The sequence below is a fragment of the Eleginops maclovinus genome, chromosome 1, assembly GCF_036324505.1.
Source record: "Eleginops maclovinus isolate JMC-PN-2008 ecotype Puerto Natales chromosome 1, JC_Emac_rtc_rv5, whole genome shotgun sequence".
NCBI lineage: Eukaryota > Metazoa > Chordata > Actinopteri > Perciformes > Eleginopidae > Eleginops > Eleginops maclovinus.
Genome location: NC_086349.1, coordinates 20788601 through 20932251, shown reverse-complemented (window position 1 = coordinate 20932251; position 143651 = coordinate 20788601). Strand labels below are relative to the sequence as shown.

General features: G+C 40.8%; 7 protein-coding genes and 2 long non-coding RNA genes across 22 annotated transcripts; 5 read left to right on the top strand and 4 right to left on the bottom strand.

Moving 5' to 3' along the window:
* Positions 1-4253: 4253 nt before the first annotated feature.
* On the top strand, positions 4254-31310 carry LOC134868883 (protein kinase C and casein kinase substrate in neurons protein 1-like). 3 transcript variants are annotated; one of them, XM_063890249.1, is made up of 11 exons: positions 4254-4488; positions 9946-10016; positions 20917-21046; positions 23507-23663; positions 23844-24079; positions 24285-24440; positions 24864-25039; positions 26401-26521; positions 26625-26731; positions 27624-27820; positions 28639-31310. In XM_063890249.1, exons 3-11 carry the CDS (start codon positions 20987-20989, stop codon positions 28746-28748), a joined length of 1320 nt encoding a protein of 439 aa, XP_063746319.1. In that variant the 5' UTR covers positions 4254-4488; positions 9946-10016; positions 20917-20986; the 3' UTR covers positions 28749-31310. The 3 variants fall into 3 exon arrangements, with proteins under 3 accessions (XP_063746319.1, XP_063746339.1, XP_063746330.1); XM_063890269.1 differs by lacking the exon at positions 4254-4488 and adding an exon at positions 4583-4721; XM_063890260.1 differs by lacking the exons at positions 4254-4488; positions 9946-10016 and adding an exon at positions 16873-17094.
* A 162-nt stretch (positions 31311-31472) lies between these two features.
* LOC134868895 (SAM pointed domain-containing Ets transcription factor-like) lies at positions 31473-38016 on the bottom strand. 2 transcript variants are annotated; one of them, XM_063890282.1, is made up of 6 exons: positions 37779-38016; positions 34482-34912; positions 33442-33639; positions 33284-33328; positions 33035-33172; positions 31473-32433 (listed from the first exon to the last, which is right to left on the bottom strand). In XM_063890282.1, the coding sequence occupies exons 2-6, from the start codon at positions 34897-34899 to the stop codon at positions 32255-32257; spliced, it is 978 nt and encodes a 325-aa protein (XP_063746352.1). In that variant the 5' UTR covers positions 34900-34912; positions 37779-38016; the 3' UTR covers positions 31473-32254. The 2 variants fall into 2 exon arrangements, with proteins under 2 accessions (XP_063746352.1, XP_063746360.1); XM_063890290.1 differs by having other exon boundaries at positions 33035-33169.
* A 1743-nt stretch (positions 38017-39759) lies between these two features.
* On the bottom strand, positions 39760-46413 carry LOC134865799 (protein ILRUN-like). The gene is made up of 5 exons (XM_063885533.1): positions 46149-46413; positions 43772-43926; positions 43462-43659; positions 42162-42487; positions 39760-41579 (listed from the first exon to the last, which is right to left on the bottom strand). Exons 1-5 carry the CDS (start codon positions 46310-46312, stop codon positions 41544-41546), a joined length of 879 nt encoding a protein of 292 aa, XP_063741603.1. The 5' UTR covers positions 46313-46413; the 3' UTR covers positions 39760-41543.
* Positions 41873-44473, top strand: LOC134865808 (uncharacterized). Its single transcript, XR_010166001.1, has 3 exons — positions 41873-42529; positions 43631-43700; positions 43792-44473. It is a non-coding gene; the product is annotated as an uncharacterized LOC134865808 (long non-coding RNA).
* Positions 46414-53266: 6853 nt separating the features above from the next.
* bltp3a (bridge-like lipid transfer protein family member 3A) lies at positions 53267-71609 on the top strand. The gene is given in 22 exon segments (XM_063889599.1): positions 53267-53436; positions 55989-56151; positions 57905-57943; positions 58535-58626; positions 58723-58912; positions 59257-59397; positions 59500-59670; positions 60344-60524; positions 60636-60722; positions 61547-61717; positions 62369-62514; positions 63711-63852; positions 64360-64553; positions 64881-66076; positions 66197-66263; positions 66265-66382; positions 66469-66602; positions 66713-66863; positions 67280-67539; positions 67735-67841; positions 67994-68087; positions 68849-71609. Coding segments are annotated over 22 exon segments (4035 nt in total). The 5' UTR covers positions 53267-53392; the 3' UTR covers positions 68996-71609.
* Positions 71610-71750: 141 nt separating this feature from the next.
* On the bottom strand, positions 71751-73313 carry taf11 (TAF11 RNA polymerase II, TATA box binding protein (TBP)-associated factor). The gene is given in 6 exon segments (XM_063889714.1): positions 71751-72364; positions 72491-72587; positions 72667-72754; positions 72854-72984; positions 73126-73209; positions 73211-73313. Coding segments are annotated over 6 exon segments (600 nt in total). The 5' UTR covers positions 73280-73313; the 3' UTR covers positions 71751-72233.
* Positions 73314-74444: 1131 nt separating this feature from the next.
* Positions 74445-133345, top strand: LOC134868461 (ankyrin repeat and SAM domain-containing protein 1A-like). 11 transcript variants are annotated; one of them, XM_063889610.1, is made up of 28 exons: positions 74446-75026; positions 84668-84748; positions 85232-85388; positions 86446-86508; positions 95431-95727; positions 96453-96528; positions 96644-96745; positions 96843-96929; positions 97062-97231; positions 97603-97653; positions 98212-98341; positions 99215-99258; positions 100663-100756; positions 104341-104834; positions 113070-113126; positions 114530-114599; positions 117354-117691; positions 124245-124343; positions 125093-125239; positions 125669-125776; positions 125898-126065; positions 126173-126310; positions 126393-126464; positions 126567-126653; positions 127009-127146; positions 128493-128675; positions 130552-130646; positions 131872-133345. In XM_063889610.1, the coding sequence occupies exons 1-28, from the start codon at positions 74848-74850 to the stop codon at positions 131873-131875; spliced, it is 3729 nt and encodes a 1242-aa protein (XP_063745680.1). In that variant the 5' UTR covers positions 74446-74847; the 3' UTR covers positions 131876-133345. The 11 variants fall into 11 exon arrangements, with proteins under 11 accessions (XP_063745698.1, XP_063745680.1, XP_063745687.1 ...); XM_063889665.1 differs by lacking the exon at positions 131872-133345 and having other exon boundaries at positions 74447-75026; positions 113073-113126; positions 117579-117691; positions 130552-131865; XM_063889655.1 differs by lacking the exon at positions 131872-133345 and having other exon boundaries at positions 74447-75026; positions 113073-113126; positions 117576-117691; positions 130552-131865.
* On the bottom strand, positions 87377-93700 carry LOC134868069 (uncharacterized). The gene is made up of 3 exons (XR_010166238.1): positions 93467-93700; positions 90489-90680; positions 87377-89288 (listed from the first exon to the last, which is right to left on the bottom strand). It is a non-coding gene; the product is annotated as an uncharacterized LOC134868069 (long non-coding RNA).
* A 1729-nt stretch (positions 133346-135074) lies between the features above and the next one.
* On the top strand, positions 135075-143395 carry LOC134870056 (specifically androgen-regulated gene protein). Its single transcript, XM_063892068.1, has 4 exons — positions 135075-135217; positions 138916-139110; positions 140015-140177; positions 140349-143395. Exons 2-4 carry the CDS (start codon positions 139006-139008, stop codon positions 141866-141868), a joined length of 1788 nt encoding a protein of 595 aa, XP_063748138.1. The 5' UTR covers positions 135075-135217; positions 138916-139005; the 3' UTR covers positions 141869-143395.
* Positions 143396-143651: the final 256 nt, after the last annotated feature.

Genomic DNA, 143651 nt, shown 5'->3' with positions numbered 1-143651 from the left:
CTGACGACATAACTGAAAGCAAAGGTAAAAAAGTATTAGTTTGTTATTCCAATAGCCACAATTGAATGATTTTCTGCCTTCATTAATGTTTATAACTGTTTTAAAAGCCCCACATTAATGAGTTGTCAAAATGGCTTGGTGTTCGTGCAGACATGATATAGACCTGCCACCAAAGATTATTTAGATTTAAGATGAACAAGTGAATAAATCAGAGATTATAGAGGAAATCTACAAGTTGCAGCCTGCTGTTATCCACAATACCCCACTGCTAATTGAAAAACAGTATTAAAAACTCTATAGATTTACTCTAAGAAACTAATTTGGTATATTTCACAGTTTTTCTTTCAGTTGAGCAACAGATTCACTTCTAAATAAAACACTAACTTACCTGTATTGGCTTCAGTATGCTTCGCGTTGAGTGACTTTGAGCTGTTTCAAGCTGTTTGTGTAAAATGATTTGGGATTCTCAGAGGTTGTTTCTCGTCCACTCGCCAAAACTGAATGACCGAATGATCCCACACAGCTTTATCTGCACCTGACTTTAGAATGTTTCGTGAGTTCATAGATGAATTCCAAGCTCTAGAATAGAATGGAAAGATAAAAACCATGGAATGTCAAAGTGTTACTTCATTTTTTCACATTGGAACCATTCCTTCTTTCTTTGGTTACTTTGGTGATACTGAAATTCTTGAATTTCCTGTTAGCTTGCTTCTACTACACCTTTTTAATATATTATATAATATATTGTTTTAAAAGGATAAACTGCATAAACGCATATCAATTAAAGTGGAACAATTTGGGAATTTGTTTACATTGTGCTAACTATTCATTTTTTTTTAAATTGACTTGTGGACTCAACAACTTGTGTAGGTTTTGCTTTGCCTGGATCCCGTGAATTGGGAAAAATTACATGATTCAGAACAATTCCTGCGCAGCAATGACTGGGAATTGTTTCTAAATCAAATTTAATATGAATACTTTTATTTAAGTATAATATTTCCCTGCAATTGTGCTGCATTATTATATAACTATTACCAAACATTTTAACAATAAGAGAAAAAATGCATCTCATAATCTTACAGCTGGGTTTTCACTTCCAGCCTGCTGCCACTAGATGTCACTGAACGCCTTTTGAGTTAACAACATGGGGGCAGATGAGGGTAGATTTGTGATTTCCTAAGACCATGTTGGGTATTCAATTAAATCTGATTTGTAATTTAAGCCATTGTGGTATAATGTAAATTGATGTTATCCTTCAGATAAACTTGGGTAAAGTAGATTGAAATAAACCAGTCACAGTGGTTCCAAATGTGATCACAATCTTAAGCTCAAAAGTGGAAAAGGTACTTTATAAATTTCCTTTTTGCAAGTTAAAGTCCTGCATTGACATCTTTAATAAAGTAAAACGGCAAAAGTATTGGCATCAAAAAATACTCAAGTTTCAAAAGTAAAAGTACCAGCTGTGATAATCTATATCACAGCTGTCATTACAAAGTCATTGGATAAATTAAGAGCAGTAGAAGTACAAAGTTGCATAAAAGGAGAATACTCTTTAGTAGTACATCAAAATTGTAATACTTGAGTAAATACACTTAGACCATACCTTAAGCTCCTTCCTAGCAATGTTTGAGTTTTTCTTAGAATGTGGAATGAAATTAATTGGTCCAATAAAATGTCTCGTACATTGTGGGTTAATTTTCCCTCAGTAGTAAGTAAAGCAGAGAGAAGGGGGATACTACTCTGAGAGCGCTTTATTTATTTTTTTAAAGGAAACTGAAAGGAAGGAAGAGAAAAGCCTAACCTTTTTCATTTTGACAGTCTTTAAATGTTGAAGGACTGCAAGTGTTCAATATAGATTTAAAATAAATCAGTTTAATTTGACAGTTTAATGCTTTAATAGGTGAGGGGTCAAGGTTATGAATGCAGTGTGGAGAATCCCTGCATATACACATTTATTATTTAACAGAAGTAAGAGATTGCATTAAAGCATGCGTGCACAGCTCGGAGCACTATTATGAACTATTGTGGGACTGTAGTTTTCAAATATCCACTCTGTGTCATTTATATAAGCAGATGAAGTTATTGCTCCTAAAAGTCAGACCCAAGCATCCAGTTAATCTGCTTTAGGGCATTTGCTCCTCAAGCCACCTCATCTCCACAAAACAAACACCTCTTCTCTTCACCCTGTTTGCATTAGATGTTGAGTGGCTTTGGCAGGGTGCTTTGCTCCACTGAGAGTTTAAAGGATGAGCGCTGCAAAAAAACAAAAACAAGAATGTTCTTTCCCCTGACCAGAGATGCTTGTTTCAATGTTTTTGTTTGATTTCTCCTTGTAGGAAACTAAATAATTAACACTTTGCAGACTACAGGCAGATACAACCTCTTGCATCAATCCTTAAAGAGTGAAGGCAGCCATATTGTTTGTCCTTTGATTCAAGATGCACCTAACAGGAGAGGGGAATTGTAAAGGGTCTGCTTATAGTGGTTATGAGACATGTTGTCACAACAACCACAATTGTATGAGTTAGTAAAAATAATCAGAATTATAATGTCCTTTCAAGTTCAAGTTCAAGTTACTTTATTTATACCCAGAGGTAGATTTTGTTTGCAGTAGTAGAGTCCTCATACACACATATGGGAAAGGGATAACAGATGCACATATCACACATCATTCAAGAGGCACATATCACACATCATTCAACTTACAAATACAATAATAAATAAAAAACACCTGTGCAAAATATATCTATGACTTATTCCTCAGTGTAATGGCTGCAGGGACAACACTGTGTTTGTGTCTATTTGTTCTGCACCTAGGGATTAAAAACCTACGCCCAGAAGGGAGAAGCTGAAACTCTGTGTGTAGTGGATGGGAACTATCGTTTAAAATTGAACCAGTTATGCGCTGTAACTGTTTTCTGTAAGGGTCTCCACGTTGAGCTGTGGCTCACCGATCAGCCTGCTAGACCACTTCACTATTTGATTGAGTGAGTTTTTATTTTTTAAGGGGAGGTTTCCAAACCAGGCTGCTAGTGCAAATGATAAGACTGATTCAATAAAAGCATGGTAAAAGAGGGTCATGATGGATTTGTCAATGTGGAAACGGCTCAGTTTCCTCAAACAGAACAGGCGCTGATGCCCCTTCTTACACACAGCCTCACAGTTTGCTTGAAAAGTGAGTTTTGAGTCTATTATCGTCCCCAGGTATTTATAAGACTGCACACATTGAATAGTTTGATCTTTGATTGATGTGATTTCTTTATTTACTTGATTGAAAGGGGGTTGTGTTTTCCTGATATGATTATAATTGTGTGTGTGTGACAGTCTATGCTGCTTAGGGTTTGTTGATTGTTATGTGTGTACTTACCCAGGGACTGCAGATGGAAATGAGCTATTAGCTCAAATCTGGCATAAATCATCTCTTCTCTTTTTCTGATGAATGTATTTTATGCATGGCTCTTGTTCAATGGAGACATGATTACATTAATAAACACAGAAAACAACAATGCTGTTACATTTTCGCAATTGTATTGAACTGTTCACATTGATGAACCAACCTCACATCATGTATCATGTTTTAGGAAGCTAACATACACAAATCAGTCATACAAAAGTGACAAACACAGAGATTGAATGATATCAATGCTATACTCCTTTGACCTTTCCATGTTTCCCAAAACGTGTCCATTATTTTGCTAGGTCCCTTTTGCTAGGGTTTTTGGAAGACTCTGTTTACAATGGTTTTGGCCGTTTTGAGAATATACAGCAAGGTCATATTGTTCCAGCACTGAGAGCACTTAGATGTGAATTTTGCACAGCTTTATAAACATGCAGGTAAACAGACATCTTAATGTAACAGTGGATTGAGATTCCGTAGGCCTGTTAGGCAACTAAAGGACAAAACACCATCTCCCTCCCCTGCAGTGTAATGCAATGGGGGCGTGATTGACAAGAGAAGCGACCACGCCTACTCGTACCATCTGCTCCCCTTATTGGTTGGAAAGTCGAAATAACATTTGGGGCTCTCCTCGTTATTGAAACTACCATATTATTTAAAAATGGTTGAAATATAAAATAAAAACAAATTAACTACTGACTCAAATATGATCCACGTCAAACTGTATTGCTTATAAAACCTTGGAAATGCAAGTGACTCGTCTCCTGCTATGCTGAAACATCCAGCAAATCTCCCCTAAGCTCGTGTTGCTAATGTTATGAGGATCATTTGAAAAAGGCATGTTTCCGAGTTGCATCCGCTCTTCCGTTTCCCTGCAGCCTATTTCTGTCGTCCATTGAAAGGAAATCGCTGGGCCATCCCCCCGACGCGCGCCTGTGCCGTGGAGCTCCCCCTTGCTGCGTGCATCGTGATCTAGTGTCTTGCAGAGAGAGAACGCAGGGTCACCTTCTGTCACTGCAAGGGGAAATACTGAATATATTGCAGCATAGGCTATTAGGTAGTAGTGCACCTCGGCAGCTGCAGCATCTCTGGTAAGTCAGTGTTTGTGTATGTTTGTGTGTGTGTGTGTGTGTGTGTGTGTGTCTGCTCCGTGTTGATGGCAAATTGCTGCACTGAGAAGAGAAGCTGAGCATCCTTTAGGCAAAGGGCGACGCAGGGATAGAGGAATCTCGCATCATTTCCCATCGTTTAGATCATGTTTCATCTCCTCTCTGCTGCGTTACCGAAAAAGTGATACTGATTCATTAGCAACACTAAAGCAATTGTGAGTAATGCATCGTTTTGATTGTGTGTTTGCATATCCAAGGGTGAAAAGGACCATCTTGCATCATCTTAAGTTTACTATTGCATGCTTGGCTCGCGTAAGAAACTATATTCTTTTGGCGTTTGGTTTCGTTTGGCACAGTCTAGCTGATGTTCCTACTTCCCTTGAAATGGCAGCATGATGCAGGGTGTTGTTTTTACCATGCAGCTGTTTCCCTTGCCCTTCGAATTGACAGGATGAGCAAATTTGACCTCACCATTCAAATTGTAATAGCAAAACTATATGTTTCTCTGCTTGAACACGCATTAATATATATATATATATATATGACAGTGTTGTAATTTAAGGACACTATTATAGAGGGAGATGGTGGTGAAGGCTGGGTAAAGATTGCCATTTTATGCTCCAATCCATGCGTCAAATGGGTAAACAAGAGCAGGAGCACGTCGATCACAGATGTCGTAATGCTCAGCACTTTTATGTACATGGTTGGTTTTATCGGTGCAAATGCAAAGCATATCAGTCAGGATTCGCTCAGGTGTGTATGTGAGTGTTTCTAGGTGAAATGGACGCGAATGTTAATGAGAGCACTCCGCTCTGACGTTATGTAATTGGTTGTCACAGCACAGCGAGGAGCCATCTCTAGCGTCATTGTTTCTCCTCTGACAGACCAACAGCACTAGAGGAGGAGCATCCTGTTTTCCACACGGGATTAGGTGCATGTGGTCTTTTAATCATTCATCAAATCTGGCCCCGAGTTGAAATGCATCCAGGCTTACAGCTGACGAACAGAATCTCATAGCCACATTCATGCGTTCAGCAGCAGGAGATGTTATCGTGTTGAGGGTGAACCAAAACATCCAGGAGTTTCTGAAAGCATACGGCTCCTCTTCATGAAGAATGCATTAAAGGCCTGCTGTGTGTTTTTTTTTTTTTTTGCATCTGTAGCTTCTTGTTGTGACGTAGCAGACGACTGACAGGTCGCTAGTACACGCCTCCGCTTGTTTCGGAGCTGTCCGCGGTGCTGAATTCACTGTTTACTGGAGTGTATGTCTGTCAGCAGCCAAGGTGCCCCAGGAGAGGCCGAGGAGATGATGATGATGCTGCCGGTTGGGTAATCCAATTGCTTTGCGGAACGGAGAGTGAAATAGTTCTTGCTATTTATTAGCAGACTCCTCACTCTTCACTGGCGACAAGTTAAAAGTGCATCACCAGGAACCCCTCTGTACTTTAATAAATGGAGAATCTTTTAGATATATTATTGATCTATCAGTTTATCTGTATGTCTCTCTGTCTATAGCAGTGGTTGCCAACCTTTAGGGCATATGAGACCCGTGAAATGAGGCATTATATGTTGTAAACACAAAACACACCAATTATGCCTCTTTTTTTTGTTTTGTTTGAAGGCTTTTTTCTAAATAACTTTTTGAGCTTTTGAAAACAGTGTTGCCCTTTTAAGTGACTGATTTTGGGCCAAGAAAGAAAAAGCTTGTTATAAAACCTCAATACATTTTTGGTACTGATCAAAAATGTGTCCATGTAGTAAAATTGTGAAGTACCAAAAGCTGGAGTTGAATGTCTGGGGATATCTTTTAAAACCTTGTTCACAGGCCCTGTCACAACTACGTCTCTATTTACCTGCATGTGTTTGTGTCTGAGTCTGTGTGTACACTGTGTGCTTGTCTGTGTCCTTGAGATGATTCTAGCCTTTAATTGATTTACAAACCATCCTTGCTTTCACTTTGAAGCTGTGTTTATTCTCTAAAGCCACAACAAGTGTGTCCTCCCTGACTTCCTGCAGTGGTTACAGTGTGTCTGCGGTACGGTTCATTTGGTGTTACCATGCTTGACTCATTTTGTTTTTGATAATGGTTAAAGCCCCATCTTCCTGCTCAGGAGGCTTGTTGTCAGAATATAATTACAATTTGCAACCACTGGCTCTATCTGTGGTTACCTTTTTAACCTTTAATGGAAAGCAGAAGTTGTGATGTTAGTGTTGTCCACCACAGAGATCATAGTTCTAGTGTATGCTGAGCTTAACCCAGGAAGTGAAGATGTAATCGTTTCAGGCAGTTTTGCTAAATGGTTTTAGGTTATTTTTAATCCGACTTCATTTTGGTTTTCTTGTCGGCCATGTCCATAACAACTGACTAAGGATTAGCAGAAAGCGTGGGATTTGTGGGAAGCACTGCAGTTCTTCTATTTAATGTGATATATCGAAAATATGTGCAGTACTTCTGACAAGTGTGGGTTGCTTTGGCCTCATCACAGTACAACGCTTTAATTGATTTTAGTTAACACATAACATATATTTTAGCTTTGATTTTCTTTCTCTTGGCTCTTATGTTTCATTGCAATGCATTAATCCACTGTGAGAGCTTATAGAGAAACTTAACTCTTCAGATTTCAAAACTGCCTCCAGGTAATCCAAAATATGTCATATATGTCACAGAGATCTGATTGTTTCTGCGTCCCTCTATACATTTCACATGGCGGAATAAGGTGTTTCCTCATGTCGGTGACTTTTATGTCACCGTGTTACATTGTCAGTCCTCTGCAGTTGTCGATGGTCCTGAGACACCATGTGTGAGGGAGAGAGGACAAGGTGTGAAATATTGGGGTTTGTTTTTTTCATATCCTCTTTTAATGTGTTTGTTGGCGAAAGGGTTAAAGGCTGCTGTTCTTCCGTGAAAAAAGGAGATAGTGGTGTCTGACAAGGTGTGAAGAAAGAGGCGATGTAAGAAAGAACAGAGAGTCTGAAGGGCAGCCGGAGTGTCTCATTTCTCTGAGTGCCGAGGAAAACACACACATGCTATCCTTGGTGGAAGATTTATGACATTGGAGACAATCAAAAGCATCCACGATGCCTTTTACACAACAAAAAGGTCAATGAATTGGTTTCCATGCATTTGATTTTATGCTACAGAGATAAACAAATGCAAGAGGTTGAAAATGCTGTTTTTATTTTCTGAAATAATATCAACAGGAAGTGACTAACACTATTAAGGAAAGTATTTTACTGTAAATGTATCAATAGTGGGGGCCTTCAGTGGATCGTTTTTGAATCAAACTAGTGTGTTTGTGTTTGAGGAACAGTATGAATGAGGTTCATGTTACCAGGTTGCTCTCATGCAGTCACCTCAACATGTCCCTGTTTGTCTTCTCTGAAGCATCACCTGTGTAGCTGTGGATTAACCTGAGGCAAAGCACTGAGTCAGTGTGTGTCACTGTCTTTTTGGCAACTCAAAATGGAGTCTTAGCATTGGAGTCAAGGCTTTGAATCAGTGCTGGATCAATACTGGTAGAACATCAACGTCAGTGGCGTTTTGTTTATGCATTGCTCGCTGATAATTGAAAGTACCTGCATGGTGCAGCAGTTTCAGGACATTGAACACTAGAGGGGGTGTTCCTCTTGGGCATGTTCACACTGATGACATAATGTTGTCTTCTTGGCTGGATAGCAAAACAGCTCATCATGGTGAGTGTGTGTTTTGCTAGGACAGTAATCCTTGATCAGGGAGTAGCTTCAACTAACAATTAAACCAATTAATCGTTTGGTCTTTATTGAGTCAAATGTGTTCATTTCTTATGACCAAGACGCCAAAACCCAAATATGTTTCGTTTTTTTTCAATATATATGATAAAGAAAAAAGGCAAAAATGCATATTTTAGAAGCTTGAACCAGAAATGATCGATATATCAAAAATAAAGTGTTGATTTTGATGATGTGTGTAATTTTTCTATTGATAAACTAATTTGAGTGATTGCTTCACCTCTGTCAGAAACTGCAGCTAGATGTTGAATGATTGCTGTGTCTTCATCAGGAGACTGCTGATCTGTGTCTCTCAGACTGAACAGTCAGAGCAAAATCACCAGTGGCATAAAGTGACCATGACTCAGCATTTTGACATGGATTTGTGCCAGAATCTGTTCGATGTGGATGTCATTGTCAGTCATCTCATGGGGGCCATATCTCAGGTTGCTTTCAGTGGGTGGGCTGCTTCCTCACAGGGTTTGTCAGTCCATCCGTCTGTTTTCTGAACTGCTCCTCGTCTTCCTCGGGTGCACCTGGAGCATGTCCCAGCACACATCCTACTCAAACGTATACAGATAGAGAGCAACTGATATGACTCACATAACCCTTTAAAGACAGATTGAGCTGCATTAAAGTTATAGTCTTACCAACCTTCTTCACTTAATGTAGAGGAAACAAAATGGCTGTTTTTATTATATGAGTATAGAGCTGCAGGTGTTTTAAATACAGATTCATTTGTAAAACTTTTCCATGGCTCAAAGTGACACTTTGAAATTGTTTAGATGTTCCTTGTAACAGTCTTAATCCCAAATATATTCTAATTATGAGAGAAAAGCAGCAAACCCTCTCCCTCATTTCAGAAGTTGAGAGATGTAAAAGCTTGGCATTTCTGCTTAAATAATGTCCACAATCCACATGTTTGTTAGTTTATTAATGTTGGTATTGTTTTTCCAGTAGATGCAGATACAGTCCAAGGTTTCACAGTTTGTTTGCTTTTAGGTTTCTTATTTCTCTTGGATTATTTTATGTAAATTCAACATTTTAAACCAGTAAAAAGCCATGGAATAATTCATGTAGTAAAAGAGCGCTATGATGCACTGGGTGAGACGAGTTCAAGTGCATATAAACATGTCATAAAATAATCATGGTATCAGGGAGCTGCAGAGGGGATTACATGTCGTAACTAAAATGATGTCGGTTAGTCCAGGAGAAATATTAGCCATAGTTAGAAAACGTGTTTTCAATAAGTGATAATTGAAATAAGCTCTTTCAGTCTGGATTTTAATCTTTAAAATGAAGTGTCTTGTACAATAATTTATTTGAATTATAATCAGATGGCTACTACTTTCTCTAATACTGCTAATATGTGTTAGTGACAGCAGAAAAGTTACATATGCATTTCACACATGGCTTAAAATAAATAAATCATAACGTGATCCTTTTATAATTCCTCCAACTTCAGAAACAGATATTAACAAATCTTTTACTTGTGTCAGAGTTTTCTAATCTGCCCTTGATTGTGACAGTTCAAGATGGAATTCAATGAATCGTGTAACATCTCTGTTAATAGAAACGGTGTGTTGACATGTGTTGGGCTGATTCCCATTAGGAGTAATTTAGCATCACTTTAACTTCTGTTACTTCCTGCTCAAAAGACTGACTCGAGCATCTCATGTTTTATTTCCACAGGTGATCTCCTGCAGGGGACCAACAGCTCTCTCTAAGGTTTATGGAAACCTGACCTCCCATCGGTGGAGAAGGTGAGTTTTTACCACGTGTTTCTCCAAAAATCTTCCTGTTTGCTTCGTCCTGATTTAGCCTCACGAAGCACAGTTACTCCAGAAGGAACAGGAAGTGCTTTTTAAGGGACCTTTTTTATAATTTATAATGCTAAATACACCACTTTAGGTGATTAATCGCTCTTTGTCAATGGTGTTAATAATTTATGAGGGCGTTCCAGTCTTTCATTTAGTTAAACTGAGGTCACATTCGTTTCCTTTTTGTGCTTTTTATATCAGACTGAGGATCAGGAAGCCTTTATTCGTCCCACAGTGGGGAAATGTACAGCGTCACAGCAGGAAGGTTCAGATAAAGGCAGATAAAAAAGAAAAAGAAAAGGATGGCATATTAAATCAAAAGTTAGGCACACATTATTAAGAATATAGACGACTAGGTACACCGTGGTAAAAAGTGAAAAAAAGCAGAATATTGATCAATTGTAAAGAAAATGATATTGAAGATACTGCATGTTTCATAATGTGTTTTGTGCATGGTTAGCATTACATATAGGAGTTGAACTGTAGTCTTGTCTAGCTACAGTTAATCGTGTCTACTCATCTGCAGTCTGTCTCTCTCATTAATTTGTGTTTGGTTGTCTCAAAATGTTCCTTTCATTACCTCGCTAAGAGCAGCTCTGGCTGTCTCACTGGAGGGAACAACTTCTCAGGAGTGATTATTGATTTCTTCGTTTGATGTCTTTGTTTTGTTTGCATTATGGCAGAACCTCGCTGCAGCAGGGAGGTTAAGCAGCTGTTTGATGAGCACAGAGTGTTGTTTGTATAAGCGAGAAGGCTCATCAGAACACGATGGCCCAGATCAGGGAGGTTTCTCCTGGGACCCTGAGCAGGGTGGACTGGAAAAGAAAGCTAGGCCAAAATAATACTTAGTGTTTAAATTTAAGTATGCTCAAGGTAACCTAAGAGCCTAAAACATTGAATTATATCACCAGCAGGAACAATGTCCGTTAGACTATCGACATTGTTAATGCTCTTCTCACCTCTTATCCACAAAAACACTGTGGATATGATGTTGAAAATGTGTTTTCAAAGAGGCTCATTAGATCAGGGACTCTGCTTTTTCATAAGATCAGCACAGCTATATTCTTTAATCCAAAAATGTAAAACCCAGCAACGTTGTGATTTAAAGCCTCATCCATTCATGATTGTTCTAAGAGAAAGCAGCTCTTTGAGGTGGTGGTACACTACATCTGTAATAAGCTGCTATGCTTTACAAAACCACAGCTCTATTGGGGAAAATAAATCGGAATGTATGTGTTACAATCTTTAGCTGTAGTCGCAGCACAGCCAGTCATAACGTTCAAAGAGCAAGCAATGAAATAAAACCAACCATTACATTTAATTGTCTCTTCAGCCACACTTTTCAGCGTGGCCTCTAGAAATGTTGAAAGTAGGATAGTGATATTTTTAATTCTTAAAGTCACACTTTGATCTCTGTTACCTCCTTGTGCCAGCTGAAGAGGTAGCCAAATCCTACATGGAAACATTTACAAGAGCTATTTATTTAGCTTCTTCCCTTATTTAACAAGCAGAAGCACTTGTTTGGCTCCTGATTAGATGTATCCATCCGTCATTTTCTGACTCAAATTGGCAATATTTGTATTTAGGATTAGTACTTTATGTACGTGCCAATTCAAAGTATGTTTTGTGTTGAATTTAAGCTTTTTAGTGCTGAATCATTTCTGTCTGATTGCTTTTTTTCTGACGGATGACTCTTGGTCCTGGTCCAATTGCGAGTCCTCAGTCACATACAGTGGAAACAGTCAGATTCTATGGCGTCTAGGTATAAGTTGGGGATAAATAGGGATGGCACTCTGGACATTTGGTTGTTGTATCTCTTGGGAAACTGGTGTTGTTGCTTCTAGTCTCCTGTCAGTTTTCTGTTATCATCATCATATCTCACTTGGTCAAAGAGCATTGACACTGCGTCCGCCACACCAATTAACTTTATTATTTTTATTGATAGATGCACTTTGACAGTATTTCAAGGATTTTATTGATCTATTAATTTTTGATATAAACATATTGGCTGATTTTGTATATGTATATTTGTTATTGTATATAATATTTTGAGGTGCATATCCCTTTTAGTCAAAAATCTCAAGCATTTTCCATTTACTCCTCCTCCCACTCTCACCATTTCTCACACACACACACACACACACACACACACACACACACACACACACACACACACACACACACACACACACACACACACACACACACACACACACACACACACACACACACACACACGTCCAGGAGGTGTGTTTGAAGGCAGCCCATCAGTATTCAGTGCAGCACCAGGCAGCTAAACGGTAAGAAGGAGAAACGCTGGTGTGTTTGGAGAGCAGCATTTCCAGATTCACTGTTGCCTCTCTCGTGTACTCCCTCCCTCCCTCTGCTCCCTCTCTCTGCCTGGACATCGACAAAAGCTGGACTGGACTCTGATCCTCCGTCCTCTCTGCTCCATCCTCCCAGCCTCCACTGCTGCATGTCTGCAGTTCATTCCTTCATCAGCAGCCATCACAATATGTCTGTGCTCCCCTCCTCCATTCTGCTCTGCCTCTCTTGTCCGTCTCTCTCTGCCCTTCCCCGTCTGTTTGTTAACCCTCTGTTCACCACACTGTCACCAGAAGCTTGTGGCAAGAGGGAGTTACGTAAGCACTGCAGCAGCGCTCGGGACACTGAGCTGAATCGTGTGTGTTTATAGGTGCTTCCTGTCGTAAAATTTATGTTTTTGCTCAACGTGGTTTCCTTTTAACAGTCTCTTCCTGTCTTTCCATCTGACCATCTTCCCTTTCTGTCCCTCTGTTTGACTCTAGCCTTCTTAGATATCTTACTGTTTACATTACTAGAGGACACAGGGATCATTATGGTCAATGTTTTGAAGAAATCTTGGTTTTTTTTCAATCAGTTTGTCAAAATACCTGCATCCAAACAACACTGTCTACAGATATGCTAGTGGCTATGAGAGGCTGTATTAAGGCAAGATGGTGCTTCCAGTTAATGCTATCATTAGCATGCTAACACGTTAATGAGGGGAAGGTATACTGTTGCCATGCTCACCATTTTAGTTTAGGATTTTAGCATGCTCAGATTAATTGATTAATTAAAAAGTATAACACTACAAGTGTTATGTGCGATTTGGTCATAAACTTGACTATGGGACAATTTAATGTTGGACCTGATGATGATTTTAAGGAGAAATATTGCAACAGAGTTGTTATAATTCATCCAGAGGAAAAGATGAATGACTTTTGCCAATGCTGTGGGTTGTACTTTCGTCATGACTTTATTATGTACTCAATATCATGTTACCAGTGAACCACAGATAATCTCTGATGCCTTTTCATGTAGTTTGTACTGATGATCCAACACACCTGAACGCAGCTGTGGGGTTTTGTAGTCCAGCTTGTAGTTAATGTTGTAAACAAGGTGAGAGACAGCAAGTCATGTCATCATGTCTATAGCTCATTGATCGATCTGACAGCATCTTGCTGCTAGTCAAAGCAGGGTTTACTATTACATTAATTATACTTGCATGGTTTTAGCATAGGCATAGGAGCATAATTACTGCCATCAGAACATCTTCCTGTAAAACAATTGAGGTCAAGATGAGGGAAGGACAGAAACAGTCTGTCGTGAACTGACACTTTTTGTCTCAGGAGTGTTACAAAGTTAATACGACTCACTTTACTTTGAACTAGATATTTTAGTCTGTAGTTATGCTAACTGTGCAACTCTAGACATGGCGATGGCTGAAGACTTGTTCTGTGATAATTACTGAATGGAGAGGGTTAGGTTGGCTGTTTTATTTCATGTTATTATGGTTTGAATAGGATATAGCCTAATCCATACTCAAATAGTTATTTATCTCTATCTTTACCTCGCTCACTCTCAATATAACTTTGAATGATTTTGTATTATTATATTTTTTCCTTGCAAATACTAAATATCCGTATGTCTCCATATGAAAATATTTGTCAACTTTTTACATTATGAAAGGTTATGAGGTTGTGAGTGTTTCTTTTCTCAGTGTGATTTATTGATTGATTACACTCATTCCCTTTAAAAGAAATCTGATACATTATTTTTACAAACTGCTTTAAACAAAAGCTTGACTATTTCTATTTGTTTTCTTATCTTCTCCACACTACCTCTTTTAAATCCGCACAGCTCTCCACTAGTATTTTTCATATGTAAGTATTGTTCATTTGTTATAATATCGTTCTTTAAATAGCTGACACAACAGACATGTTTTTGTTTGATTTCGTTTTTTGCTACGTATTCTTCTTTCTGTGTCTTTGTAACCACTACATACACCAAAGCAAATTCTTCGGATGTGTAAGCCTACTTGGTAAATATAACAGATTCTGATTCTTATATTAAGTTATTTTCTTTTCTGCACTCAGTTTTGTTAACTATCACTTGGCAACATCGTCTTTATAAGCCCATTCCATAGTGTCAGGTTATTACCTCACCACCTGTGACATTGGATAGTCCTCGTATTAAACCATTTATCGGAGATTGAACAAGAGTGAAAACTGTTTTATGGTTGTCTGATGAAAGGCAGCATGCTCAATCCCTTCAAGCTTTATATGACCCAACCCTAACCCTGACCTCTGACCTCCCTGTGTGGCAGGTAAACATAAAGATATTATTTCCCCACATTTATCAACAAAATAAAATAGTAATGCATTTGTTGTTATTTACTCCCCACTGTGTGTTCTGTTGTTCTGGGAGCTGAGCCACAGCTCACTTCGCTTACTCACAATGTTACACTAAATATATATTGATTGAAAATGGACAAGAGGAAATGAACCCCCCCACCCCAGAAGAAATAAACAATGATGCACAAACTTGATTAGTGTGCAGCCGCCCTCAGCCCCGCTGGATGCATTCATAAACAGATAACTGAGTCATCCCGCACTTGTTTGATAGAAATCATGACTCACAGCTAGCCTGCACAGAAAAAGCCATCTTTGGACCCCGTTCCCTTATTGAAATTCGTGGCAGTGCATTAAAAAGAGGCATCACAAATCTGAAAGCAATATGTGTTGATCAGTCGTAGTTTTTTTGCTATGAAGACATACTAATCTGCAGAATATGTGTGATATTGGAGGATTGATAGGGACATCTTACAGCAGGTTTACTCAAACACTGTTTGAAAGTACTTGCACTTTACTTCTTGTTCACATTGAACATTTCTTCAGGTGAAACCAAACGGGTAGCACGTTCTTCTTCTTTGCTTGATCAGTTTTCTACTTTGTTTTCCTTATCACAATGGCTCTTGAATTCTTTTTGAGACTCTCTATTTGGATCAACACATCAGTTTAGATTTGACTCTTCTACTCCATGCCCCAGCGAGCAGCGAAGAGGGCTAACGGCACGACACGTTCAGCTGATAAATGCAACACAAGAACCTCTATCCCTGCCTCTAATACTCTGCCCTCTTTTTTTTACCAAGCCCAGATTGCTGCATCATTTTTGAATGAGTCTCTCCCCTTCACTCCGTCTCTATTATTCACTTCACAAGTTCCTATCCTGTGTATGTGTTGCACATTCTCACGGTCTTCCCAGGAGTGGACAGTGGGATGGACAGCTGACACCGCATCACCCTACAGGCCTTCTTGTTGCTGTGTAAAGCATCGGGTCACATGGGCGGTTTAATGAGCGCGTGTGTGAAGTCTGCACAAGGCAACTCTGTCTCCTGGCAACATCCAACAGCCTGCGCTGCACCGTGAGATGAATCACATCTCTGTCCTGATGTGTTCAGCTGCAGCTTTCGCCCCGTGGCTCAATCTATTCCTCTCAGGGACGGTATGGCTGTCTGAGTATCTCCATGCTACCTCTAAACCTCTCTGCACCTTCTCTTCTCCCTCACCTCTCTTCGTCCCTCTCTGCCTCCATCTCAATCTTCATTTCTCATCCTCTCCTCTTCTCCTCCCTGCCGCCGTTGTCGCGCTCGGTTTGTCCCTGTCACTCCCTTTGCTTATATCTCAATGAAAGGCCTCCCTCTGTCTTTCTCCTTGTGTGTCCTCTCCCTCTCAGTCAGTAGAAAATGAGGACATGCTGTGCTTATCAAACAGAATCCACAGACAAGCATAGTGCATCGTAAATCAAGTCTGTATCAAAACATCAACTGAAGGCTTTTAGTAGAGTTAATTCTCCAAATGTTTGACATGCCACTTCCATTTTAAGTGCAGCCTTAGCTTTCTCTGATTACCTTAAATGATTAAACCGAAAGAAAGTATTCCAGTGTTTTTTCCTCGGACACGTGCTGTCAGGAGATAGTGAGTGCTTGCAAATGTGCTGGAGTAAAGTTAGTTCATCTCTCTGAAATCTTCTTACGATAACAAGCTTACATGTTTGTTGTGTTTCCCATTCAGTGGTTTGGAATGCTTGTCAAGACTGGACTTTCTGACAGTGGCAGGGACATTTGTGTTGTCTGGATCAGAGGTTCTCTTTAATTCTCTTAAAAGCGTTCACGTTTGTCAGATACCTGCAGTATTAAAGAGTTATGTTGCTGTGAACTCAGTGACAGGAGGGCAGGGCTGTTTGTGCCTGCAGTGCATTTGTCATGAAGTATTTACTTACTACCACTACTACATGTCCCCATGCAGAAACACACCTTGCAACATTCGTGTGCAGCTCTCCTGCCAGCATATATACTATCATAATTACAGTTTCATATCACATTCTTATCTCAGGGTTTTGTGTCTCGGTCTCAGTTGTCCTATCTGCTTCTTGGCTCTTCTTCCTAGCTAGCACCCTCCCCCACTAAAGCTACTCAAGTGGCACACTGCAGGATTATCCCTCAGCCTCGGAGACACGCCGGGTTGGTCAGACTTATCTTCCTCTCTGCATTCACTTTGGCCACAGAGGTCAATGTTGCAAAAGTAAAATTTGCAACCGAGGACACATCTGGACTACAAATTCATTCAAACATCCACAAGGAGTTTTTACAGGGAGTTGTATTTGATTTCAAAATTTGGGATTGTTTTTTTGTTTTTTTTCAAAGATGGAGTCAACCCTGGTAAGTGGATGTGCAGAAGAAGTTTGAGTTATATACAAATGTGCAATAGTTTGAATTGAAGTAATTTGTCAGCTCTGGGCAACAATACCGCCTCTGCAACCGCAACAAAAGACTTTGAATCACAAAAGGGATCGCTCTGACAGCAACAAGTGTTGTGGTCAGTGAGTGGGTTGTTAACAGTTTCAATGCATCCAATGAATAAATGTGTCCTTTAGAGACCAGCTGTAACTTCATTATGTTATCTATGCAAAGTTTTACTTGATTATTCTCATTATAAAGACCTATTTTACTATGATGTGCCATTTATATCACATTAGTTTTGCTAGAACACGAGTAATATTAGAAACATTTATTTATAATTACTTCCATAACAGTTAATATAATGGAGAATGGGAGGTGTGTTCCCAGTCATTGAAATGGATTGACCTTAATAACTATAAGCCCCTATCCACAATGGTTATTACTCCAACCCCCTACTCTTATCTGTCTCATGGGACACACCGCGATCTCCCGCAACGAACCAAAACAGAGATTTCTGTGCTGTGTTTCGTCTGTGTTGTTTAACCCTGATGAGCTGAAGGGTGCTGACTTGTCCACACATTCTTCGCACACATTTAATCTTTTCCAGCTTTTATATTTTCACCTTTTAACATATCATCCATGCTGCATTCTAGTTTGAGGTTTAAGAAAATGTGTGGACCACTGTCTGGGATTTATCGTCTTAATCCAAATGCTTTCTAGACCTCATCAAGTGTGTGTTGCTTTAAGTGTGTGAGTTTTGGTTAAACTAAGCCTCTGGATGCATTGGCTTTTGTTATGAGCTGGGATTCTGGCATCGTGCCTGAGCTTAACTGGCTTTAATTTCACCAAGTGTTGTAATCGCGGACTCAGAAGCTAATTGGAGGATGGATTGAGGACAGGCAGCCGGACCAATGGTGTTTGACTTGCTGAGATTAAGACATGCTACTTTAGGGCTGCTTAGCTGCATGGGGCTTTCTTGAATCATACAGATGAATTCTATGTTATGTAGCTTTCAGTGGGATCTTTTCTTCAAACATTTCTTAAATGCAATATAAACATTTGCTTACCTAATCAGGTATGAATTTAAGGCAGATTGTGTCTTTAACATCTGCTGGTTTTTTTAATCTGTATTGAGGATTGAGCCTCAGACTAATCTCACCAAGTGCAAACACTGTTGTTATGAAAACAAATGAGCTTTAATGAAATGTCCATCTTAATAACATGCTAACAGAAACTTTCACATATCATTGCAAGTAGGCTTTATTCAGAGCATATTATTGGTTCCTTTGGTTACACATGTACCATATGGTACAGGAATATTCTCTTGGCAGTGGGATGTGATGAGCAAATCATCTTTAATTTGGAGTCTTACTGGGGATTTTTAAAGAAATGGTTTAACATTTCAAGGATATTTATTTCCTTTCTTGCCAGGAGTTAGATTTGAAGATCAATACCACTTTCTTGTCTGTGTGGTCAATATGAAATGGATTCTTAAATAGTTTGGGCAGGATGTGATGGTGAGTATCAGATTAGTGTGTTCCCATTTATATACTTAGGACTTTTCCTTTGAGGTTCATAGCAAGGTTTTTTTGTGTAAAAGGGTATTCATGAATATATGTCTTTACTATACTTTGCAGCTAAAGATAGACGTTAACAGGTCTGGATTAGGATATCAGTCAATTTCTGGATTGTAAAAACCTTAAGTATTTCTTTATGTTCAGCAAAAAAGGTTGTTTTGCCATAAGATACATTAATGCAGCTCCTTATTGTATCAAAGCCCGGAGGTACTGTATGGCTTTTCCATTGGGCTTTTCAGGGTGTATAAAAAGATGAATTACCAGAAATAGACTTTGCAGCTGATTGCTGTGCAACTCAAGAGCTCAAGCTGTCTCTGATTCAGACCCGGATAGTAAAAATGCAAAATCATGAACTAGTTCTTTGGTATCTTGTGGTGTGCACTCTGGAAATAAAGCCAGTGTATGAAAGCCTCTACTGTTGGGAGCACCACAGACTGTGAGGCTGGAGACAGAAGCCGAGGCTTTTGATAAAATGCAGCTCGGCTCAATCAGTCGATGTTCTCTGGAAACACTGAGCAAGCAGGAATAGATTGCCTGTTCTGCAGCTGAAACCAGAACCAATCACACCGGGTACGAATGTTCCCCTGATAACATTTTTGATGTGTAGACCCCTTGTGAAAACACAATATTGCAGCTACTAAAAATACTGATACTCTCCTAAGCTGACCTTGTAGCAGCAGGGTTGTTTATTTTACTCACAAGGACAATTATGTTGTTTTATAGTGAATAAGGAAAAGGGAGGTCAGGCTGGTTCAAATTGAGCCTAACGCAGAGAGTCATTTTACATGAGTCATTTCAGGGATGAAGGATGTTGCAGGAATTACTTTGCGCTTGACTGCAGAAGGAAGTTGAAGGATGGAGCACGGAGGGCGCTGGTAATATTTTAAACATATTTCTTGTGCTTCAGCAGACTGAAGAGTGCAGACTCAGCTTCTAATCTCAAATGGCCTCGATTCATCCTTCATCTGCATTGAACACTGTCTTTTACGCTATTTGACGGATATTTAATATGCATTGGGGCCTACTAGGAATCAATCACTGTGATCATAATAACATTTTAAGAGACTCATTATTGTTTTAATTAAAAGCTGCAATCAAGTGTTCACTATTGGGCCACATGCAGGAGATGATAATAACCGCTGCATCGTAATAAGATAAACACATCTTGTCAGAGGAGAAACATTATCAACAGAAACGCATGCAATATTCTGTCATATTGGGTGGTGCAGTTCAATGAAGAGCTCTCCGTCCAGGGAAAGCCATTAGTCATGTGAGCAAAATGGATTCTGCTTCAAACTGAGTTCAATACCGATAAAGCGCCTCGCAGTCTCCTCTGTTTTAACCGCGGTGGTAAGATCTCTACCAGATGTCAAACAAATAAATATTAATCACCTTAAACCCTGGAGGAAATCCAGCAGGGACTGTATTCTGTAGGGTATAATTGGTGATCAACCCACATCATTAAAGCACATCTATAGGTTTAAAAATAGGTTTGTTGATCTGTTACACAATTCTTTTTTACCCCTCGAATTAAATGGACAATTTATTCTGAAAGTCTCTGGTAATTGGTGCTATACCAACAAAACATTAACTATGATTTAAAACTAATGACAAAAATAGATTGTGGTACAATACAAACAGTGAGGCAAAGGACAATAATGACACACAAAACCTACTTTAAACACTGGCAAAAGAGGCTGAATATAGAAATAATGGTGATAGAATAATCGGGGCCCATTACACGATCCTATGTTTACACACAAGGGTAAACTCAGCGAGACGTGTGTACTGTGCATTTGTGACCGTTAGTTATTGAACCCTCTCGGATGTAATGTGTCAAAAGAATGAGTATTTGCTCAGTGAAAGCATTCAGGGTCAGAGCAGTGTGATGCATGATGGCTACTCTCTCTGGTATCTTTTCTAGGACACGCCAATATAAGATGCCCTCTCTCATTCCTGGGGGCACGGCGCTGTATGCATGGCGGAGGCGACTATTTTTATCTCATTATTATAAATGTCTCAAATAGAAACTCTCACACTGAAAGGTTTCCTTGAGTTGCCAGGGAAATTTCCTACATCGCTCCTCCTCAGCGATGTACAGAGGCCAGTGGGGTCTCCTAATGTCCGCTCATGCACACGACTGTACTTCTTTGTTACTCTATTTGTGTGATGTAAAGTCACTGGCTGACGTTGTTGTTGTTCTTCTTCTCTTTGTGTGTTTCAGTGCATGAGGAACCCAGCTCTGCTGCAGAGGACAGGTTTAGTCATTAGAGTGCTTTGCCACATCCAGGAAAATGTCTGGCTCCTACGATGAATGTGCAGGTGCTGACGACACCATGGACAGCTTCTGGGAGGTAAACACCATCATGTTTATTCTCAATATGTGTCTTCCTGCAACCCAAGCAGGTAGAAATAACCTTCACCAAGTTTAAAAGCAAAATTGCTTCTCTGAAGTTAGAGCAAAGCAGTTTTCGATACACACTGAGACTCAAAGCAGACTGTCACGCTGCAAGCCCATTAGAAAAATGATCATGGCCTTATGCTTAAAGCAAAAGCAATCTTTATTGAAGATGAGAACATTGATACCTATATTCAAAATACACTTTATGCTGGCTGACAGCTGTAAGTGCTATCAATGTTTTCATCCTACCTTTGGTAAGAGTATCTTCCAAAATGTCTGGCTTTTGCTTTAAACAAAGGGCTTTTTAAAGCTGACCTGATTAGGATTTCCTCCACCTCATTAAGCAGAACTGAAGAGAAGAGTTCCAGGGTCTGTGTTTTCGTCCCAATAATCACAAAATGTAATGCATGGAACGCCGTAGTGGTTAGAGCTCAACAACTTGGGATGCAGCCTGTGTGGTCCCTTAACATCCCCTCTTTCAACTCTGTCCTTCTCCAATAAAGGCTATTCTGTCCCAAAAAAACGTTACAAATGTCATGCATTTAGTGAACAACTGCATATCGAGTCTTTTGGTATAACTAGCCTATAAAACATAGTTGCCTGTAGTCAGTAAGCTCTGGGGTAAGTATTAATGGTATTATTCCCGTTTTTATCAAATTTGATCTCCTTTTTTGTCCCTGCATGTACTATTTCTAGGCAATTCACATAATTAATGTTTACAGTGTTGGGGTTAATAAAGGTCATTTCTGTCAGGGAAGAAAAAATCATGAAGGTTTGGATGATAGAAAACTAAAAATACTTCATCAACCAAAGGATGAGCTGGTTATTGTGGATTTAGTCTTACTTATTATAGAAGTTTTATAGCTAGTATTTTGGTTTGGTGTATCAGTTGCCATGGCATATTATTAAGCATATAAAGAAAATTAGACAGAGAGTAAATGGATCTAATGATGAATATAAGTCTTAAAAGATGAGTCCCTGCTACAGACACTTCTTCAACACACTGATTCCTTACTTGAGAGAAAACCGCATTTATTTTGTCACTTTAGGTATTGTTTATCATGCTTGTTGTAAATTATGTCATCACAGGTCACATCACAACCGGTATAAACATCATCTAAGAGCAATACATCTTCACTTGTTGTGCTGAGATGCAGCGTGTGTGCTATTGACCCACCCGAAATGAGCGTTAATGAATTCCCTCAGTACAGAGTCTCCTTTGTGTCAAGGCTCCTAGACACCGAGGCGGAGACAAAGGGCTTCAGTCATCAGTCCTTCTGAGGGGCCTTTCACCACATGCACCTGCCTATAGCATCTGTACACCAACAACACAGCAAGGCTCCGCTCATGGTGTAGAAATGGCAGAAGAATAAAAAACTGTCTTAGGTTTTTTCATCAGAGACGTTGATATTTATTATACTGAGCAGTGATGGATGAAGTGAAGTCATCACCACACAGTGCAAATACGAAGAGCTGGAGCGTGTTTTCATCCGCGGTGCCAGTCCACCTGCATGTTGTTGTTTGTGTGAGTTGGCAATGTGTCACACAGGCCGAAACTCACACCGTCACACACCTGTCTCACTGCCTCCCTGCAGCTCCCCCATCTCAAACAGTAGTCACACATGCATGCTCGTGTCAGGACCAATCACAGGGCAGCGCTGAAGCCAGAGAACACGCCGTACAGGCTCTCCACGCGTTAGGCATTTGATGATGTACGTATGACTGTACGTGTTCACAGCACATACATATGCAGTCTGTGGATTCTGTTTATTTTTGTCTCTACCTCCACGTCCATCCCTAAGAATCTGTCTGCCTGCATTACACCACTCAAGAGGATTAAAGCGGTCACACACAAACACACACACTCATTCACATACACACAGAAACACAAGCCCATGTCATTGCATAACTACACATGCACAGGCACGAGCAGCCCCCCTCCTCACTACCCTCCTTTCATCATGCACCATGAGCTCACGCCCCCTGCAGGCGCTGAGGAGGCGGAGCCTGGCATGGCTCTTTTAAGGGGGTATCGCTTAAGGTGGCATGGTCTAAAAAGAAAAAGGCAGAAAATAACTCTGAATGCTGTTATGTCTGACGGATAATTATAACTAAACAACATTTAGTTTTTATATTTGTATTCAGAAAATGTATATTTCAGTGAATATTTCAGGACATAATTGGAGATGTGCTTCAAAATATTCACTCTTGGTTAACATGCATTTTAGGGTTCTGCAAATAACTCAAATCAGGAAATGATTGCCTGTTTTTTGGGGGAGTATTTTCTTTTCAACATTTAACAACATTTAATACTATAATAATATGTTATATCATTTTGCTCCTGCGATATCCTCTATGTGAAGACAGATGTGCTTTCTGTTCCTTTAACCTTTTTTTTACCGTGTGTTCTCAGGTGGGGAACTACAAACGTGCTGTCAAGAGATTTGATGACGGCCATCGGCTCTGCAATGACCTCATGGGCTGCCTGCAGGAGCGTGCCAAGATAGAGAAATCCTACGGGGATCAGCTAACTGCATGGTCCAAGAGATGGAGACAGCTCATTGAAAAAGGTCAGCCCATGGGATAGGGGTCAATAAAAATAAATCTCAACAAATGAATGTACTTTACACTGATTTTCAATTTGCCAAAGCTTCGTTTACACAGTTTGATGTTAGCTCAGTGGTAATATTTGACTGCTGCTTATTACTCTGAATATTTGATCTAGAATAAATCATTTTGTTCGACCGCAGGCCCGCAGTATGGCTCTGTGGAGAGAGCCTGGCTGGCTGTGATGACCGAGGCAGAGAAGGTGAGCGAGCTGCACCAAGATGTGAAGAACAACCTGGTGAACGAGGACGTGGAGAAAGTGAAGAACTGGCAGAAGGAGGCCTATCACAAGCAGATGATCGGAGGCTTCAAAGAGGCCAAAGAGGCCGAGGAAGGCTTCAAGAAGGCTCAGAAGCCCTGGGCCAAAAAGCTCAAGGAGGTGAGGGCGATGGAAACAAATCTTAATCATCATCATTTTAACCTTGATACCTAAATAAGGCTCTGGTCCTGGATATATTGATGCAGTTATATATACAGATCACAATCAGATCCAGCATCACTCCCATTTGGAGATGATTGTTACCTTGGTGACATTAGAACAAGTGTATGCGTGAGTCTGAAAGTGCCTGTGTTTGGACATACAGATGGAGGCAGCTAAGAAAATATACCACATGGCCTGCAAGGAGGAGAAGCTGGCTGCAGCCCGAGAGGCCAACGGCAAGACGGAGGCTTCTGTCACAGCGGACCAGCAGAAGAAACTCCACGAGAAAGTAGACAAATGCAAACAGGATGTGCAGAAGGTGAGAAGGGAAGTTTGTTCAAGGCGAGTGAAGAACAAAGAGGTTTTTGTGTGTGTCTTATCTTGGCTGCTCAAGGCTCTTTCTTAATGCTGCTTTGTACTAGTTTTAAATGGCTGTTGCTCATGTTATTATGACATATTCCTATTTATATAAATCATTTAAGGTTTAGTGTAGTGATAGATGAATGCAGTGTGAAAGGGAAAAGTGGGTTTTCATATTATTGCTAGTATTTAGAAAATGTTTAGCCAACATTGCCAGTGCGAGTTGCTAGTTTTGATTGATTATATACTTCTGGGATAAATGTATTAACAGAATATCAAGTAACAAATAAGTCAGCTCTTAAAATATAACCAATAATGAAACCAGGCTGAGTTTTTTTCCACAGAGGCTTAAGTTTTCTGTGTTTTCTGTTTTCTGTGTCAGGCTAAAGAAAAGTATGAGAAGTCTCTGGAGGAGCTGAATAAATGCACCCCGCAGTACATGGAGTGCATGGAGCAGGTGTTTGACCAGTGCCAGCAGCATGAAATCAAGAGGCTGACCTTCCTCAAGGAGGCCCTGCTGGATATCAAACGCCATCTTAACCTCACCGAGAACGCAAGGTTAGCAGGGCGGAAAGACACCGCTTTGTTAATGCTTCATAGAGATGCTGGTTTGGGCTCACTGACGTGTGAGTTAGTAAAGTTCTGTACGAGAGGTAAAACAAGCCGTAGAAACCCTGGTTTTTATCCACTGTATATATATTTCAGTTTTACCACCATCTCTGCAGTCAACCTCTTTATTACTCCCACTCTGTATTTTCCGTGAATCCATATTTATACAACACGGCTAATAATTCCGTGAGCCTGATCTCAAAATGTACCTTTTACTTTGAATCAGAAGTAATCACATTGCAAACACAATTTATAATGGATTAGCTTGATTTGTTGTGTCACATTCAGCACAGTTCACTTCAAACTGATTAATCTCAACACACTTCTCAACCAGGCATGCATTTTCTCATTAGCGCCGAGTCTCACGCCACTAATGAATTGATTATTCAGTCAATGACGTTTCTGCCAAACTGAATTTCGTTCACAGTTAATGCCTGTCATACTTTGTGCTGTTTATAACCTTCGTGCAACAACAAAACCGACACAATGTTAATGAGGTTTTGAATGATCTTTTACCAGACCTACTTTAATGTTTAGTCATGAATCAAGATGTTTAAAGGGATCTGTGTACTTAATCCTGACCGGTCTCAAGTTGAATATGTTTGATTAATAACTACTTTATATTTCTCCTTAGCTCTTTATGACCTCAATGCAATAACCTACTTTTAAATAAGGACTTAAAATGACACTCGGATATTGGCTTCTTTACTATTATGAGCAGAAGCCATTATAATTAGAGACAAACTCATTCTGATTCAGTATGATCTTGATCAGCGCAACTAGTCTAGACGATATTAAATTGGCTTGAATTTAATTCAATTAAACATAAATTAATCATGCTTAAATATTCTTTCAGGATCACTGAATTATTTAATGTTCTGTTTTACTAAATGTTTGAAAAAAGCTTGGATCATGTTGTGCTCTGAGCCGATTAATACAACAGACTGTCTGAGGATGAATATTTTCCCACTGTATTATTATCAGAAACCCCGTCAGATTGTTCATCCTCTAAATAAGGTCAGAAAAGGAATGTGCCCTATCAAACTATTATAACGTTTTGTGGCTCCATGAACAAACATATCCTTGTAAGGGTTTATTAGGATGAATCAGGTCAAATACTTCAGCTGTTGGGGGCTTCAGCAGAAAACTCAGGGAGACACTTCAGTTTTGTCATGACCAAATGTTGGATCCCTTCAGCCCAGATTTTGAACTCCATTGTGGGTTCTGTGGCCAAGTTGGCAGCCCCCCCCCCCCCTTGGTCGCTGCTGGCACTTTCATCGTCACTATTTGTTCCACTTTCTTTTCCTCAGCTATGCCGCAACATACAGAGAACTGGAGCGCACGATCCTGGGTGCAAACACACAAGAGGACCTGAAGTGGTTCAGCAACAACCATGGCCCCGGCATGCATATGAACTGGCCTGCATTTGAGGTGAAATATCTCTACAGTGATACACAAACATTATAGACCTCTACTCTTCATTAAGGAGACTTATTTATTCTGAGTGTACACTTTTTCTTATTCTCATCTCCAGGAATACAACCCAGACCAGGCCAGTGCTCCTCCAAAGAAGAAGAAACCAGACGGAGCCCCACCCACTCCGAGCACCGACCATGTGGCGCCCCCTGGTGACCGGAGCAGGTTAGTAATACATCTTTACAATCACATCGAAGAACTCTATTTAATTATGAAACTACATCATGCACACACATTTCATTATTAGATTGAATAAAGTAAAGACATATTTATTTAAATTATTGAAATATTAGACTGGTAATACTAATATATTCCATAATTAAAAACTTATATGGGAACTGTTACGGTTTCTCAACTCCTAGACAAGTGATAAGAAATGTGTCTGTAAAAATGTGGATTCTACTGCATACTATTACTGATGTTAACATATATACATGTATGTTACAATATATAACTCAAACTGAAAGATGAGGTAAATAAATAAGTATGTCGAAATGCAAGCATCACATAAATAAGAATATTGGTTGAAATGAAAATAAGTTGCCGTAAGCAAGAATATTTTTTTTGTGGCGCATCTCAGCAGAATAGGTCCTGCTCTTATTGTACTGTTCTGTAATGTACTTAGCAGCATCCTATTTGTGTTAGTCTTCCCCTGTCTTTCCCATTGGTTCCTAATAAATACATACATTTTAATAATGGGTCACAAATACACTTTTATTTTTTAGTTAAAAAAAAAGCAGGTGGGTACTACATACATACGTATATGACACTCAAACAGGAGTAGCTTTTTTCATAATAGTATTTGAAGCAGCAGGATGATGCACTTAGGATCAATTCAACATAAGCTGCAGTGCCCATGTTCATCATAACTAGGAAAATGTCTCCCAGTGCAACAGGGAGTTTTATTGATGTTTTTAATCATTTAGATCTGTAGCACAGAGGAAGAGGCTACACTGACACTACTTATTAGAAGATCAATACATCATTGCTTTGACCTTTTCATGCGATTTGTTTTTTCTTAAAATAAATCTCACCCTGCATTTCCTCTATCCTCCAGTGTGAGCAGCTATGAAAAAAACCAAGCTTACTCGACTGAGTGGTCCGATGATGAGCAGCCTGCTTCTTACTCTGGCAACGAAAACGGCGGAAACGGGAATTCTTTCGAAGATGATTCCAGCACTGGGAAAGGGGTCCGCGTCCGCGCTCTGTATGATTATGAAGGCCAGGAACAGGATGAGCTCACCTTCAAAGCAGGTTAGTAAAGTGATAGACGACAGGATATGTTGTCTGCCTTAATACAGTTCACCCATTCGTTTATGAGCTAATGAAAGTACAGTAAGAGAACCCTGGAGACGGGGGTTTTATGATCAGATGACACACTAAAACAGGTGGTCAAAAATGTTTAAGTCTGTCCTGTTTTCTATTCTTAAGCTCACTTCCTCTTTAGAAGATCGCAGTAATTAGTCGATAATTACCACATGGAAAACAAATTACAGGCACTCTCCACCAATTAACAGCTGGTGTGGGAAATGACGTGGAAAAAGTGACGCAGTGACATGGCTGACAATTTAAAAACACTGAAAAATAACTACAACTGCGATCAGTCTTCTTCTTTTTTGCATTTTTTGTCATATTGCTGAATTCTTGGTGCTTTTCACCACCAACAGTGAAAATTATGAAACCATTGGCAGGAATTGTATTGCCTCACACATTCTGTACTGTACTCGTGCTCGCATGTGTGAGTCAGACGAACTGTTGTGCGTACAAACAAAGGAGGAAGTTAGAAAAGTCAAACAATTTGAGTTGCAAAATCAGTAGATACAATATGCAAAATCCAATTAATAAAAAGTGCAACGTTTGCACAACAAAACAATTAAAGGTTTGCCAATTGAGACAAGACTTATGCCCTTGGTTTTCCAAGAAACTGCCTAAGATAAAGTAGAAAAACAGATGGTATGGAGTGATATTTACAGATATCTTAATATATATATATATATATATCTATATATATACACACACATTTTTTTCAAAAAGGATTGTGGGTTGATTAAGGAGTGCTGTCTCCTTCACAGGTGATGAACTGACCAAGACTGAGGATGAAGATGAGCAAGGCTGGTGTAGAGGTCGCTTGGACACCGGCCGAGAGGGACTGTACCCGGCCAATTATGTCGAGCCAATCTAGACGCGTTACTGGACAAGGACACGGCATTGGAAGCAGCTTGAACTGTCCCATCCAATTGCACCCCGCACATAACCAGAGACTTAAGAGCAACACATCCCTTGCCCAACAGATGCGCCGAGCAGTCTTGCCTAAATAAAAACTTAGTAACCTAAAAGACAATATATCAGTATAATATATTTTATCCAGCATTTGGGGTGGGTGGACTTTCACATTTAAAAACAGGAGCAGCAGTTATTCCAGTATATACACACTCAACTATTCCATCAAGTCAGTGCAGGAACACATTGCTTCTCTGTGTAGCTGTATTTAACATATAATGCAGCTTATTTAAACTTGCAGTACGCTGCAGTCGTTTCTCTTGTGAAAATGGGAAGATAATATAATCAGTTATACCCATCCGACAAAGACGAGCTTCTCTAACCTGCATTGTGTATATACAGTGTGATGCCATTTCTGTGTAGCATTTTTAATGCTGTGTGTGGTCAGTTGTCATTCTTACATCTGGAATGCTGTGTAGTGTTAAAAGTACCACAAACAGTATCCTCTATTTTTCTTTCGCGGTTTTTTTTTGTTTTTCTTTGTGATTTGGTCCAACCTCTTTTCCAGTGTGTGCAGTGCTATGTGTTTTAACTGTTTCTGAACTTGCATAGCAGCATGTGCTATGCAAAAACTTGCATTCCCTGAATCCTGCAGCCTTCTTACGGCTTCAACTTGATGCAACACCTCTACTGCAAATGCAGAGGTCCCTTTTCAGCATCACAATCTTCTGGACATGCTTCTGTTTTCATGAAAAGAAAGTTGTTGATGAACTGATTTTATGTTTTGTTTGTTTAGTTCTTTTCTTAGCATCACAACCCCATTGACAATATCATCTTCATGCAATCCAAGGAAAGGAAACAGTTTCTGCAGAAGCTTTCATTCTTGGTTCAGTGATTCAGGTCTCATTTTAATTCACCACTGCTTACAAGAAACACGAGTGATACATTCCCTCTGAGCGAACCCGGATCAAGTCATCTTCTTGAGGTTTTAGGAGACGGGTTCTGAACAATGCCTGTGTCGGGCACATTTTACCAGAGCAAGAGACCCAACGGAGGCATGTCGATGTGTTATTGTGCTACTGACGGTTGTCTGAAGATCGAAGCCTCTTCAACAGGACATGAATGTATGTTTGGGCTTGAAAGAGGGCATGTTTTCTAAACATGGTTCTCCACCGTCGTTTAAAGCCCTTCCTAGCAAAAAGCACTAGTTATGTGGCCCGTTTCCCTGCTGAGCCAAAGAATGCCCCAATACCATCAACTTTCTGTTTTCTCTCCATGCAATAACTTTACATATCACAACAGCTTCAGTGAGAATCAACTTGTAGCTGCCTCCCAGTCCACCAAAACTTCATTTGTCCGCAAAACACCGCACAATGACACAGGGAATACATTTGTCACCAGTACTGCACTGCCTGGAAGATGACTCTTGCACAGTGCACTACATGGTTATTTTTAAATCTTGCTACATACAAATGAAATGAATAGCAGGAATTGCATCTGATGTTAATAAGTGATGTGTCATGCTAAGGGTTGCACCTAAATCTCTGATTAGATGGGAGAAATGCTTTTTATAAGTTAGTCGTCCTGAAGTTTTAAAATTTCACTGGACCAACAGCAGTCAGATGTGTTTAGCTCTGTGTCTGGAACAGGATTTGACAGGTTTGGGTCTCACACATGAGGAGAAACACATCACCAGCTCACAAGTTGTGTCTTAGAGTAAAGCTGTCCAGCATAGCAAAAAGGACTCCTATCATTAAACTGTCCCACTTCCTTGATGTGTGTATGCACACGTCACACACACACACACACACACACACACACACACACACACACACACACACACACACACACACACATACAACATACATACATACATATTGCATACGAGATATACACAAACACGCAAATTCAAACACACGCTCCACATTACCAGGTAAATATTTTGGGGGAAAACTTCTTCATCCAGTGCGTATGAGTTGTGTATGTATGTAATGTAAGGAAAAAAAAAAAAAGTTATAAAAAAAATTGCAAGTGATTGACTATTAAGACAAAATGTAGTGTTATACATGTAAATGTGATTCATTAAAATAACAGCAATGGAAAACATGTTAAATAATAGATACCATATCGTATGAATTTCATTGCAATGGAATTGTCGGTGTATCATAAAAGCGTGACGTTATCCCACGCTGTCAGATTTGTATATGACGATGTAATTTAAAGATTATATTCTATTGTAACTGTACAACTGTGTTGAGTTGGAAAATGAGACCTAACCATGTTGAGGCAGTAAAAAGGTGTACATGTAAATGCTTTTTTATGTTGATGATCTCTTCCTTATGCACACAGGGGACAGCAGCTCATGTTGTGGAAACCCTATATTAGCGGTCTAGAAGATGTATGTTCATAGTTAGTGATGTACTTTTATCTCCTAACTGGTGTAGTGCCTGTTCATCTTGATGTAACAAGAAGTTCATTTAAATATGCATAAAGATGATTATGATCACAGATAATAATGAAAATAGTGATGAACAACCCGACTCAAATTTGTTGTGATGGTGTCGATATTGGGATATTGGTTTGAAAGGGGAAACAAGTTTGTTAAAAGAACAAAGGGTAGTGTCCGTGTGTTTTTTGTATGGACAGCACGTGTTATTTATAATATTAATATTGTAAGAGACGACAATTGGTTATAAATTGCTTTATTCTGGATCCTGAACATAATCCCAAAGATAGAAATGTAAAAAAGGAATGTCCATCAGGGCAGATTTAATAAAATATTCATTTACTTTGGCAATTGCGCTGCAACTTCTAAGTAGTGTGAATAGGGATAACAAAAAGTGTCATCGTACAAACAAAAGGAGAATTTGAAGGATTAATTTGACAGTTTGGAATTAATTCTTGTCTGGGGTTTGATGAGTAGATTAACAGCACTCACTACAATGTATGCTGAATTTGTAGCTGAAAAGAGCAGCTAGTTAGCTTAGATAGCTTAGCTATCTCCAATTTACCTACCAGCACATGTTAAACTCATTACAGAAACAAGATTTAAGATACATATTGAGTACTAGAGGTGCTCTTAGGCACATGATTTTTAACCTTTAGCAGAAACAGGCTAGCCATTTCCAGTCTTTGTGTTAAGCTAAGCTAGCTGATTGCTGGCATCAGACACTGTGTGGAGAGATATCAATCTCATTTAGCTCGCTGCAAGAAAGCAAACTAGCAATATCTCTTTAAAATATTTCTTTGCAGAAACCAAACATCACACCAAAACTACATTTCAACAAGAGTGCTTAAGAAAAATAAAATATAATTGATATAAAGAATAATAAAATAGAGTCATGATAGGCAGGAGTGCATAGTTCAGTAGGCAGTCTTTACAGTTTCAATGAAACATCTTGTACAATGAATGAGCCAGCTTCAAGGTTTATGTTACTTCTACTGTATGTCCAGCATATCTTTGGTTTATCAAACGGGCTTGACAAACTGGTAGACCAGTCTGCGTGATACATCAGGCTTTCGGATGATGCCCTTCTTGTAGTACTGGCGTATGGAGCGACTCAGTTTGTCATAGTTCATAGCCGGGCGGTTCTTCCTGATGCCCCATAGCCTGGCCACAAGAGCTGAGTCTTCTATTTTGAAAATCCCTTTGGACAGAGGAAACAAAAATGTACTCTTTTTAGATTATGAAGTGAACACATTCTCATTTTGTGAAATATGATTTTAGAAACCACTCTGAGAAGATAGAAGATAGCACCCATACATTTAAACCAAGTGAGCTTAGCTTAGCAAATGATTGTTCCAAAGCTATGGAAGAAGTCAAGCTCATGAGCGTTGTTATTTGCTAACACCTCTAAATTGAATTGGTGTGTTTAAGTCATTCAAATAGCGAAGTGTAAAGCAAGTTACGGTCTATAAGGCGTTAGGCCTATAAACTGAACCACTTATTGGCTGTGACCAGAGACTTGTATTGAAGAGGAAGATTATATGCTTTGGACAGATCCTGTTTCCCTCTCTTCCAGTCTTTATGTTAAGCTAAACTTACTTAACATCTATATTTAGCGCATAGACATGAGAGAGGTAATCCTATTGATCTTCTCATCTAACTCTTGGCAGCAAAACAAAGCCTTTTTCCACAATGTTTTACTCTTTTTTCACGTAACTTTAATTCACATGTTTGCATTTTTTTTCAGTTTATATACATTTAATAAATAGTTTGTAATGTATCATCATGTAGCATCACCTTACCTTTGTCTTTGTTAACCCAGCGGATGCAGCGGCTGTAGTGATGGGGCTTTAGGAGCAGCTCTCGGAGGAACTGCCACAGGTGGATGGGCTGGCTGGAGTACTTACACATCACATCTGACCAGGAGTCATCATCAGCTGCTGGAGAAGAAGAGGTTCTCAGAAAACTTCACCTTGTTTTACCTCAGTATTTTAATCAGTGAAATCATTGTTTTAAGAGGTTATAATTTCTAGTTATAAAGGAGAGCGTACCAGATTTCCTGTCTTCTGGTGGGCTGCGCTCCTTCATTGCTGCAGCTAAACAAACAGACAATGAAGAGGTGTTCACATCACACACAATGACCCTTTACTTATTTACATAACATTAGAGTTGATGAAGGTTAATTTCTCCATGTTCATGTTATTCTGACCAGATCTCCAGATGTCCAGATTAGCATACAGCATGTCTCCAAACTGCAAAGAGCGTTGTCTGAAGTCTGTTTCTGTCATGGAGCACAGATCCCTCCCGCTCATCTCCTGAAAAAAGGTGCTGACCTGCGGCAGCCTGTACAGGTGCTCGGTCCAGAGGAGCCACTTCTGAACGTGCATACAGCTCCAGTCCAGCGGGTCTATGGAGGGAAACACAAAGAGACAAGGCTTTTTATTTTACGCAGCTCAAGGTTAGGGCCTTCATTTTGTTATAAAAACATCAGTTCAATAGGGCAGTAACATATATGTGTTTTTATAATAAATATATTTATATATATATATAAATATGTAAAGATCTAAACCAGACCAAAAAAATTAACCTAAAACTGCTATTTAAATATTCAAGTTAGCGTCAAGACCACAGGACTGGTTTTGTTTGTCTTTGTCCGTTTCAGTCAAAGCATATTCAGTTTGTAAGATTCTTCTTCAGCTTAAATGTTTTTACTTTCCATCTGAGGCACACAAACTTCACATTTTAAACATGAATATGCAATTAGTTGCACTATGGGATATCAAGGTTCCTGTCCTTCTTAAGTTTGATTCATATTAGGGACAAAAAGTCAGGATATCTTGGCCTTGGTTGCTTTATTCATCACCATTTAAAAAACATATATTGTTAGCAATAATGTAAACATGCAACACTCAAATCCCTGGCTAACTATTTCAAATGATATGAAATCAAATATTTATCATGTATATTTCCTACTTCCTGAGAAGAAGTGTGATGTTTTAAGAGCAAATAACCACACATGCACTGTATGTTTTACAGGCTCTAGATAAAGTCTCATTTCATGAGAAGGGAAGATGATCGTCAGTCAACAGTACTGTTTGCACAGGGTGGGCCTTTGATGCTCTGTCTGGAAGTCGGTGTGAGAGCAACAGGCGATGAATGCTTTTAAAGTTTATTTTATTAGCACTTTCTAACAGCTATTCGTATGTCTTGTTTTGAGACAGTAATTGACAGTATTGTATCCTGGCCTACCTGGTGCAATGTTGAGCAGTTTGCAAGCTGTGTCGACATCCTTCAGCACTTCTCCCTCCACCATGGTCTGCACCTGCTCCAGACAGTGCTCCTCCACCTGACCCTCCATCTCATAGGAGGGGAGCTGAGTCTGGCATGGCTTGGCTTGGCTCACCTCGAGCGTCCTGGATGGAGGAGCGGCAGGAGACTCTGTCATCTTCAACACCCAGGGGTTCTCCTCCATAACTAATCTGTCGTTGCAGGGGAGGTAGACCCCCATCCAGCTGAGCTCAGGAAGCCCTAACAAGCTGCGGGAGGGTTTGATGTCGTCCGTCTTGTCCAGCCAGGCCATCCGGGTGTCAGTGTGCAGATGGCTGATGTAGAGAGGTGAGTATGCAGTGCCGTCTGTGTGTTCACAGCCTGGACTCCCCATGCTCATGTTTGTTAAAAGACTGCGAGAAAATGAAAGACCTGTCATGACATCTTATCATCAGGGTCTTAAACAATGTACACATTAACTGACATTTCCATTATTGACACAGTCACATGGATGCTACCCTGCCCCAATGCTCAATATTTAAATAGTAGCAGTCCTTAAAATAAACTTGACATTTGTTCCGAGGTATTTACTTAGCTGGGACGTACTTTGAAGTAAGGAATCTGTCATTCCAGCTTTGCACAGTTGAGCCAGTCTGTTAAATTCATTGGAGCTCAATTCTTTGTTTGACTTTCAATGTGTTATGAAATAACTCAGAAAAGCAAGCTTTTTTTTTATCAAACATATTTCAGAACATATTCTGATGATTTAAAAAAAGAGGCCAAACAAGTTCAGCATGTGTTCAATTCTGACCTCACTTACCATTAATTTCACCATTAATCAACAATATCACAAAGCAATCTACCCCACCTTTAAGATAATAAACACAGATAAAGACATGAAGATCACACCTTTTTTTTTAAACAACTAATAAAAATTAAACGTGTTAGTCTTGACATTTCAAAAAGTCGAGATAGTATCTCAATGTAACACCCAATGCTTTTTTTCTGAAATATCAGGTCTTTAAATTGATCAAATAAAATAACAGCTTGATAGTATAGAGCTTTAAGGGTGGGACACATAATTAGTGGATAAAAGATAAGTCGCAGGAGCATATTCAGCAAGGTGTGAGTAAGAGAACAGCTCACTGGGTTGGGAGTGGTGCCGTATGTCAGTATTTGATTTGACAAAATAATACACCTGCTTTCATTTCAAGTGATATGCATCTATTTAATCCATATTGCTTTTTGTCTTTTCTCCTCCACTGCTCCCAGGAGAAAAGAATACAGTATATATAACATACCAAAAGACAAACATACATGGCAAGAGATGTGACAAAAGTATCTGCATTATTAGACTCATTCTGCTGAATATAGGTAAACATTGAGTGTGAAGTACTGAAAGGTATACTGATAGTGAGGTGACTGGTATTTGGTCCAAAACAATGGCACATGGAGCGAGGTGGTGTGATAAGGCACTTCTCAAAAGTTGCCTGTTGTTGGACTTGTTGGACAAAAAGGGGCTAGAAATACTGATAAAGTTACTAAAGTATGTTTGCAGAACAAGGGGAGGCACTGATGACAATAATGACGTCAATTACGGGTGTTTACTGCCAAGAGATAACCAACTGTTTTCCCAAATTTACCCAAAACGTTTTCCTGAGAGTTGTCTTGAGTGCATTTAATGTGGCAGGATTACCAACAGAGGAGATGAATAATTATAATCAAACCAAAATGTCTATTATTATTAGCAGTATAGATATTTAGCGGCGGTGAAAACGTCCACTTCTAAATGATCCTTTCTTAACGAGAAATATATTTCTGCGTTCAAAAGAAAGCAGCAGGCTCATTAAAATAAGTGTTTGTTGGATTATATTTGACACCTCGTTAGATAGCATGCAAACTGATATGAGGGGCATTGAGTCCATATAAAAAGCTTTGGTCATTCATGGTTGCATGCATTCCACTGTTCTTTGGACAAAGGGTGTTTGACTACACACCTTTGTGAGTTAATGTGTGGGTTTCAGGAAAAAGCATTTGTGTGTGTGTGTGTGCGTGCGTGCGTGCAGGTTTGTGTGTGTGTTATGTTACAGGTTGATGGGTTCGAGTGATAAAAAAAAGCAATGAGAACAAGTTGTGTCTCCTCTTATCTTTACACAAAATGTAGCTTTTGAAAAAACTTTTGAAACATGGATTAAATCACTTAGCTCGACCTATTTTTTTTTTATCTTACAGAATGTGATTATGGCAATTTATCCGATTCTAAATGTGCTTTTGTTTTGCAGGTGGTTGTTTGTCTGCATTTAAAACACATCAATTTAAAAACTGTTTGATACATTTTCTATAACTTCTAATGTGGGACTGAATCTACTTTAACCAGATACAACATCCATATATGAGTAACCAGAAATGAAGATCATTTAGTAATTGTTTACTAAATCAAACTCTGAAAGAATAACTTTGCTGGCTCTTTTTCCAAAGGTTTATCTACAGCAGACGTGTGACTTGAAAAGGATACGTTTTCTTACAATAACTTTAGCAATGGCTTTGTTTTATTCAAATGAAGTGTCCCAATGAGCCATGGCAGTGTAACAGTAAGCTAGCATGTACAACCAAATTGAATCAATATTTACACATTAACTATAAGATTACTATAACTGTTGTTGAAATGTCTGCACGGAAATTGTTGTAATTATTTGGAAATACTGTGTGTAGAACTGTATAGGGCAAGTATAACATGACCCAGGGAGCACCAAAGATTAAGCAGCTCATCAGTTTGTCGGGACTTGGCTTCGTAAACTGGCTGTGCTTATGTGACACTAAAGAGTTGATTTGTGTCTTACATTTTTATACCACAACACTTGAAGCCAAAGATATGTTGTTAATACCTGTGCCTAGATAGACCTTTTATAAACACACAGCTCCACAATGAAATACATACAGTATTTAGGAATTTTACAATTCACATAAAATGACCATAAAACTCAATGACAAGCGTTCATTCGTGACGTCATCACTGCTCCCTTTTCATAAAACTGCCAGGATCCCTTTAAAGTTCTGTGAGAAAGGACTTTCACATGTTGAACCCGCAAATAGAAGAAGCTTTATGTCCTAAGGAAGATTTGGGAAAGAGCATCTCACAGTTCCCCTACCCACAAGTATTCCTACTTTTACTTAGCTTTCACTTTGAATGTTCATGGTCAAAGAAGTGGTAGCAGTGCAGGTGGCAGATACTATGTGGTAGTAATACAATATTTTGAGTCTTGTTGTGAACTGTCTTACCTTGTCAGTGTTGTTTTCAGCAGTGTTAAATGCTGAAGACTCTTCTCAGCTCTGCCTGGCTTGTCCCGTCACCTCTTCCTTAGTTTAAGTGTGGACTAAAGACAGGGTCCTGGTCTATTTGGCCCTCTGGTGAGGATGTGCAGTTATGTCTCCTATGCAGCACTCACAGCTGGATCTGCTTCACTCTCTCTTCACTCCAACTATGGAGACACCTTCTTTCCCGTCCTGTTGTCTGACGTATTAGGGACACAGTGCCTTTGTGACATATCACTCTGAGAGAAAGGGTGTGTCCCAAGGAGGCAGGTAGTTTTAAGGGCCTACTAAATAATGACCTGGGGACATAAGGGTAGTATTTGCATGTTGATTCCCTCCAGTAGACGAACCTAGGGAAGTCTTATCAGCCTGGGGGAGCTATGGAGGCACCCAGAGAGTCTTTAAAAGCATTTAGAGAATGGCAGTTTAAAGGGTTAATATTCAAAAGTGTTTTGTGTTAATAATGTTGACAAGAGAAGCTTTGAAACTCACCACAGACAAAGTGAAATACAACTTAATGAAGTGTCGAGTAGCACGTTGGTCCAATGTTAGAGCATGAAGAAACTTTAAGTTACATTGCAGTCATTCTTAGGAAAAGAAAGTAAATCACCTTTTGGAGACTATAGGTAATAGATGAGTCAAACTAGCCTAAAGACACATTTCTCGCATAATGTCACTATGTTGCTTAAGGATCTTACTTTGGGATCAGTGTTTATTTTCATAGTCTGAACTCATTTGAAATCAGAAAGGCTGGCTGCATAAGGACACGTGAAATCTAGAGTATTCATAAAATATCAATAAATCATCCACGGGAAAATAATGTTAATAGCTGCTTTGAAAGATTGAAAAACTATTATCAGAAAAGTTGAATAACTGGTACACAGAGGGAGGGAGTGCAGGAAAGAGAAAGCGAGAGAGAGTAAATGTTTGCTTAGACTAAACAGTAGCATTTGTGCGGTCGTGTTGAAATATTCTAGAGGTGCTGCATGCGTTTCCAACTAAATACATCATCTTTAAAGAGCTTTTGGATCAGAATTCAACTTCCCACACTAAAATGTGTTGACAAAGTAGAATAAATAGGTTATTCACAGCGCCACTGACTGAAAACAAGACTTTTAGTCAGATCTTTATAATGAGTCAGCAGCTAATCAACATTAGAATGTTTTGTTTGTTCCTTACTGTAAATCAACATTGAAACTGTGCACATGTTAAGCACATGCTGCTCCTTCAGGCAGTTTGGGCCGTTAATAGACACAATGGACCCTTGTGATTTATGAGGCACCTCAGAAGAGCTATTGACCATTAAACCTCCAGGCTGACATGTTAATCTTATCCGACACATCTACTCTCCATGAGCTCTCTTTCAGGTTTAACGTTTTCTTAAAAATAAGCCCCCAATAAAATCATCTCTGTTATCATCTTTAAAGTTTTTGGAGCGCTCACTGACACCAGAGATAAATGCATCCGTCTTGATTCCATCCTTTTTGAATATACTTTTCTGTGGAGCTTCACTGTTTGGTGGGAAGCTAGTGTGTGTGGAACCGTGGCATGTTGAAAAATAATATGTAAGAGCAGGTTTTCTATGGTAAAAATGAATTCTGTTATGCAGTACTGTCTTGTTTGAGGCTTTTAAGGTAGGTTTAGTGTTTCTTTATCCCTGAAAAAGCCACCGTAAACACTTGAAATTAAAATAAAGCCCCTGTTTATTGCAGTAAAAGGTTTAAAGCAGTGTACAAGAATTGCTGCATGTCTGTGTACATGTAATAGTCACTCATTAATGAAAACGGATTAAAATCTGCTGACAAGAAAACATATCCCACAATACAAATCATGCCAAATATTGGTTTTAAAGTATGGAAATCTAACCATACTGCTGCATTGAGGTTTATACTCCTGGAAATTGGGAACAAAAACTCTCGCACCAACAACAAGACACAAAGCCAGAGACTTGAGGTTTCAGTGATAATTTAATCATACAAACATTCACCAAACATACAGGGGGAAAAAAGCTTTCATCTGTTCGCACTTCCTCACTCTCATAAAGGTGCTGTTGTATGAGTCTAATGCCAACTGATTCATCCTGCAATCTGGCCAATGGAAACCCCGGAGAGATGCTACACTCAGAACTAAATATTATACTGATGAATTGGCATCGAGAGCCAGGAGGAACATTTATTTCGTGAACATGTTTGCACAGGTTGTAGTACTGTCCTGATGTCAGAGCTCAGTGACCCTGGGGCTTACAGTTTGTGCCACAATGAAAAGAGCGTTTACCTGGAGAGGTGTTCTCACACTCTGGCTGTAGATGATGAGATAAAGTCAGAGTCAAACCCTTCAGGATGTAACTGTCTTTGTGGGACACAGACAGGCATGGATAGACTGTTAGTGCAAGTAGATATGCGGCAGCACAGCAAACACCTGGTTGTCACTGTCATGGTACTGGTGCGGTTTGATTTGCATCTGAAGCGATCAACAAGGATCTGGAGTACATTGTGGACTCTAATGTGACCGTCATTTTAACAACAGAAAGGGATATTCAGAACAATAATTACACTAATAAACCGGCCACTTCAATTCAAATATACAATGTTGAGTCTTTGGGTAAATGAATATGTTTCCAAATAATGATCTTCTACTACATTCATCAAATACATTCAAGTTAATATGATAAACTCTAGGACAGCTTTTCAAATTCAGAATGGGGTGACAAAGAACATTTATGTTTATCCTATGAAGTGAAGTCATGTTTTTGCCACTCTTCATATGGCTTGGATTCAATGTCGTATTTCATAGATGCTTTTTTTCTCCTAACCTGTGTTATTTGAACACAATACTGCATTATATTCTGCAAATATATATATATATAAAGTACCTGACTATAGAAGGCATAATAAAAATGGTTGAATCCAGATCATAACTGTCTCTGTACAGTGAGGCAGAATAAACGTAGATATAATGTAAATATCTGTTTTCTCTTATCTTCTGTTTGTTAGAATAAGGTCTCACTCCCCCCAGTGGAGGAAAGAGCGTCCCTTTTAAAAATTGTAGGTAAAAATTATTGCCCATAAAGCACCAGCCATGAAGGAGCTTCGGATATATTTCCAAAGCATGTGGCCGTTCCTCTTACTCTCTAATAATAAGTGGATATCAAAAGATAAAAACTAAATAATGATATCCAATGGTTTTTTTTCCAGAGATGTCCATATTTTTTAGATTCAGTTACAGGGAACAGGTCCAGAAAAAACAAATGAATATACCAAGAGTCAGAGCAGAAACTGGAGAATCAGTTGGCAAAATAAATGGCTTTTCCTCCATAGTCTCTCTTTCAGGTTGCACAATGTACACACATATACACACACACACACACACACACACACACACACACACACACACACACACACACACACACACACGCCATCATTGTTTCATCTGCACTCTTGACAACTAAAAATCTGAAAAAAGAAAAAGAAAGAAGTTATCACTCAAAAGACTCATAGCACTCATTTTTAACTTAGCATTCACACGTGCATACAGTGGGTGGTGGGATGTTGTTGAGCTGCACGTCGGAGCGTTGGCCTCTGGTTTCTCAAAGTGTAGCTGGTCTTTGCATAAAGTTTTTTTTTGAATCTCCACACTCTTTACCAGCTACTGATAAAGCATCTTCTTTTTCGTATTGGTGTGACACCAGACTCCAGAGGTTCAGTGCTGCTTCACTGTGACAAGTCCCAAGATTTAAGAGTGCCCAAAAGGAAAAGGCTCCTGTATACCCTGTAAAGAAGGGAAATGATTAAAAAAACAGAGAGTAGGGCTGCAGGATGATAGAAAACTGGCTAAATTAGACATCCAAGCAGTAGTTCAGAATGCTAAATCACTGCTCAAATTTAAACAAAAGCTGCTTCAGTAGTTTTTATTTTACTCAGTCTGCCTCTACACAATTTCTAAGGCATTTCCAGACCTGCTGTTCTCCACCTGGCCATTAGAGGTCCTCCGACTTTCCAATCATCTCTAAGTGTTGACACCTGACTCTAATTATCTCGTCAGTAAGTCAGTATATAAAACCAGCTCACCAGCACGGTGCCTTGGCCAGTTTGTCATGTTTTGCCAATTTGTAGTCTCAGAATTCTTGCTTTCTTACAGTACAAAGGCTTCTCTGCTGCTATTCTTAATTTTATCCTCTGAGAAACTTAGAGGAGCTGCTTCTGGATACTTTTGATCTCTGGGACTGTTATTTTTTTTGTAGCTATTCAGGAGGTTTTTGGATGCAGTGAATGGAAACATGCTACTTATCTGAAGCTAACGGAATATAACCACAATCATGATTCACATGTATTGAGAATCCCCCTGTCTTACCTGGTTATAAGATACTACTGATAGATTGCTTTGTAGACTGTTTGCTACTATATCCACAGAGTTGTGTGAAAGTCCATTCTGATCTTGCTGCAGCTGGTTGGGGTTTCCCTGCCAATGTTGCTCTGGGCCTCTGTGTCCGCTGGCATCGTGGAGGCTGTTGTTGTTGCTGTTGGGGCACTTGCTCTTCTCTGGCGAGGCGAAGGGGTTGTAGTCTCCCTCCATGCTGCGGTGAGGCTGGGTGTTGAACTCGGCTTGAAAAGAAGAAAGCTGCTGTGTGACGCCGAGGAGGCCTCCAACTTCCACACTCAGGATCACCCAAATTACATCTGCCAAAGGAACGAAAACAAACGGTATAATACACATAGCCAGTAAGTGTCCCACTCCCCAACATGTACCCAAGTGTGCAACTAACTACCAAAGAATTATGATGGAAATGGTCTGGAAATGCCAATTATCCTGTAAAATGTCAAGTGAACCTCGACCACACACCCACAATATCCTCCAGGTCTGTAATTCTTCTCTTTAAACGCCATTAGAAGACTGATGGGGTTAAAGTGACAAATGATCTCTATATGGAGTTAATGAAACATTAAGGCCAAGTATAATGTTTAATTGAGTATCCCTCTATAAATAGGCTTGAGGGACTTCCTGTTGGGATCCATCATACACGTTTAAATTTGCAGGAGGACGTAAATCAAGTAAATGAATGACTCTTAATTTTCTTTTTGTGCTGATAGGAAGGCCATTCAATCATTTGCTATAGTTTTCACTAAAGGAAAAGCATACAAAATGATGTAGCACTAGATTTTTAATAACGACCGCTGTGCCCCGCTGCTAACTACAGTGAATGGCTGTAGAGTTGCATTTCGGCAGCTTAGTTTAAAGCCAAAGACTTTTGTTTAACTGTTGTGTTCTTGTAGTCTAAACAAATGTCTGTAAAAAGCTTAATGTGATTAAAATAGCTTAATTTGTCTGCCTACCAGTCCAGAAACCAAAAATAGTCCGTTTATCTTTTATTAATCAACTTTTAGTCAATAATAGTCAAAGAGTGACACAATTCTGTTAAGCATAGGTTGAATTCTTGATATTGCTCGCTTGCCCAAACATCACCCTAGAAATAGTCAGAATTAAAAGGATGTAAAAAAGCAATAGCAACAAACCCCACATGGAGAATCATGTGAATGTTTTGCTAGAAAAGGAACTGAATTGATGAAGACATTTTTCTGTTGATAGACTAATTAATCAATTCCATATTGTAACAATTCTAATTTGTTTTTAGTGTAAAGCTCTCTGTCCTCACCTCCAAAGTACAGTCCGGTGGCTGTGCACATCCGCCACTGGCCCTGGTACATGCCAGGAGCCGCAGGGCTCTGCATCTGCACACTGACATCCGCCATCTCCTGAGGGTCTAAAGACCGCGCCATCACCATGTTTACATGACCGAACTGATCTCCTCCGACATATTTCAGACAAACACCGGGAGGCCATGACTCTGGACCTGGAAGACAGACAGAAAAATATGCTGAATTGGCATGAAATGTGAGTCCTATTTTGTTTTGCTTTTTTTACAAAGGCTTGTCCCCTCTGATCTATTATCCCAGCAGACTTACCTGTGTTCTGTACTCTCCAGGTCTTCGTGAAAGGTGTGTCCGGTGGAACTGATTCTCCCTCGCCAATCGTCACGTCACTCACAAAGGACATGCACGGCGCGCTGATGTTGGGACTCTCAAAGTCATAGTAGGCTCCGATGGCTGCTTGTAAATTCCTGTGACATTAAGAGACAGAAATCCAGAAGATCAGTATTCTCAATTTACGAGTACAACATGTGATTTGTAGAAGACACTCTATGATTCATCTGCAGTATGCACAGCTATGACACATTTGTTAGCTAGTTTATTTACAACATTTTCAGCAAGATAAAACAAGTTATTTTGTAAAGATTAAATTCCAACATATCAAGCTCACTTCAACTTTTGGGCTATCACTGTCAAACAGTGTAAATCTGTCACCATTTCCTTAAGCCTAGGGTGAATTCTTGATATTGCTTGCTTAGTCCAAACAAAACCCTAAAAAACAAATATATCCAACAGCTACAATTATATAAATCCAAGTCCTCCAAACATATACAGCAATTTCACATGAAGACTTTTGGCAGCTAAAAGATCAACTATTAAAATGTTACAATTAATAACATGTATGTATACAATTATTTACATACATGTTCTATTCTATGAATGTAATTGTCAACCGTATTTCTGACATGTAACAAACAATATCAATAAATTGTTTTAGCCCTATACCCAGAAGTTTTAGCTATATTGGTACAGTTACTGCGAAGGAAAAAAAATGGAATCTGTATTTGTTTAATCCTACTTCAAAAATGATAATTTTCGAACAAAAAAAATCACTAGCTATTTCACTTCAAATGTGGAAACCATAAGGACGCACATTGTGGTACTATAATGCTTTTATATTCAAAAGTAATTTGGAATTTTTGTGATTTGGTTGACGCAATATATTGTGGCAAACAGATGTCTGCAGACCCAGAGAGACAGCGAGTGGGGGCTTCCCGTGACATGCTGGTCATCCATAAAGCAGCAGTTTTTATTTTTAGAAAGCCCGTTGCAGAGGAGCTATTATCACGTGTTACTACTACAGCCTGCTCTGCCCTGAGACCGTTATCTTCCATGGAGCTGCATTGGCTTAATACTGCATCTGCGCAGAGACATTTAACCAAGACTTCAATATGACCTTTGCGTCCCTTGCGCATTGCTTTTCACTCGTTTAATTTAACCAATAAGTCACTGGAAGATACAGTTTGAGTATTCGTAGTGTTATATTAACACATTATAATACATTGTGTCCAGGTTTGCACAACAACCACTGTGAGCTTTGAACGTTAGGTGGGAAGGTTACGTAATATAACAGCAGCGATCGCCACTGTGATTATCGTCAAGGAGATGCAGACGTAACGTTTGATCATCATAGCTGCTGATAACGTACAGGAGTCTAACACAACATGCAATATAAACACTGTGGAAAGCAGGTATACACTTTTAATGATCAGTTCAGTGACGAGTTCACTGGTGGTGCCTAGCTTTGCATAACAGCAGAGGTGGAAGAAGTACTCAGATCTTGTACTTAAGTAAAAGTAAAATACCAGATTGTTGGAATACTCATATTACAAGTAAAATTCCTGCATTCAAAATCTTCCTCAAGTAGTTTCAGAATCACAATACACGTGTAAGACCGAAAGTAAAACTAGTCATAACGCATATTGGCCAATTACGGAAAGATATACTTATTCGTGACTATAATTGTTGATCTGTTTATCACATCACAGTATTTGATTTACTGCTGAGTGGTTTGTGAATTTAGTCCAGTTGTAACTAAAGTCTTATTTGAGTGTTTATGTTTTACATCAACATTCCAAATCTGCAAAGTAAACTAATGTCAAATAAATGGAGAAAAAAAAGAAAAATGGATATACTCATGTGAAGTAAAAGTACCTCAAAATTGAAAGTGCAATCCTTGAGTATATGTACTTCTCACCACTGCATAATAGTGATGGCTAACCTACAACTGCTACTAGCAACCACCAAAAACATTCACAATAAAACCCCTCATTTCCATTCAAATACCCCACCCACTTTAAAGTGAACTCGTTTGTTAACTAAATGTTATATTTGTCGTATAGCTATGTTACACAATACCTGCTAAACTACATTTGACCGTCCCTAACAAGCAATCAAAAGTGGTAAAAATGGTGACTCAGCTAACGCTAGTTACGTTACTACAGTGTCGTATCCACGTTACAAACCCAACGTAAAGCTACCCCCTCTGTCACAATGAACGATAACACTACATTATGATTTACTTTATTGTTTTTACCGATGAAATATAAGTTGTACGGTTGAATCCCCTTGCTAGTGGATAGTATTATTTAACATGAAGCGCATAGCAGGCCACACGAGTCCCCGGGCTCACCAGTTGGTCATGTCCAGAAAGAAGGCGCATCCGGCGGGGTTGAGCTGGAAGCCGAGCAGCCTCTGAAACTCCGTGATTAAGATGTCTTTGTCTGTTGTTCCCATGCAGCTGAATTTCTGCATGAGCTCCTGGTCCAGATCCAGGTCCAGTTCCATGCCCTCCATCTTCCGATTCGCCCGGACAGAAACAGGGGCTTCGCTTCCTAATTTAGTCCGAGGCCTCGACTTGTCATAACAAACTCAACAACAAGGGCCGAGTGCGCATGTCACATGATTCTGTTTTGCACCTCAGCCTATCAGCCACCAGAGATGAGTAATAATAATGATATAGCCTAAGTCCCGCCCTTCTACTTCCGACTCATGGGACCTTATTTCAGAAAAAATATGTATGGTAGGCAATGGCAAGAGAGAAAATGTGTTTTGATCCCGTTTGAATTGTGCCATGAATTACACATATGATGTTTGTCAATATAAAATATAAATTTGCAGGTCGAGAAAAAAAAAATGTCGTAAACTGTGAAGTAACACATTTTTGTGTGAAACCGCTCAATGAACTACATCTGGTCTTGCGCAATACACGTCACCAACACCAAGATGTCCTTCCATCAGGCTGGTATGCCGAAGACTTGGTATAAAGCACACAAACATCTTAAAGTTATCTTCACATCTCTATATACATATATTTATATTTAGTGGAGGGAAAATGATGACATCAATTATGACATCACAATTTAGGCTCCCAAGAGAGCCTACGTTTTCCGCACACTTTTTTTTATGATTATGGAAGTCAAGGTATCTCTCGGGTGTGATTGGTTGCCGCGTCGCGCCTGGTTGCGCCTGGAAAAGGGGAGCTATTAAACATGCCATTTGAACGTGGTATAAACCATATTCACTTCTGGCTTGTCTGGTCCGACTTCTTTTGCAATTAGTTTTTCCGCTAATGTTCTTCTTTCGAAGGACACACGTGTAGAGATTTAACTGAATTTAAATCGACATCGCCATGCTGCTCCTCTCTGAGGTAAATGTCCACTGCTCTAAACTACTACGGGTGATATTTTCAGAGCCCTCAAGCCATAAAATTTGACGACGCTGACTGGCGAAATATGTACTTTTTTTGCGTAGCAACCGGGGAACCATTGGCTTAAATTCCATCACCGTAGTAGTGATGAGCGAACTGGAGCCCAGGGAAGACAGCCTATTGGCTACCAAAATGATAAACGAACGCACATGCACATATCATTCTGGAGAGTTCTAAACACATTCTAAAGTCAAATTTAGACATTTTAAAACATTATTAGCATGTAATTAACACAGATTATATTTCTAAATGAGAAATATTATAAATAAATAAAAGCAGGTCGGCACCAGCCGCGGCTGCCATCCAAGCAGATGAGACTACAGATGTCTCCACATATACACAGCTGGTGCTTGTGCTGAGAATGTAGCTAGAGGGGAAATATGTATGTTGTGTGTTGTTATCTAGTGGACACAAGAGGGATCTCTGTCTGAGTTAATCATTTAACAACAAATTGATATGGTCTTACTTACCTTAATCATTATCAGAAAAAATTGCCCCCCCTAAGATTTTTTTCAGGAGCCGCCACTGTTTGTATTATTACAGAAAGATTAAGACTTATTTTGATAGGAAATTATATGATTAAATGACATCAGCTACATACACAATTTACTTTTTAACTAACTAACGTAACATTACTGGAAGCCAGAGGGACAGCTTCATCTTTATTCTATTTATTTAATCATAGGAAGTAATCTCCAATAAATGGTTCAACAACAAAAGGAAAAGTAAAGTGTCCGGATCCTCTTCAGCTGAGTTTGCTCGTTAAGTAATGTGCTATCATGCTTCTGGAGCGCAACAGAACAGCTCCTATCACGTGACGTAAACAGGAGGTGCTCCGTAAACCAGACCGTCTCAACTCGTAGGCCGCTCGATCCAGCCTAACAGATCTACGTCGGCTGGGTCCTCCGTAGACATAGCCGTGGGAAGATGATTTGGGTTGGGGGTGCTGAAGACTGAGAGGTGTTCTGATAGGCTAAATAAAAGACAGGCATACGTGTGCGCAATATTTAAACACCACACGATGTATTTCATTGTAAACCAGATAGGCTACTGTGATGTGAACACTAAAACAAAAGGCTACTTATTTCAATAAAAAAATGTTTACAGCTTTAAAGACGGTATTGTAAATGAGCGACTTCCGAAAAAACATTAAACCAAACAAGCATCAACAGAAACCTGCAGTGTTCTCAGGGGCAGGGAAGAATGCACAATATGTCTATTAGTATCTGTTGAGCTGTGGTGCACTACTGTTGCACAGATAACGTTGCATTCGGAGGAAAAGCATACACGGAGAGTGAATTATCTTTAGCCGTACTTGGCGTATTTATTCGGTGTGCTCTGACACATCAGTCTCACGGTCAGAGCTACTACGGCATCAACTACTACTGAACAAGCATTTAGTTCAACCTTTTATAGGCTGTACCTTAGAATCGCACACAACTGAGAACAGTTATTATATCTCAACAATCTCAACTGACATGAAAAACAAAAAAGTCAGCATCGAACTATTTACAGTACACTGCTCGGCGGCAGCTGAGCTGATCAAATCAAGCGCTTACCGTTGGGCCTTTCACAGTACTACTCCAAACACGGACTGACGCTCAGGCGTCATGGAAATAAAATCTCTCATGAGCGCATTCATGTCCACATCGTCCATAATGTCTTTGTGGACATTCATCAATGAAAGATGCGTCAGCCTCTTCTGTGTCATTGTGGACCTTAACCAAGTCTTTAACCTTCTCAAAGTGGAGAACGATCGTTCCGATGAGGCCACTGATATTGGCAGAGCCAGACATAACTGGATGACTTTCTCAACCTCAGAAAAGAGAGCTCTCGTCTGTGGATTGAGATTACAAAGACGTGCTGCTACATCTTTAACTGTGGTGCACCGAGACTCCTCGGTGACAGTGTTCAGCATTTTAAGCTGGAGATCAAGGCGGCAGTTGTCCAGCTCCATAGGAAGCTGAAGGCTGTCCAAGTCCACTGTTTCTCCCTGTGCTGCTGCTATAACTGCCCTCTCTCTTTTCCCCGCTAGCGTCAAAGTCTCTTGGTCGAACCTTCTTTGAAGCTCCCCTGAAACTAGATCGACAGCCTCATAGAATTCCCGTTTCCAAGAGGCTGTTGGTGCGCTGCGAGTGAGTGCTTCTGGCTCTGCAGTTTGCCTAAATCGTGCCGGGGTTCTGCTCTCTCTCGTTTCTGGCATTTTGAGATCCATTCTTGAGGAATGTTCTTCCACCTTCTGAAACATCTGCACAACATTTGGGTCGTCTCGAAGGGCCGCAATGCTGTTTTTCAGTACATTTGCGCACTCAAGTGTGCCAAGCGCACTCATTGTGGAGCTCTGCAGCTTCCGTGCCACAGCCTCACACGGTTCAAACAGTGCCTGGCAACAGAGCAGGCCGAAGAGAGTTCTGCCTTTACGGGCTTGCTTCCACAGCCCGACAATCTTTGCTCTGCTGTCACCTCTTGTGGTTTTGTCATCTTTCAACAACGTTAGTGTGGCCAGCAGAGTGTTGTAAGATGAACATATGCGCCTGATGGCTGTGGCCCGCACACACCACCTGGTTGGGCACAGGCCTAGGATGTTAACTGCAACCTCGTCGCAACTACTGAAAAGAGATTCATAAAGCTGTTTACGCTTTGACGACTCTCGTATCACACCAGCAACACCCCGCACAAAGTTTAATGTATCGGCCACTAGGCCAACTTCGCAGGCGACTTCTTGGAGAACTAAATCAAATGCGTGGTTGTTGCAGTGAACGTACATGGACAGAGGGCACAGTTCTTTCAGACGGGCCTGGACTCCTGAGAAACAGCCGGACATATTACTAGCGCCATCAAAACAATAAGCAATAAGTCTTTCAATCGGAATGTTCAGTCTCAAAAACACATCCTTGATGCAAGAAAATAAAGTTTGTCCGGTAGAGTCAGGAGCATTATAAAAACCCAAAAACAAGCAATGCGCCTCCAGGCTGCTGTCAACAAACTGCAAACAACATGAGAACTGTTCTGTGGTGCTAATGTCAGTAGTGCCATCAGCAACTAGTCCATAAAACATGGATTCGGAAGAATTGGCGACAATGTTCCTCTGAATTGCATGCGCGAACTGTTGAATGATCTCGTTCTGTATGGTGTTTGACATCCAATTGTCTCGTCTCATAATCCACTCTCTTTCCTTCGGAAGATCATATGTTCGCTCCAGCATGTATCCAAACAGTATACCATCACGTGTAGTGTCTCCCCTGAACGGAATACCTTTGCTGCCCAAAAAACGAATACTTCTGAACAGTAGTTCCAAAACATGACGAGCAGTCGCCTGTTGTTTGCAAACCGCATCAGATAAGAGAGCGTTAATCGGTGTGCCTTCCAGTGCAGCAAGTCTCTGAATGGAGTCTGTGTGCAGTTTAGATTTTTCATGTTCGTTGAATTTTGAGGTAGCCTTACGCCAGTTTCCGAAACCACCCGACAGAAATGGGTTGTCTGCACGAACACTATCAGCATTGATCAGTCTTTTTTCTTTGGCTCTCAGGCAAGCAAAACACAAGACACGATCTATCTCTGGAACATAATGTAGCCACTTCCACCTGTTAAACCAGGATGGTGAAAATGTACGACTGTACGTTTCATTCCCACAACGTCGACCAGGAAAATTAAAGTTCAACGGTTGGAAAGGCTCAGTGGGTACACATCCACTGTCAGTGGCAGCAGCATTGTGCAGAGACGTGGCGGGCTTTGGAGGGCCGTTATTACCGTCATCATTTGTGTCAGTGATCTCTGCATCTTCTGAAACGGAGGATGAACTGCTGCTGCTAGCTGGATTTGTTTCCGTTTCTCCAATCTGGAGACACTCTGGTGGTGTAGACCTACTGGTTTTAGACACTGGTATTGGTAATCCACTGAAAAAATCTGAAATTCGTTTCTGTGCCATTTTAACGTTCAGGCTGCCATTTTAGCTTAAACAATCCCGTGGCTACTTCATATGACATCTGATATAACCAGAATGCACAGCGCTATCGAAAACGTTTTGAAGATTATTTTTGTAATAATTAAGAAACTGTATTAAACCATATTACACAACATAATTTTAAATTTTAGACATTTTATGCATTTAATAGTTTATGTATTTTATCGTTAGTTTTTTTTTGTCAACTGGCGGGGCTGCTACGATATTCCAACTGTCGGGACCAGACCTCCAGCAGGGGGTGCTGCAGCACCCCCAGCACCCCTACTTCCCACGGCTATGTCCGTAGACCGCGTAGGCTGGATCCTCCTTAGCATGCGGCTGTTGAATTGAGACACGGCTACTTTAAATAGGGTGGCGTCAAGTTTTGTTGAACTGAATTGTGGTTATGTTGCTTTGCTTGTGTAGCCGGTCTGGCCTGACCATGCTACCGAACTGTGCGTTGTTGTTTGAATGGTTGAAGGAGACGTGGACAACTGCTCACTTTTGCCAGCCTGGGGAATTTATTCTCTGTGTGAAACATCAAATATCAGTACAGCAAGCAACTTCTCAAGCCAGGTTGATCTCATCCACATCTCTCCTCTGGGAGCGCAACGCTGACTGAGAGGAATGCCGCGAACTCACTAGGAAGTGAGGTCACGTAATTTCAAAATAAAAGCTCCTCCAAGAGAAATTAATACAAAACAGTTGAAAACAACAAAACATGAACAGAAAAGCATTATTGGTGGAATATATACCCGATACATTAGTACACCAGTTACACTTGTTGCGTTGCTCCCGGTGGAAGTTGAGAAAAGTTCAACTTTTCAAGATTCGACGAAAAGGCCAGCCAATCAAATCCCGTTTATGCAAATATGCAAGTACAAGCGCTAGCCAATCAAACCGCGTGTATGTAAATATGCGGGGAGAGCACCTCTGGAGCCACCTTTGAGGATAGAAACTTTTAGATTGAAATTGTTATTACTTTGGGGTAATTATTCTCGATAATACTCCCCCATTCGCTGTGTTCATGTAATATGTAAAAACTGTATGTCAAAGAACTATATCTCTAAACATAATATAGGGCAATTATTTAATTGTTGAATTTAGAAAGAACTTGTGTGGACTTGTGAGTCCATCCAAATTATAAATAAATATAACTATGCACATAGATTTTATACACTATAGGACTTTTTAAATATCAAAATTATATCATATTATCTTTTAGTTACCATGAGTCTCGCTAAACACATTTAATATAATGTACAAACAATTCCATGAAATAATATATTGTGTCTGCCAAATACTTTAAAAATGTTGTTAAACACTGCCATGGCCCTTTGCAAAAATGTATGATATTTCCTCCATATTTTTAAATGGGTAAAATATTTCAAGTGTTTTATATCTCATTCCTACAATAAGGCCAAGACCCAGTTGTTAAGAGTGGCCAGGTTTCCATTAGAATACGATTCGCATTTTAACCTTACATTCGCAAATTTGCAAAAAGAAAAATAATTGTACTAAACAATGTAATATTTTGAGTTACACATGTCAGTATGGATTGTGGCACTCTCGCAAGGGGGCTTGAAATACGTTTTGAGAACCATTAACATCAATCAAATAAATAACATTATCATGACATACATTTTTTCTCTCTTTACAAATGGCATCATAGTTTAACTCGTATTTTGTACATTTTTAAATCTATGATAGATAATTGGTTACTTTTAATTATAAATCTTACAATCTGAAAATATGTTTGATACATTTCTTGTGTTGGTCTTTCACATAAAATCATACACATGCCGTTTCTTTAAAAAATGAAATATGCATTTATAGTTCTAGACTGACTGAGGCAATAAAAGGAAAAACAACACACAACCATCACTTTACCATTTCATAGTTGCATGTATAATTCGGCATGTTTTGCATAAGGAGAAGTAGTCGTGATTGGTGTGATTTTCTGCCCTGTTCTCCCAGCAACATCCAGCAGATGGAGGCATTGTGACGGTTAAACGCTCCGTGTTGTTTTTGCGATGTGTGTGTAAGTGTGTGTATTTGTCAGACAGAGAGAAGGGGGGGTGAGTGAGTTGCGGTCCGGCGTTTAGCAAGGTAGCAGCGGCTAGAAAGATGCACAGAGCTCGGGCTGTGTACATTATAGAGGGGCCTGCAGTATAGTGTTTGTTTCATTCACTGCTGTTTCTGCACGACAAGGACGCCAGCAGAAATGGCCGGATTAATCAAAAAGCAGATTCTGAAACATTTGTCACGGTAAGTGTCATCTTTGGCGTTTGTGTTAGCCAGTTAGCCCGGCTGGATGATGTTTCAACGTTGCTGCCCAACACACAGCAAACCACAGTCTGCTAGTTTTTGCCATCTAACGTGAAGCTAGCTACATTGATTTACACGCTGGTTAACAAATAGCTTAACGCTAAATGTTAAACAGCCACATGAGAATAGCGTTATGATGAGTTAACTTGAACGCAACAAACCCGTTAAACCTGAACGGGATACAAATTACTCTCACAACTGATTGCATACTGTATTCTATACTCTTATATGTTTCAGACTGCGTTTAATACTTGCTTTACTTAGCTAGATTTATTGGGCCTCACATCTTTCATTATTCTACCCCACTGTTTACTTTGTCACGTTAAAGGGTCCAGGGCATCATACTTACTCTACAATAGAAACTTGTCCCTGAAATGAGTATATATTTAATTATATATTATCATGAAACTCTATCTATTTCTAAGGTGTCTATAGATGTCTTATACACCGTAAAGCTCAAAACAATGCCACTTCCTCAAGGAGAAATACACATTTTCTTCATGGGTAGGTCTGCCCTATCTAGGGCAAAAATGCTTGATTCTATTCAGCCCCAACTCAGAAGAGTTAATGTTCCTGTAGTCCAATTAATGTCATCTTTCAGCAACATGTATTAAATCTGGGACCATAGTGTACATGGGCAGATTTTGTATTCCTGTCACCTTCAGCATCCTCTCCAGAGCTGGCTGCCCCCCTTTCTATATACCTGCTCTGCCCTGCATGCTATTCTAGCTCTTTTTTTTTGGTTTTATTGCATCAAAACTTGTGAGCTGCTATTAGTTGTGTACTGCTGACAGTTGTTAAGAAATACATTTGGGATTAAGAGCAAAGTCAGTATGTGTTTGAAGGTGTATCTTACTCCAGCTGAATGATGTAAAAGGCTGAAGATTATCATGACACTGGACAATAGATGTGTGCTAAATCACATGCTTTCTTCTATTTGACAGACTCATATTCTCCTCCCGTGTTGTCTCTGTCACTGAATAATTCAAACAAAATTGTCACCGTAAGGCACAGTAGAGACAGACTTGTTCAGTAGAAATGCAAACACATTGGATTTAAGAAATTGAATTTATAATCTATGCATTGATCCAGTTGGTCTTTGTGTAGCGTTATTTGGGAAACGGGGAACCCAGGATCAGTTTCAACCCAGGCCTCCCTGCTTGCATTTGATTATGGCTAGAATATCTATGTATAGTACAAAACCACTGTAACCTATCTGTAAATATAAACAACTGAATGTTACACGCACATACAATGGACTTCCCAAACTAAATGTTGTGCTAATTGGATAAAAACGATATAGGCATTGTTTAATTCTAAAACCAAACGTTATTCTTTTGGCAAAAGTTGTGCAATGCACTCTCTCTAGCCTCATCAACTGTGGGTTTTCTGTACTCTTTAAACCACAGTAATCTGAGTTATAAGTTTACATTGCTAGTCTTATTAAAAAATAGCACCACTATTCAGTAGTCTCCAAAGTAAGTCTTGATTATGAACACCACCAAATCTCTTTTTTATATTCGGCCAATCCAAAAGCAACTGTATTACAATGCTTAAATTCTCTACAACAGCTGTTCGTTATTTTTGGACATGGTGAACTAGCTCTACACCTCTATGATTCATTAAAGGCCCTTGAAAAGTGTGGGAGTTAACATTAAATTAGAGCAGCGTCCCAGGTTTTCACAAAAGAAGTGTTGAGCTGTTATTTTGTTGATAGATAGAATCGGAGGATGAAACCCTCTTTATTTGTCACACACATGCACACAGCAGAGCACACACAGTGAAATTAGTCCTCTGCATTTAACCCATCCTAGTACTAGGAGCAGTGGGCAGCTATCGTGCAGCGCCCGGGGAGTTGTCGAAGAGAAGATTAAGCTTTGACTGGCTTATCTGCCTTATCAAGTACTGCGTGGTGTGAGGCCAAACAATGCTAAACATGTTGATGAATTGGACCACATTGAAATATCGTATCATCACTTTATTTAATATCGTTAACCAATCTGTGTGCCAAACTCTGCTGAAAAAGCAGCAGACTAAATGTCAAGCAAGAATAATACAGTGTGTCTCTTGGCTGATGTCTGAAATGTCATGGAGATCTGCCAGAACAATGTTCAGTCATGTGGTGAATATGAAATACAAATGCTTGGCAAATTGATTTACTTCGATTGCTGCTGTATTCGCCCTGTGTGGAGTTGGAGCCTGTTACCGGCTGTTAGAACATGCTGCATTAAAACCCGAAGAGAGGTTAACCAAGACGGGAAATACATCTGTGGCTCTCGTACGGAGGCTGCTGTGTTTTCTCACGATGACGCATGCACTTGCACTGCTTTAGAAAACATCTTAGCCAAGCTGCATAATTGAATTTCCTTTATTTCTGTCTCCTCGATCATCAGTGACGTACTGTTGATGTCAGGTGTTTCCCTTGGTTAAAAATGAATGAAGCTTTTCCAGATTTAGGCTGTCAGTATTCACTCTGGTCTCATTTTCCTTAGGTTCACGAAGAATCTGTCCCCTGACAAGATCAACCTGAGCACGTTGAAGGGGGAGGGGCAGCTTTCCAACCTGGAGCTTGATGAAGAGGTTCTGCAGAACATGCTCGACCTGCCTACCTGGCTGGCTGTCACCCGGGTCTACTGCAACAAAGCTGCCATCAGGGTATGTTGTTGCTGAGTGGTGTAACCTGATTGTGTAGCTGGCCTGAAAGGTGGGGCTGTCTCTCTTTTCCAAGACTATGGAAACACAATGTTGGTACAGAAGAAGTTCATTAAGCATGTCATGTTTGTAATTGTCTCAGGTTATTTTTCTGTTTATTAATGTCAGGAGCTTTGAGAGTGGTGGAGGAAATGAACAGTGACAGTACCACAGAGATGAGCCTTGCTAGAGGCACCGCTGCAGACATTATGATGCCTCTGACAAGCACTGATTATCGGTATTGGAGAGGCAAGCCGTGATTCACAGGGACACAAAAGGCCAGAGGCTGCAGTGATCCTGGGATAAACTGGCTGCTGTGCAGTGGGCTGTCAGCATTAGGGATGCACGATATGGCATTCTCTTTAGCCGGTATTGTTAAGCGATAATTACCTGGTTCTCATGGCCGATAGCAAAAAAAGAACCCATCATTTAAATAATTGTTGATAAAAATAGCACACTTGACAGTAAAAAGAAAGTGATGTTGCAACCTTTCTAGCTGTAGGAGGAGGTTTTACTTTTGCTGGATTTGAATAAAAACTCCTTTAATTCATTTCACTAAAATAAACTTGATTGTTTTCCTATTTTCAACCTCTCATAAAAAAGCTACAAAATGAACACCAATATATCTTGAAAGGTTAGCTTAGCCTGTACTTGACTGTTTATCCTTTCATTGTTTTTTATAAAGTCTAATGTTGATTTTTAGAAACATTGGCTCACCGACAGGTCAACATTTGACATCCATTGATGTCCAATAATTTGTTCATGACGAACATTTTTGAACTATTTCATTTTAATACATTGTGAGCGCGCTTAGCTTAATTCTGTTATTTTAATTTGAGCTTGTTTTGAAAGCAGTCAGAAATCTCAGGAATTTCTTTAAACCGCTCCTGATCTTCAAGATGGGAGTTAGTGTTGGAGGCAGAGTCTAGATAATTTTTCAGCTGTCAGTGCTGTTTTTCTATCTACATGCTACTGTTAATCATCTACAGACAGTTGTAGGCACAACATCAGTTTTCATTGCTATGCAAATAATTCACAACTCCTGCTTTCTGGCATCAACAATAATCACAGTAATTTGGCTGCTTTCATTTCTGCTTTGAGAACTTCACAGCTGGAAGGCTTAACAATGTCCCTTTTTTTTTTTTAAAGCTCTTGCAAATGTAAATGCAGTAATTACTACTTACCATTGTGATTCATTAGCCCAACATGTTGTCAAACACTGCAAAAGCCTTGTTGTGTTCTTTGTATTCTTAGGTAATTCTGTCAAAACATGGCCTTTTCTTTCAATCTTTGGAAAAATGTTGATGATCAAAACACTCCTGTCTTCAGAACACGTGCAGTCCAGCCATCCACATGCGGAAACTCATGTTAAGACTGGCTTTTATCTAATCTTCTAGTAAATTTGACAAATTATTTTTTTGTAATAAGCGTCACTTAAATGTCCATTACTGTCTTGTTCTTCTCTCTGTCTAATAATGAATGCTTTATTTCTCTAGTGCTGTTTTTTTTTTATATGCTTGATATTTGATTTGTTTGTCAGAAATATCAGTCTAACTCCAAATAATACAGTGTGGCAGCTCTTGTTGTCAACCTTCCAATACGTTGCAGGAGCTTGATGTCCTCAGTGCCCTTGTGCCCCATGAATATTAAACAGTGCAGAATGCTGTGGCGAGTGTTTGTGACTGACTCTGTGGACCTTGCTGTTCTGTCTTTTTAGATACAATGGACAAAGTTGAAAACAAGCCCCATCTGTCTGGTAAGAGTTATGTTATTTTTGTCCTTCTCCAGAGTTCTTGCACATTGATGCGACACTAGGCCTCTCCCTTGTTATCCAAAAATAACTTTGGCCTGACCCTGCACAGTTATTCTGCTGTTTTGTTATAGTTCTCAAGAGGTTGTGCTCTCTGTGCTGTTATTGTGTTTAAACCTTAGTATTAGAGTTGCATAATTAATTGAAATGTTATCGAAACCACAATATGGACTAGAGCAATATCCAAATCACAGTAGGCCCAATATTTGGTAAAGGCAAAATATTTTATAACATCATTCTGAATAAAATGTAGTGTAGCTTAAGAGTTCCCAGGCTATAAATGTTTGACTATAGACCTACATAATACCCTTAAAAAGTCAGACAATGATCATTTAAACATTAATTTCAATGATAATGTGAAGGAAGTTAAAATAGTTCATTCCCTGTATTATCCCCAGTAGTATCGCTGTTGCAAAATCAGTCAAAAATAATTCAAACTAGTTAGTTTACTTTGAAATTATGACTTCATTAATCTTTAGTAAATGATATGCAGGGTATTAAAGTCTCCACTTTTTTTAATATATATTTTCTATGCAGTTCTTGGATAAGGTAGAGGTAGAAATGCGGACATGTGAGGAGCCGCGTCCACCCAACGGCCCCTCTCCTATAGCTATCACAGCGGGACAGAGGTAAGCCAGCAAAAATGTTGTGTTAATCACACTACTATAACTACATACCATGAGGACTTTCCCTTTTACTCATGGGTTTTCAATGGGTATTTCCAGCGAGTACGGCTTTGCAGAGAAAGTGGTGGAGGGCATGTCTGTGAGGATCAACTCCATCACCATCAAGGTGCAGGCTCGTGCCTTCCACGCCTCCTTCGAGCTCTGGCAGTTACAAGGAAACAGCCTGAACCCCAAATGGCAGAGCAGTGACCTACGATACACCCGCGTCACCGACCCGAAGAGAGGAGAGGTACAGCACACTTTAGCACAGCTCTGTCTGGAAGTTGTATGCAATGCCTGACCAAATAAAATGCTTCACCACAGAAACGGTGAGTGCTCATTAGGCCTGCAGTGAATCATTTAATCACGCCAATTGAATTGGACTATTATTAGCTGCAGGGGCCATAAAGAGATGAACAACCTTTCAGGATGAGGTTTTGTAATCCACTTAAAAGGAAATACGCCTTTTCTTGCTCATTAGGTCAAATAAAAACCATTAGCCACACCAGTTCCGATTCTATACTGTTCTTTGTCTCATAGTGGTTTTAAGCGGGACCAAGCTGGAGGGTTTAATATGTTTATTGTTTCAATCAGGTGCTGACATTCAAAGAAATAAACTGGCAGAGTCTACGCATCGAGGCCGATGCCATTGAGAGTAACGACCAGGATCTCGGTAGCACGCCGCTCCGTCTCATCACAAACCAGGGACGCATCCGCATCGCTCTAAAGCGCAGAGTAAGACTGTGTTTCAACCATCCGTACCATTAAGTATTATGTTAAGGAAATCTGAAACGCAAACTATTTGTCACAAATGTAATTCACCATTGTGCCGTTTAGATAAAGGACTGTAACGTGCTGGCGTCCAAGCTGCTCTTCATTCTGGACGACCTGTTGTGGGTGCTGACGGACTCCCAGCTCAAAGCCATCATACATTACGCAAAATCTCTGAGCGAGGCCATGGAGAAGTCCGCCCAGCAGAGGAAGAGCAGGACTGCGGAATCCCTACAGGTCTGCTGATGAATGTTTTGGATTAAAATCAGTGTGAAGAGGCAATCATAAACCTGCAACATGATATGATATAAAACAACTACGGGACATGTTTAGTGTCCTCGAAAGAAAAGGCCTCTGAGATAAAGTTAATATTTAAAAGCTCATAAACTGAAAATGTACTCTGATCTGTATGCCTTCAAGAATTATATATCTGCTTCTATTTTCAGCCTTCATTGCTTTCCAAAGCAACCCTCAATGTTAATTTGGGGGATTTTTATGCATTTGTTTTTGTCTTTTGTTTTGCACATTATAAACGGCCCTTATCCAAATGCATAGTGTATATGTACAGTATATTTTTCAAGCTCAAACTTGGCTATAAGTCTGATTTATATGTTTAAATTCACGAAAAGCCTCAAGGAAACCAAAATACAAAAGAAACTACACATTTGACATAAAAATGTAGAATCTTTAATAATAAGCACTTTAGCAGTCCAAGGATGTAAGAATATTGTCAACGTTTTAACTCAAATACAACTGAAAAACACAAGTAATTAAAACTATAATGGAGTCTTTTGCATGTCAAGAGACCTTTTACATTAAAGGTCTGTGTATGCCACTGTAAATAACTGATGTATAGTCTACAGACTACCATCATCATCGTAATTCAGATGTTTGAATTCCTCTGTTTTAGACTGCTCCTCCTTCTCCTGGCCTGCACAACCTGTGGACAGACACCCCATCAGCCCCCGCTGGCCCCCCCAGCACCACCAGTCAATACTTCGATCTCTACGATGTAAAGGAGTCTTCTTACCATACCTTCATTTCCCGCTTGGACCTACACATATGCAACGACAGCTCTTCATTAGATGACGGTTAGTTGGGAAAAGCTCGCCATGTGCCGAATGATCACATGTCCTAATTGCATTTAAAGGATAACAACTGTCAAGCTGTTTTTCTGTCATTTATCATGTGATCTCTCACAGATGAGGCTCCACCACCGGGCTTGCAAGGTGCCATGCAGCTGACATTCAGGAAACTGGGCTTTGACTACTATCCCGTCCATAGACCGGGTGAGTGTGGCGACCGGTGCTTTACAATGGAGTTTACCCAGAGGCCTGTCCTGCTCCCACTTTATCCACAGCGTTCATTCAGGATTAGCTTTAGGGAGGATTTTCTACTCAAGCGGACTAATTGCCTGGGAGTGTGTGCCCACCACCATTATTCTCTGTGGAATTCCTCCGGTGTAGAATGTGGAGCAGCTGAGTCGCCTGTGGAGCCGATTACGGTCAATTAACCACAGACCGCAAACCTTTACTAAGCTATTTTGATGATTAAGAATGATGCTCTTTGAATTTTATAAAATAAGATTCATGCATATTACAACCTAGTACCGTTTTATACACAGTTAGTAAACTTATCCAAATATCCATCTTTGAAATGGATGGCCAAGTTTGTTGACAAAGGCAAAATCAAATGTTCTCCAATTCACTTTCATTCTCATTTATTTTTACACACAGTCCAGAAGACACATGTACAGGAAGTTGCTTAAACATATCCTTCTCAATTTGTATTAAATATAGCCTTTTTATCCTGTTTCAGTTGACTAAAAGTCTCAGCATGTTGTTCTTATGTTTGTCAAGAAAGCTGTTTCTATTTTGTTCAAGTTTTATTTATTTTTTGTCTTCAGATTATATTTTATACATTTTACTCGGTCTGACCTCCTGTTGTTGTTTTTAACCCTAATTTAAGTATTTGACTGACATCCTTTATTGAAATAACCCTGCTACAACGTGAATAATAAACACTGGGTCAGATTTTTGTTCACAGGAAAATTAGTTTATAGCCTTGAATGGCAGCTGAATCAAATCTGCCTTTTCCTTTCTGCACTAATCAGCTGATGGATGTCGGCACTGGGAGCGCTACAGTGGAGCCATGGAGGCTCAGGCGCAGTGGGCCGGGAAACTCCTGCAGGAGTACCAGAGGAGAGTCCAGGCTTCTGGGATCCCCGGGCCCAACTCTGAGGGCCCCCAGACGAACAAGGATTCCCCTGCAAAGACTGTTCGAAGTATGAGCGCATAATTGAAATATGTAAAAGTGTATCTTGTGATTGCCACAGCTAGAGTAACTCAGATAAATTACACAGATCAACATGAATAATTTGTCTGTCAATACTGGCTATACCACCTGTAGTGTACTTATATGTACTCATGTTATATAGAAAAGTATATATACTGATCTATAGTGTATAGATATTTATACTCCTGTCTACAGTGTTTATATTAGGTTGTCTGCATTACTACTACCTTCTCTTGTATAACATGTATACTACTGTTAATAGGGATTACACCTATTAATGCTGTTTATACTTTATTTACTTTGGCTCTACGTACATTATACATAATGTATATGTACTTTACTGCTTCTCATGCACTTCTGGTAAGATGCTAACTGCATTTTGTTGCCCTAGTTTTATATAATAATTGAATCTCATCTAATTGAATTTAAAAAAATACCACCCAGTAACAAAAATGTAAGTATGTACCTATTTGCCAACAATCAGGACCAGTAACTGCAACACTTTAATGATTAGAAAGAAACTAATCCTATCTTTAGAATTGCTTGTGTCATGATCTCAATAAGCAGCAGCAGACTTGCTTTTTGTACATGACTCATTTCTGACTGGAAGTGTTTTATCCCCCAATTCTCCATTCTTCAGATGGACAGTCCAGCCCTAAGTCGGGAACCTCTCACACTGAGCAGGCAGCAGGCAGGAACTGCGTCACCGCTCCTTCAGGGTCGTCGCTGAAGAGGCTGCGGTCCTGCTGCGTGGTGGTCAGGGTGGATGACGTGGACATTCACCAGGCAAGCTTAAATGAGTTAACTGATTAGATTTACCTGCAATAGATGCACTGAGGGGCTTCTGTGCTTCAGAGGTAGCAGTCAGTCAGTACGTTTGGTACGGCTTGAAGTCGACTTGCATTCAGAATATTTTAGCAATGACAAAGCAGTCAGAAATAGTATTAATTCTATGGAAACAGGAGTTTATAATCTTAACATTCTTAAAAAGATCAAAATCAACCTCCTGTCACAGACTGGTGGATCCAACAATAGGAACATATCAACCACACCCGCCGTCAGCTCTTCATGACATAACTACCAACAGTTAACATGGGAATGATGAGTCGGGGCCTTGAATAGTTTGTGTTTAAATCATGTATTGTTTGATTTATTTATTGACACTCTTACACTCCACAGCCATTATCAAGATGGTGCGACGCGTGAGACGCTTTATTCAAACACGATTGGACACATGATTACATTTTAGAAATGATTTGTGTTAATATTATTGGCTCTACTCCAAAACTGCAGCTCAATTAATAGCTAGCTAACAAACACAAGTGTCATGTGCTGCATTGTGCTCATCACTTGCAGTTAGCACAAACTGGAAAGAAACCAGTGCCAGGCATCTGCCTGACAGGCCTTACAGAGGGAACAAGAGTCTCCTCTGTTCTGCTATCTAATTTGTTTGATAAGATTGCTGCTCTTGTTATATTGATGTCATTATGTGTAAATGCATCAAATTGGCCTTCTGGGAACCCTTTAGAATAGATTGAGATTACGCTTTTGTAATAATTGCTGTACAAGCAACCACAGCCTTGTTATAAGTTTTAGCCAGGCGCTTTGGTTCAGGGAAGAGAAAGTCTCTCCACTTTGCTGCTGTGGTGTTTTCATCTGAGACGGAGAAACCTCCTGCCTTCAGATTAAACTCTCAGGCTGGTTCTGCAATTTCACTTTGGACATTTTCCCTCATGAAAGAACATAACATTTCCGGGTGTATTTAAAGTCAAAGACACTTGTAGTTCCCCTTTTTTAAAGAACAAGAGACCCCGGGGAAATTCTCTATATGTGTGGGTCTCCACCTTCAGTTCCTTTGTTGAGAAATTGAGTTTCTTTTTCCGTTTGTTATTATGTTCTGAATGAAGTAGATTTACCCAAAACAAATCCCATATTTAGTTATATTTACACAGCAGTTCTAACTTCTACACATCCACATTCAGGTGTCTACAAGAGGCCGTCAAAACAAGAAGACCCGGCCTTTTTTGTCCTGCAACCGTAAAGCTCTGCGTTTACCAGACAACGTTCCAGCAGTTCATCTGCAGTTCACTGAGTACTACTTTCCTGACAACACCAATTTTTCAGGTATTCTGCGTTTGCATGTATTTAACCGTATTTGTTGTTTTCTCTCTTAAGTTTAGATTTTGTAATGAGCGCTATAGGTCTGTTTTTGTATTTTCTTCACAACACAATCCCCCCTTGTATAGTAAATGTAGTGATAAAGATCTGTAGAAGATATGTGATACTGAATATTTACATTGCACATGTATGTTGTATAACTCATCATGTCTGTTGGCAAGTTAACAACATTTTCTGACACACGGGCCTTTTCATTTCTCACTCAAATGCTGATTGTCCGTAAATTAATTTCTGCTTTTATAAATAACTGCAATTATATATATTAACAAAAACATATATATTACATTTATACATACACTTCTAATTATTTCTCACGTTTGATCATTCATCACTATATCTTTCCAAGAAAGTATTTTTGTACATCCTTTTATTGATTCTAAATTGTTGCCATTGTTACAGATGAACATGTGAATATCCTGTGTCACAACTTCTGCCATTTTTTCCTTCTTCCAGTGCCCACCTCAAACCTGTATGCCCAGCTGAACGGCCTGCAGCTCTGTGTGGACCCAGCCAGCGTGCTGTGGATCAATCTGTTCTCCAGGGGTCTGCTGCACACCCTGGATCAGGTCAAAGCTTTCTACCATTTGCAAGACAGCAACAGGGCAGAAGAACATGTTGACATGCGCATGGATGCAGCTCAGCTCAAGGTAAATACACAACTGTTTTACATATAAGACACTCACTGTGAGTGGGACCCAGATGCCCCTCAACAAAAACAGGGCTATTCTAGCTCAAAAATGGTGGAATGAGTTCCCTATCAATATCAGGACCCCAAACAAAGGCACCTGCACTAACAATGGTTTGGCCTATTTAAAGCTAAAAATACCTGAATGTTTGTTGTTGTTCTGAGATATATTTTTGGGATTCCTTCCACTTATTATCCGCTTTTTTGTCTGATGATGCTTGTTGCAATTTAAAGAAACTGTAATACCTCCTATGAATGAATGTTTATGTTGTTGTAATCCTTTCTCTAGTTAATAATCCCCTTGGACTCTTCCATATTGGACCATCCGGAGCGTCCACAGTCCCTCTCTGTGACTGTCCCCCAGATGGTCATCAGCAACACCCGCCTCTGCCCTCACGGCTCTAGAGCTGACCTGAACGGAACCTTTGACAAGTTCTCCAGCTGCCCTTTCTTCCAGCACACTCCTCCCTGCCCTTACCCCAGAGACCAGAGTGCCTTCCACCCCCTCCCCTCCACCTTCCTCCAGCACTCTCAAGACACAGAGCCTCAACCTCTTGACAGGAAGCAGCTACGATCCCAGGATGTCTGGTCTCTCAGTATGTCCCGTGTGACCCTAGGTTTTGACCGCGCCCGGCGATTCCCCAAAGGCAGAACACAAACTTTTGTTGAACCCTTTGCCCTGTCTGTGTGGATGTGTCAGCCCTCCGCCTTTAAAAACAAATTATCGTCTTCCTCCTCCAGTCCCAGCCTGGCCCACCAGCCTTCTTCAGAGCAGGAGGATCCTTCACTTGCATCTGTACACTTCCTTTGCCACACCATCACTCCAGTAAAGATGTGGATCAATCACTACCAGTATGTCGCCCTGCTGAGGATGAAGGACGCCATGGCTCGGTTGGGGGCGGAGTTAGGCAGGGATCTACGGGATGTAAAGCAGGCCCAAGGCAAGAAGACGAAACCTACTACAGTTTGTCTTGCCCTCCTGGTGGACTCGGCAGAAGTGGGTCTCCTGTTGCCACCGGCGTGCACAGAGCCTGAGGAACAAGTCCCCCACACCCCGGAGACAGACAGCGGCAGCATAACAGACTCTGACATCTCCCCCACCCATCACTCTGCGGTGCTGGAGGACAGCGGGTTGGAGAACGGCATATCCTCAATCAACACCCTCTCTGCGTTCGATCAGGACGAACAAGACGGGGTGGTGGAGGAGGCGTGTGAAGCCGTAGAGGAGGGGGATGGTTTGACAACAGATCACATTCTTTCGCCTCCACTCACACCTGGACACTCCCCCGCACTCTCACGCGAGCCGTCCAACTTTAGCCTGGAGGGAGAGCTGTCGAGCGCCATCACCGTCACCAAGGATGCGACCAAAGATGCCCTGAGTGCCTCGCTGGACCTGACCAAAGGGGCATTTTCAATGACAAAGGACGCCTTCAGCATGCTGAGTCGGGGTTCCGGGATGAGTAAATTGTTCAGTCCGCAGGCAAAGTAAGTCTCTCCTGCTGTAGCGTTGGCAACATCACAAGTGTTTTGTGTTTCTGGAACCCATACTGTGCGCCACATGCTTTTACTGGCTGCCCCTTAATGACTCTGCGTGTGTGTTTGTAGGGAACAGGTCCAGCGCTCAGATGAGTCCTCCCCCTCCCTGGCTGCCAGCCTGCGCCGCCAATCCATGAAAGCAGTCGCCTTCCCAGCATTCCTTTGATAGTGCTATCTTAGATGGCAGCCTGCCTGACGAAAACCTCTCAGTTGACAGCGATTTCAGTGAGAATTTTGTTGTCCTCATGGACTCAGGTGCTTAGAACACTACCACATTTCCAAAGCAATGTCTCTGAATCACACAGGTCACATCTATTATAAGTTTGTTATCATGTTTCCAGAATTTGGGACGGAATCCATGCGTCCCAACAACACAGGCAGCCTAGGCAGCCCGGCCCCGGGCACAGAGGGGGGGTCATCAGCCGACCTCAGCAGCTCTCTGTCTCAAAGTATAGAGGACGTATCTCAGGATATGGTGGGTTAATACTACACTCTAATTGCAAAAGTATAATTAAAACACATCCTCAATACTTATACAAACATTGATTTGAAATATAAATCCACCTTTATCGTACTGTTTTACAGTCCTCAGTGTTGCTGCTGGTACTGACCGGTACAGCCTGCACTATGGAAGTAAAGGGAGAAGACCAAGTTGTGGCTGTAGAGGCCCAGAATCTGGTCCCGGTGCAGATGGGCAATATCCAGGTATCAGACCTGCTGGCTGGCCTCGTTCAAGGTAACCTGCTGTTTGTTTCCTATCTACAAACTCTTTATAAAAAAGTCTCCAATATTGTCTTATGAAACACTTTTTAAAATTTTAACTAGTCAGTGGGTTGCTTAAATAAATCTAGGAAAGCTTATTTTAAGATAAGTGTTATAAATCTTTACATGTTATCTCAAAATCGAGGTATGAGACAAAATATCGTCTCTGATTTTGAATGTTGTAATTTTGCATAATTGTTGTTTTATTGGTTTTATAGGCTGATTTACAGAAAGTGAAGTACGTTTCTAAACTCAATAGACTGTTCTGATGGTTCAATTATTGTTTTTTGACCCAAATAGTCATTAAATCCACTTGATCATGATGCAATATGAAAATCATGTAAAGGATCCATGTAGTTAACAAATGCTCCATCTCCTTTGTTTCTGCAGCCCCAGTCTTACCAGCCCAGGATCGGCCCGGTGTGAGGGGCTCTCCTGTGGTGTGCATGCGAGCAGAGATGGGTCCGTCTGCAGCCCGGCACTCAGGTCAGGCCGAGTCTCTGGGCTTCACGGAGATGAGAGTGCAGAACTGCAAAGTGGAGCTGTTATCCTCCACGGTGACTAACATCGGTCCTTTCCTGGAAGATGAGTTCAGCGCTGAGGGTCAGCCAATGAAGTTACACATGAGCAACATCACAGTCACGTTGAAGGTACCTTTGCGTTAATGCAGTTTACAAATATTGCGTATTTGATGATTTTAGTCTCAGTACTTCAAACACATATTAGATGAAAGCAACGTTTCCCCCCCCCAAAATAAGAAAATATTTAGAGGACCTAGAGTAGAATGACTTGGACAGTGTCGAAGTATGTGGTTCATTTTTCGCACCTTTTTGTATTTCCCACAGGACGATAGCCCTAAAATCTACCCTACAGCGCCTCAGCCCGTCCCAGCCTCATTCATTGTGGATCAGCTACTGCTCGAGCGCTGTGAGGATGGCACGATGAGACTCAAGGTGAGCTTTCTTTATTTTGTCTTTGGTATTGTTGACTCATCAGAGGCATCATGATGCGTAAAACCACAACACTCCAGCTTACAGCATCTGCTGAAACATCTTTACAGAAACATGAACAGAAAGTAAACTTTACCATTTCCTCTCTGCTTGCAGCTGACGGTACAGACCCTAAAGCCTCAGCCTGTGCTCCTGTGGCGGCCCCAAACAGCACAAACTGTTCCTACTCTGTTCAACAGCAAAGCGAGGTAGGGGAGACCAAGCAGTTCCAAATATGTATAAATATACTGTTTATGCTTTGGCATAATGTGTCTGTCGCTAGGGGTGTAACATTTTTCCAACTTACAAAGAAACTACATTGAAATAAAATAACCAAACCTCTTAAAAATAATGTTAATGGTGAGATATATTGTTGTATGTTTCATTTAATTTATAAAATGGGCCATTTTTGGTCACACAGTGAGAAACATGGATATATTCATGTAAACACACCAAAACAAATCATGCCCTGGTAGGTTGCTTTGACTCTGTTTGTATCACAGTGGCCGTTTAGGAAGCTTACAAAACCGGACCTCTATGTTTAGTATTTAAAATGTGGGACTGTGATTGGTTACATTCAACAAAAGTGAAATCAAGGAACCGCTCAAAGAAATGTAACATCTATTGAAATGAATATCAAGACTGCTCCATCAACCACAAGGCTGTGTATCTTTGTATGTACTTTCACAGGGTCAGGTGAAGATATAGTATGTATTCCTCAGCTGAATTACAGTTTCTCATGTTTAAGTCTGCAGTAATCGTTCTGTCTGATAAATACTGCTGTAATACTGGTGTCCTGTTGCTGGTCAGCTCTAACACAGAGATGGCTCAGTAAACAGGATAGTGTAATGGTGCTGTAGTTACACCTGTTGCTGTCCGACCGAATCTGATATTAGCCTTGGCACACAGCATCTTGCCAAAATGTTCATGTGTTGTATTTGAAACTAACTGATCCAATGACCCATTACAGAAACAAGCCCTGGAATCCCAGCTCTCCGAGGCCCAGACGCTCTCACACGGGCCCTCAGCGAAAGAGAGCAACTCCTTCTGGAAGTCAGGAAGCATGACCCCGCGTTTGCTCTCTGAGCCTCTCTGTCTGTTTGTCTGTCGCCTCTGAGCCTACTGCTCGTGCTGAGGAACAGTGATGGGATGCATCAGGCTGAATGTCAAGAACCAGCAACACTCATTAAAATCATGTCTGGATGTTGGACGTGTTTGAACAGAAGGTAAAGCCAAGTTCTGGCTTTGGATCACTTCCTATATCACAAGAGATAACAAAAGAGCCTGTATGACATACTAAAAGGACAACCTAGTGAACTTACTTATAGGTATATTAATGGTACTATTTTCTAATATGGCAGTCTAAATTCCCCTTACTGCTGTAGTGGAGACACATCATCCTGGTAAATTCTCATCCCAATCAGTGTGGACAGTCAAGTCATTGTGTGGTTTCAGTGTTTGTCACACAGCATGCAAGGGTAAATATCACCAAGCTTTAATTCTCTCCAGTTTAGTATTTGTGTTTTGGACATATTAAGTTGATCACATGCCAAAACCTCCTCCTCTTCACATGCACTGACACTGCCAGACAGCTGCTAGTCCATGAGTCGCTCCCATATACAAAACACAACTTAATGTCAAGCATGCTTTGTGAGCCGTGCTAATTTAGACAGCACATTAACACAAAACTGTCATACAACTAAATAGACTTAGTTAAGTAGATTACCTCCGTTAGGTGTGAGTTCTTTTTCATTTGAAAGTATTATGACGATGGTATCAACTGTTGTAAATGTGTCGTGGTAGGTAGGAAGAACAATGCACTTTTTTTTTTTAAAGGGAGCAGAACTACGCTGCTTTCACTGACACACAAATGCTTCTCTTGCCACCTTGGTTGCTGTCTATCACCAACAAAGTGGAATGGTTACACACTAATGAAGTTTCACTGTTCTTAAAAAGCAGGTTGAACCATTTCCCAGTGTTATCTTTCTTTGAGTTGTGTTTATTTTGTACTGTGAAGCCTCTGAGCTCTCCCTCTGCTGCGGAGAGCGGGGCGCACAGTAGCTCCAGTACTGTAACAGTGTTAGCCTTTTTACTCCAGCACTCTGGTTCAAGAGGTTATGGAATATAACTACAGCTACCAGAGCTATAATACTTGATCTACTTAGAACTCATTTTGTAGCTTGCCAGGAAACAACTGCTAGTGTTTTCACCTCTGTGCACATTTCATGAACTAATATAATTTATATTTATTTAGATTTGTCAATGAATGCTTTTTTCTTATACCAGAATTACTTTACAGTGTATTGAAGCCATATCAATCAAAAAGTTGAGTTTAAGAAAGCTTTGGTACTGGTAATGTATACGTTATGTGAATGACCAAATTCAGTACGGAACATATATTTTTTTCTAGGGTTTAATCCGGATCTGAAGGATTGTATCAGGCAAGTCTTCAAATGTTAAAATTTCTGTTTTTCCTTTTTCTTTGCAACAAATCTGTTGTACGCCTGGATTCAAACCTTGATGAACTTGTTCATCAATAAGACTTTAAAAGTACAACACTCAGTGTATGAATGCTTTTATGTTGGCAAGAGTTTCTGTTCAAGTGTTCTTTTGTTACATCAGTGGTTTTGCTTTTTGACTGTGGTTATAATTATCTTTTTTTATGGTTGCATAGCTGTCATCTATCACCACTCATCATTTCCCCCGTGTGCTCAGGAGCCCCCTGGTGGCTGAACTTGCCTGAGCAGTTCCCATTTAAACACTTTCCTTCCTTTCTTAAACATCAGAGTTGCCTTGCAAGCTATAAAGATAAATGTGCATTTTTACAGAGGAATGTTAAAAATATTTAAGCAATAAAAAGTCAGCTTTGATTCAAACCCCCCCCCCCCCCAACAAAAAAAAAACATTACAAGAAAGGTAACACTACACATTTTTGACGTGGCATTCTTCAATTTAAAGGATCAACTTTGTCAAGGAAAATGTATTTAGTGTCTGCCAGGTTTAAATGTTTTCTCCTCAACTGCATGAGCACTCAACACATTTTAAATATCAGTGTAAGAAAGCAGAGATACTGCTGTTAATCCTCAGTATAACTTTAGTTGTGTTCTTCTCAGCTTTGATGTTTTTGTTTTTGCATGGCCTTATAAGACAAAGATACAGTGGTATGAAGTTGAACCCGGGCTGGATGTAACATGTAGCTTTAAGGTTAATCCAGTCTCCTCTGTCAGGCTCTCTGTTGAGTAGCATCTCTTCTTTTCTGACTAACTGGTGCTCTGATTCCATCTGCTCATGACCTGTGCTCATAACCATGCAAAAAAGAGACGGATGAGAAGTGAAAGTCAAAAAGTCACTTTAATCAGACAAAATGTTGCCAGTGAGGGCAATTGCATGTACTGGGGTGATGTTGCACAGTTTATGCATTGTGAATTACTTGCACTTGTGTGATAAATTCACTGGAAATTGCACTTGTTTTGATGTAAATCAGTACTTTTGTCAGTTGTGTAGTTCCATTAATTTTGTATTTTTTCTTTATCACTTCATTGAGACTAATATAAGATTGGTTCTGTGAACCAAAGCTAGTATGTGGAAAATATTTTGAAAGTGTAAGAATAAATGATTAATTGCTGAACACATTTCAACTGTGCCTTTTACGTTTGAATAGAACATGCATGTTTATATGTAAAGAACATCTGTTAACTTTTTCATTGTCATAAAATATGTACCAACTAGTACATTCGAAATCTCACTCCAATTATTTTACTATCTCTAAAGTTTCGACTTTAACTTCAGAATAAGTCTAAATATTTCTGTTTTTTCAGTATTGGGGAAAAAAACTAAATAAATTCTGAGGTGCACTGAATGATGGCAGTCAATAGAGATTAACCTTTATTTTTCAAATGTCAATGTGTCCTTTTATAGATATAAAAAGAAAGTACACATTTTTGCAGTTCCAACAAATTTAAATTGTGAAACTATACAGAATTTCACTGTTGGCAACACAACTGTCTCACCAGAAAGAAACATTTCTTCAAGGTTCATTAGTGACTTAAAATAATGAGGCAAAGAAACAAAACTGTATAAAACACATTGTATTAACAACAATAATACATGAATAGAATTTCACACTCTTTTGTATGATGTGTCAAACATTCACCCTGACAATCAGAGGTGAATGGTCAAGTCATTTGTATTTACCATTCTTAAACACTCACTGGTTTTAACTGTGGTTAGTTCGTAATGATCAGTGTCTACTTGGCTGCAGTATGCCTACACAAGCCTTATGATATTTCACAAGCTGTGGCACAACCTTTTTTACTCGCACACGTGCTCCTCATACAGCGTAAAGCAGAGACGCTTCAGTGGAAGGTAATTTTTTTGAACTTTGTGTTGGGAATCTGATCTCGAGTCTTTAACCTCCTCACCGCTTCTCTCATGTGCTTGGGCTGAAGCGGCGGTGTATCTCCCCACTTCTCACAAACGTCCAATGCTGTGTGGAAAAAAGACACTTTTTATTGACAAAATAGTCAAATTTAAACCGCAAAGACACAACAATGAGAGCCATATATTGACGTCTTTCAGACAATTTGCTATGAACTTTTTGTCCATCCCTCACCTTCTTCAACAATTTCCCCAGCAAACACCTTGGAAATACCAGACATGGCAATGACCACATTCTGGGACACTGATGATCCTGTTATGGACTGGATCAGCTAGAATATTCAAATGAAACATTAAGCCATAAAATAAATTCAGGAATTTATAAAACTGTCAGTGTTTATAAATGCTTACCCTCTTAATAGCTGCCTTAGGGAAGGCAGAGCGTCTGTACATCTCATAGCGATTCAGCTGCTCTTCAGAAAAGGATGACACCAAAACTCTGCAAGAAGAACAGGGGGATGGTGGTGGTGTGAATTGGTGTGTGACAATATGTTTTGTTTTTTTAATCAGAATGATCTTTTAGAAATCCAAGCCTTACTGCATCTTTTGTATTTCATCCTCATCAACCTTTTGGCGCTTCTCCTTTTTCTTCTCTGGTTCCACCTTCAGTCTTTTGGAGGAAGGTTCGCCAGAGGTTCCTTCTTCCTCATCTTCCCCAGCTGCCGTTTCCTACACAGTGGAAGACAAACTTGTTTAGAGCCACTTAAAACAATGACACGCAACTTGGTGAAAGTGAACAGTCACTTCAGAATCAGAGTCAGAATCAGAAATACTTTATTCATCCCAAACTGGGAATTGTTTTTAACTTACAGATTTAACCTCCTGGTTGGACTGATCTTGCGAAGGTGAGTCTTTGTTTTCATCTGCAGTTTTCGATGTGGTAGGTAGATCTTCAGCTTTCCTCTGATTTATTACGCTCCTCCTTACAAGAAGTTTCAGGTTTGATCCGTGCAGGGTCAGCCATGATCACTTCTTACACTAGTTGACAACTTCAGATTCTGTAATGTAAATAAGGTAGTTTATTTGGTGGGATATAAGTAAGTATTGTTTACAGTCACGATACAAACATAGGATGTTCTTATAAATGTGATGCATTACTGTAAAAGTAACTTATCGACGGTCACAAAGTCTAAATAGTACTTCGACACTGTTTTTACCTCTGTTTATTTGTTGGTTGCCTGTTTGGCTAAAGCTATTTAGCTATCGTTTTGGTTTGTATAGCGACTCAGGTCAAGTCTGGAGCAAGTGTTGTCTTTGGATTCAACAATGTTTTCAGGATTACTCAACTGAGAAGCCTCAACAAACAGTATAGAGTACATATGTTTCCAATAATGATGAAAACACGAGTAAAAAATGCACCTACCCCCTGTGCAGCTAGACGTCAACAAAACAGCACCAACAGCCACGCTGTGAAGTGAGTGAAGTGAAGCAAATGTTAGCCTAGTAGCTAACACACAGCGCATTCATTGCTGTAGTCACAATTAATTACATGTAAGCAAATCCTTAGTCTTAGAGCAATGATCGCATCAGGATGCTAGTCTTCTCGGCGTATTGATAGCAAATATGTTATGTTGATAGCATAGCACCGGGTTTCCGTTTCCGGTTTTGAATGAACTTTATGGACACCGACAGCGACACATAAACACTGAGCTAAAATATCAAACATACGATGTTTGTTATTTATTTTATTACTTTAACTGTTACGATTTTTATTGAGTTATATGATTTAACTATTTTACACCAGTGAGTTAAATCTAATACAGTAATGTTGATCATATTATGTCCCTGTTTACACCTTAAACAGACTATGGTTCCCACCCATGAGGGAATTTGACACGGCTTTTATTTCAAACAAAACTTCTATCTATAGTTGAGATTCGTATCAAGTTTACAATAGTTACATCTGGGTTAATATATCATTTAAAAGGAATACAATTTCTAATTTATGTAGTCAATTTATAATACAGGAGAGTGACTATTTGTAAATAATGAAAAGGATTGGTTTGGAAATGTGCTTCGCACTCTAGATGCGACAGTAGAACTAATATTTGAAACACTGGATGGTTTGAATCCCTGACTGTGAACACTAGGGGCGCCCTATTGCTTAAACCCATCCACCTCTCTTAACAATTAGCTAGGGCGGGGGGTGCTAGGAGTTGCATGCCTGTGTATGTGTGCGTGTGTGTATGTGTGTGTGTGTAGCATTTCGGTTTGGAGATGCAGAAAGAAAGGGCCGTTTCGAGGAAGTGACGGACGAGGCTCAGGGGACTGGTCAAAGGAAGTTTGCTTGATGGTGGTACCGTGCTGCTGAACGAAACTTTTCCCCCTTGAGCAGCAGCAGCGGCACCGTGGATCGGGACGGACGGATCCAGCGGCGGAGGGAGCTTTTGTTTCCTCGCAGCACGAGTAGCACTGAGGAATAACTTGAGATCAGGGGGAAAACGGGGATCGCAGAAGAATTTTACTCCCGCAACCAAGCCCCCCTTTTTATTCTCTTCCCCGCGCCTCCTCTGATTTTTTCTGGGATCCGCGATGGGGAAGGAGCAGGAACTTCTGGAAGCGGCGCGCACGGGAAACCTGGCCGCCGTGGAAAAGCTTTTATCCGGGAAGCGACAGACCGCTGGCGCTAGCAGCGGTTCGTCTGGGACCGGGGGAAGCGGCACCAGTGGCGGACACGGCGCCTCCTCTCATACCCTCTCCAGTCTGCTCAGGTAGGCTCTGGAACCGGGAAGCAGAGGCGTATATAACTGAATGGGAGACAGCCAGTAGTGTCGACCATGTCAAATATTGCCTGTTTAGTTACTATTATAGCCTATATTGAAGTATGATTTATCCTTGGGAATTTACGCAGCGTAATGCTTGTTTTACATTCCCAAACAAACACAACCTAAACCAATCCAGCGCAGGAGCAGCGACATGCTTCTTTGTTAGCTCCCAGCCAGCTGTACGATACAGTATTGTGCAAAAAATACCTCGTAGATAATGACGCAACTAAACTACAGACATCTGCAACAAAACAGCCCCATGGTCTACTTAAAACTAACACGCATGCATTATTAATTGCTTACATACAGTCTAGACCTGGGCACTGGTGAACGTGGAGTAGTGAGACTTGTCACAACCACATTTTCATTATCTTAAGAAGCATTATTTTAATAGTTGCAAATATTTTTTAACGTTTGTAGAAACCATTATCCTTTCTATCGTTGTGTCCTTCGAATATTTCATTTTTAGCCATCAGTGGTCAGGGGGGAAGCCCTGGTGAGGTAGACGTTTGATGTGATTTTTCACTAGGTAACACCTACCAGGCATGCAAGGTCAGGGATATTTAGCTGCTCTGTAAAGCTTTGTTATTTTCATTATGGTTTTGGTCCTGCTCATGCCCTTATTTGATATGATTTCTGATAGAGAGATTAGGAAGCAAACTATTGCCAATACACAGAGCCAGTCATCTTTGCCACCTGTGCACATACTGTAGTCTGTCAGGTGCTTTTTGGTAGAACAAATCAGGACACTTTTCATCAAAAAGGAAGATATTTGTTGGGGTTAGGTTATGGATATGACTTTTTGTTTTCTGAGGTTGAAATAGTGCGTAAAATGCCTCACAGTGTTATGGGGAGGAAGCTTGTTCAGGCCTTTTTCCAATGTACCATCCCTTTAAATGAGTGCAGATGAAAGCTGCTGGGTGATATTAAATAATAGGATGAAATGAAATGGATCTGATAAGGTCTGAGTTTCATTTTGTTCTGCAGATGTTATCTGAATTATAGGCTTACCAAAACAGGAGGGTTGAGTTTTCCCTGGGCTGATACATATTTTTTGAAACAGTAATGTGTTGTGTGTAATAAAAAAACAACCTTACTTAAAGCTACATAGGCTAATATATATCTGCCTATAGATAAAAGTGAAATATAGCTCATTGACTTGTAACTTATGGCCATGGTTAGTGCTGCATGTCAAAATCGGCTTCTCTGAACCCTTCTTTGAATGCTGAGCACATGCAGGTACACATATGTCAATCATACTATGATATTGCTCTGCTGGGAGCCAAGTGCCAGGCACCTTCATTCACGAGACAAGTGTTTGGCAAAGCTTGAGGTGATGCATCGCTGTGTTACTTAGTGCAGACTGCACAATGTACTCAAGGTAATTACATTAAACCATTCTAATCGGAAATCCAATTCAGGGATGTCACGCCGTCAAGGCTGGCTCTGTTTCTCTCTTACTGATCTGTGGGCGGACTGAAGAGCCCATTGTGTCATCTATTCTGACTTGAGCAATCAATGTTTGGCAATGATAGCCCCTAAAAATGATTGGCTTGACTTCGCAAGATATTAACCACTGGTGTGTAGATTTTAAAAAGCCTGTTGCCTGCGGACACCTGAGCGTTTAGGACATACTCTTAGAATATAACTAGTTGTAAGAGTTAATGGCCACAGGACACCCTGGGGGATTGTTGCTATTGTGTATGACATTTGATTTAGTCTGCATGATAAAAATGTCAATACGTTTCAGGACATCACACTGAGTTACTACAGTGGGAGAGGCATTGGGTTGGTGGGTGTGTCTGTTTCTCGCTTTGTTACATATTCATCATCCATTGTTGGAAAGTGTGGGCCTGTAATCCTGTCAGAGGAGATTTGATCTGTAGGATCTGTCTTGTATGTAACACATCGGGTATAAAGGGATATGCACTCCACTTTATTACAAGCACTTTACCATCCATTTCTGCAATAAAATTGTAATTTCAGTTGATCTGTAGCCTAAACATTTAAGACTTGTTTTTTCTTGTTCAGATATAGCTAGATATAAGCTTTATTTGCAGAATATAGCCTGGTAAATGATAACTTCCTGGTTTTATTGTGCAGCTTGAACGACATGCCATGACGATGAATAATTGAACCATATCAATTTCATTCCAATTCATTTGAAGGTGTGTTGTGTTTGTTTCCCTTAGATTTTTTGCGTTCTTGCTCTGGAATGGGGTGCATGTCAAGACCTGCGTTGTTTTTGTAACCAGGCAGTTGTACCGCTCTGCTCTGAGGAATGTCTACTTTCCCAAGAGTCTGCATCCCAGCGGTTGCCATGGGATAGACACTGACCCCGGCATGTTTAACACTGTCGCCGCCCCAAACATTTGTTCCGTGGCGCCCCATTATCACCAAAATTATCTGGGCGGGGCTTCCTTGAGTTGCTGGGTCACCATCTAACCTTTATATTGGCACTGTGTCATGATGAGTTGATACTGTTTGTTGGGATAATTTGGGCCATACTGGTGTCTGTATTGAGCCCTATTTCAGGGCATACGTTTGCTTTGCAAATATATATCTATATCTAGACTGGGGTTGCACAATTTTATCAAAATCGCAATATGGACGTGTTCAACATTGAAAATATAATTCTGAATGAAGTTTTTTTGGAACTGCACAATTTATTTTAAAAAATCACACTGATCATTTTAATGTATTATAAAATAATCATGTTTAAAAAGTGATCACTCCCTCTAATAATGCAAATCATGTAGCAATTGCAGTATATGTCAAAAATATTTAGTGATTTATTCATAATCACGCAACATAGTTTTTGCTAGGGCCCCGTGACACGTTTTGATCCCAGCAGTCTACAGGAAGAGTTCTTCTCTAGCAGTTCCTGGACAAGGCTGTCCAAACACGGACAGCTGCTGTGGTCAGACCGGAGGTAAGATGGGTCCTTGGCAGAGAAAGTGCCGGCCTACTGAGGGGAAATTAACCGAGGAATGCATGGAGTTCTGGACAGACGCTCTGAGAGCTTAGCCAGATGAGGACTCGTCTCCCAGCTCCACAGCCCCGTCCTTTGTCCCACTGACAAAGCGTGGAATGGTTTCTTTTCATATTCATATCAGTCCCAAAGACCATTCTGGGGCTTTCTGCACCTATTTAGTTTTACAAAGAAAATTGAGCTGTCATTTGGAAAGACCTGGACCACCTATTGTGGTCGAGTGTCTTTCTCGTCGAGTCTGCTGTGTGGGGATTTTGCAATATTTGGTGATAAAAATCCGCTTTAGATATTCACATCCTCTTGAAATGTATTTTCTCTGCAACATGTGATTCCTTTCTCTTAATGCGAGCGAGGAAAGCATTTCTATCAGTGTGATGACTTGGTCAGTATTTTAAGAGGCTTAGGCAGGACTCCAGATCGTTCCATCCCATTACATCCACAATTTCTGGCTCATCCCAGGCAGACCCATGTTGTCTGACTGGTGTCAGCCGAAGGAAATATCCGCTGCACAAAAACAAGCACATCCTGTCCCTTTTCTTTTTTTTAACAACATTTCCCTGGAGCTTCTGTTCTTGTGCATGTAGAATTCAGTGAGTGGGAAGGTGCACTGCAGGACTTGGGATGGAGTGTCTGTAGATGACAGGCTCACAGTGGGAATATGACACTCTGTCAGTAGCAGGGTTTTATAGTAGCTATCAGAATCATGAAAACTGTGTCACTGCCTGCTGCTCGTGCAGGCAGACACCGCTAACAAGACAGTTTCCATCACGTTTACAGCAGAGATCCTCAGATCATTCCTAGATAGCTAAAGGCTGGGCAAACAGCAGACCTGGCAGTGACATTTCATCAACTGTGACCTCTGAACTAAAAGAAATCATAGCTGGTTCAACCCAGGAGGGAGCCGTAATAGCTGGGAAATCTAACACCAGCATGTTAGCATTCCTGGAGCCTCTGAGTTTGAGATGCTCTGCTATGCGCGTTATGTTTACGGCCCATGTTTGTGTAAGGAATCAGGCGGAAAGACACATTAGTATCAGTGATGAATTCCACATGTGTGGGTGTGTCGAGGAGGCAGAAACGGACAGTGTCCTTACTAGAATGTAGCCGCCTTTTAAAATGTAAGCTAATGATTGTATTAAAAAAGGTGTCGTACAAGTAGGTCAGAGTATTTTAAGTTAGTTGATAGAGAAAACATTCATGAGGAGTTTTAAGCGACTTAAAGTATATCCTGTAATGATGCCAAGCGACAATGATTTTACCACTTATTGTGTATAGCAATAACACATTTTGGTCTCTTAGTTCTCTATGCAGTATATGTATAGTTTCCATCTCACTATGCTTCCTGTGTGAAAAGAAACAGAACGTTGCTCATATAATGTCCTCATAGCAACACAAAGGCACACTAACTGAGGCTATGTGTGCTTGTTTATGTAAACTCTGGTTCACCCCCCACTAAAAACCCTATAATAACAAATGGAAACGATAAGGCGGCTGAGGTTGTGGTGCATCTTGGGGTTAGTTGAACCCATTTGTAGGAAGAGGTACCCCAGTGAGCAGAGACGTCAGGTCCCCCCTCTCGCCCTGTGCAGCCCTACACGTGTGTTAGCTTGTTGTTAGCAGCCACCTACCCAGACACTTTCCTCCGTCTGGCCTGCTAGCTGGCGTCGTCCTTTCTCTCGCTCTGCGCTGCTCTCAGCAGTCTTCTTGGCCGCCTGCTGGGCCCACGCCAACCTCCACTCCACCACCTTCAGACTTCAAACATGTTGTACTTGGAGGCACAGTAATGGTTCTGCACTCAAAATGTTCAAACAGGAAACAAATTATCCAAAATCCCCTTGCTTTGATATTAGTGCAAAGTCCGGACAGGATAGCCTTAGAATGACTCAGCAGATTGACAGACTAACTTTGAAACACACATACTTTCATGTTCGTGCAGCATATCACCATCTTACCGTCATAAACACTTGAACAATCTAGTAAATGGCTTTGTCTAAGATTGATTTTGCTGATAAAGTTAAAGAGCATACAGAGTTGTTTTATTTGACAAAATCTTAAACCTAGCAAACTCACTCAGACAGATGTTGTGTGCTTTTTTGAGAAGTAGGTTGTCAGCATAACTAAAAAAACTGCCCATCCATTCAGCAAGAATTCAGTAGAAAATATACATCAGCTTGCTCTTTTAAGTAAAATGCTCAGAGGACTCCAGTGAAATCTGTGTCGTTGTGCTGAGGCGACTGCTGTGAAGTCGGTGTGGGAAATGCCAACTTGTTGTGAAACAGGCCGTGATTGAACCCTTCTTTTCTCGTTCCATCCGATTCTCCCCTATTGCTTTTCTTCTATATTCATCCCAACTTCTCAGCTTGCCAGCAGTGATTTTCAAGCCCATCTTTTTGATTCAGCTAGTGCCCATTGGACTAGTCTGATCTGTGGGAATACACAGTTTCTTCACACCTTCTGCTGCTACACAGTTGCTCTGTGAAAATCTCCCTATGATGTGTTTATGAGCCATGAAGACTCAATCAGGCTTTATTAAAGCTGTTAACGGCAATCAAATTGAAAAATGCTTCCATATCGCCGTTTTTAATACAATATGTATCTTTCCTTTATGACTTGTTAACTGAAGAAGAAAAGAAGATTAGCATTTAGCTTCTTTTTATTTTTTATAGTTTCTGTAGCTTTGTCGAAATATCTACTGTCACATTTTTTGGGATTATTAACTCTAGATAAGGTCATTATTTTCCCAATTTTGATAGTTAATTTCTAAGATTCATAACATTTTTGCAGTTTTTTTAGCCATGCTAGCAGCTGGGCTCTATGGATTATAAAGACGGTCACTACTTTGATCCAGACAGAAAACTCTTAACAGATTTTGGGTGGATTGGCAAGAAAGTTTGTATACACTTTAGTGATCAAAGGGGTGGATTTTTATTTTATTTTTTAGTAGAACTGCTTTGTTACAGTTGTTCTTTGATCCCAACATGATCTTTTAACAGATTAGAGAGTATTCCTCAGCAGGCCTTGGGGACTATGGCAGGTTCACTCTCTGCTGATGAGGGGATGCTCTGGTTGGCCGTGGGGAATCTGGTTTCACCACAAGCCAGCGGTGCATAATTAAGCCCAATCTCCCTGACGGTACAGCTGACATGCGCCAGTCACTGCTGGGCTCGGGGCCCTGGGCTAGACTAATCCCCAGTGTGCTCACACTGCTAACGGGCTGCAGGGACAAATCTGTTTATTTGACACCCGGTTCACACTCACCTGAGTTCTTATTTGCATCCATCCTAAGACTGCATTTTGCCTTGCCTGTTCCCCAAGGCCCCATAAATAAGTATGTAATCATATATCATGACTTTTTGCTCCACTGGAAATATTGAAGGAAAAGGGAAATAGAAAAATGTTAAATACCGACTGTTGGTAAACTAGTCAACCTGTTGGCGCATGATGCACATTGTACAATAAGTATTTGCTCTGTAAGGCACTGAAACTTGTTCCTCTGGTTAGTCATAATCATTATATCCTATGATACAATTCTGCTTTTCTACATGCCTACCCGTCCATTATAAGTGGATATGAATCAAATGATCAATACAGACTTGATTTAGTGAAACTGAGAGATCCCTATTTATTTAGCCAATTGAGTTGATAGTTTATTGACATGGTATGACGAATAACGAGGCTGTGAAACCCAGAACAGATTCTTGTGTTTGTGCATGTAATGACTGAGCTCCATGACATTTGGACTTCAGAGTAAAAAACAGTGGAGATTTATGTTCAAGCCCACATATTTTGGAAATTACTGTCTTTTCAGAATGCCTCCAGTATGTGTGACTAACACCAGCAGACTAATGCAGAGAAAACATAAAAGAGGGGACATGTTATTATCCGTCCTCCTCGTTGGTACTGGCTGGGCTTTGTACAACTCAGAATTGCAGCCCCCCAGAATCTTTCTCAAACTCCAGCTTCATCCCGCTGATATTCCCTCAGGGAAATTAAGGATTAGCTGAGCCTTTCAAACCGGAATTCCTCAGTCAGTTAGCATGAATGTGCCCCCTCCCAAACCAAATCAACTCTGTTTTGCCCGCTGCGCCGTTATGGGCCTAAGCCCCGTCCCTCAGTTAGGTTGGTTGTGAGCCGTAGTAAGAGGATGAAGTGGATTGTGGAGCACCACTCTGACTCATGCCCTTGAGTGCCATGCCACTGCTAAAATGCTCAGAGGACGTTGCGCTTAAAACTGCTCCTACAGGCAGCTCTGCCTATAGCAAGTTCATTCATGACAGTGAAAAATTGCAATGAGCAGACTTTTTTTATTCCCTCTGCAAGCAGATGATTGTTATTGCGTTAATTAACATCCATGTCCCAGATTAGAGCTGTGATATCAGAACCAGAGTGACATCATGCTGTGGTTTGTGATGCCTTACACCCCTGTAGTGTTTAGATTTACTCATGTGGCTGATGTGACACAATGTTTGTGTTTGTGAGTGGCATTTTTCTGGCAGTGACACAGTAGAATCATGACCGCAGAGGATCATCACATACACACACATATATATATTTATTGAATTTTAGCATCACACATTTCAACCTTTATTCTACATTTTTCTTTTAAAATTGCTGACCTTGAATGTCAAAGGAAAATCTTGCAGATCCATTGAAATTCTATCTTTAAACCACGTAAGTATTTGTATTGCTATGTCTTTGAAGCACAGAGTAAATGACCTAATTTTGACACATAATTATGTTCCCTTACCCATGGCATAATGTTTTGCATTCCTAGTCTTTACTGTCCTATGCCCACATTTCTTTAATTCTTCATTCATAGTGGCCGCTCTGTTCATGTTTATGTTAATTTGTTTATAGGCTTTTTTGCTTTAAGCTGTTGCATAACTCTTTATCTAGGACAGCAACTAGAGGTCTGTTTCTATCTCAGTTTTTCCTTTTGATGTTTTCAGCGTCCACTGCTTACCAAGGCAGTCCTGCAGTACTTATAACTACAAATTTGGTCACTGGCTTGGCAAGAATGGAGCGAAAGTTTGTTTGTGTCGTGCCTTAATAGCTGACATAATCACAACTCACACATTTCCCCCCTCTCTGACAGAAATATATCAATCCCCAGCGCTTCCTCCTTCCATATTTCCCACTCCTTCCTAGCACGTCCTGCTTTTGATGTCCCGTGTCTTCACGCCTGTCTGACTTTTTGAAATGAGACCCAGAAGGCCTGCTGAATGAAATAAACAGCTTAGGTTATGACTAGTAGAGTGTTTGCATCCCTGTGTGTCTGTGCTCCGTCAGCCTCATTGTTTTGCAATGCAATAGAGTCCTCCAAGACACTTATTTAATGAGACGGCTCTGACTGTGTAATTGCAGGCTGCTCTGAGAGCTATTATGGGAGATGTATTTTAGGGGGGCAAAACAGCCATTACTGCGACAAAAACGAGCCGCATGTGTGTGAAACAAAGTCACACAGTAGCAGTAAAGCTGACATGAGGAGGCTGAGCATCCTGCTGCCACACCTTTGACACATGGATCAATTTATAGTGTGCATCTGAGTCTGTTTAACTCCTGGAGTTCCTGGAGTTTCACACTGAAAAGATATGCAAATCATCCGCACTGCTGTTCTTTTTCCTCCTGGACTTCTCTCCAAAGGCTTTATTCATAGAAATAACTTGGCCGCCTTAAAATCCAAGTCACTCATAATTTATGAAGCTATCCTAATTTTAAATCAGTATTTTGCATTGGTTTTGACACAGCCTTCTATAATAGCTATATCCAATGCAATGTAAATCGTAAAAGAAGACTTTTTTTCATGTTCCCTCCCATTCATGATTGATTCTCTGTGAGGCCCACTGCTTTTGCTCCCATTCGCTTTTTTGTTGTTGAATGACTCTGGTCTCAGATATTTGGTTCACTTGTGCTGGGATTTCCATGTTGCATGATTTATTTAGGATGTGTTGAGGTCTTTCAGAAAGCCTCACATCACAGTCCTGTTTCACCAGGCCTCCTTTAGCCTCTTAAATTACTCCCTCCATCTCCCTCTACAGCCCCTTCCATCCTCATTCTCCTTCCTCTTCGCAGCAGCGCTCTTCGCAAATTAAAAGAAACAAACCCATGTGAGCCAAAAGCTGATTGAGAGTGCTGGGCTAATGCTAGCCTATTTTACACTTTACCCCTTTAGTGCTCTATGACTCCGTCCAGATGTTTTGTTTGTTGTTGCTTCTGCTGCGTAGCAAAAGCCTATTCTACTTTGCCAACAATAACCAGGCGAGATGGCATTTACTGTAAAAGAGACACAATTGACTCATCTTAGCTGCTGCTCTTTTACTTCCTGGATTCCTGACACTGCAGCTGGCCTCTTCTTCTTCATCCCTGTCCTCTCACATGTTTTTACAGAGAGAGGGAGAGGGCATGAATGTACGCCCCCACCTGTGTGTTTGGGCTGCTGTGAGAGGACAGGGGCCCTGAGATAGCAATCACAACAGAACCAGTCACACCCACAGTTCGACTTTACAGAGGGATAGGCCAGTGTTTGTTTGGCATGCTCGAGTGTGTGTGTGTGTTGTGTTTTTATAAGCCTAACAATCCTTTCTATTCTTAACAGTATCTGGAGAGGCCCCAATGTGAATTGTGTGGACAGCACTGGATACTCCCCTCTCCACCACGCCGCCCTAAACGGACACAGGTATATCAGTGATGTATAACTCTGGGAATGAACAGAAACTAGGGCTGGCCAATATTTAAATATTATATTGATATCCTGACATAAGACTAGTTCTAATTTTTGATTATGGATATTTTAAGTGTTGTCTTTTATTGTAAAGTTATGTTATTTTCTGAGTTCAACAGATGTATAGCTTTTTATTATTTATCTTTAGACACTAAGGCAGTCGATCCAAATACCTGATGGTTAATTCTCAACATTTTTATTGTATAAATATTTTGTCCAATATCCACCAAGACTTGGTAAAAAGATATTGCCATATTTGATTTTTCTTCATAACGCCCATCCCTAGTTTCCACTCCTCTCTTTAAGCTCTGCATTAAATAAGATATAGCCTTTGAGACAACTGTCCCACTGGGAAAAGTTAAAGCTATTGATTGGCTGTTTGCTACGGCTGTGTGTATTCATTAGTGTGCTTTGCCCTGTCCCTTCATCCGTCTGCAGCGAGGTGGTGGAGACGCTGCTACGAAACGAGGCCTTGACCAACATCGCCGACAATAAAGGCTGCTACCCCCTCCACCTGGCTGCGTGGAAAGGAGATGAACATATCGTCAAACTGCTCATTCACCAAGGACCTTCACACCCCAAACTCAACGAGCAGGTCTGCCGCTGCTGTGTGTGTGTGTGTGTGTGTGTGTGTGTGTGTGTGTGTGTGTGTGTGTGTGTGTGTGTGTGTGTGTGTGTGTGTGTGTGTGTGTGTGTGTGTGTGTGTGTGTGTGTGTGTGTGTGTGTGTGTGTGTGTGTGTGTGTGTGTGTGTGTGTGTGTGTGTGTGTGTGTGTGTGTGTGTGTGTGTGTGTGTGTGTGTGTGTGTGTGTGTGTGTGTGTGTGTGTGTGTGTGTGTGTGTGTGTGTGTGTGTGTGTGTGTGTACAGTTCCACTTTTGGTTTGTGCTGATCAGTTGTGTAATGATGTCAGTACAAAGTAAATTTGTTCTTCCTCTTTTTCAGAATTTGTTAGAAGTTGTTTCAGATCCTGAGCTGTAGCATTTTTTATTTAAAACAGAACACTTAGCACATTTGTTGGCCGCTATTAGAGTCAAATGATTAAGTCAGCTGCTATAGGAAGTGACTCATTTATCAACACTATAGGGGGGGTAATTCCTGCTAAAGAAATGCCACATGACAGAGATATTTCAAACTGTAATAAGAGTTCAGCATGGCATGCTCTGTACTGTATTTGAACACAATGAATGTCGAAAGTTCAACCAGTGTGCATTAACCTCAGTGCATCATGAGTCTGACTTGTACTGTGAGGCTGTGATACTTAAAGTGCTGTGACGCATTGCCAGTGTGAGAAGTGCTTGTTTGCCCCTAACCATTTTAACTGTTTTAACTCATATTTTGTTTGGTTGCTGACTACACAAACATCTCTGGCCTTTTTAAGAGAAGGAGAAATGACACACTATGAGTTCCACAAATGTTATCTGAATAATTCTATCAAAGAACACACCCTCAGATGATCACGTAAGCTAGATTCAAAACGGGTATGTGTCTTATTTTGTGTCATCTCTCCCTGCTTGTTCATTACATCTGATTGTTCATTAACTTCACTCTGATTTTTTTCTCTCTTTATTTAGTTTGACTCATTTGTGATGATTCATTTGTTCAATGCTTGTCTGAACCAAAACCATTGGCCAATCTTCTCTTCCTCCCTCCCAGAGCTCTGTAGACCATAAAGAGTTCAAACGCTGTGGGCCCTTTGACCCATATATTAATGCCAAGGTGTGTACAGAGTGCTGCGTGAAAACATTTCCCTTTGAAATGCTTCTTTGCTTTACTGCTGTTTTGAATCGCTGTGCTTGGGTGTGGGTTGCTGCTGCTGCTTGCTTGGCCATTCTGCTGCCGATATATGTGAAAGCTTTTAATTTCATCGACCATTGGTAGATCCCTGTCCTCTGGCTTTCTACTCCGCTTTATTGTAATGTAACATATCTGACATGCTCTTCACTAAATAATCTATTTTCTTCATGTTACAATACTGTTGTGCCAGCCTTTTAATCAGGGTCAGGAATTAGGCTTTATATATAAAATGCCCTTTAAAGTTCAGCAGCTGTCTTTAGTCTGAGGGGCAGAGGACAGACAGAGGATGATGTGTGAGGCTTGATGTCCTTTTACTTGCTGTGTTAAAGATTGAGCAAAGCACATTGTATAATATGCAGCTGAAGTATTACAGTTGTTGGCACCACACAGCCAACTGAAGGACAAAATATTGACTAATAGCTGCTAACCACACTATCAATTAAAGCTACACTGATCATTATGGTATTAAAACAAATAAACAGAGGAAAGTTGACTAATGGAGTAGCTTACAGGAAGTTCTCGGAAATATTGACTGCGATATAATCATAATTTATTGTGCATTGCTACAACTTGAGTGCAAGATAGATTTGTGTAGTGGTTTTTTAACCCCTGATTAAATATTTCTTTAATTTGATATTAATAATTTACTTTTCAAAAAACGAACAAAGTACACAACTTGCTTCAACCTCCAGCAACAAAACCAATTCTAATATTAAACATTAGAAACACAACGTTGCACACATTCCACAAAGTTATAACAAACGCAATGTTTATTTTTATTGTCATCCAAGTAAGCAGCATGGCTCTAAAGAAAGAGATCACAAAACATAAGTTATGGATTGCCATCATTATTTAACCAAAATTCACGTTTCACAGAGGATGAATCATACGTTGATTTAGCAACAAGAGGTTGATGAATTTTCAGGGAAATGTCTGTATACCTATATCATAGATTATCACGATGTTTGGTACACACATGTCCCTCGTGATTTATTGAGCACACTATAATGCAACATCATCAAGTCTCATAAATAAATAGCCAAATACTTTGGCTTATAATCAAGTTCCTGCAAACCCATAATATTTGCATCGGCCTTAATTGTTGCTTGTGTTTAGTTAGCTAGTTAGCATGCTAACATGCTAAACTAAGAGGGTGGACACATTAACACTAGCCAAACATTAGCATGTTGCATGTAACATGCTGATGTCAGCTTCCTGCATCAAGCTTTGATCATATCAGAGCTGCTAGCATGGATTTAGACCAAACTAAATACACATTTTAGCTCTACTGTATCAATGATGATATTCCCAACAAACAAACTTATGAAGCTACTTGACGTCTAAGGGAAATAGAGAGTTAAGTGCCCCTGGGAAAAGACGAGGCCTTTACTCTTTATCTCTTATTTATTTATCTTTTCTGGAGTGCAAACCAAGTTCAGCTGCTTTATGTTTCACGTGCTCATTGCATACAGCATTCCAGGAGAGCCCCAATCAAAGTGCGTTTACATGAGAAGAATGTCTGTTCAGCAGACACTGCAGAGCTTCACAGCTGGAGCAGTGAGTGGTGCTAACATGTTGGTCGCTTCATGTTTTCCTTCACAGCTGGCAGAGCTGGAAACCCATCCCGGCCTGTAGATAAAGCTGAACACTATTTTTGAACATTGTCGCATTTCCCCTGGACTAATCTTCTTAGCGCTTGGACGGGAAAGCTGGCTTTCTTTGATGCAGCTATATTTTGGAGTATGAATTTTCCTGCAATGGTTGTCTTACTGTCTTTTCCATTTGAGTCTATTTGATGAATTTAACGTTGAGTCTTGTTATGGATTGCGGAGATGTTGGATGATGTCTTACTGTAAACATTTCCAGGATAGTTTGGGGAGCACTACCTGGTCACAGCCTAAATTATTGAAGCCTTGTTATGAATAAATCTTGTTATGAATACATCAGAAAGATGGATGCAGTGTGGATGCTCTTGTGTGCTCTTGTGGTCATGGTTGATGGCATCATGTGACTTGGTGGGCGGGGTGCATCCTGCCTCCCCTCTCCTCACACTCCAGTACCAGAGAGCCACGTCAGGAAGAGGAGGAGGAGGAAGATGAGGAGGTTTTCAGTGTACCAGTCTCTTTGCATTAGCATCAAAGAAAGATTTCCACTCCATGCTTGTCTGTGTGTGTGTGTGTGAGTGTGTAAATGGGTGTGTTTGCTCCTCCCGCTCTTCTCCCCACCTTCCCGGTTTGTGTTTGCGTTGCTGAGGAGAGGAAGTGGTGGGACGTTGTCATAGTAACAGTGTCATGGTACAGTGAGTGACCCAGTGGAGGGATGTGGTGTTTGTGCAGAGTGAGCATAGCGCTGTGTGATGATGCTGAAAGCGGGTCCGGGAGTCATGGATGACTGAGGCTTCAGAAACACTGGGAGGAATCAGAATGGACTTAATATTCCAATTCTCCCTCATCCTGGTCCAGGAAGCCAGCCAGACCAATGTTTATTCATTATGTCTCTCTGTGCTCTCTCCTACTAATGGTTTTGGGGGTGGGTTGGCTGCTTTGATGTTTCAAACCCCTCAGTAGGGGAGAGGTATCCACCCCCTGCAGGCCTGACCCGGACTCACCCCACCATCTGAACACTGGGCTTGTGCAGGTTTAGTTCATACCAAGTTTTAGATTAAATGATTGGTTCAGTAACTGATTAGTCCAAAAGGAAACCTGTCAAGATGAACAAAAAAACACAATAAAGCAGTACATTATCACATTTGAGGGCCTTGAAAAACGACCTAAATAACCAAAAATGATCAAAACAGTAGTGGGAAAATGTGTTGTCGTTCAACTTCGATAAAATAATAGACTTATTGTTTAAGCTCTATATTAATTCATTGTTCGAGTATTTTCTAAAGCCTTACATATTCTAGTTCCAACTCCAATAACATGACAATAAGAAATAGTCCTTAGATTACCCCATAATAAATAGTGTCATCAGTTGCAGCTCTAATAAACTCCCTCTCGCGCCATATTGTATTTGTTTATGAGGCATAATCTCATCTAAGGAATGATGGCTGATCCTTATCATAATCTATCTATCTATCTATCTATCTATCTATCTATCTATCTATCTATCTATCTATCTATCTATCTATCTATCTATCTATCTATCTATCTATCTATCTATCTATCTATCTATCTATCTATCTATCTATCTATCTATCTATCTATCTATCCAAAATGGTTGAAAATAATGTCAAAAATGTAATATGAGAAAACTACATTTTATAGGAGCTGTGTATAGCTTCTGTATAGCCTATAATAATGAACATCCTCATTGACCTCCTTTATGTTAATTAACATACAGTCTGTATTACTCCGTAATAACATATAGCCCCTAGTCTGCCCGGACTCACATCACGCTACCTCTCACCCAGGCTTCATCTTCATATATAGGTCACATGTTTAATGCAATATATGTTTTAGATTACTTCCTCTGACCCAGGCTCAGATGTGAAGGTGCTCCTGAACTCCAACATGTGCTCGAAGTAACCTTGGATACATTCAAAAAAAGTAGTTTTAGAGGTTTGAATAAGTATTCTTGATCAGAATAAAAGTACAAATGTTTTTCCTTTTGCCTGATATATAAGATATGCGCATATTCAGATAGGTAATGGGTGGTACGTGTTTCTGTCGGGCTTGGTGTGCCGTCTCTCAGATGGCTGAAGTAGGAAAAGTTTGTGATGGCAGCAGCAGGAGTAATTTCTTTACACTTGGTCACCTCATTATCAGTAGTGCAGTAGAGTTTCTTCTCCTTCCTCTGGGCGCATTGCCCCCAGTCTGCCAGCGAGCTCATTTATCCCCTCTGTCTGTCACTTCAGTGTCCAGCTCTTCCCTCAACACCATCACCCCCCACTTTCCCTTTACCTTCTGCTCCTTGCTCGTCCTCCAAGACTCCTTCTTTTCTCTGTCGTGCCAAGATATGGCTGGAGCCCATTTGAGGAGTCCTTCAGGGGACATGTTGTTATTTAACGGAAGGACCAGGATTTCTCCATTGTCATGCATTCTCATTTGCACATTTCAGGGTGTCTCTTGTATAGCAGTTGGGGCCATTTGTTCCTGGAGGAGGAGAGTTTAATAAGCAGAGATGGTATCTACGATCCTAAAGGCTTTTTGGTTATTTGTGTTTGGAAAGCCCCATTTAATCAAGGAGAATATAAGGAGGTTAACTTATATTTCCTATAAAAAAGAGAAAAAGGCCACTGTACGGAGAATTACAATCTGTGGCAGGAAGCCAGTGAGACTTTCATCTCATTAAAGTACTGCAAGGTCTGTTAACTCAGGAATGTGTGACAGCTTCTAAATAAAAATCCACCATTAGAGTCAACCTTCATATGATTGTTGCTGTGCCTTAAATGAAAAGAACACTTTAGGCATTCTTGTGTATTTACTGGGCTTTTAAACCAATGAAAAAAGTACTTAAAGTAGCTAATCAAAAGCATCTTATTATTGATTATTCTGTCTTCTTTTAACTTTAAATCTAATTTGATGTCCTTCAGTTTCTTATTTTGTCCTATACCCAAAGATATTTTGTTTAAAAAAGGCTGTAACAAAAAGGAAAAGCAGCTTAACGTAACATTGGGAGGCTAGTCCAGCTAATGTTTAGCATTTTTGCCTAATAAACAACTTAAACAATTCACATGTTATAGCTGTAGCTTAATTTTTCTGTCAGTTGGTAATAAAACAAATAATGAAGAAACAGTAAAAAATATTACAGTAAAATTGGTAACTGTAACTACTTTAACCCTCCCTACTTAGCATTAGCAGGCAGTATATACAAGCTAAATCAGGTCTGTATTGTAACAGATACATGGCATTATTAATGGATGCATGCATCAGGATGCCAGATCCTGACAGTAGACATGGGCATGCAGCGAGAATGGGCAGCCCTTTGGCACACTAGCTGCAACAGCTGCTCAGCCCACTCCTCCACCACCACCACGTCCTCCCACCACTACTACTACACCACCAGGGGCCAGGCTGACGTAACCGCTGCCAGCCTGCACCTCACGTGACGGAGGTCGCTAGTCAAACCGTGTTACTGTCTCTCAGCCCCAGGTTGTGAGAATCACAACAGCCTCTGTTCTCCCCGTCACCGTGTGCCTCTTTCCCCGCTGACTGTATTCTGCAGCATGAACACAATGCAGTTTAATCTCCAGATGTTCCTGGTTAGAGCAGGGTTTACCAATCAGCAGTGCAGATCTTAATCTTATCTTGTTTGACATGCACTGAGGTCTAAATCAGGATGTAGCGCCACACTAAAGAGCAGACAGGATTTTCATAAAAAAGCATGTTCTGTCCAGGAAGTCTTGGCCGTGCTGTATGAATTCTAATCTCTTCCTCAGCAAGACTGCAAGTCATTGGTGCCATTTTGTGTAATAGCCTTCAGAGCTCTGTCTTGTTAGTACATGATTGTTTGACTGCTCATGCAGCCGTGGTGGAGAGGCAGATCCTGTTCTTTATATAGAGTAAGGTCATGCTTACTGCTCATTACTAACTTAACACAATTATTTGTATAGAAAAAATATGAAAGTGTTGCTCTGAAAATATCAAATTTAATTGAGTGTAGCAATGCTTTGAAATTAACTTTGCAGGACTATGCTAAAATCAGCTTATAAACGAAGTTACTAATGTTTAGTTCCTCTCATTCTGTCTTTTAATGACATTATGGATTATATATGGACATCAAAGTATGCAGCTATAAAGAGTGGATTACTACTCTTAAATGGATTACTTTTCAATGGCTTTTAATTAAGTTATCATCAAATGGTTCAGAGATTTGGCAACTGCAAATGCTAAACAGAGAGTTTAGCCTGGTTACTGATGATGACATTATGACGTGGCAGTTTCAAAGTAGTCACGCACGATGATATAATTAAGATAAGATAAACGTTGAGTGTACTTGTATCCAAATATGCTTCCGGTCTGCCCCATTGCGGTTGTCTTGTATACCCAGCTGTTGAGCAGATTATATTTTTCAAAAGAACATTGACAACATCCAATAATCAAAACTCAAGTGATGGAGGTGATCCGGGTGTTGTTTTGGAGTTTCTGTAGAAGTGTGAATAAACGTTGTAGAGTAGCTTGCGTCAGAGGAGGCGAGGAAAGGCTCGATGTCTCATCATTGCTCATGTCCTATCAGTGAGTCCAGTGACTGTTCATCCATGTTTAATACGATCAGATGCTGGCTGACACATAGCTATGGAGCACTGACCACAACACTGGCAGGGGAAACACTATCTTAACATGATCAGATGCACTGAGCTAAAGAAGGTGCCTTGTTTTGCACTCCTGTCATACTTTGCGAAAAAACTTTTTGGTTACTAATTAGCTTCAGTTGTGTAGGTTGCTGTATGTATATAATTGTATACTGGATTTACCTATTGAAGCAGCAGACCTGCATACTTGAGGAAGTGAATCACGCTGATGCCATCGCAGCTTGTATGTTTGCCTGCTGAAGTCATCTTAGTAAATCTCTCTAAAAAGCAAATGCTTGATGGTTCGTCACAGATGAAAGATGACATGCTCTTTAAAAGCGGAGTGCATTTCTCTATAATAGTGCTTCAATGTGGGTTTGTTTCGAACCACAGAGAACCAAATGTAAAAATCCGTCTGATGAAACCACCCAGGCAGTGAAACTGAATTTGCATTGCTTTAGCTCTCAGAGAAAGGCTGCTTTCAACCCTGTTTTTTCATTTGTTTTGTTCAGTTTAGCTCACCCAAGAGGAGAGTATTTTTTTTCCAGCCTTTTGATAAGCAGGTGTCGTTTTGTGTCTCTTAGCTCCACCTCCTCTCTCTCTCTGCTCAAGCTTTGACCTGCTTTGCTAGTGCAGTACAATACTCACCCTCTCTAAATCCCACTTTCTCTCTGCAACAATGAAGGAGATACCTGCTGATCCCATCTGGCGCCAGGTCTTTCAGAGAGTCTGCTGACACCTGTCTTAAACTGCCCTTGTTGCCCCCTCTTTATGATGTCCTGTCTTCAGTGGCACAGCTGGCACGCTCCTGTGGGAGACGCTCAAACTGGCATCGTGTATGTCCATGCGGGGGCCTCTCGTGCCAGCTGTCAGCCCTTTGTAGGTGGCTCTGTGAGTCTGGAATGACTGACTCTCGGAGCATGTGTTTTCACAATAACACTGGCATTATATGCCACTCCCATCCATGCACAGTATGTGAATAGAGACAACAATCTGTAGGGTTGTGTAGGCTGTATCTGAGAATCTGCAATTTTGTCTCATTTAGAGAGATTCAGAGCAGTGATAGTAATGCTGTTTTCCTCTCTCATGTCATCTCCTACTATAGGAAGGAGGTTTTTAGTGTTTCTGGACTACGGTTCCCACGTGTCTAGTTACAGCCCAGCAGCACAGTCCTAATTATGACTATCTGTGTTGTCATTGTGTGTTAGTTTGAGAGAGTATTCCCACGCCATGCCTCAGATCAGCTCCTGGATTGCAGGGTTTGCCCCCTGCTGGTTGTTCCTGATAGAGAACATCAGCAGTGCTGGAGGATCACAGTGTCTATTAGACATTGATCTTGTTGCTGCATGTGACTCATTAGATCCAATAAGAACCACTAACTGAGTTTACACTGTAATTACTGCTTTTAATTGCTGTTTGTCGGCTAGTGTTTTAGCTTGTTGTTCTTTAGTGAAGAGCTTTGAGATGAGATCATTCAGTTTTCTGCATCAATGAAATGTTCATGAGTAGCTCTTTGTTGGGTTTTGTTTAATACTCCTTAGAGAGTTGTTGCTACACTCTTTCCTGCTCAATTCCAGTGAGTCAGTGTGTAATACACATCCTTATTGAGTAAACAATATTGTCAGGCAATAACCCTGGTCACTTCCTGAAAACCCCCATTTCCAGAAACTCAACAGTCACAAATTTGCATGGTATGTGGAAAATGCTACTGTACTTTTTTTCCCCCTTGATCATCTTGTTTCTAAAATTACCATGACTTCTGCTTACAGTGTGCTCTGATATTTGAGCACAACAATTGTCTCATAAAAGTGACTGTCTTCACAGGGACATTTTTTTACAATACAGTTATGAAACACATATGTATTGCCCAGGAGGGTGGAAATGTGTCTTCCGCTCACCACAACAGAAATAAACATAGCATACAAGCAGACGGGTAGTTGGTAAAAAACACTAAAAGACAAAGACATGATGCACAGAAAACAGTTCATGTCAGTGCCTGTGCTTGGATCATTCATTTTATTGCATTAAGAATATTGATGGCACTTGGGACGAAGGACTTCTTATTGTCTTTTGTGTTACGAGTCAACGGCTTTTGGCGGCAATTTTGTTACCATTGACACAATCGTAAAAATGTAATTCGGGCCCGATCCCACTCTTTGTAACTACACAAAGCCAGAGACGTTCTGACACCAGAGTGACTTGTGTGTCTGTTAATTCCCCACTTGCCTGGGTGTCTCTGCCCCACTGCTAACCCCCCGCTGCCCCTGGCACTCACTGCCACCCCCAACACCTGTCCTCATTAGTCCATGCATGTCTGCCATTCCCTCCCCCCACCAACTCTCCACTCTCTTCCCCACTCTGCCAGATATTCCCCCAGGCCTCACTGTGTGCTTTATCGTTATCGGTGCTATTTCATGACCTTTTTAATCTGCTAATGTGGCGGGCTCTGTGCACTGACTGGGTTCACCTCACAACGACTCCGCTGAGTCACCTCTTCCTCCTCATTAACAATCATGACAACCTGTTTCCTCTGATCTCCTTTATCTTTGTGTCACTTTTGTTTCTTATGTGTCCTGTGCTGCCTCTCACCATCGTTCATCCGCTCCCAACAGAACAATGACAACGAGACGCCGCTGCACTGTGCTGCCCAGTACGGACACTCCCGGGTGGTGCGGATGCTGCTGGAGGAGCTGACGGACCCCACCATGAGGAACAACAAGTTCGAGACCCCGCTGGACCTGGCTGCACTGTACGGCCGTCTGGAGGTGGTGAAGCTGCTGCTCACTGCTCACCCTAACCTGCTCAGCTGTAACACCAAGAAACACACGCCGCTGCACCTGGCCTCTCGGAACGGACACCTGTCTGTGGTGGAGGTGCTGCTGGACGCCGGCATGGACATCAACTATGAGGTGTGTTTCTTTGTAGAAGTGTGTGAAAGCTTCTGTTTGCAAGTGTGTCTTAAGATACTGTCATGGCTAAAATCATGTTGGGTAACTTAATCTGTTCTTGCAGCACTTCCTCTCACTACTTCCTACTGAAGCGATGAGATTAAATGTAAAACTCTTAAGCTCTCAGTTTGCATAGGAACCGCTGTGGTATCAAAGCAGAGCCGGCCTTGCTCCCCCTGGTGGGCCCCGTGGCTCTGACTCTGTACCAAACTGTGCCATCCATCTGTCTGGAAATACTTTCCCCTTTGCTCTGCCCTCCTTTTCCTCCGAATCAAGGATGCAGAGTATATCCAATGTCCTTCAGGCCTTCCGTCCTGCAGGTTTCAATTAGCATGGCCTTCTGAGCTGGAAAATGATCTGCTTTGATTTCTCAACCACATAATTGTCAGAGTGGACTGGGTGGTGGGCTTACATCTGGTGGTTGCCATACACTGTTCAGGGCTCAACACTTACTTTTTAGTGTTTGCCAGCCTAACATCCAGGCATCTGCCTTGAGATCCCGAAAACAGAAAACCATTACTGTCAAGCCCTGCTGTTCATCTTGGAGTCTGACTCATCTAAAAGTAGTAGAAGAAATAAGCATAAGCCTGAGTTTTGAGAATAATCATATTTGTGTCACACATTGGTGTTAATCTCAACTCTCTCTGCCTCTGGCTCTTTTTGCTCCTGTTTTTTTTCCTGCTCAGACGGAGAAAGGCAGTGCCCTGCACGAAGCTGCCTTGTTTGGGAAGACAGATGTGGTACAAAGACTTCTCAGTGCAGGTCAGACTCCAGCCAGCAACGTCTGCATCACTCTCTTAATTAACACAGCATCTATTAAGCACATTTAATTAAAACCCACACATAACTCTTGACTGTTACTGTTGTCATTTGTCAGGTATCGATGTGAACATCACCGACCAGAAGGGCCTGACAGCGCTGGACACTGTCAAGGACATGCCCTCCCAGAAGAGCAGACAGATAGCTGCTCTCATCCTAGGTAAACACTGCATGTAAAACAGAGAACTGTGAAGGGAAGTGTACTACTTATTTCATGTTTAGCCGCTATGATACAATTTCCTGTTTGACGGTTGCAGGTCACATGACTGGAAAACCCCCTGACATTGACCTCCCCCCGCCACCAATCCCTCCGCCTCAGGAGAGTCCCAGCCCCCGTAAAAAGAGTAAGAATTACCAGATGTTAGAAAAGCTAGGATGACTTGACAAAGAGCAGGAAATGCATTGGAGTGTTATCCTTTTCTGTTCAGCTAAGACCTCTTTTTCTACTGATTATTACATTTTGCTCTATGTTATAGGTGATATGGACAAGGTGAGTGAGTTGATCTCTGGCCTGGCCCCGGGGCCCGAGGAGGAGAGCCCCTATGAGGCTCTGTTTGAAGCCACCTCCTGTCACTCTCTGGATAGCCTCACCAGCGGCAAGTCTTCTGACCGGGACTCTGGGCGGCCGGACAGTGAAGCTGGCAAGGTCAGCAATAATTCAACCAAAACCCACCTGCGCGTGTGTACACACACACACACACACACACACACACACACACACACACACACACACACACACACACACACACACACACACACACACACACACACACACACACACACACCTCATGCAGGCCACAGGATAACTTGTGAGAGGGTCTCAAAGATGGTGAAATGGAGATCCCCCACTAGAGGGTGATAGTGGTCTTCTTTCCACATGACAGGGCCTCAAACCCCTCCAGCATTACATTTCTTGTGGTACACAGGGAATATGTAATGCATTTTTAAATGTAGTTCTTGAAATAAACTAATGAACAACAATTAATTTATTACATGTTTTCATTTGATCTTTTGCAGAAAGATCGCTTGTGCCACTCGTTACATCCCGGCCCGGGTCATGAAGAAGAGGTAAGTTTGAATGTGGGACTCAAGATAATAAAGCCAGTTGAAACTTGTTCCCTTTTTTAAACCACATATTCTAATGTGCTGTATGCGTGTGAGGGTCATGGCAGGACAGGTTATTTCGAAGTTAGTTCCTCTAAGAGGTCGGACATGATGTATTATTTCTGCCGTGTAACAGTGACTGTTGATTATATGCCGCTAAGAAAGACACTTTTTTTTTTAAAACAACACCTTTCTTTATGGCTGCTGCTCAAATCAAGCCACTTTTACTCATTTCAGTGCGGTATGAGACACGAGCAGGGGCCGCATGAAAAGAGGAGAAGTGTAAGATAATGTAATGAATCAAAGACTGTCTGACATCAACTGTGGCTGACCATAGACGATGCTGTATTGAAATACCATTATGGTGTTGTATTTTTACAGCACTACATTTTCCCTCTCTCTATTGTACTCCCCGAAGGAGATTAGATCATAAATTATAAAAATTCTTCCAAGTTTCATTACACTTCTTTCCACCTTGTCACTTTCTCCTTTCCCCTGCTCCCTTGGTGTGTCTTCCTACAGGCGCTGTATACTAATAGCAGTATTGATGAGCGAGGCGAGCCGGTAGAGGAGGAGGATCACACATATGAGTTGCTGCTGACTGCACAGACCAAACACGCATCGCCCAGCCAGGAGTCCCATTCCAATAAAGGTAATTGTCTGTCTAACGTGTAATCCAGCTGGTGAAAAAAATGTGCTCATCCAGTATGTATTTCTGAAAAATTAGATTTTTATGTCCTGGGTAAACTACATACCCTCACTACTGCTTTGCATACCAGTGACGCCTCATTCCTGGCAGGATTAAAGCAGAGTCTGTGAAGAGCCGGTTCCTTTTTTAACCCCAATACTTCTCTAAACTCCACTGATGCTTTAACACAGACCCTGAATGCATTCCTCTCCTAATCACACAGAGCACCTACACACACATGGTCAACCCTTGCCACGACTGTGTGTGCCGTACATGGGCAGACCCTCCTTAGTGGTGCCTGATGAATGGCACTGCATGTAATTGGATTAAATGGGATTAAATTAGGGGGCCATTTTGATCCATTGCTGTTAATGTAGATGTTTTAAAACCATCCCCCCGGGCCGTCCTGCTTAGTCAGCCTCCCTAGTCTCTTAAGAAAAACGTCACTGAGCTGAAGGGTTGGATTTTAATCGCTGATGTCATCATGCGCCCCCCCCCACTATGTGGATAAATGATGGTGTTAGAAAAAGAGGGATTCTTCACTGTCCTGCGTCATCTACCCTTGAGTCAGAGAGAAATGTTAAACGATTAGTTCCTATCTGCTTTAAAACGGCTCTATCCTGTCAGGATACCCAGCGGTGTTTAAATGGAGAAATTCAGTTTGACTGATACAGAACGTGATTTTATTATACATCACTTTCACTTACCCGTAGCATAATGTCCGTCCTGACAATCAGAAGGAGCATTACACTGACATATTAACACACTGAGCAATGGTTCAGGACAATCCTTCATGTGCCAAAACTTTGTCCTAACTCATGTTTTCTATCTCCTCAGATGAGAACACCAGTACACAGTCTTCCAACAGTGTCCTACCTCAGGTATTTAACATTCCTCCTTTTGTACTTCTCATGTGTTTCACGCCTAACATCAAACAGCAATTCTGCTTTTGGCACTAACTTTGTCTCATCCTTTAATGCCTGCCAGTTGCACAATCCTTTAGTAAATCCATCTGCAAGTGCAAGTCGTACAAAAAAACATATGGATGGAGTTTTAACAGTCGGAACAGTATCCCAGCTGCAACTTGAATTAAATATCTGGAGCATGACCACACGGCCGCAGCAGGATATATAATGAAGATGAAGGTCTCCTCACAGTCGCAGATTGAGTCATATGTCAGCAGTAGGCAGAAGTCGTCTTAAACCGACCTCATAATTGTGCCAGTGCAAATCCGCCTGTTCTATTTATTGTCATATTATATCTTATTTTATCGACTTTTCTCCGAATTTATCAGCCAGTTAGCAGTTTTATTATCGCTGTCTACCACCCACAACCCCACCTGCTACCCACAGTATCTGCTTGCATCTTTTATTTTAAGCTCCTATTGGATTAACTGTGCTCCTCGGCTGCCTAATCATAATAAATGATAGTGTCCTCTCTGCTCTAATGTACAGCCTGGTGAGCCAAGCTAAATTATGGCCGATGTGGGCTCACCAGAAATGTACATTGTTAGAGTAAAAGTAAAGAAGCAAAATATAAATAAGAGGCATGTGTTAAATATTAGAGATATAAATTACACACATTTACAAAAAGTACACAGGTGGACAACAATAAGTACAGTAACAGTATTGTACATTTATACTTTATTTAGTATTCCATTCATTGCACTATTATGTACATAATATCCTGCTTTTAATGTATTTAACCTCAATAGTGTTTACTTGTCTGACAGTTTATAGATTATTTATCTTCATAGTCAACTGTGTACATATCTTTTCTCTAATGCCAGTTTATTTTATTTCTATTTCTTCTTTGAGATGTCTATACTTGAGCATTGTTTATTTCTTCTTTTTATTTCTAATTATTTGCTAAGCCTTGTATTGTATTATGCGGCTGCAACACACAAATGTCCCAGTTTTGGGATTAATAAAGTAATTCTTGTTTTTTAATCTTATTTTAGCAAGTGTAGCATGAGCCATGTGTGATAGCATCCAGATAACAGAAGTGGAAATAAAGCTATATGTTGTACAGTTATTGCAGATTGTGTTACAGTAGTTAAAAAGTGGAACTAAGAGATAGCAACCAGTAAAAATACATTTTAAAGCGATATGTATTGCACATAAGGGATATTGCAGAACAGATGTGTTTATATATAAATAAGCTTGCTGAAAATGTAGCCATGGCTCTTAGCGTATTACCTGCCTATGCTTATATGGTTGTGTTTGGGTGTTCGGTTTTGATTGGCAGTGTAAGTAAACTCTTTTTCTGCTTCCGTCCCACTTTAGCGTAAACCCTCTGCCGCAAACGACCTCAGAGCCCACAGCAAGACGAAAGACACCCTGCACCCTCCCGGACGGTCGAGCCCACGGACACCCGGAGGTGAGTTTGACGTCTCAGATTTTCAGTAACCTTATAATGAACAACAACTGCTGCTGGCAACACTGTGAGGGGAGAAAAAAAAGGAGGACTGGACACATCAGACCTGGAGAAACACAACCAAGCATGTCAATGAAATGGGAGAGGAGCATTTGAGTGTGCAGGGTGAGCTGGGCAACTTGGATTAGCACTGTGAGGGAACACATGATTGGCATTCTGGAGCAGCAGAGCGGATTGGACTTGTCAGGCTGATTGGCATTCGCTGGCAAGTGGTAAAGACTCATTTCATTGCCAATACGAAACAGAATTATTGATCAGATTGTGACATTCCCCCCTCAACATCCCGCTTAAAGCTGGATACCACGTCATGGTAGCTAAGCGTATCTGGCGGACACTTTTTTAAATAATTGTTGTTGAATTATTTCTGTACTGTGGTTATGAGAAAGAGTCCGAAGTAATTTTGTGCCAAATAATTTATAGATGGGCTGCAGCAACATCAGTTTTAAAGGTCTAGCTTAACAGATCTATTAATCATGTGAACTTTGTTAAACTTATTTAATTAGCCACACATGGAAAGGGAAAGTTGTTCATCCCTGAGAACGTGGTTCCTTGATTTGAATGCTTTGAGAAAACTGCTGACGATAGGACCGCACAGCACGTACCAGCATTGATATTCATCCTTGTAGTCTTGGTTCGGTATCATTGAACCTTCATGGTACACAGCCATTTCTGGTTGATTTTTAGATAGAAAACACTTCATTAAAATAGATTTGTATTGTCTAATGCGTGCATATTCATGCTTATGTTTTGCCACGAGAGAATAGGTGAGTCAGTGTGACAGGTGTTGTTTGAAGGCTGCAGTTTTGTGGAGTAAGGGAAATATTAAACACTAACTAAAGAACATATGACCCTTTTTTTATTTCCTTTTTCCTTGCACATGGTCCTTCGTGACACCCAAGTTGCACTTTCCTTTCCCTTTTTTAAAGCCACAAAAACCACACGTTTGTTTTATATGCCAGTACCACATTTTTATTATGCACGTTTGCAAGTTAAATGCACAGTTCCCTCTTTGGTGTTTGACATAAACATGGACAGCTACCTGAGTTTATCTCTTCTCCAGTGGACATGGTTTTCATTGTGATTGAGGTGATCTGAGCTCTGGTGTCTTCCCCCTGTGTGGACAGTCAGGGAACAGAGCATTGTCTCAGGTGGAGGAGATATGCACAGTCAGCGATATCACAGTGTTTATCATCTGTCACAAACACATCGCTGTCCTCAGCAGGAATATAGTGTTTCCCGACAGATTTCCACCTCTGCGTCGTGTTTTTATTGGGTTTCTAAAGGACATTTCCCACAAATAGTAATATCTTGTGAATCTCCACAGAAAACAAACATGTGGTTTCGATAAGACATGGTTATGAACAGTGATCGTGAAGAATCAAATATATCTTTACTCCTTTGTTCATGCTGGATGTGCAGCTTTTTACAGTTACAGTTCCCTCTAGCGCAATAAAGCACCTACCACATGGTTCATAGAAAGCTTTGAGTGTTTTTTCATAAATGTACAGTTGTATGGATTGCTGCTATGAAATGAAATGCAACAGATAAATGCAGAAAGGCTGTAGATGGAAAGCACCTGTTAGCAAAACCACCTTCAAATACCTTCATATTTAACCAGATGTATCTGTCTAAGTACCTAGGGTTATGAAAGTTAGTTAGTTGTTAAAATTAGTTTCACATGTGTACATTTACACCATTCACCAACATGGTATGTGCTTTGTGTGTACGCTGTTGAATGTGATTACAGATACAGTTGTCCTTTTATTGACCGGCATTGTCGATACAAGCATTTCTTTATTCACTTTCCTGTAAATGTGCAAATATCAATACCTGTATTTCTTTACTGACTTTCTGCAGTATAAGACCGGCTATAAAAATCTCTTCTATCTGCGATAATAACAGAGCAGAGTTTTCCCAGGCAGAGCACGCGTTGACTTTGGACTGTGTAAACGGCGGATTGACAGCCTGCACCGGCACTGCAGTGTCTGCAAAACAAACCTGACATCATTATTCAGACATGGACCCTTCTTTGCCAAATGAAATACAAACACCCCCCCACACCTCTGTGGTGACCTCACCCATCTATGAGCTGCAATAACATTAGAATGTGTCCATGCAAAATGTCCAGTACTGTATGGGCAGGGGGAGCATGGGTTAACATGAAGCCAGTTGATGTGCTCACAGGGCGTTCACACTCCCCAGCTGCCATAGAGAGGGTGGGTGTTTGGCTGTGGTCCTGCCATATGTATGTGTACACTCACTCAACCCTTATAACACACACAAACACCCACACACACATTTCCTGGATGTTCAAGTGTTGAGAAACTTGTGAAAAAGCAGTTGGGGCGTTGTACTCATGGTTTGCCAATGGTCCCTGCAAGGATAAGAGCGCAGTTTGGCAAAGTCTGAGTGAGTTTGCGTGTCAAACAGTTGAGTGGTACGCTCCATCCCTTCATGGTCTGCGGATATTACTCCCTCGCAGCCAACTCTTTTGATGTTTTCATTCTTTGAACAGCAGGTTGAGTGATAGCAGAGCCAAACCACAAATTGTTGGCAGAACATTTGCTCAAACTGTTCTCTGAAGGACAAACTAAATGTTGCAACAGGTCAATACTTCTCCTGTGGTGTGAGCGTCCCAGATTCGCTGTCACCAAACACCCTGACCCTGTCACCCTGGCAGAGACAGACCACACACACCTTGCAGACACACTCCTTCACCATGTGTCACAGGGATAATTATCAGGCTGTAGGAGGATAGGGCGATTCAAATTTCCATTCCTGAGCCACCATTAAGGTCCAGAATTAGAAGCCAGAAACTCAGAATGCTGCTGGTCACTCACTCGGCGGACAACAACTTGCATCAGGTCACAGGGAGAGGACTACAGAACCACACGGACTTGGGGTTTTTCTGAAGCCGAAGTGGATTGCAAAAGCCACTGGCATTCTATGGCTGATTTCATAGTGGAAAACAGGCTTAGGTGGCAGGAATTCCTCAGGGAGAGGGAGGAGGAAAATCCAATTGTTTTTAATTGCTTTGGCCATTAAGGAGTTGTTTTTGTTGAGAAGGCAGCTGATGTAAGTTGGGTTTTTTTTACCTTTATTTTACATATTGTGATCGTTGACAGTTATGTGAGTTTTTGCATGCAAATATAGTCAGTAGCTCGTGGGGTTTTTCAGTGTCGTCTTGGGAAAAATGTACCGAACAGACGAGGGCCTGTGATGTAAGGAGAGTCACAATGATGACTAGCTTCAATGACAAAATGAAGGCACCAGCAGACGGCTGCAAGCTGTTTGGAATTCTGTTATTTCTCCAGCCAACATACGCCTTCTCCTTGCTCCATCTCTCCTTCTTTTTCTCTCCGTCACTCCTGGTAGGAAACAATTACAGATCTGTTTCTTGGCTTGTGTGGGCGGTTTCTTATTAGACCTGCTTCGAGGATCTGCCCTTCAGTTAGAAACCTTCTCTCCAGCCCTCACAAACTACTCTCTTTTCTTCACTAACTTTCTCTCCGTTCCTCTTTCTCCAGATAACTCCCAGCTCAGCCAGGATCAGGAGGCAGGTGTCCCAGAGCAGTTCACTGGCCTCCTGCACGGATCCTCCCCTGTATTCGACAGCCGCGAGGAGCCCTTCCGACTTCCAGGTGTCGTGCCATCCAACCAGAGCCAGCCAGAATCAAAGAAATCTGCCAAAGTAAAGGGGGTAGTAGCCGCGGCTTCTCAGTCACCTAGCCGTCCCAGGATGGCCGCAATCCTGACAGACTGTGATCCCAAAGCAATTTATGCAACTGTGAATAAGGAGCCCAGAGACTTGGGGGCTGGGGCGATGTCTTCTGTTAGGATGCGCCCCCCTGGGGACCTGAAGCTGGCACGCAGCCTCTCCAAGTCTGACTCGGACCTGCTCGTGTCGCCCCCTAGTGAGGAGGACGGAGGATTGGGAAACCGCAGCGAGTCGGTTTCTAATTGTAGCACTGGCAAAAAGAGGCTCGAGAAATCTCCCTCTTTCACCTCAGAATGGGACGAGGTAAGTGTCAGTGTTGCTTTTAGTGTGTGTACATTTTTAGTTCTGGATACATAACTATACTTTAGACAAACATTTTTAAAGGTGCTAATATTTTAAAGGGAAAACATTTTTCAGTAATTTAATTTTTTATCGGCATATAGAAAAACTACTGTATAAATGAAAAAACTCAAAAAATGGACACCATGTAGGAACACAGTCAAAATATGACACAATAATACACCCACACATGGATACAGCTTGTATTAAAGTGACATTTCTTATTTAAAATATAGAGTTAAAGCATGAATCCAAATATAAATATATATACAGTATAATTCGTATGAGCACATTTCCTAGGATTCCTCTTGTGTACAGTGTGTCCCTTTCTTTTGACAAAGCCACACTTGTAAGGCTTAGGTCAGCTTGTTCTAGTGCTGCAGCCACAAGGCATTAATCCACAACAACAACAACACTTTTGATGGAGTGAAAACTTCAGTACTCACCATCAACCACTCGGCTGATTGTAGTTAACTTCCACAAACTTCCACTGTGTTCCCATTCTGTCAACTCCAAGCCCACCTGTTGTCTTAAGGGACACAAACTGTCAGTAGACACAATGACTGTAATGGAAAAGGTGTTTGTTCAAGTAAATAGTGAAGCCGTTTGAATTTCATTTCTCCAAGAAAATAGTTGTTGTTGCTTACGTTGTTCCTCGAAGCATATTGCATCACAACATAGTGAATATTTCACTTGGCATTAATTGGGTGTACATTTATTTTCTCAATGATGGTTTGTGTTTTTGATCACAGTGAACTAAATATAATCCATTCAGCACTTTAATGCTTTGTCTGGGATGTGGATAAAGAGCTGAGTCGAACCAAAGAGGAAGGAGATGAGAGGAGACAAGAATATGGGGATAAAAAAGGCTGAGAGAGGAAGACAAAAGGCAGAGATTTGGACATTGAGATTCACAGCGAAAATACAAGCTGCAGATCTGTCTTCCTTTAGCTCCTGTCTGCTTCTATTGCAAAGGCTCCTAAAATGAACCGGAATCTCTGCAGAGACAACACACAAACTGAAAACTGAACAAGTGTAGGATTATTCCAAGACGAAAAAGTTTATCACTTCACTGTATGTATATATTTATAGTCTGTAACACAAAAGCATATAACAATCAATTAGCAGAAGGTCATACAAGTTAACACGGATTCCTCTTTATGCTCCTTCCCCATTTTCCTTCAACAGTCCTCCCATTGTTAGTCGGATTAATGATATCCTCCAGTGCTCTCAATCGAGACTTGACACACGCTATCCTCTTAGTAATGTTCCCTGACATTATTTGTGTTCTGCTCTGTTTCGACTGCCGGCAACATGCGTCCCTCTTACAACTTTGCTACACCGCTGTACCGAGGTGCAGCTTAGTCCGAGAGATGTCGTTACACGTTGTGTTTGTGATGCCAGACCATCAGGAGGAAATCATTGGGGGGCTCAGATAGCACTGCTAATGCCTTCTTCCTTCCACGGTGAGGAGATCGTATTGCTGCCCAGTGTTCCTTTACATGCTCCTTTCACAAGTATCCCGCTGAGCTGAGATAACAGCAGCTCGGAGGTCGATATCTGTGCTGCTCTGGGCAGTGGTTTGTACGCTGGTCGTCGGAGTTGTTTACTTTTTTGATTGCTTAATTAACCTCTTCAGTATTTAAGCGTTCAGGGTGTTGTTGTTGTTCTGTGTGTGGAAATTAAACAGAATACACAATATCTCTGCAGTAGTATGTCTCTGTAGAGCTTGTTTTGCCCCATCTGACCTGTGTTTGGTACACAAAAAAACCTGAATTATGTATTATGGCTGCAGCGCTTTGCATCACTGTATAATGATAATGAGCTAGACTTTATTGTTGGATCTTTTGTCTAATGATCTCATTTACTCATCTCTGCTGTGAAAGTGCAGCTTTGTTATTTATTTTGGTTACGTGCAGCCATAAAACTGTGCCAGATGTTGTGTTTATGTTGCTGCAGTTTAGCTTTGAGGGTGATAACTGTCATACTAGCCCACTGCAACAAAGCTGTACTTGAGGTGAAGGTCTTTGAGGGGCATTTGTGCATGACAGGAAATTGACCTGAAGTTTTTTCTGCCCGGAAACAACACTCAGATGGAGAGCGGTGTACATAGCCTCTTACAGGAGAGCTTTTCTAGAGTGAAGGGAAAGATGAACTCTTCAGCAGCATGCCTCCTTCATTCTGGGGTAGCGAAACCTTGTCTTGAGGATTTTCCGGGCCATAAGGAGGGTTTTAATCTTAATCTACTTCAGCAGGATCATTTCATTTTATTGTATTGCCAAAGCCTGCCAAGGAAACACTCACAGAAATTGAAAGTAGTATTTGACTAAAGTTGCTGAAAAAACTGACCTTCACACCTCTTTACGTAGTCAGTTTATTTCATACATAATAACCTACCTCCGTTATAGTGGCAATGCCTTAGTTTGACTTGAGCATATTAGCTCAATTTAAATGTCTTCATATCCGTGTTTATTACTGCTATTAAAGACACACAACAAATGTCACTATAAGTCTATTTATCAGCTGTAAAACATTCTGCAAATTGTGCATTTGCTTGTCACAAATGAAAAACAACATTCTTTTAATTATTAATTTCTCTATTAATCTTTCATTTTGGGATTAATTATATAGTCAACAGATGTCATACATTTAATAGCCCTGCCAATTCTGAATTTGTGTAGCTGATACTAATATCGATGTGTGACGGTTTAAAAAAACAACACTTTTTGTGACAGATTCATACTAAGAGGGTACATTTACTGTAGTAAAACCAACATGTCAGTGCTCTCTGCTGGACAAACTGTGAAAAAAGTGACCCTGTTTCTAAATTATGAGCCAACATTTACATTGATATCATTAATCTATATTCTTTAATGAGCCAATGCAATTATCAGTCTGTCTCTATCACATTTAAATCAGACGCTGAACACCAACCTTCCGCTTGTGATGCTATAATATAGATATAAAGGACGGTGTTTACACTTCTCCGGAGACTTCATCATCATTTCTCTGCAGTGCATTGTGGTCCAGTTGGGAAATAAGACCAACACAAAAGGGAACATTGCGTTTGCTCCAGTCTTTTAATTTCCCATTGAACCTCTCTGGTCCCAGGCAGAGCGCTGTACAGTCTAATTATCCAGTTTAACAGACACCTCACCTCCTCAGACGGTCTGAGTGATGTGGTCTCGGAGAGCGTGACAGCATTAAGGCAGCCTTGACATTGCTTGTTGGTCAAAGATTGCTCCTCTTCCCCCAACGCCCTCAGCATTCCGCCATAGTTTAGCTCTTCTGTTCGCTTCTCCGGGAGCTTCTGCATAGAGGAACTAAGCTTGAGAATTTAAAAGCAGAGGAGAAGGCAAAACAGAAGGTATTGCTGTCCTCCCATGTGGCAAGAAAGCAGGCTGCATTATTGACATCTAACCAAAGAGGAGATCTTATCAGGGAAGAGGAGATCCACTTCAGGCAATGGCCTCATTTATTTATGCTTCATACCAGTGTGTGTTACCAGCCAGCAAACAGTCCATCTTAATGCCAAAAAGCTTATTTGAAATCTTAAAGTAGGCTGCTGGCAACCATCACCACCATTCATCCTTAATTATTCATTCATAGCATGGACTGCATTATATTTACTCTACTCTCTGCTGGCTCAAAGATGGTATTGTTTGGCTTAATACTAACAATCGAGTCGACCTTGAAATGTACGATCTGGTTGTCAGCGCAGAATAAAATATATTCACCCTCTAGAGAAGCGTGCTCAACATGAATCCTGCCTCTGATGGATGTCATATATGTGCAGCTCCTCGTCATGCTCCCTGGCAGACCGTGTGTGTGTGTGTGTGTGTGTGTGTGTGTGTGACACGCAGCCTATCAGCTAAACCAATACATCTCTCATTCATGCAATGCAGCTAGAATTAATTTATCATGTAGAAACCCAAAGCTGCTCCCAAGATATAAGCCTCACTGCGTCAGAAAGAATGTATTAAAGAAGCAGCACTAACACCTTTTTCTATTTGCGCTGATTGCACAATGCCTAAATAAGATCTTGATTCATTTCAAAGCATCAAGATGTTTATTAGAATCTTTGGTTGGCATTCTGTTAGTATTTCTTTTGAAAAGGCAACTTCTTTTGTCCAATCTCGGAGCCTTACTAAGTGTAAATAACTCGAAAGCCTGTTTCTTCTCGATTGAATTGTGATTCGGATGCCTTTGAGCTCAGTGCTGAAAGGAAAAGGCGAGCGGCACCATCTTTCTTCTTCTTTCCCTTTCAGAAAATAAGCCTGCATTAGCTTGAAATGGAAATATTCACACTGCCGATATAAAGTGCATTTCGAATGAGAGCAGTTTGTGGGGAGAGTAGTTAAAGTTTGATTGGGTGTAACCTAGCCTGCACTCTCTTTAATGATGTAGGGAGTGTCCCCCTGAAAATGAAAAACTCTACTTTCTCTCCCTCTCTCTGCCCTCTCCTTGGCCCACATGGCTGCATCTACCACTGTTTTCTTCACCGTTGCACTATCTGCGATTGGCAGCCATTTTGCCCGCCACGACTCTCCTGAGCTGTGTGACACCGTTTGGGGCGAAGGGTCCCGGGACCTTACCAAACCCACCCCTAAGGCAAACACAAACCATCTTTCTTTTCTTTTAATCTGGTTTGCTAAATATTCCCGTTCTCACACCCTCCTTCCTTTTTTCTTTCTATATCTGTGTGACTCCCTCCCTTTTTTCACACACACCCTTGGATGCCTCTGGTTTCAATAAAAGGAGATTTGACTTGCATGAGGGTCTTGGCCTATGCATCTCTCCATTTGAGGTGTGTGTGTGTGTGTGTGTGTGTGTGTGTGTGTGTGTGCTCGTGTGTGCTCTATGTGCGGGGTGTGTGCTGTTGTGTATGCTAATGCCGCTTGGTCTTGGTCCACGGGATCAGACTGGAGATGACAATCCAGGGGGCACATTGTGTGGGCCAGCTCACTGAGCTCCACAGATGGGAGGAGAGAAAGGGAGAGCTGTAGACAGAAGGAGAGGGCCGCCATCCACAGCCTCGTTTCACATTCAACTTCATTTTCCTGCTCGCACTCCACAGATTCCACTATGAAACCAGCTTTTGTGAGTATTGATTCCCTTACAGGCTGCAGATCCACTGGCGGATCATTAATCTTGTCGACCTGCCATGAATGAATTGAATGGTGAAATAATTGAAGCTTTCTAGCATTTCCTTGGATATTATATTTCTTGTTAAAGCTGTTCGATGAGAATGTGCTGATCGCTAAACACAGCACAATAGAGTGAGAGGTAAAGCTTAAGCTTCTCCTCACGTTGTCCTTTTACTTTTGAGTGTTTTCTGTGAAAAAATGATTTAAAAGTCTTAGGGCTGCGTCTCTTTGTTCTCTTTTCTTGAAGTCATTGTGGATTTGTGCGGAGCTGTTATTTTCCGTCAGGAGACAAATGGCCTTGCTGTTTGTTTCAGAGAAGTTTTGTGGATTTGACCTGCAGAGATCAAACAGAGCTGTGGGTGTGTGTGTCACGGCCTGGGGCAACCAGCAGGGACAATCTATTCTCTAATCCCCATCGGGGGAAGCACAGGCGAGCCACAGGGAGCTGATACATGCAGCCACTACTTAGAGTTTGTCTAGTCATTGGAACGAAAGAGAGGCTGCCTTCTCTGTTCCAACTTCTACAAAGGATATCAACTTAATGGAAGGTTTTATATATATATATATTTCTACATCCTTTGGGGATAATTTCGCAAAGTTTTCGAGGTTGTACAGAAGGGACACAAGCATGACATTGGGCTATTTTAGGAGGAGGATGATGGGACTGCTGACATAGCTTTGTCCCACTGTGGCATTGAGGTGTTGGCACCCTCTTTAGATGCTTCAGTGCTTGTGTTTCCCCTGATACACATTCACTAGTCCATAGTTTTCATCCAAGCCTTGTTTTGGTGCCAGCTTGCCAATTTGAGACCGGTGGTCCGGGCACACTCTCTCTGCAGCAGCCTTTTGTTTCACCCCGAACAAGCTCTGCCAGGCATCCTTTAGCTCTCCCCGTCTCTGAGATTTAGTTGGGCATTGTTCAAGTTTCTCATGGCTGAGAATCACAGTAAAAAAAAACAAAAAAACCCAGTCTTCCTGGAGTAGCTGTCCCGCTGTGGGAAGCATGATAAATGGGTTCATGTTTCTTTAATCTCCTGACCATCTCCCATCACTGCTGGCTCTTCAGCTGTTGACCTCCGCCTCGACGCTGACTCCTGACCCTCCTCATTGTACCTCCCTGCTCATAGTGAGTCCAGCTCACAATGGACGCCTCTCCATTTCAGGTCCCTGTATTGATTCGATCCTTCAGCACAATAACACATTCCTCTCCCTCTCCTTTATTAATTCTCACGGCACGGAGCTTCTTTGTCCTTGACCATGAAATTTAGAAGCTCCTTTCTTGTAGTGGATGTGTTTTACCTTGAGGAAAGCACTGTGCCGTGTCTCCTGTTAAGGATATATTTGCCCAGCTCCAGCAGTATATCACACCTGCCTTCCACGGTAGCTGCTTCTGACTCTCACTGGAGCAGCCAGTATTCCCTTTTTTATTCAACTGGATAGTTAGGCTGATACACCAAGACTAAAAGCAGCCAAACTTGCATCGTTAGGAGGAGAAGTCTTTGTCCGCTGTCAGACAATCTCCTTATTTCTTTATTCTTATACAGTGCAGTGTGAGGCATTTAAAAAGGTATCCTGAAGTTGTTGCAGATACATCAATAGAAGGGGAATTAATATATCAACCTCTGCTTCAGTGTTTAAAAGTACATGGTAGAAACAACCTTTGCATTTGAATCGTCAATTTTTCATTGCCCCATATACTGCTCGTTGCTGGGAAGGGATGCCACTGACAGGAGGATCATTCCCCCTTCAGTAAAGACCGTGGCCACTTTATGAGATGAGATCACTGTCCCCTGCCCTCATTATCACTGCTGTGTGTGTGTGTGTGTGTGTGTGTGTGTGTGTGTGTGTGTGTGTGTGTGTGTGTGTGTGTGTGTGTGCGTGTGCGTGTGTGTGATTTTTTACATATTGGACCCCTGATTAATACCAGTGTACATCAGCAGCTGACTAATTGTCCTGCTAATGCCTAATACTTGCGGTTATTATGGGAGCGACATCAAATTGCTGCCCCTGCTCAGCACCAGGCTGGCAGGCACCATGTGCGACTCACTGATGAACATAGAGGAGCATTTGGCAGCTAAAGAGCCAGGTATTTTCATCAGAAAGTGGAAGTCAGTGGCTAAAAGAGGATGAATATTGGATTTATTTTACATGTCGAGGAACACAACTCTAAATAAACGATGCTGTTAGTCTTTAACTATTTGTACATACAACATACAAGATCTTCTTATCAGATTTTCCACAAGAATTCCACCTCCCAAAATGTGGGAGAATAAAAGGAAGCAAAAGCCGCTACACCCAACGTCACATAAGGACACTTTATTATTGGACATTATTTCTCAAATATTAAAACCAAGCACCCTGGCGTCCAGCTGTTTACACGACTTATACCTGCTTTTAAGTGAGAGTACGGCGAGAGTATTTTCTGTTTGGTTAAGCAAAATGAAACCAGCGACGCATGAAGAGACGCTCTCTGAAAACAGTACCTTTTTTTTGCCGACTCACCCTTCTTTGCTCAGTCATTCCTCAGGTAGGAGAAGAGCTGCCGATTCATCGTCCGCTCTTCTGTTTAATCACTGATGTAGGGAACATGTGGGGATGATAAACGGAGCTTGTTTGACTAATGTGCCATCTGGTCATTATGGTATATTTTAATCAACAGTATGGAGAAGTAACACCGGGCAGATGGATAACTCAAATGTTGTGATCCACTTTGTCTCTCACTTCTTACCAGAATTAGTTGTTTTTTTTTCCTCTGATGTGCTTAGGAATAATGTTGAATCTAAAAATAACAGAGAAGGCAGTGTATAAGATATGCTCAGCGTAGTGTGTGATCTTCAGGACGATGGATTCTATCATTGATTTTATCATAACAAACTCATTTTTCATTCTCTAGACATGTCCAATTTCCATGTCTGTGTTCAGTTGAATGTTTTCTGTACTGTGTAGTGTATCTTTACATAAAACGGGCTGATTTGATTCCGTTTTACCATATAAAAGCTGGCAGCTAGGTAGCAGGTAGAAAGGCATACCAAAACCTTGAGTTCTCTTTTAGCAGAAACCTTCGACTTCCTCCACCGACAAACACCGAAGATCTAATTCCTTTGACAGCGTAAGAAATGCATCCCTCATGTAATAATATCTCCTGGTCCTTTCTGGGGTTTGGCTCTGTCCTGTTCTGGGGCATGCTCTGTAGAGGTAGATGGGATCCTTTCAGGTTTCATGAAGTCTTTTTGAATGATATAATCTCAGTGATTATTCATTTCTTCTTCTAAGCAAGTCCAGAAGCTCTGATTTAACATTTACTATCCGGTCTAACAGCAGCACAGAAAGATAGATGGATGATTCTTCAAAGCTGGATTTCTCTCTCTGACATTCCTCTTTTCATTTAGACACTCAAATCTAAACATACTTTTGATGATGAGATCCTAGCAAATGTTATGTCTTTTGCCTCCTGATGCCGTATTATAATTATAATAATGGGATATATTATTTTTCATGGCTCTAACTGAAGCAGCCAGGACTTTTGCCTCAGATGAAATTCTTTCAAAAGCAATGGTAAAGAGTTTTCTGCACTCAATGTCCATGCGTACCATGGATAGGTTGAAAGGGGGAGCCATGTTTCTGTGCTGTGACAGGTGTAATATTGCATCTCAATTGCCCTCTGCTGCTTCAGTGCCCTCATGAACGCTTTTCAAGGAAATGTTCATTTTGTCCTTGACACGTGAATGTCAGGGACCATGCTTGATGAAAAAGCAGCAGTAATAGTCACATGCATTCTGTAGAAATGCATGCAAATATTGGAGTAAAACATGGGAATCTGGGTATCTTTAAAGTTATAGGTATTGCCCCTTCTTCCTAGGCTCTCTGTGTATTCTTTAACTCCTTCTTTACTTTGAATCAACAGGTGTGAAAGAGTTACTGGAGTGACTTTATGACAGTCAGAGAACTACTTTCTCTCTTTGTAAATGAAAGGAAACTATAAATCACCTGTTTCTGTATTGTTTTCTTAGTCTTGACACCTTTTTCTTTTAGTTTGATTGCCCTGACAAAACTTTCTGCTTTGTGATCAGATTTTTTAGACATCCTTTGTAAATGAGTTTTGCTTTGGATGAAACACAGCTACCTGCAGCCAAGAGCCAATATAAACAAGCTTAATGCTGAGGCCACATTTAATAAATGAGATAAAAATGCAATCAACCACGGCGCAGTTGCTTCAGATGCCCTTCAAATTCTTTATTATTTCTGTCTCCGTTCACTGCTGCAACAAAAACATTTCCCAGTTTGGGATAAATAAAGTATTTCTGATTCTGATCCATAAAAGCACTTTAAATGATCTCTCTCTCACTTATCTTTAACGCCGGTATTTCCTTTTTGCAGGCAGACGGTAATGTTTGGTGGTTAAGTGTTTGCGGCATGGGGGCATTTCTCTGTGTGTGTTTATGGTGAGAGGTGGAGGCTAAACTACAATTGCTCCTGCAGCTTCTTATCTCTCTCTTCTGTTCCTGTCCTCAGATCGAGAAGATCATGACACTGATTGGTGCTGGCATCGATTTTTCCAGGGATCAGCAATATGCTACACCAGGTAGAGTATAAACATCAACCTCCTTTCATGCTGTTAAATGTTAATTAGAATTCAACACATAGAAATTGTGCCTATGTTGTGATTTTTTTCACCTCATGCTGACCGTATCTATTTTTACTTTGGCCGACTGAGAATGCATTTGTTTGCCTGCCTTTCCTCAACACCTTTATCAAGCTTGTGCTGCACATGTCCTCTTTAACATTTGCACTCTTGTACTATCTTGTACTATACATACTTGGATTTGCTTTAGTATCATCCTCCAAGTAGTTTGACAGTTGGGCCCATGGGAAATCAGTTGCCTGGGATGCGCAGTCGATAAGGAAGGCGTCCAAGACGAATTGCGATTCAGTTAGCAACAGACAGTTAGATAGAAAGTGTAATGCTGGTAGACAGTTAGTCTGTTTTTTAATAGAACAGACAAGGAGAGGTATGGCATTAGCAGCACCTGAGGGAAGACAGGAAACTCTTTTGAATGCGGTAAAGAAAAATACAAAGGAGACTTATTGGATTTATTCGGCTTGTTCTTGTTTCAAAGCAGTGGTCGCTCTCTTGTGTGTGATGGAAACCAGGTTGCTTTTAAGTACAGTCTCTAAACCTTACTCTGAAAGTATCAGGAGTATTATTATCTGAAAGACCAAAGTGCCTGAGAGACACTCTGTGAAATTGCTCTCTGTAAAGTAATGTCTTGGTTTTAAAGGATTGTGTACCTGTTCTCCTGATATTCTATAGGCTTTTACGAAGCCTGTCGTTATATTTGATGGATGTTGCCCTGGGAGCTGCTGCAGTAAACCCAAACAATTGACTCCTTCCCTTCAGCTTTCACATTCATCATTCACCTCCAGGTCACACTTTTCCTCAGCCACATTGTGTCTTATGTAAGCAATGCAGTGGTTTCACGCCACGTTTTTTCTTTTTGTGTAGCCCTCCGGTTTGTTATGCCCTGGACTGGAGGTAGCTGTTTAAATATTAACCAGTAAGCATGTTGCGGGATGAGCTCATTCTGCTTTATGGACATGAGGAAAACTGAGACCACTGCAGTGAAGTAGTTAGCGCTCTAGCATCTGTCTGGTCTGACCATGTCTGAATCCGTGAGACTTAATCCTAAAGCCACAGCTCTGTCTCAGAGACGCTGCTGTCAGGAGGCCATCAAGTGACTGGCTAGAGAAGATCTTCGATGCAACCCCCACTCACCACTCTGATTCAGACCAGTGTTCGCCTCCTCTCTGTGTTGATTGGAGTGCAGCGGAGTCTCTAGCTGATTGGGTCTGAGCCTGCAATCTCTCATACTTTCTTTCCTCTCGACTGATTCACTTCCACATCAGAGGGAAAGAGATGATGGAGGAGGGAGAAAAGAGACAGACTTATATTCAATCTTAACTGCACGTATTAAGGAGGGTGGGGGGTCTGTAGATGGGAACGGTAGCTCGCACTGACATAGAGCAGCCACCTGCAGTATTTGAGAGAGAGTAGGGAAGGGAGGGAGGGGTGGGGAAGCGTGCAATGAGGGGAGAGAGAGAGTGAGTAAGGGAGGAAAGAAATATTGCAGGCAGCAGAATTGTGAACAGCCAGGACAATAGAAGGACGCCGCCGCGGCATGTGTAGGATGAGGTGTTTCCTTTTTAGCTCAGAGTGAACTACAGATGTTTGTTTTTTTTAGGAAAGTGGACTTGACCGCATCCCACAGACTGTCCCAGACTGAGGAGACAGTTTAAGCAGTCTTTCTTTCCGGAGTTCATTGTGGGGGCCGGCTATTTCTTAAGTATGCGTTAAAGTAGCTTGTGGGATCCTTCAACTGGATTTTCATTCATTTTTCTTCCTGACACATTTCCAAGCTTCTGCAGCGACCAGAATGGGATCTATGACGTGGGACCCTCCTCTGAAACAGGATTGGTTTTGCACCAAGTTGAATAGATGATGAAAACACTGAAAGGGAAAAAGAAGATTTATCTGCATTTTACTAATCATTTGAGTTTAGGTTTTGATCTCTGATTGTTTGTTATTGTTATTGGTCAGCTTACTTGATGTGTTGCCCTAAAGGGAAAGCAAATAAAGGTAATACATATCTCTTTCCTATCAACAGAAAACACATTTACTCATTTATCAAGTTAAAAGTTAATGGTAATTTAAGGGTGTGATGGCTGAAATCCCAGCGCAGAACATGTGTTTTTGCTTCTGAATTGTGTTGAATTGTACCAGTAATATGTAGAGGCAGTCATCTGTCTTCGTACAGGGTTAGGCTCCTCCTGGCTGCTGACAGCCATCAGTGTAGCTTTTTGCCTCAATCCATCTCAGCTCATGACAGATGCTGTAATGTTCTCAGGTAGATTCGTGTCTGGATTGTTCGTGGTGCCGAGCAGGCTGGGTCTTTAAATCATAGTGCCTGTTCAATAATTAATGACGAATTTCCTAAGAACTTTCCATGTTGCTAAGACACATCACCCTCTCTGGGGTAAGGTGTTTCTCCCCCTCTGGGTTTGTCTTCATAACAAAACTGGAGCTTCACTAAATCAGCTGAAAGCTTTTATCTGTGGACACAAAATGCTACCTCCTGACCCTGGACATTTTCACTTTTTTCCCAAGTTGGATATGAGCGGTTTGTGACGTTGAAACTGTGAAGTGATGCAGCGTCTTGTTGATTGTTGATGTATTCTGGGCATGTCCCCGACTGACTGTCATAGCTAGGATCTCTGTTGATATTAGCTGGTAGTCCTCCAGCTCAAAGCCATTTATCTCCTCCTTCACCCCTGAGATCAGGGGTACTTTTAGCCATCTTGGGTGACTGTGGTTCGGCCCCCGCTGCCCTGCGGGAGCTGACGCCCTGTCCACAGAGGACACTGTCTCCCCCGCCTGCTTCCTGTTGCGGATGCGCTCGGCTCTGCTGGCCGAGAATGATGTGGCAATGCCACGTCTCGTCCTCAGAGTGCCGCTGCTACCGGCTGAAAGGTTTCTCCCTCCTGAAGCGCTTTCCCCTGTCAGCAGGTGCTGCGGGCCGGCTGCTGGACCAGCCTGTGGGCGACTGGCTGGAGCATGTGGGGCTGCCGCAGTACGAGAGCAAACTCCTCCTCAATGGTTTCGATGACCTGCACTACATGGTGAGTTCCTCACTCCCTGTCAAAGTTTACCTTTATGCTTTTCGCTGTTTAATTTACTTTCTTTCTTTGTCTTTCTTCACTTTCATGATCTTTTTTCTCCTGTCTTTCACTGCTTACTCCTACTTAACCCCACTTTGTGTCTTTGTGTATTAATCCAATTGATGCCTCCCCCATTAGCTGTGAGATGATCCCATTAGCTTTCTCTAATGTTCAATTAGGCAAAATCCTGTAACGACCTCTCTGGTCTCTGAGTCTTTTTTTAAGCAGCTGCTGCAATATATTGCTATAGGAACTGTGTATTCAGCACATCATTTTATATCTCACTTATCATCACAAACTTTATAAAGATCTTAATATTCAGTGCGTGATTCAATGTCAGAACTTTACATCTCGGCTCTCCGGCAGAGCATTCACTGATGCCTGCTAGATTTACAGGTTCACTCAACCAGACAATTTGCAGTTTTATCTTTGTGTCAAATATTTAGTTTAGGGGAATGTGTATATCATTAGGCCCTGTTGCTTGTTGAATCAGGTTTAAGCTGCACTCTCAGACTCTCAGACAGTCTGTCTCCGTCTCAGGGGCCCGCTGTCCGTGGCCTCTCACTTACAGTCAGTGGGCCGGCTGCCGGAGAAGCAGCTGAAGCCCGGCCAGAATGAAGGAGCGTCTCGGTGAGCAATGGGATGCTTTTGCAAATCCGACAAGTTGATGGAGCTCACAGTGTGCGACGCCACCACGAGTTGGCTTTGTGGCTCGTGTCAGTAATGAGGACTGATGGAGGAGAGAATGAGAGACCCAGCTGGTAGGCTGAGCCAGTGGGCATGTTGGAAATGAGACAGACGCTTTGTGTGTCAAGATGAAACCTCTTTCCTCCTCCATCAGGCCTATCAACACCTTCTCTGTGACACTCAAAGAGCAATGTGTTAGCTGGGTTTCATCCTGAATAAAAGCATAGATTAGATGGTATGTGAGCTGCTGTAGCTCTTTTTTTTTAAAGAGACCTAAAGGTGGAAATCCTAAACCATACACAGCCATCCCACTTAACTGTAACACATGTGTTTTGTCTCTGAACTGTGTCTCTGCTAAAGACATGAAGAGAATACTAAACGTTATTGCCTGTGCATAGATGAATTATATTCCTTATTTGTCATGACCAGTGCTTCTGGAAGCCAGACTCTTGACAAAACGTTGGTCTTTGGTCTTATTAAAACTGTTTTATAACTACGAATTAGATTTCACTTAAAATGCATAACATGTATAACTGGCAAAGTCATTTTGTCACAATCTCAAACAAAGCCACATTTGTAACCTTGTCACTCCTTAATATGGTCCCAACGTGTTACCTACCTAAACCTCAAAGCAAACCCTGTTATATAGGATCAGTTTCTATCAAATAATGCACTAAACTGTTTTTATGATCCAACAGATGGTTTCTGTGTGCCTGGAAGATCGTTTTCCAGGGGTCAAAAATGTTAAATCTCCATATTTCAACAGACTATGAAATGATTAAACCCTTAAAAATCATGCAGCAGTCATTTAAAACAGAGCACAGAAGAGGGCATAAAACTTTATGAGGAAGAGCCATCTTTCATTCATTAATTACAATAGTGATGAAGTTACTTGTAGTTCATCTTGAGTTGAATTGTTCCCCCTCTCCCTGTTGACGGAGTTTAAAGGGTCACAGGTGGTTATTTGGTCTGTCCTTGTTTGTAGGGATGATATGTCGCTGATAACACTGAGGGGTGGTCCATGTTTGTGCCGAATGAAGGTCATCTTGATTATTGTTTTTAATTACAGTGTTAATTAGACTTGTAAATATTGTAAATTAGGACCTCCGGGTCTCTGGTGAGCATATGTTGTCCTCTAAGCAACAGTGTAATGGTATGGATAGAACAACAACACTAGAAACATGAATACCAATAGATTAGAACGTTTTGTGCTCTTGGACTTAACCTATAGCTGTGTTAGACTTATTTCAGCGTACATACACTGATACTCACATGATTAATCCTTAACTTACGTTACATAAACAACAGCAGAGCATTCCAATATCTATCCCTTCATTCCCACCGAGCGACATCAACATGCATGTTTTATTCTGTGCTGAAGCCTCTCGAGGTTTAATCTTCCTACTGTCTTTCACTCTCACACTCGTCTTTAGCCTGAATACTTTTTTTCAAAGCAGAGAGCTGCCTCTCTTTCTATCTTTAAACACGGCTTACAGACCACCTGGCTTCCTAAAATCGCTGGAGGATTTGGAAAAAAAGCTGCAGGCTTTAAACAGCTTGTGCTTCTCTCAGTAAATGTGGACTCTTTTTTAAAGAATCACAAATTGGTCCTGTTAGGAAATGAGAGTTACCCACTGAATCACCTTTTATCTTTGCCCAACTTTTCCAATTGTGTTTAATGTGCTTTTGTGCAGTCAGGTGGAGAGACCAGGAGCAGGCCTCGTTGGCACAGTTACAAGACAGATTTATTTGGTCAAATTTTATTAGTGGTTCAAGCCACTGAGCCACAGAGTTATGGAGCTCAACATGTTTAATAGTTAATATATAAGAAAAAGGGATTAGGAAATGCGTTATTGCACATTTTGAATCTATATTTATTCAGCCTATATTTATGTATATGTAACACATATATTTGCATTCACACATACGCTTGGTGTGTATGGATATATAAAAAAAATACAGAATCATGGCTTACTAAAGTCTAATTATTGAGATAACACAGCCTAATATCTCTGATGTTATCAAGCTTGTATGATAGACATTAGGAAGTCAAACTTAAGTGCTAGCAAAAAGAGAAAAAGATAGTACGGTAAAACTGTAAACTGAGCAGCTCACTGTGGCAATCTCTGTCAAAGAATATTTAGCTTTTTTTTAATTTGCCCATGGGTATGTGTCGCATTGAAACAGCATGTCCGCTGTGCAGTGCGATCATTAATTTAACAGTGTTTACTCTGCCCGTCGGACTGCTGTGATCTCCGTCTATCCTGCAGGCTCGCCCCAGAAGTGGATCAATAACAGCAGTGATTGTGTTGTGTTCAAGCACCAAAGCAGAGACAAGCCTCTTCTGAAACCAATTAGATGCTTTTTATCGACTCATGGAGCAAATGTACCGATGAAATAAGCCCATGCTGCACTCCAGCACTCCATGGTACTCGCCGGTAATGCCTGTTGAAACGAATCAGCTCTTTTTTCTCCCTTCTCTTCGTCTGAGCTCAGCTTCTTCTGCCTGTGTCGTCGGCTGTGACAGGGTCAGCCAACGGAGCTCAAATTTAGTTTGTATTCTAGGCACTGATTAAAGTCTGCTGCGACAAGACTTGGTTTTATGCTCATAAAGACGGCTAGAGAAGGACTAATTTACGTTAGTTCATGTCAGTAGAGGTGAATCAGAGCTTGATTTCAATCCTTTAGTTTCACGATGATGATTAAAGCATCAGAGGACGCAACATCTGTTTATACTTCAGCTCTTCCTCCGCTAGGTATTCGGTCCTTGTTGCTATTTTCTACCATCAAATAGATGCAAATGTCAGAGAGAGTCAATGCCATCAGAGCCTGCAGACAAATTGGAAACTCAGTAATGGCTTCATGCAATAGAGGCTAAGGATTGGGAATAGATTAATTGATTTTGCTGCTTGTGTAATGGTGCTGATGAATAGTTTACACATAAAAAAACCATTTGTGCAGGAATTGATTAAATACATTAATTTGAAAACATGTTTTTTATTATCTATGCACATCTGTCAGCTTTTAATAGGCCTGTGTTGTCTTATTACGGCCTGTTAAGTATGACAAAGTATGACTTTCTCTGCTGCTGGTTAGCTGTCCTTTAGTCAGAATGAGTGAGCCGTGCCCTCGAGCCCCTGGCCTGAATTCAAAGTGCTTTTAAACCAGAGGGACTGCTGTGTGGCTGCTCTCTGAAACGGAGGAGAGAGCTGCATTTTAATGACGAGAGGGGAAGGCAGAGATGGATGCGGCCTTACACACAGACACAAAACCATCTAGTTTACAGATCTACTCTTTTAACCCAAGTTGTGCTAATCCAAAATCCAGATGTCTAGCTATGCGAGTTAGGTCTGAATCTGCAGATTTTGGTCAATAATTTTATTTTATATTTAATGATTCATTATCAAATAAGTATATTAAATTGACAAAAATACCAAACTGAAGGAGAAGGCAGTGAGGAATCATGCCTTTTTTATTTACTTGAGAAAAGCCTTAAACATTAAATCAATTAGTATTAAAATAGTTGGTAATTGATACTTGGTAAATTAAATAGCACATTAATGAATGGACTCATTTCATCTCTAGTGTCTCAACTAAATCCACATGGCCCAAATGGTCATTTCGAAAACTTTTTGTTCTCGTAATATATTTGGGGTTTTTCACTTCAAACACTTCAAAATCTGCAGTGGAAAAGCCCATTATTATTTAAATGTGTTCTTGCCTGTGCTTACCTCCGTGATGGATTACAAAAACGGCTTTTTAAATTCTATATGAAGTTCAATAAACAGAAAACTTTGGGTGCAACAAATCATAAAGCAGGCGCTCGCACAGGAAACCAGATAGCTGCATTAAAACACATCTACTTAAAAGTAAAAAGTACAGGAAACACGTCGGGGAGTGTAAGCAGAGACTGTGGATTCAGTCTCTTCGAACTGCATTTCCCCCACAGAGCCATTTATCAGTTAATCTCCAGTGGGAGAGTAACGCAATGATCCGTGCACTGTGAAAGCGCTATTATCCATCCAGCTCCCCAAATAGTTTCAATCCTCAGCTGGAGAGGCATGGATCGGTGTGTTGCTGCTCACAGATAATGGGCTTTAAGTCGTCACAAGGCATTAGGGAACCAAAAGAGATGCGTCACAATGTCTTATGCTGCTCAAAAGGAGCTCTAACTAGGGCCGCATTTCACCATATATGACATAACATCTGTCGGAGCTTATGCACTCGTATTGCTACTAATTTGTCCTTAATTATGTCTTTCTGTTTCTGTTTTGGTCCTGCTGCATCATTTTAATCATTAGGAAATCAACATTTTATATATAACTTAGTTTTGTTTGGCAGATGTACAGTCGAAAACCAGAAAGATATTCAGTTTACTTTCACATATGATAAAGAAAAGCAGCAAATCCTTTCATTTTATAATCTGAAACTAGATTATGTTGAGCTTTTTTGCGTGGAAAGATAACACTATAAGTGGTTGCAGATGTTAATCAAGTAGAGGATTAATCAAACAACCTTTCTCAGGCTTAATATGGATTGAAATAAAACTTTAAAATCGGCTCAACTTCCAACAACGACATGTCTAGCTATGTGAGTTAGGGCTGCAGCTTCAGTCCGTCTATCTTTTCTCTTTCTATTTCTCTTTGTCTATTTTTTATGTCTTTGTTCGGTTCCTTTTCGGTCATTTTCTGACTGTTTATTATTAAATCCTTTCTCAAAAACCTCCCACACAGACTCTATGAATGACTTTCCATTGTAGAACTGGGTATCAGGGAATCAAATTGCACTTAACATTGTGATCTTACAAACAACATTACACAGATTACTTTGCAGTTTTTACCTTCACTGACAACTCCGCTCCTCACCCTCTCCTCACCCTTTCCACCCCTTGTTTGCATGTACAGCGTCTGCATGAAAAACAGGCTGTCAGGTTTGACCTCCAGACACCTTCCATCCCGTTACGTGCGTGCGTGCGTGTGTGTCTTCAGATTAACTTGATTTTGAAGAGTCAGCCACATGTGTCCTGAGCCGTCACAGTTTAGTCTGAGGCAGCATCTCCCGTAAAGCATCATGGTACTCTAACATGAGATTTAGTTGTTGACCCAATATCAACTTGAAGCTGTTCCTGACTCCTAACTGATCACCGGAGTAGTAATGATTTATTTTAACTCATTTATTCTGACCACTAGCTGAGCTAACAGGACGCCGCTAATGAGTGATGTTCCCTGCTGAAATAGAGGCTTTCCCTTCACACGTCAGGATGTTTTGATTTTCTGCAGCCATCAGTTACAGTTAACTATCGATGCTGTGGCATTTTACCCCTCCATCTCATATAGCTGACCACTCGGCACTTCTGACACTGAGTGATTGCTCCTTTCTCCGTTATCCGTTACCTGCCACGCTGTCTCAAAGCTGATACAGTGTGTAACAAAAGATGGGGGTGACCATTATTCACACACAACTGCGTCAATCCCCTCCCCCAAACACATACATCTGATTTGAGAGGTTATCGATGTGGCTCCCCTACTACAGTCACTAGGTCGGGTCCCAGGGACGAATTTACAGATGTCACTCGAGATTAATTGACCGTTTTCTGCAAAGGTGGCATTACGTGTGATCAATACTCAAGCATCAGCTAGTCTGCATTTATCTATAAGTTCCAATACGTTTTGGCTGAAATACATCCCTTCATTTATGTTCTCTTGCATGTACTGCTCAGTTAAATACTTATTTAAATACAGGCGCCGGTGCCAGTGTTATCCTTTTGAAATGCAGGCTTATATAATTTAACAGAGATCCTGTTTTGTTTTTGTATTTTCTTCTATAGGGGAGCAATGTGATGGAGGACCAGGACTTGAGAGAGATTGGGATCACAGACCCGAGCCACAGGAAGAAGATCCTGCATGCGGCACGTTCATTACCTAAGGTGAGGAATCATTGATTGTAACTTCAATACTAATCCCAGCGTTGCGTCACGTGATTTATTTTCTTCCGTCTATTATCACAAGGTGCTAATCTCTCCTGAATAAATGGAAAAACGTGCACCTATAGAACTATTACTTCATACTTCTACTCCCCTACAGACGAGGAAATGTTCTACTTTTTACTACTCTATGTTTATATTTATTTATATATAATGACTGTAGTCAGTGAATAATGAGCTTCAACAATACCACGCATTGTTAAAGGTTTAAACCAATGGATTCTAACTTATTTTGATTGTTATGCCTTAGCAAAACAACATGGTCATGTGTCCAATTTCACGTATCTTAGTTGTCAAGAGTTGTTTTGAAAAGTCATTTCCCCTAAAAACATTCAGTTATTTTAATTCAAATGACTGTCTGGTTTTTGAGGCTCAAATAACTAAGATTATCCAATAAGAAAAAAAAAAGAGAGAAGTCAAAATCTTGGTTTTCTCTTATTATTTTTCCATTTTCCCCACTCAACGAGCCACAACAATAAAATTATACTTAAACCTTGATGCATCAATACTGCAAACCTAATAATAAAGTAAAATCATACCTTAACATACCTTTAATTATACTCATAACTACCTAAAGTACAATTTAGCTATAGTATTGCTGTAATTTCATTTATTTAATTGGACTGTAAATGCAGTAATATTAAATATGTTATTAGAGCAGCCTCAGTGAATGACTAGGTGTTGTCCTGCAGGTGAAAGCTCTGGGCTGTGACGGCAGCGGCTCCATCTCCACCTGGCTGGAGAACTTGGGTCTGCACGAGTACTTGCACAACTTCCTGACCAGCGGCTACCGCACTCTGGACTGTGTCAAAAACCTGTGGGAGCTGGAGATTGTCAATGTGAGTCACAGTGACGCACGCAGACTGTGAGGAGTATCAGAGGGTGAAATTACTTTTAGAGAAACTTCCGGATACGAGACAAGTTGGACAGTTTACTCCAGCTTTAGTTTGAGGGACATGAATACACAGAATTCTGGTGTTAAATATTTGGGAAGAAGATCAGAAAACAAATCAGTTGTATTTAAGGTAGACCCATGAGGAGTGAATACCTATTTTTTAGGAACCAAACTTAATTGTCACTAGTTAGTTTTCTAAGCTGTAAACAAGGATGCATTAGTGAAAGTTATTAAAAACACATTTACGGCGGTTTGAAGGTTTTTATATGACGAGTTTACTAGCAGTGTCTTGGTCTTCTTCCAACTTTCCAGCACCTTTGCTTCCTTGAGATATGCTCCACATGATCACATGATATTGTCCTTTGTTCTCTAGGTGCTAAAGATCTCCCTGCTTGGTCACAGAAAACGCATCATTGCTTCGTTAGCGGAGAGGCCGTACGAGGAACCTCCAGTCAAGCCTCCCCGTTTGTCTCAGATCAGGGTAAGAACCTTCACACTGTTTTAACGAAAACTTCTAAAGGTTGAATGTAAATGGTTTACCTTCCCCCCAGACTCAGTTTGCTTGGTTTGACAACTAACAGTGTCTAATTCTGTCTCTGCAGTGCCAAGACCTGCCTGGATCCCAGTCCTCATCCCCCCTCAGTCAGATGGACCCCTACACAGGACGCTCAATGGACCCTCTGCTGCCAGTAGGAGAGCCTGGGAGGAAAAAAGTGCCAGAAAGTGACTATGACGCCCAAAGATATCAGAGTGAACGTCACCGATCACATGTATGTTTACGTCTTTCCCTTCAGCAGTACTTTATGTCCTATATTACCTTCCTGTAGTGATTTAAGTGGGCCACTGCCAGTCTTATCATCATATTTTCCTTTCCCAGGATCGGTATGATGAGAGGCTTCGAGAGCCCCGTCTGACCCTGCGACCGCCAAGCCTGGCAACACCATACGCCCCGGTGCAGAACTGGCACCATCAACCTGAGAAACTCATCTTTGAGTCCTGCGCCTACGAAGCCAGTGTATGTCTATCGCTCTTTGTCCTTCCTATATGATGCATTTTTTATTCAATATATTCACCAACCTTTTCTCTCCCTCATACAGTACCTCGGTTCCATGCTTATTAAGGAGCTACGGGGAACAGAGTCCACGCAGGATGCCTGTGCCAAAATGCGGGTAAATTACTTCTCCAATCTCAACAACACAAATCATAATGCATATTTTTTTATGAGTGAGCAATAATTAATCTTACTCTTTATATGTCCTTCTTTCCTCCAGAGGTCAACCGAACAAATGAGGAAAGTCCCCACAATCGTCCTGTCCATCACCTATAAGGGTGTGAAGTTTATTGATGCAGCCAATAAGGTAACTACATTATGTTCAGTGTGAAACGTAATATCTTGACCCTGCATGCCTTGTGCAAAAAGCAGCATGTTTTGTAATATTGTGAGCGTTACAGCCATAAATCCCACTGCTTCTTTTCTGTGATTTTAAATGTCATGCCTGCAAGTTTAGGTCACACTTGTTCCTGTTGTGACTGGAAGCAAGTGTGCTTGTATTGACATTTATTTGACTTTAATAAAAGAAGACATTGAAAGGTTGTCTCGGAAGTTTTGGTTTTATTGTGTACGCGTAAACTTTCCTCCACATGAGGATGTTATGTTCTGTTATATGAAGTCTTTATAGAGTGAGTCTTATGCTGCTTCTTTTCTCGGTGCAGAACATCATCGCAGAGCATGAGATCCGGAATATTTCGTGTGCAGCCCAGGACCCTGAGGACTTGTGCACGTTTGCCTACATCACCAAGGACCTGCAGACCAACCACCACTACTGCCATGTGTTCAGCACAGTAGACGTGGTAAGGATGCTCTTATTATCCTAGATTAAAATGAGCCTAAAGAAAAAAGGATACTTCTACCTGCAGTGCTATTAATCAATCTAGATTGTTGCCAAGAGGGAAAACTACTGGTACCCTTTTAACATAAACAAGGTGAGAATAATAAAAGCAGAGTTTCAAGTGAGTCTTGACAAACGTCTTCACTGGTAAATTTAAATTCCTCCAACATCATGCCCCAGACTTGCACTCAGGAGATGTGACAGCTCGCATCGTCAACACTGTTATCTGGAGACTGGGATTTTTTCAAGGTGTCACGCTTCAGCTGGTGCCGATTGCCTCCTTGTAGACACAGTGATACTCTGGACATGATAACTGTCCCTCATTAAACTACTCGGCCCCCCCTGACACCGGATGATTATCCTGCTAATCTTTCTCATAATGCACCGAGGGGCTTTCCAGGCTGAAGTCAGTTAAACAATGCTCATTTTCCTCTTCGGGCCTTAAACTAGGGGCTTTCTCTGAGCAGCAATAGCTAATGCAGTCGGATAACAGCTGTGATTGGTTATTTTAAACAGTATTGACCACAAAGCTGCAACAATCAGACAACTTACTGATAAATTGATCTTTGAAAGTTGATTAAAAGCTAAAGTGGCTTCTAATGCAAAAAAGCAAGATAGTTCCGCCTCCTCAAATATGGAGATTTCTATCTTGTCTGTGTTTTATATCTTATTAAACTGAATATCTTTGAGATTTGGACTGACAAAACAACATTTTCAGACATCACCTTGGAATTTTCTCACTATTTTCTAACATTTGTAGTCCAAAAAACGTCATTAATCTAGAAAATAACGAGTAAAATAATCTTGCATCGGGGAATTGCATCCCTATTTGACTGCTGCTACCATCCTCAGCACAAAGATAGGAAACACAGATCTGATGACGTCTGTCTGGCACAGAAGGCACGAGGCAAATCAGGGCATTTAGTAAACACGGGCAGATTCCTCAGCGAAGGATATGCAGATGATTTCAAAAAGATTTCTGTATCTGTGTTCCTACCATGATTGCTTATTCAACTTTCCGAGGTGCACTGTGAGTTTTGAATCCTCTGTCTAAAGTCTGAGATCATACTTGGAAGCTGTCAGTGTTTAACAATAGAGCGCAGCTTTGTGGTTAAGTTCCTGCGGGGATCTGTTTGCTGTTGCACACTGCTCTCAAGATTAATGCCACTTCTCCTTGTTACATACTTTTGTTTTTGAAGAAGTTTTATGGAATATGTACTTCATGCAAACCAAGGATTTAGTTGTTCAAAGCTGAGAATACTTTAAAAAATGTCTGCCTCCTTTTCCTCTTTCTCCCTTTCTGTGTAGAATCTGACCTATGAGATCATACTGACGCTGGGCCAGGCCTTCGAGGTTGCCTATCAGCTGGCTCTGCAGGCCCAGAGGACCAAACAGCACCAGAGCTTCCCAGTGGGACCCGGCTCAGAGCTCATCGAGACCAAGTCCAGCCGACCTGTACCAAAACCGCGAGGCGGCGTACGGAAGTCAGGGGTGAGTGGACATCCATCATAAATATAGCGCAAGACAGCATATGAACATTTTATCAGATATTGTATTAGACACTTTTAAATAAAACAACCCCTCCTGCAGTAGAAGTATATTTTCCTGACCCTGAAATGCACTTTTCCTGTTCATTCGGCAGTCATTTCAGGCTCTGTGTAGCACACATGGTGCAAATGTGGGAGGAGAGGTGAGGGCTGCAGTCATCTGAATTTTATCTATAGGGGGCCTTGCAGTATCAAACTTAGAAAATTCAATATCCAGAGAGAAAAAGAACACCTGCTATGTTTTCTAATGATAGACTCAAGCAGGAGGAGGTCAAACTCCAGCTACGCTTATTAAAGTATAAAGAAGAACTTTAGGGTGTACTGCAAATGTTGTTGGTGTTTTGACTTCTTCAGACTTTTAAAAGTAGGTCAAGTGAACTGTAGCATATCATACATTACTGACTCACCCTGATGTCTGATGTAATAATTACATCTTTTAAGAAACATTTTCCCAGCCTTTTTGAATCAAACCCTCAAAACACATTAGTAAAGCATTTGTATCAGTCAACCTCTTTTCACTTCATTATGATTACACTGTGCGGATGTCTTTCTGCCGATTAGCATAAAACCATTAAGAAGTGAAGCTTGTGCTGAATATAAATGAGATAAATACACCTCAGGGACCAGTCGCACATCTCCAGCTGCTTAATGAAGTCGACAGAATCATGTTAAGAAAGTGATGTGACTCTGACTCCTGTGATTCCCCTCACCTTTTCACTTTTATAAATGCCTCACACTCCCGCTGTCACTCACCCACACCTGTGAGCCTCCCAGTTTATCCAATCACAGCTTCTGTCACGTGCTTCTCAAATCATTGTCTCCCCTTTTTATTCTCCCTTCTCCTGTCGGTGGCACTTGTCTTTCCTTCTTCCTCTCCGCTCTCTGCCCTGGCCGTGTTTATCTCTCCCAGGACTCTCCTCCTCTGGACAGTCGCTGCTGTTACTGTTACACCTGCACCACCCATCGTCCCTCCTACGTACCGCTGCACTATGGCAGCCCTGCCGCCCAGGTGCTGCCTCATCTCCATCCTCTCACGCTTTGCTTCTCTCTCTTCCCTCCTATTTCTTTTTTACCTTCTCACTGCATTAAAACCCCCAACATCGTCCGTTTGTGTTTTCACGCCGTGCTTTTCTTTGTGAATGTTTATTGCTGTTATTGTATGTTTAAGTGTAGATTTAAAATAAATAAATGTGTTGGTAAATGTCTTTCCCACACTTAGCCACATGTAGACTGGTGACTCTTACTTTTGACTCTGGTGCCCTCTAGTGACTTTTTGCTAGTAACACAAGTAATGTCTACTTTCACACAGAAGCCATCCAGTTCCTGTTCTTATCAGAAGATTGTTACTAGATCAAAGTTGTGTTTCAGTTCAAATAAAAGGCACACTCTATTACAATTTCTTGAAAATACACTATGGAAAAGGTTTGAGAGTGACTCACAAAGCCTGTAAAAAATGAATCTCATGATTAATTGCATTTTTTGATTTATTTCGAACCTGTAAAACATTAACACAAAAATGTATAATAATAATAATAATAATAATAATGAAATGAAACAAGGGAATTATGATACTTTACAAACGTAAGCAGGATCAAATTGGTAATCAAAAAATATTATTGACTTACAAATATATATATATATATATATATAAACAAATGATCTACCTGATTACACATTATAGCAGAGTGTATTCAAGACTATAGATTTAAAGATTAACCAGGGTGAATCTGCATGTATATAAACTCAGTAGAACAGATTTTGATGCTTTGATTTTTGGCCACTGGCCAAACAGAGTTCATGCCCTCTCTCTGTGCTTACAGGGGGACATCGCAGAGCAGGAGGGGGATTCTCACTCCCAGGGCAGCGCCACGTGGCTCGTGGACCCCAAGGAATCCAAGCGCACTATCAGCACTAAGTACGAGACCACCATATTCTGATTGGACCCCTCTTCATCCTGACCTCTGACCTCTGGGCCTGGTCTCACCCCTCTTTCCTTCCCCTCGTTCTGTGTGCCTTTCACTGTGACTCTGCCTCTCCCTCTCTCTGGGCTGGACCCCTGTCCTCCCCCTTCTCCCTACGGCCAACACTTCATCAGGCAGCGACACAGTCTACGTGCTCTGCTCCTTCCTTGTGCTAATCCACCACCGCTTCTTCACTTTCCAATGATTCTGAGTGCAACCCTTCTCCTTTATCAACCCTCCTGTAGCTCCTATCACTCACACTTCCAGCCTGCCACTCACCTTCACTGTAACTCCTCTCCGTTTTTACCCTGTATGCTTCCCGAACTCCTCCAGAATATTTTCACCCGTCAACATTGCACTTTTGACTCTTGGTAATCTTCTTTTATTGGTGCTTTTCCTGCTGTACTAGGCGACGGCCACTCTGAAGCATTTCCCTCTGATCTTTCAACTCCTGACTTCTCCGAGTGCTGAGCAAATCTGCTTTACCACGACCGAGAATGAGCCCGTGCCCTCATCCTGTACCTGGATGGACATGTTTCCCGAGGAAACTGAAGCACTGGTCGTGTAATACTATGCGTCAGTTGAACTGTAGCAGAGTGTTGATGTTATGGAGCTTACACAGGATGCTATGGGGGACATTTCTCACTGTCAGCAGTTTGATCGATGCTAAAGGAGGCCGAGATCCTAGCACTGTGATAAGGTCTGTTTGGAGCTAATAACGGTAGCATTTTGGGGGGAAAAGGGGAACAGAATAGGGCATAAAAGCTGAAAAGGACCCGCATGTAAGGGGTCCTTGCTGCTCCAGGAAATAGACGGTCCTAACTGTCTTAAGAAAGGCATGCCTTGCTCTGTCCATCAATCAGAGCGCCAGGCTTGAAACCTGATGCTTCTGGAGACAACTAACTATGACTAAGCACTTTTGCCAAATCCACAAGTGTGTACGAATAAATTCATCTTCTCCGTCTTTTTTTTCTTTCTTCTTTTCACGACTAATGCCTTCTATGCTCATCCTGTCAGCATTGCCTTTTGTTTTGCCAATCACTACCAGGTTATTATTTCACGCCTGCTTGTGAAAAAGTTAATCATTATATGATTACCTACATGCCGTTTGTTTCCATTAGTTTTTTAAACTTTATTTTAACCTCATTGCTTTGTGTGCGTGTGTCCTCTCCCTTATAGCTGAACACTGTGGATGCTCCCAGCCAATAAGAAAGGACAGGGATGAGCCCTGTTGCATTGTTGGTAGGATGTTTTGTTGGAAAAGTGACCAACTTCCCATGCGGGCAGAATCACATCACCACTTGGATCGAGCACAGCACTGTAACACACGGGCCTGGAGACACACAGATGTAATCACTGCAGATCACCTGACATCCCCGACTTCATCACAAAACACACACACACACACACACCATTTATCTTCATCAGAAAGTGATGGAGTCCGATGTTTGTTGTGCTATTTGCATTACCTGTGAGGCCTCAATTATAGAAAGTTGGTGTTTACTCTTTGAGGAAATGTACCTGCTGCAGCACCACAATGCAGAACTGGTAGAAAAAGGGGAAGTGGCAGAGATCAGGAACATTCTTCTGTGTTATGAAACGAAGGTACAAACTATCACACAGACACCTCACTCTGACGGTACACAGTCCTTCCTGGGTAATTTGTCCACACATTGTAGCGTCTTTTTATGACTGTCATCCACACATACATGTATAACTGTGATAAACAATGTAATCTTGCACGGGAGGAACTGTAACCAAACTCAAACGGCAGAGGAACTGACACTACAAAGACTGTTTTATAATAATAATAATATAATGGGGGTGGCTTTTATATGATTTGAACGTTTTTCTGTATGTTTTAAATGTTTGAGAGGACAATAATATGTCCTAATGCTGGAACTGGATCGGCTGTGATTCACTGCAGCTCCCTCTCTCCTACCCTGCTCCTTTGTTCAGTTAATCCAGAGAAGATTATTCACCAAACCTGCCACGCAGCCTGGTATTTCTTCAGTTTTAAGATGCAGAAAAGAACAATAGGGCACAGCATGTTTCTCCTAGCTCTCTCCCAGTGTGTTGACTGGTAATGGTACTTTTTGTTCAGCAGATAAATATATGGGTAAATGGTCTGGTCCTTTTTGATTTAACTGTTTGTATATGTGGTACGTTGTCAGCACCGGTACGATAACTCTATGGTACTCTACTGTCTTCAGCTCACTGGTGTCGGCACCTTTAGCCATCAGCCTGGTCCCGTTCTGCTTTTGCACATTGTTTAGGATCAGGAGAGATATTTCGGGACTAATCTGATGACAACAATGATGAGAATGATATTGTAAATGAATTCTAGCGGTCTGTATTTTGATACTTGAATGATTTTTGCTTTTATAGATATCTATATATATATATGTGTATATGTATGTATGTATGTAATTTTTGACGTTTGTCAAAAGAGAGAAAAGGACTATGTCTTATAAAGTTAAACATATCGTGAATAAATACCCTGTGATTTAAGAAACAAAAAAGGCTGAGAAAACAAAGACTCAGAAGAGGGACCTCACTTCAGAAAAAAAGATTGTAAATAATCTCGGGCTTCCAGTCTTTTTTATGATTATTTTTCATAATTGTACAACTAATAAATGGCGAAAATAGAAAAGCTGACTTCTGAATCTTTCTTTGTCCGATAACTGATCTTGTGTTATGTTACCATCCGAAGTTTGCATTGAATTTTGAACACCTCTAGTTCTTCTGACCTTCTGCTTTTTTGGGTTGTTTATTTTTAATAGTATGGCTGGTTAACAACCAAAAGGACCCTGAGGTTGTGTATTGACATTATTTTTGATATATTTGTATCTGTCTGTTGCCTTAATACCCATGTGAAAATTAATTTAGCCACTATTTAAAGGCAAGCTTCTGTTAAGTTATAACTACTCATTTACCTTGAAAACTGTATAAATAAGGGAAACAAATCAATATGCTGCATATAGTTAACCAAATGGTTAAATAAATGATGATCTGTTATTTAATTTCTCTTTATTTGTTCAATATTCTCAGTTATTCAGTAATGGGGCCGATGGTGCGTTTTAAATCTCTATGACACTGAAACAGGAAAGACTGGAAAGATTTATAATCTATAACAGTGGTTATAACCCTAAAGCTGTTTTATTTGTTTACAGTTTTATGATTGCTGGGATGGAAAAATGTTTTGTAATGTTGTGTCGTTGGGCCAACACAAAAACGTCAACAGTGCGACAGATTGAGTTCCTCAGGTAGAAATAAACATGGATTTACACATCTGCTCATTTTCATAGATATGCAACAGACGTCACAGATGTGAACTGCTGTTCCTGGAAAACAGATCGGCTCGGTGCATGCTGATTGTGAGGCTGATATCTGCAGACAGGCCTGCTTTGTTCACAGACATACACAAGACTCTCCATAGCATGCACCCTGTAAACAAAGAGAACAGCTGGTGAGACAAGCAATGAGGGATTTGTTCTTTCAGCATACACAAGAATAAACAGGACACAATTTCATGGTGCAACTTTCCATTAAGGAGGCAATGGATTTAGAAATAGTCTCTTTAAACTATCAAATGTATAGATTGGTAATAACAACGCATTAATTAGATTAGATAATATTGTTATGGAAAATCCAATAATTATCAAATAAGCTAATGATTATGTTAAATGTTGTTACCAAAGGATAATCTACACACAAAGCAATCGTAAATGTAAATTACGTTTTAAGGTTCTTCTTGACCAACAACATTTAAAACACAAAACCAAAGCTGATATGGCCAGTCCGGGCCCCGTTTGTGTATTTTGCTAAGTGTACTTGTCAACAACATGATGTCTTTGTTTTTCCTTTAACGATAAAGTTTTTGGGACAGTTTGATAAATGAAATTTGTGACAAAGTACTGCTCTTTCAAAACTAACTGCATTATAATTGATTTACAAAAACATGCTTACATCATTATCATGATCCTTATCTTGAGTGTTGTCTGGAGTTGTGGTAGCATGCTGCTAATATTATGTAGCTCAAAGCGTATCTTTGTCTCAGTACAGACCACTTTACATATCGGTTCTTGTTAAATTGATAAGTAGTTCAAAGCAAGTTAACTTTTCAAAATGCAAACAAAATCTTCTCTTTTAGTTAAAATATATAAACACGTTACAAAGAGTATTTGGCTCGTATTTATTATGACCTTCATATTTAGTTTTTTTTTAAAGTGTGTACTTATGCTTTGGAGAATACAAAAAGATTCCATTGGCTGCTGGTTTTCCATTGGCTCTCCCTCGATCAGACGCTCGCTGATTGGCCGCGCACCCCAACCTGTCCGGAAGCTAATTGGCTCACCTGACTGCAGTTTTCTTCTACCTGTTCCGTATTCACTTCGTGTAGTTTTACTTCCAAGAACAGTGCAGCTGTCAAAGGCGACTGAGTTGCACCGACATGGACTAAAAAACAGCTAGTTTCTTTTACACACAGCTGTACGCGTTTACATCTTTCCTCTTTACATCTTTGGTGAGTAATACAGAAATCCCTCAGTTTTAAGTCATGCGATCTTTGGTTCTGCTTTATTCATGCATGCGAGAGCGTTATGAGAAAAGAGGACTTCAATTATATATTTTTTAAAAAGCGTACTTATACAAAATATAATCACTGTTCAAGTATGGTTTGAGTTTGCAATTTGTTTAGACCTCTAGTTATAATTTTCTTTTAAGCTTTTGCTTGATCATTTACTGTAGTTGTAGTTGTTTCAGGACTCTTTTCGCACAAATAGGGTCATCCTCTGTCAGTAGGCAGTTTGGGTGGAGGAAAGTTGGGGGTGATAAAATATTCCCACATAATTATTGATGCATTAAAGTGTTTATTTATATAGATACACACTTTAATGCATCAATAATTATAATCAAAACATATATTATTCTGAAATGGGTTATGAATATGCATCATGAGCACTTTGACTTTTAGTACTTTAAGTATATTTTGATGCTATTACTTTTGTAATTTTACTGGAGAAATATTTTCATTCCAGGATTCTTACATGTAACAGAGTGTTGCTACAAGTACAAGATCTGAGTACTTTGAGGTTGAGTCAACATGCAAATATTTGAAGATAAATGTCAATAATACCCATTACATTGGAACATGTGCCAAGCTAAACATTAATAAAGAAAAATGTGTTCACTAGAGCGGGTTGTGAGTTGCACAACCCGCTGATGTTCACCATGAACTTTTGTTTACTGTCAATCATTAAACCAGCTCTCTGGCTGCCCTTGAACACATACTTCACATTTTTGGATCCTTTAAAGAGTTTTTCTTTTTACAGTTACTATCATGTGTCCTTCTAAACTGTACACAATGATTCCTTGGATTGTAATTAATCCTGACAAGCAACTGCTCTCAAGTTAAACATGGAAAATACCTGTAGCTGATCCTCCTCTTTTATAGTTTACAATGTTTTTCATGTGCTGAGTTATAATTCAAGTGGAACCCAGTAACATCAGAGCAGTTTAATCTAAAGATTTAGGAGCAAGCAAAGTGACATTCCTGTCACTATTAAATCCTGACTCAGCTGTGGGTGTAGTGAGCTACTGGTTTGTTGTTCAGGTATGAGAGGTGTTGGCTGCTCAGCCTTGAACACTTGTTTCCTCGCTCTGCTGATCTGAATGAGCTAATGGGAGGGCCAGTAATTGGCTCCTATTAAAGCTTTCCCCAAAAGGCCACTTAATGCTTCGTCAGCCAGCCTTTGTTGCCAGAAAGTTAGTTATGTGGGTGTTGGTGATCAGGTGATAGCCCAACTGTTTATTGCTTAATGTCAACAAGACAAATATGTCATTACTCATCAGTGGTGCCGAAAACTTTTCCCAAATCGGGATCAATAAAGTAATTCTATTCTATTCTATACCAGGCTTTTTCAAAATCCCTTTTTATCAAGTTCTTTTCTTGAAACTTGAGCCTTAAAACGTGTATTGTTTTTCATCTAATTTCTAAATCAGTTTGTTAATCTTTGTATCACGTTATTTCTCGAGCCAACTTCAATTTTTCATCCTATAAAAGCATCCTTTCTTTTTCTTTCCTGTTTCATAAAAGACACTTAAAACAAGGTTAAAAAATTAAAATGACTTAGAAAAGTGTCTGTTATTAAAATGAGGCCTTGAATCGTCTGGTTCATACGAATGAATAAATACTACCCTAAATGTATACATTTTCTCTCTATGGCCTATCTATTTCAAAAATATTTGAGTCCTGGTGTTTCAGAAAGTAACCATTAACCATTCAGGTATCTGTTAAATGTTCTATACCTTTTTCTTTTACTAAAGCCTCTTTTAAAGTCCTATCCTCATACTACCAGATATAACATACAGATATTAAAATTGAAACATAAAGTACTGGAAATAAATACTGAGGATTCACTATTCTTACTTTAGCACTGAAATAAACTCAGTCACTCATTAATCATTTGTCTCGTTTAGGCTGCTGTCATAAAAGGAAGTCAGTTACAAGAAACATCCCAGAAGCTGCTCCCAGTTTCTGATCAACATAACTTGCATCACTAATTATTTAATTTTGGCAGAGCAGACATATTGTAATTGGGTAAGGTGTGTTAATGGAAACTCATGCCACATCATAGAACTATGATAACTCTCAGCCGCCATGCAGTATCATTCTTAATGACTTTTATGTCGTTTTGGACACTAAAACCAACAGTGAAACTGACTCATAACGGTAAACGCTTAATTCCCTTGCTGTTTTTCGTTCACTCAAATGTACTCAGCGATAAGAGAACAATACAGTTTGCTTTGCTCTGCTTCCATGAACACACCTGAACCTGATTGTGCAGCTACGTGATGAGTAAGCCATATAACAGGTTGTAAAGCCTTTGTTCTGGGATGTACTGTTGTACAGATGTGTGACCTATTTAGACACAAATCCACTGAAAGCCCCAACCCAAGTTAAACAAATATTATCCCTTTGTGTCATTGTTGGATCTAAGTGCTTCCCACACTTGCTAGTGCACTTTAATCTCTTACAATGGAAAGTGAAGAGGTTTGCTTCATGTGGCCTTTTCTTTATGCCACTATGACTTCATTTACTCCCCTACTTGTTTCTTAATAAGCCCTCTATAATTGAGATTTGGATAATCCATTTCCTTGTATTGTACTGTATAAGTGGATGTAATGATCTCTCTATTTTTTCTGGCTGGCAAGCTTTCTCATACCTGAGCTGTCAATAGTAATTATACAATTGGTGTGATATGCAGGAAATACATGAACGGAGCGCGGTGCTGCAACATAACACTGTAGCTCAACTGTCTGTACTCAGATTGTACATGATGTGAAGCATGTCATGCGTTTGCACAAAGACAGATGAGACATCTCGCTTCATAGCTGAATCATAGTGACTGGAATTCTTATGAACAAACCACTTAAAGCATCGCTGTATGACTTCATAACCTGGGCGCTAAAATGCAGATTTTCTTCTTCTACTATCTGTTGCTGTGATCATTTAGAAAGCAAGTCTCAGCAAAGATGTTAATGTAATAAACCATTACAAGTCTTTGTTCCCTTTTTAAAACACGTTGGTCTATGAGGGATGTTTACGATCCCTCCGCTATAGCTCAATGCTGAAACACAAGGGAATCTTGTACTAACAGTCTAAAACTTTAGAAAATATCTGAACAGACAGGTGAAGCCTCACATGAGAGACGTTTTCCATTACGATACGAAACCCATTCTTACAGAAATGAGGACTGTGGATGTCTCCCATCACTTACATTGAATTCACATTAGGAAATCATTGCCAGTCCCAGCCCATCCTAACATAAAAAAAACAAAAATGTATAAGTAAAAATTATAATTTGTTTATTCATTCATTTAAATAATGACTCAATTGCACATAATTAGTTATGTTTAATATATCACAGTGACAGTGAGAGCACATTTAACATCTTAACTGGGAGAGCCATTACATTATGAGGATCATTTTGCTATCAGTTGTAATTTGTGGCATTCATTTATCACGCTAATGGAAAGAATTGACATTAATTGTTGTTACTGGGATGTTTACAAACCAATTTTGTGAATGATTAAGGCTTTATCTCATGTTTACCGGCTGTAGGACGTCAGTCTTTGCATTTGAATAATTGTATAGAAGAGACAGCGGTGCCACACACATTTAGGCCTTTTTGTTCTTACATTTTCTCCTTTACTTTTCAGATTTGACCTCAGCCAGATTCTCAGTAAAAGTAACTCAATCACAAGGGGACCGTGAGGCCCAGGTCCCGTCCTCATCCTCTTCCTTGTGCGATGCCGAAGAGTGACACTTGGCCAGGCGGCGTTGCCATGGAACCCTCGAGTAATTTGGACAGTGCTGGGAGCTGCGACAGTGTAATCAGCATGAACTCTGGCGATGTGAGTGCTGCAGTACATCTCATCTCAGCCTTCTGTCCCAATGACGCTGTCTCTTATCTGCTCTTTGTGTAACAAATGGACACTCTACTGCCACACGAGTGGTGAAATAATGAGCTGGGATTTTTCTTCAATTAATTTGTTCGAACAGTTTACCCCGGAAAAGTACACCCCGAAAAAGCTCTAGAAAACTTGAAAATAGGGGGCCTAGATCTTAAAGGGCACTATTATGCTCATTTTGAAGTTCATTTTTGTATTTTGTGCTTCTTCTGTGATATGTTTACATACCATAATGTTCAAAAAGGTCTTTATTTTTCTCATACTGTCTGTGCTGCAGCACCTATTTTCCCCCTCTATCTGAAACCAGAGCCCTGTCTGCTCTGATTGGTTAGCTGGCCGGCTCTGTTATGATTGGTCAACCACTTAGAGATGTCTATATATAATATTAACAAGTTTAAAATTGGAGAGAGTTAATGCAATACCCTGCACCATTATATTGTGCATCAGGCTGTAATAACGTCTGCATGGTTTATGACAGTATCTATGAGAAGGTCAAATGGGAGGAAGTAAATGTGTTTGAGGTGATGTACACTCATGTGAGTTCAAGCAGGGTTTCAGTGAGAGTTTCTCTGAAGATGAGCAGAGGGGAGGGGCTTTTTATGCCGTTCACAAGCACCTACTGTCACCTGAAATGAATTCTTCTGACATGCCAATATAAAATAAAAGATGGCCAAGAACAGAACAGGACAAAAGGGATGCAATTAGTCCTCCCTTTACAGCAGCCTGAACACTTAACCACTTTGACCTTTTGTTCCTGTCCTGTCTCTCACGGCTGTGATAAGGGTTGAATGGAGGACAGATATTGCTGAAGAGTTTAAATGCATTAAATCTCTTATTTTTTCTGCAGAGTGAAGACAGTATGGAGCACTTAACAGCAGAAGAGAGAGCGTGTATCATGTATCTGGAGGAAACAATTGAAGCGTTGGAGGTGCAGGAGGACAGCGGCTTTTCGAACGATGAACCAGAGGCTGGATTACAGGCTGACACAATGAGTCACATGAGAATAAATGGTATGTTTATTTTTAAAAATGATATATATATTTTTTCTTTTTGTATCTTGATGGTCAATTTCACAGTTTTTTGCTTTGGATAAAAGCGTCAGCCAAATGAAATACAATGTAAAGATTTTTGCACTAAATTAGCATCAATAACTGCAGTATTTATGTTTTATTCTTGCTTAGACATTTCCAGTTTCAACACGGATGAGTCCGGAAGACCGCTAACCAATGGAGACAAAGCTGAGCATCACATTTCACAAACTCCAGAACCAGCGTCCTCTCCTGCATTCGACACAAATGATCTCAACCTCATGGCTCAACTAAACCCTCCAGTCACAGAATCAGCCACTGATGGCAAAATTCACCCAACAGCTACTCAGTTGTGCATATCCAAGGATGAGGATGGTAAACTTAAAATTGTCCCGAGTGACAGTCTTTCCCCCGATCAGTCCATTGGGGCCCCTGAGACAGATGTGGGTGTGATTCCTCCTCCCTCAGCCTTCATGGATGAGCCCTTTAATCCTCCACAACCACAGAGGGTGAACTACCTTCCTCCATCTGCAGAAATACACAACCACCAGCCAGGAGGAAGTGTTGACTTGGAGGAGCTACGTCGGAGAGCCACTGAGCAGAGATCTTCACAGAGCTTGCCTGTGAACAAGCAGCCGCCAAACAATCATCTGGAACTGAGTCTACCAGTTGTCAGCTCTGGCCCCCCTTTAAGTCCTCCGCCATTAAGTCCTCCCCCTGAGGCCGCTGAGCCTAGAACTCCACCTGCTGTGGCCCCTAGGCCCAAGAAGCTTCCTTCCAACATTATTCTCAAATCACACAAAACTGGCTATGATGGGAGCTCTGGAGTGTCGGTGTCCACTAACAGTGACCGGCATTTGTCAGACCCTCAGAGGGTCCGCATTGAGGCCCTACGGAAGCTCGGCCTTCTGCCTGCCGAGGCGGATTCCGGCCCTGCCCTGAGTCCTATACTTTCTCCCAAAACCAGAAATTCATGGGCTGCTCCTCCTTCTACAATGATTGCAGCAGCTCCAAATACACCGCCCTTGACTCCATCTTACAATCGAGTACACACCCCACCTCCTGCCTCTGCTCCTCTCCACACTCCTGTAGCTGAACTGACAGCAGCTCCTCCTAAAGCTCCTGCAGACCTGCCTGCTGAGGTTCTCCCAGTGCCTGCTGCTTTCAGTGACACAGTCGAGCCTCCTCTGTCGGATAACATACTCTCTGCTCTCAAAGATGCTTCAGAGGCCACAGGTTACGCTCAGGCGAACACGCCACCTCTTACCCCTCCTGCCCCAATTAAACATCTAACCCCACCAAAAGTCTTCAAATCCGCCTCCCTGGAGCGTTCTATACCTGGCCTACGCAGCTATATGGCAAGCCAAGAATCCAACAAGGCGGGTGGTGATCAGAGCCCCAGTCAGCTGCGTAACAATCGGCCTCGTCCTGCCTCTCTGGGGAGTGGGAAAGAGTTCATTGGTGCTCGGGGAGATGGTTTTCATGTTGGCCATGTCATCAGCAAAGAGCCAGACTTACGGCGGTCCCTGCAGGGACACACTGCCTTTCAGCACACTGGAAATTCTCAGAAGCTGCCTCGATCGCAGGGCATCAGCGTGCTGATCTGCCCTCGATCAGAAAATGAAGAAGACCGCCGCGATGCTCTGAAAAAGTTGGGGCTGATCAGGGACTAAGACATCAATGTTCACACTTACTAACTGCCGCGGTTTCCCTCAGAAAATATATTTAAAGGAACATACCAGAGATTCATACATGATTGATGAAGGCATGGAAAAGACTTTCGAGAAGCAGCTTAACCACATAATTATGCTCTTTCATTTGTACTTAATTAAGCACGAGACTGACACGCATGTCTTGAATATATTGGCCCGCACTTGCATCTACTATAATGGGACAGCCATTTGTACAGTGTTTTATTTCTCATAAAACTGGCAATCAAGAACTTTTCGAATACACACTCACTTAGTGTAGCTGCGGTTTTGTAAATTAAAAATACTGTTACTTTTAAAAAGGGATTGACTTATTTTATCATTTTAATATACAGTATGTCTTGGGATCTACATGCATAAACATGTTTGTATGTCTTTCACCAGTTGTTCTTTACAGTTCTTTTGGCGGTTAGTTCCTCTCTTTGTTCTCCATTTACATACTCTCAAAGGTCACCTTTCTTCACTTTCACTTCCTAAAATTCTTTGGATTTTTCTGCTTTGTTGACCAAAGGACCTAGCTAATATGTAGGTGTTTGTGTGCTTAACATGTGCTGCAGTGACCCTGTATTGCTCAGTGCAGTTTGTCAAACCAGAGGATTTTGCATTAAAATTAAAGAGTGTATATGAAATGAATAAAAAAAGTGGAAAGCATTTACTGTATAGCTAGAACATCCCTTAGAGTAACTCAAAGCACATAATAGGCGGCCACTAGGTGATAAGAATTTGAAACACGCAGTTTTTGTGGTTGCTTGGTGACGCACACGGCAAAACTTATGAGCTTGTTACACAGCGGATTTATGTGGTGGCAATTGTTGACCCAAAAACTTTTATTAGGTGCACAGAGAGTTTAATTTTTTTTATCATACACTGTTCCTTCAATGCATACAAGTCACACATTTACTTTATTTACATTTCTAATATATCATTACGCTCTGGTGGCATGTGAAGTATTGGCACTCATAAGTCATGTGAAATCACAAACAGACAGACGTTCTCTGCCGCAGCATTAGCACCTTTTTAATCTGATGTGATAGCGATAGAACTGGTACAGACCTGTTTTCCCGCCTCCAAGTCTAGCCTTGTGCAACAACTTTGCTGCTCTTGGTGGCACATTTACAAGCATACAGTACGTCTGGAAAGCATTTTATCACTGCTGCAGGCTTTCAGAGACAAATAGATTTGCTCTTTTCTCTAACACGGTGTTAAGGTCACCTACTGCTATGAAAATTAGCTCAATTTAAAAGACAACTCTGAATAGTTATTTGCACGAGATGACTGTACTATGGAGTTTGTAGAGAAGGCGGCAAAAGTGTTTGAATCAACTCATTTTTTCCATATTTGGACCAGAATATTGACTTTTCAGACAATGTTGAAGGCCTGCCACATCAAAACGATACCAGTATGTTGCCAGTGCAGCGGTGAAGTGTGTCCACACTGATAATCATTTCTCTTATCGCATTTGTTTGTGCAATTAAAGCTACTTGACTTACACTTAGGTGTGGTGTCTTAATGCCAAGTTCACAGTCTTTCTTGTCTTAACCACACCCTGGATTTCTTCTCAACATGTGTTTTATTCCTCATTTTTGCATAATCTATAAACAGAATCTTTTCATATATTTATATGTTTATTTTTGTACAATTTTCCTATGAAAGACAATACCTGATCTCTTAGAGGAACATTTTCACGTGGGATTTGAATATTATTTTGAATATTTTCAAATTAGAATATTTTTGCAATAAAGATAGA

Bases quoted from the DNA above. Each gene is read 5' to 3' on its own strand.
- LOC134868883 (XM_063890249.1), top strand. From the start codon at position 20,987: ATGTCTGGCTCCTACGATGAATGTGCAGGTGCTGACGACACCATGGAC. The intron at 21,047-23,506 runs GTAAACACCATC...GTGTGTTCTCAG, and splicing joins CCATGGACAGCTTCTGGGAG to GTGGGGAACTACAAACGTGC. The intron at 24,441-24,863 runs GTGAGAAGGGAA...TTTCTGTGTCAG, and splicing joins GCAAACAGGATGTGCAGAAG to GCTAAAGAAAAGTATGAGAA.
- LOC134868895 (XM_063890282.1), bottom strand. From the start codon at position 34,899: ATGAGCATGGGGAGTCCAGGCTGTGAACACACAGACGGCACTGCATAC. The intron at 33,329-33,441 runs GTCAGAATAACA...CTGTTTGTTTAG, and splicing joins TCTGGACATCTGGAGATCTG to CTGCAGCAATGAAGGAGCGC. The intron at 32,434-33,034 runs GTAAGGTGATGC...CTCTGTCCAAAG, and splicing joins CTGGGTTAACAAAGACAAAG to GGATTTTCAAAATAGAAGAC.
- LOC134865799 (XM_063885533.1), bottom strand. From the start codon at position 46,312: ATGGAGGGCATGGAACTGGACCTGGATCTGGACCAGGAGCTCATGCAG. The intron at 42,488-43,461 runs GTGAGGACAGAG...TTCCTTTGGCAG, and splicing joins CACCGGACTGTACTTTGGAG to ATGTAATTTGGGTGATCCTG. The intron at 41,580-42,161 runs GTAAGACAGGGG...CCTTCTTTACAG, and splicing joins CAGTAGTATCTTATAACCAG to GGTATACAGGAGCCTTTTCC.
- LOC134868461 (XM_063889610.1), top strand. From the start codon at position 74,848: ATGGGGAAGGAGCAGGAACTTCTGGAAGCGGCGCGCACGGGAAACCTG. The intron at 84,749-85,231 runs GTATATCAGTGA...ATCCGTCTGCAG, and splicing joins GCCGCCCTAAACGGACACAG to CGAGGTGGTGGAGACGCTGC. The intron at 96,529-96,643 runs GTCAGACTCCAG...GTCATTTGTCAG, and splicing joins ACAAAGACTTCTCAGTGCAG to GTATCGATGTGAACATCACC.
- LOC134870056 (XM_063892068.1), top strand. From the start codon at position 139,006: ATGCCGAAGAGTGACACTTGGCCAGGCGGCGTTGCCATGGAACCCTCG. The intron at 139,111-140,014 runs GTGAGTGCTGCA...TTTTTTCTGCAG, and splicing joins TCAGCATGAACTCTGGCGAT to AGTGAAGACAGTATGGAGCA. The intron at 140,178-140,348 runs GTATGTTTATTT...ATTCTTGCTTAG, and splicing joins GAGTCACATGAGAATAAATG to ACATTTCCAGTTTCAACACG.